This window comes from Diplotaxodon limnothrissa, linkage group LG6 (genome assembly GCF_057381915.1).
Source record: "Diplotaxodon limnothrissa isolate DT_005_m linkage group LG6, D_limnothrissa_male_GT1.1, whole genome shotgun sequence".
Taxonomy (NCBI): Eukaryota; Metazoa; Chordata; class Actinopteri; order Cichliformes; family Cichlidae; genus Diplotaxodon; species Diplotaxodon limnothrissa.
The window spans coordinates 12940482-13084660 of record NC_140601.1 but is presented as its reverse complement, the minus strand read 5'-3'; the positions used below and the strand labels follow the sequence as shown (position 1 = coordinate 13084660).

The following is a 144179-nucleotide window of genomic DNA, read 5'->3' as shown; positions in this document are numbered from 1 at the left end:
GGCAGCCGCGCCACTGTCCCAGAAAGAGCTGACGAGATTCCCAGATGAGGGGTCACTCAGCAGCCACGGAGCAGAAGGCAGGGGGGGGGGGTTGCAGTGACGTGCCCGTGAGCTCCGCCGGCAGCCAGCTGTGCCTGAGTGACCGAGCCCCAGGCCAAGAGGGCGAGGGCACCCCACCCCCGAAGTGGCCCGAGCAAGCCCCAGGCTCCAGGCCCCGATAAGCAGCCACCAAGGAGTGAGCCGGTGTGTACCTGGATGCCCATCCCCGGACACAAAGAACCACCAACGCACTGATGTCTGAGGGAGTCCGCCACTGGCAGGGGAAGTGGTGGTAAGGGGAGATAGGCCTCCATACCATGGAGGGCCTGAGATGTCCCCAGAGAGGTGGCGTCTGATACCCAACCTGACATATAGACACAGACATACAGGCACACACAGACACAAACATCCATTCCCACCCTCATGCTCTCATATGCACTTACTCCACACTCAACCAACGTGGAGACAGACATAAAGAGACGCTGTACACACGATCACACTCCCCAAGCGTACTCTAAGCCCCGGGTCTAGGTACCCTTGCCCATGGAGGGGGAAACTGCACCCAGACCAGGTGGTGTTACCCTTTTCCCTGGGGTGAGGAGAAGCAGATCGCCTCGACTCCGCAGCAGCAGGAAGGCCCCCACATTCCAGACCCCAGACCCTCCACCTAGCCACCCCCGCTCCAGCAGGTCGCAGATAACGGGGGTGTGTGAAGACTCCAAACCTCCCTCCACCCGCTCTTTGTAGTGTTGATGCATGTGTGTTCTAAGGTGCATTTAAAACCCAGGAGGGCATGGAGCTACCTGCCAGAGAGCAGCAGGTAAGCGCATAGCCCCTCCTGATAGCCCTCAATGTCTACGTGTATTTAAAATTGAGAGATGGGCAACGACGCCAGGGGTGAGGTGTACACCCTGATGGTCTTTTGGATTCCGTGTAGCGTGCCCACCCCCTAGATCCTATATGTATGTGTTTTGAGAGTGTGAGTAATGTGAATGTCTAAGTTGTGGGATAAAATTGAGGCACAAGAAGCCAGAAGGGGACAGAGGGGGGGATGCCTCCCCTGCACCCTGGTGACACACCTTTACCCCAAGGACCTGCATGTGTGGGTGGTTGTGGTGGAGCGGGAAGAGGGAGGCAGCTGGAGATGGGGAGGGAAGGAAGGGGTCAGCGAGTTGGGTCAGCTCCCCCGCTGACCCCAGTAGGCACCCCCATACTCTGCAACCAGCCAGGGAAGGGGGGCCCAGGCCCATCCAGACCGGGGCCCAGTACAGCAGCACCGCCCGGCCCCACAGAGCCCGAGACAGCCCACCCGACCCCACCTCAGAGAAAACTGCACCCACCCCGTCATCCACTCACCTTCCAGACTACACAAGACAATAGACGCCCAGGCTGAGATCTTCCTCCACCTCTCCTGTATCCAGGGGCGGATCTAGAGAAATTTTCTTAGGGTGGCATGAGGGTGGCAAAGAAATCAAATGGGGTGGCAAAATCAAAGCATTTTTTTTTTCCAAACACATATGCAGGTGGTTACATATGGTTAAAATGATTCAAATGCAGTAAGTATACACGTTTTTCATATAAATATAGTCTATAACTTAATTATTGTCTGTAGCCCACATAACTACACACTTTAGTTACATAAAACATGTGAGTTTTGACTCTATGTACTGTATAGCCTGTATAATAAATAAATATGTAGCCCAACAAGTATAAAATCCAGAAAGCTACACAATATGGGGCGGTTCATTTACAAACACAAGTCTAAATTAAGTTTCACACTGTTTTTTGTTAGAAAACAATCACATTGTTACAGCTTAAATTACACAAAATGTCAGAAATCTGTCATGAACAAAAATTTAAACCTAATTTTTCATGATTTGTTGGATTAACCCACTGAGGTCTGAAATACAACCGGCCATTTTTGACTTTTGAGTTTACGTTTGGATTTCACCCTCAGATTGTTTCATTTTATTTTCCCCCCTTGCCTTGTTTGGTATCATTCTTTTCAGCTCAACTGAATTTAGTTGTTTTTTTCACTGACATACTGCATTAGTACTACTATTACTATTAATAGTACTATTACTGATCTGAAATCACACAAAGAACTTAAAATCCTAGTAGTATTTTTTTTACTGTAAAAAAAAAAAAACATAGACATGTTGAGTAAATTTTTATAACTTGAAATGCAAATATAATGTAATTGTACATTTTGTAAACATATACAACTATTTGTCTAAAAATGCAGCCAATACACCTGCCGAGTTTCTAAATTTTGCACAACCATTTAAAAATATTACTAAAACTAAAATGAGAGAACAATCTGGTTTTGCAATAAGATGCCCCACAAATGATGTGTGCCAGTAAAAAAAAAGTTTGTCCACCAAAATCACGTCAGTCATGTGATCTGGAGGCGCAGCGTGTCCCACAGAGGGTTAATAACACTCACCTTCCTTCCATTTACAGAGTGTAACATCCAACCACCTGTGTAAAATCCGAAATTCCCATGGTGTTGTTCAAAATGTGCTCTGGCACAATCATAAGCATGGCTTGCTACTGAAAGCAAGAAAAAAGCAGGTCTTGCTATGGGCTGAACCATTTGTTAATGGTGGAGGGGGGGAACACTGCAATATATTCAGTTTTAGCATTTATATTCACTGTTGACTGTAACTACGCTCAAACTGTTAATGCTATCTTATTTTAATAAACAACACTGTCATATGCAAAACTGGGGTGGCACTTAGGGTGGCAAGGGATCATTTTTGGGTGGCACTTGCCACCCCATGCCACCCTTCTAGCTCTGCCCCTGCCTGTATCTCCCCCTCCTGCAGAGTGAGTTCCTGAAGAGAGGAGAGCTCCTGCAAGATGCAACAACCTCCCCCACCAGTTGAAGAGCCCCCAGGTGGCTCGATGCATCGGCGGCACCCTGTGCCAGGACTGGGCCCCCATAATAGGCCATGACCGCTACCTCGGGTTGAGTCCTCCAAGGAAGATGCTCCTGGGGAACCCCCCGACGCCCTAAGCCTGTCCCTACCCCCACACCAATCACAACAGCGAAGGTGGGACTAAACTATGACCCCCCACCCCCACTAGGTGATGGAGCTGATCAAAAGAGCCCAGAGCAATTGATCAGATGTGGTGGCAGAGGCTGTATCAAGACTAATGTAATCTAATAGATAATTTCTATATTGGTTAGAACTAAGATTATTTTTATTTTTCCAGTTCATGAGGACTGTTTTCTTGGCTATGCATAGGGCAGTGAAATCCACGTCTTTACAAACGGCTATGACCCATGACCAAAGCATCTCTCTCTGTTCCAGTCTGTGACTGTCATCCTCGGTTGTTTTGGTTTGTTTTTTTGGGAGCATAAAATAAATGCTACCCTTAGACAGGCTACCTGTGCAATGGTAGGTACAAACAATCGCAGATTTTTCAGTGTGAGCGTGACTTGTAAACAAACAACTCCAATTCATCATTATTTAATTTTATAAAAGGGGTGCTACTGTTTTATTCTATTCTATTCTACTTTATTCTATTAATAAAAATAAAGCAAAACTTCTTCAAGTAAAGTTAAAACAGTTGAAGATATATGAATGAACAGTGTGGTACACAAAAGATTTATTATTTACTAATAGGCATTTTTTGCAATCGTACTTTTAAACCTTTTCTAATATTATTTACCATCAGTTTTTGGTAATGTTATAGCCCTACTGTCTCAGTTTGTTTGTTTCATCCCAGCATCACATCACACACATACATACTATGCATTAGGATAAGAGTGAGAGGAAAATAATCAAAAATAATCTCACATTTACTCTGTTCCCCTACCAAAAATGAATGAATTAAAACATTCATATGAATATGTGAATACATAAAAATTGAGTTCTTTTTTCTGCCATTTGCCTGAAAGCATATGGAAAATGGATGAGCTGGAGACACAAGTCTGGTTGTAGGTTTGTTTCTACAATTCATCAGTGCAGGAGCGTAGCATTTCCAGATGACACGCTGCTCGTGGCTGGATATTACTGAAACTAATGTGACTTTCTGCAGAATACTTTGGAGAAGAAATGTAATAAAACTCCATAGATGGGGTGTGTTTATTTTAACGGCCATGTATAATAAAGGAGAAGACTGCAGCCAATCAATAAGGTATAAACAGGCTATGATGCTTGAGGAGGGGGAGCAAAGATGAGATTCAGTGGAAGCATGTGTTTTTTTAACCCTTTAAGTGGCTTTTTTATTTATTTCACATTATTTATTTATTTTTCTATTTCTATTCTATTTATTTTAATGGTTAAATTAAATCTTAAACCTGCTACTGCACTGTAAGGCCAGTTCACTTGTTTTTTCCAGACAGCAGTTTGCTAATGTTGGTCTGAATACAGTCCTAATAACTGTTTCCTTTATTTTATTTCATATTCACGAGACAGGAAATGAGAGCTGGGAATATGTGGCCTAGCAGATGACTGTTGATGGAGCTTGTTTGGGTAGCCAGTACTCGGCGCTTCTTCCCAATATAGCCTGTGACTGTGTAAGACTGTGTCATGTGTTCATGTGTTCCTGACTAGTCTGTTTCCGAAAGACATTTTATTCTCTCCATAATGCTTTCTGCACACTTCACTTTTTCATTGTCCTCGCCTTCTAATATTCCTCCTCATCTGTTAGAGCAATTCACCTTGCTTTTAATGTAGACGCTTTTTATTGGTGAGATCTTATAAGCACTTACAATAATGCTTTCAATTATTTCTCCATTTATCTGGCTGTTTGTTACTGCTGGTGGGCATGTAAGATCTGCCGTATCAGCATTATAAAAACACTTTGTGTCGTACTCTGGCACTGGTTTGTTTTTGGTTTTGATTTCTCCACCAGTGTGGGATGGCTGAGAAGACATTCTCCACCTGTTTTGAGCTGGAGTTCCAGGATCTGTGTTCAGTCTCTGTCAGAGTGTCTGGCTCCTAAGTGTATGCCTCGATGTTGGGTATAGAGTGCGTCACTTATCCAAAGCCATATCCAACCCATTCCTGTTGAGCTAGTGATCTCCGCTGAGACCTGGAATGTTCATCTGTGATCTTCTTGTACCCCTGCAACTGCTCAACCATTCCTTGCTTTTAAATAAAGACTGTAAAACTTAATCACAGTGGTGGAGGATTGTCATATTCATCCACATGGATCATTGGGCTTAAACAGTCTTGATGGAACAATATGGCCTAAACATGGACTCCGACCCATTAAAGATCGCAATCTCCAAGCAGGGGGCAATTCCCAGGGAACATGCTGTAACCGTACAATAACAGATTACCCATCAGCAGTTTGAGGATTTGTCAGTTTCATGCAACAATGTTCTCCGTTTCCTCCACAGAAAACATGGCCTCCAGAGGTTCATGGAAGATGCGATGGTGTCTGCAATTCCAGCTCCCAGCCCGCAGCCTGCTGAAGTGTTGGATAGACTTGTAGTCATGATCGCCTAAACCATGGCCAAGACTGAGACCAGAGGGTATCGAGACCAAGACAAGACCAAGACCAAGACAGGGTGGGGTGGCTGTAGCTCAGGTGGCAGAGCAGGTCAGCCACTAATCAGAAGGTCGGTGGTTTGATCCCAGGCTGCCTCCTGGCTGCATGCCAAATATCCTTGGGCAAGATACTAACCCCGTGTTTGCCTACTGGTGGTGGTCAAAGGGCCCGGTGGCGCCAGTGTCCGGCAGCCTCGCCTCTGTCAGTGCGCCCCAGGGCAGCTGTGGCTACAATGTAGCTTGCAGCTGCCCTGTGTGAATGTGTGTGTGAATGGGTGAATGACTGAATGTAGTGTGAAGCGCTTTGGGGTCCTTAGGGACTAGAAAAGCACTATACAAATGCAGGCCATTTACCATTTACAGACCGAGTCGAGACAAGACCGAGACAAAAAAGTCTTTAAACTGCAGCAAGATGCTGCTTCGTTTATGGGTGTCAGGCATATTTATGTGTTTTTGCGATGCACTCGCACAGCCCTCCTCACCGCTGTCTACTGTCTCACTCACTGAGAGGACAGACGCATGCTCCACTTGACTGTCGCGTCTCTTACCCTCTCTGTTTTTCACATAATGATATTATCCTATAGCCTCGCATGTGACTGGCCACAACATGGAGGGATTGGAGCATAGCTGAGCCACTGTGTGAGAGCTGAGCAGCAAAAGGAAATTAAGTGAGGAGCCGGCTCTTGCTCAATGGGAGTCGACTCTTCTGATTCACTACAAAGCACTCTCTAAGCACGGCTCTTAGAGCTGATGCTTTTGTGTGTGTCGTGGATACTGTTGACTCCAAATCTCCACTATGTCGATCTGAGACAGCAAGACCGAGGGATCCGAGACCAAGACAAGACCAAGACCAAAGTCCGTCGAGACCAAGACAAGACCAAGACCACGTAAAAGTGGTCTCGAGACATCCAGCTCTAGTGTTGGATAAGAGCATGATGAATAGCATGTCCACGACACTTGCAGAGGCTGCTGGAGAAGGTAAAAGCAGAGTTTCACATGCCTTCGGTAACATTTCAGGGTTTTGCCTTGGAGGGCATGCAGGTGAAGACTGAGCCCAAGATGATCAAAGCCATCCCAGAATGGCCAACATTAACCAAACAGCTTAAGTGCCTCCACAGATTCTTCCAGCATTTCATCAGGAACGGCAACCAAGAGTAGTTAATCTCTTTGAACATCCCTTTTGTTTGGTCCACAGAAGCAAACCTGGTATTTGAGCTGCTGAAGGACAGATTCATCTGGCTTCTATCAACCCAGCATAAGTAGAATCATTACATTTCTAAAACTTTATTTTTGGTAGTTAACTTTGGAAAAAAATTTAAGGGAATATATTTCAGCCCACAGTAAAAGCAGGTCTCAGCCCCCATCTAGTCTTCTGGTTTACAATCCCTTTCAATCCTTGACAGACCTTGGTCCCATATTGCACTCAATTTTGTTACTAGCCTACCTCCTCCTAATGGAAAGACTGTAATTCTCTCCAACAGATATATATTTTCTAGGTCAGCTCATATCCGAGCTTGTAAAAAACTACTCAGCGCCACTGAAACTGCAAATCTCCTTGCAGGCAATGAGACAGGCAAAACAATGCAGCAGTGTATTGGGCAATCTACCGTAGTCTTCACCAGCGCCCCGGTACACCGGCTCTCACGAAACTAATCAGTCATCACTCCTTCTGTTGCACATTTAAAGCTCCCTGCTTCTCTGAGAATTTAACATGTATCCCAGATTAAACCTCGTCTTTCCTGGCCTCTGTTGTCCTAATCTGTTATATTTATTGGTTTTGCATTTAGCTTAATCAGCCTTAACAGTCAGTAACACAAGTCAGTATGTTTCATTATCAGCCTGATGCAGTTGGCATTACTGTGGTGCTTTAATCAAGCTTCTTTCCATGGGTTTACTCAACCTTCATGCATGTGATAAAATAACATGCATAGATGTGATAATGTGATCAGTGAACTCTTGCAGTCTAGCACTACATAAATTTGGTTTTATTGGTGAAAGTCACCATTCATGTGTTAATTATGGAATATGTATGGAGGAGGTCAGAAGAGAAACACAGTGGGTGTCCACAGCCATCTGCAACAAATAGTAGAGGCTCTTTTATGATAATGATGTTGGGGATGGAAGTTGGCTGAATTTGATCCAGAATGCATTACTATTCGGTACCAATGATCCCAATAAGACTGCCAGTCCAGTAAATTTATACGTGGATAGAAAAACACACAATGGAACTACTGGCCTCTCCAGAGCCTGGACCTCAACATTTTCTTAAGCAGTGTCAGATCCAATTTACAAACAGAACAAAAGTCAGCCAACATTCAGAGAAGAGCTTTGAATGTCCTTCAAGAAGCCCAGGGAACTATTCCTAAAGACTACTGAAATAAATTCCATGCTTCAATAAATCGCTGGAGCTATGTTTGGTTTTCCTAATAAAATAAATGAGGGGTAGTTCAAGGTTCCTTGTTCATGTTGTCTATTTCTGTTTGCAAGTGTTTTAAACTATTTGTCCTTTTTGCGTCCCCTTGCTGTCGGTTTGCATTTTGCTTCAGTATCTCTGTGCATTTAATTGTGTTCATTGTGTAGCTGTTGTCTATGCTTTATTTTGAATCTGCTTTTAACTGCTTTCCATCTCTTTCTGGTCTTTTTGATTCTTTTTGTTGACAGCTGTGACTGCTGCTGTTAGATTGGCCAATAAGACGGGTTGACATTTCAAACAGATTATCTGGACTAGGAGTCAAAGGCCTGCGCCTGTGCCCAGTAGGCCTGTTTAGTAATCTATCATGACAAGCCACTTTTGCTCACAAATAGCTTTTTAACAAATGAAAATGTACAATTACAATGGAAAGCACAACGCTTGGCCCTTTCTCCCCAGCTGGCCAGTCACACTGAGAAGTAGATGAAATGGAAAATATGTTGGAGTAGACTGCCTGCCTGAAGTATATGATCTGTTTGGACAGATCATATATCTCTCAAATGGTAATCTTAAGAAATGTACTTTTTTAAATCAGGCGAGCTATTTTCCTTTGCCTGCAGTCTCTTTTGCTAAGCTCATGTACTTGTCTCCTGGCTCCATACTTAGGTCGTGACCTGAGATCGGTCATCTAAAGTCCTGTTTCTCTTTCAGACATGCGTGACTTTTATGTTAATGTGCTTTACTTGGACATGACAGCACATTTATGCAAAGACTTCACCTGGAGGAAGCATACAAAAGGAGAGGGCTAATTTCACTTCCCTTTGTAGCGACACCACTTTAGATTTTAAACCCTGTCTTTCTGTTGTAGCTTTAATGAATCATGAGGGATACCTGCAACCACTTCAGCACAGAAACACCTGCTGCATATGTATGCGTTTCATCATTTTATGTTAGGCTACATGATGCTTTATAAAAGGTTATTTAAAGTGTTTGATGTATGTTTATTTATTCAAAGCTGCAGCTACCACGAACAACTGGACATATGTAATTATGTACATAATGGAAAGTTGACCAGCAGTGATGATCAAGTTACTTGAAAAAAAGTAATCAGTAAATAATTACTGATTACTTCCCCCAAAAGTAATCCCGTTACTTTACTGATTACTTATTTTCAAAAGTAATTAATTACTTAGTTACTTTTTAAAAACACGATTTACAACCTGAATAGGTGATAAAGCGATAGATCTTTTGGCCCAAGTCTACTTTTTCTACATAATCCATCATACAAAATGTAATCAAATGGAAAAGTTTCTTTTTAAAACTTGTTTTATTAGTTTTAACCTTTTAACTTTATGCATCAAGCAAAAATTTAATTATATGCAACATTCTCTGACTGGAAGAAATTTGTTTAACATTTAAACCTATTTTCTGCACATTCCAGCACATAAAATAAAATAATTTTTTTGTGTTTACACTCAAATAGATGCAAGTAAAACACAGCAGAAAATAAATAAAGTCAAAGACTCAGCGGTCCTGTTGCTCTATTTTACCTTTGTAAAGCAGGAGTGGGGTAGGCGGAGGTTTGCCCTGGTGCAGGTGTGCCGCAGCGGTCAGTGGAAGAATCCGCAAGTTTCTCTGTGAGTTTCCCATTACGTCGTAGCGCACTCGGTGCTTGCTCGGACGTTTAGGGGTTTTGTTCACTGTAAAAAGAAGTTTTCTTCCCACGCACAACGGACATTAATGTTTTTGTCACTTTTTATGGAATCAAACTCAAAGTAAGGTCAGTACTTCCACACTTTACACGCTGCACGCTCATACTCTCTTCCGCATTCGATATATGATCCATTGTTGATCTGCACACAGCTGTTGTCACGAACGTCGCACTCGCTTACGTCACCGTCATGAGACATTCTCGCAAAAAACTCGTAAGTAACGCAGTAACGCAGCGTTCCTACGGGAAAGTAACGGCAATCTAATGAACGTTTTTGCAATCCCTTACTTTACTCATTACAAGTAACGCGTTACTGCCCATTTCTGTTGACCAGTGTTGTGGCCATTGCTCAAAAGTAATGTGTTACACTTTCCTTACTACTTTTTTATTTAAGACATATTATTTAAATATAACACGTGTTTTCCCATATGGAAAAGATATATATAAATCTTATAAAGTTTGTATCTGTCTTCTACGAAACTTGTATGAAAAGCATACAAGAGTGAAAACACATATAAGATCCCTTGAAAAATTATATAATGAAACTTGCATGTTTTGTATACTTACTAAACAAATATATGAAAGTAATGAGAAAGTGGCCACTTTCATGAGTAAATCATATATGGTTTTACTATTTCTTTTCCATATGGGTTACCTACAGTCCCACAGGCTCACATATAAATCCCTATCCTAATGAGGACATACCCATACAGCTGTCTTTTAGTGTTTCAGCATGTGCACAGAGCTGATAGCAAAGCTACCGGTAACAACCAAACCAAACAGCACTTTGAAGCAATCACCACTGCAGTTATACTGTAGAAACATGCCAAACACACACAAGCAAAGCTACTGATGTGTGTTTTCTTAGGAATGTGAAGACAAACCCAGCACTCGATTTAGAAATTAGGAGTTCCTGAAACAGCAGGAACAGCAAGTGCTTTTCGGAGAGAGGCTAGAGGAAGAGAAAGAATCAATGAACACACACACACACACACACACACACACACACACACACACACACACATACAGAGAATAAACTCTCAAGAACTCATCAAGCTAAATTGAATCCAGTATTAATGGACAGTGCACAACTCATGTCAGTTATCAAACAGGCAATAATGCGTTGCTAATGTTAGATGTTCGCCTTGTTCCGGATTTCCAGTTTTGACAAGTTATGTAAGTTAGTTACAAATTAGTTCCTTTTACTTGTGAAACCCTGAGGCTGCCTATTTGCTGTGTATTTGCATATAAACTGTCACAGCCTTGGAGGCTTATTACGTTTTGTCTACCAGATAAGAAACTGTTAATAAGGTGAGAAAAGAAATCACAGGGATGACAGCATAAGTAAAGGAGTCCATGAGAGGCAGTGGAGATTTCAATTCTCTTCACCAGAAGTAGTTATCAGTTAAATAATCTTTAGTGTATATTTTTAAACTAAAATTTTAAAACTAAGAAGTCAAAGGACTCTTTTTATAGCTAATAAATTAAAATCTATTCATATTTATTATCATATATATTTTTGAAATTGCTGAGTAATTATATACCGTCATGTCATACACATAACATATTACTGTGTGTGATTTTTTTCTTACAAAACCTAAAGTTTTCCTAATTGTACTGTCATTAACTTTAACATTTAATATCCTAACTGAGGCCTGTGGAGTCTGAGATGTAGCTCTTGGTTTTGTTGCTGTTTCTCTTAGCATTGCTCGGAGTGAATTGCACCTTGGGGTGAATTTGGGACATCCAGTCATGGGAAGATTGACAGCTGTCTTAAAACTTTGTCACTTCTGGATAAGCTTTCTCACTGTAACACTCCCTAGATTGATGGACAGCTACAATTGCTTCTCTAAGATCATTGCTGATGTCTGTATTTCCTGGCACTGTGTGTGATAGGTTTGTAGCTTGAACCCATCCGCTGGAACGTTGAAGACAATATAATTACACTGCTAAGCAAGACACAAATAGGCAAAGTTCTTCATGTTACTCGTGCACGGGAGAGACCGGACAGAGCGCCGTCCCTTCGCTTGACCCCAGTCGCTCTCGTCCGTCCTCCCGTAACACTGTCCTTTTATTGAGGTTACATGAATATGCATAGGTTCATTAACATACGACGTCTACATACAAACAAAGAGTACCTTGCCTGTGTGTGTGTGTGTGTGTGTGTGTGTGTGTGTGTGTGTGTGTGTGTGTTGCTGATCAAAGGGTCAAACATCCTTGGTCAGGAAGAGGGTAGACTAGACCCCCCCCCCCCCCCCCCCCCCGGTGAGGAAGTCCAGCAGTTCATCTAAACAGAAAAGCACTTAGACTAGAACAGACGTAGCTACGTTAATCCTACCATAAAACAATTAAAACAAGATGCGACCTCTTCCCGTGCTCCCAGGATGTAGGTGTGCATTCTAGTGTGGAATGCACACCAAGCCTCTGTAGCCTGTTAAAGATCACACAACTTATCACTACACAATTGATTATACACCTCTAAGCATCTATGGTTAAATATTTCTAAGCATAAATAACAATCAACAATACAAACTCTAACAGTGTGACTGCTCCAAACCAGCAAACTGCCAAAACTCCTGGTTTCATAGAGGTGGTTGCATGAGCTGACGATCAGTTAAACAAGTGCATTTGAACAGCAGCACCTGACCCCATCTTCTCTATTCTTACAGAAGCAGCAAGTTAGTCAAGTAAGTAAGTAGTATAAAGGTACTTACAACTAATAAAGTAGTTTTTCACAAAGTGTTTCTACATTTTTATCTTAGTTTTTGTTCCTTAAATAGTGGCAGTGTGTTATGTCATGCATTAGAAATTCTAAGGATACACAAAACCTTAGAATTGAAGGAGGGTGTACTTTTCTTTTAGCATGACTGTTTAAATCCAAGAGCATTGTGCCAGCTTACCTTATTACAAAGAGCAAAGTGAGCGCCCAAGGCCAGATAAGTACCACCGCTGTAAGAGTAGGAAATAATTAAACTTTCAGCTTTGGAAACCAGGAACACACGGTGCGATCCTTCACTCATGGACTCACCAGGTTGTTCTAAACAATAGCGAATAAGGAAAGAAACATGCATGAGTAAAGCTGTAGTTTTGTAGACAAGCTAATCATCTTTTTTTTGTGTGTGTTTTTATTTGCATTTTAAATTAATAACAGAGTTAATTTCACACTATGGTGTGCATCTGTATTAATCATTCCATCTGTTGGCAATTGCAATTTCTTCCATGTTTTTAATGTCCTTATTCATTGGTTTTCTGAGGTTGTTTTAGACTAAATTGGTTTTCTTTCAAGCCTACAATCTTCCAAAGCTTGTCAACAGGCCCATAATTAGAAAGGACTATGTCAGGAAAACACAAGGTTAAAGGTTGAACTGCACTGAGTACATCAGTTGTTCAAAACCCAAAGCATTTTTAAATACCCCTTCTGCTAATGATCAAACATAATAAAATATCAGTTTTAATTTATTACAAGTCTAATAAATCATTTACTGGAATATTACAAACAAGTCATCAGTAAGCAGCTAATAATACTGACAGCACATAAACGCTGACATTTTAGTCTCTGATAAAGTGAACATGGCTAATGTGCTACCAAACAAAAACCTTTTATACATCCAAAAGGGAGTTTTGCATCTGGCCAGCTGTTGCATTTTAAGTGCAATGTCCATCTTTTTTAAAGGCCACATGGATCACTATCTCTAATCAGCTGCAGCCTAACTTAGCTTGTTAATCCCGGGTGTGAGGTGTACAAGGATTGATTTTTTAGAGCTTGTTTACTGAACTGCCTGTTACCCCTGAAAGAAGACACTGATGGGAGCGCTGACACTGAGCCAAAGCAGCTGCTGGTTTCATACCTATGAGAATAAGTTCAAAGAAGCAAAACTGTTCCAGCTGAAGTAACTGCATTGTTGGATTAGGAATCTCTGTAGGTTTGTCAGCGCCAACACCTCCTTTAACATTACATGTTGTCATTTGATGGAGTGTTAATCCAAAAGCTTGATGCTGAACCTTTACTTCTGCGCTGGCCGACTGAAGTAAAACAGAGACCGGTTTATGCATCAGACCTCATGCTGCCAACATAGCGTTTTTTCCTCCATGAGTGGTTTATTTCTAGGAAAATGTTGATCCAAAAATTCACAGAGGGGGTGTTTGCATAAGACCATGAAGATTATCGCGATCACGGTGCTTCCGCTGCCTGCTGATGTGGCCTTTTTTGTTTAGCTTATATCTAATTTAAGAAACCCTTCTCTGCTCAGGCATTTTACCGCAAGACACATCTGAATTACGAGGCTAAATCCTGCTGTGACTGCCTTCTGTCTGTTAAATAAAATTGTGTACCTTGCCGCAGGCTTGATCTGGTGGGCAGCTTCGTAAATTCCCTATATTACATACAGCTTGTATCTGCAGCCGGTCGTATTTCTTTAAAGGACTTGTGAAAACCTCAGTTTATGTAATACCTCTGAATGACGCTCTGAATGGAAAAGCATTCAAAAGTTCCCAATTCTGCTTTTGCTCAGTAAAAAAAGTAAATATATAAAATAAACTACATACTCATAATGGCTGTTGACCTGTGTGACTTCTGACAAAGGCTTTTATTTGTCAGCATTGAGTACTGCATACTCAATGCTGTTTGACAAGGCTGAACTACCAACCCGGCCAAGTGCCCAGTTTGCTGTGCGTCACTTGGCCGCGGAAATTGCATTAAATGCAAATCCGCTGCCAATTTGCTTCCCATAACATAATACTGAATGAGGAGAGCCGTGAATTATTACTTAATGTTAAAGCTTCAACAATATCGACAGTAAATAAATCATTCAAAGCACCCAAACTCAAGTCTGCACCGACCACTCACTGGAACACATCCTTTTAATTATAGCATTTGGACCATCAGTGGCCTCTGCTCATGCATGACACGTGCGCATGAGTGGACATGCTACTCTTTGGAAACCAATGCTGCGGCTGCTGCCGATGCTTCCACTAGTGTTTCAAACGCCAATAATCCTGTACATATTCCATATTTGCATGAGAAATCTATTAATTTCATCTCTAGTCATAACTGCAAAAACATCAACATATCAGCTTTCGAGTCTATTGTATTTTATTTTTTAAAGTGTTAAAGCATGTGTTTCAAGTGCCCAGACTAAAACATGTTCAGAGATGCAACTCTATTACAAACACATAAATCTTGGGCATTATCCATCATCAAATGCATTAACTGTCATGAAACGCTGTGTGGCAGGCAGGGATTGGACCCAAACGCAAACTCACGGGGACGGAACTTGAACTCAAAAGCACAGCTTTATTGCTGGAAAACAGAACACAAGCAATACAAAACTAAACTGGGAAAAGCTAATTTATAACACATACCAGAAGACACGGGGAGACTCACACACAGCATGAGGGACGACACGACACTGACTCAGAGAAACACAGGGTTTAAATACAATGGGAAGTAACGAGGGGAATGAGACACAGAAGGAGAGCACAGCTGGGAGAAATCAGAACTGACAAGACAAGGGAGCAAAGTAGGATACACTCACATGAGACACAGACCTTCAAAGTAAAACAGGAATTAGCACAGATGCAAACTAGACTAAGGGAGACAGAGCAACTAAGAAACACAGAGGGCAGCTACTAAATACTCAGAGAACTAAACAGAATACAACAACACCAAACTAAGACACTACACTAAAGAACAAGCTAGGACAACAACGAGAACTAAGAACATAATACAGAAAACTCAGAGGCACAAGAAACTCAAAACACTGGGTCACTGACCCAGGATCGTGACATTAACCCTCTCCAGGCAGACGTTGCAGATTTGCAACAGTTAAGGACTAAACCTGATTACCCCACATACATATTTTATGTGTTGTTTTTTTTGCTCAGAAGTACCACTGCAGGACTTGGTTGTGCATTAGCAACAAAAAACTTAATTTGAGCCTGAGAGGGTTAATGATGTTATAATCACAAAAACAGAGAGGATGACTGAACGCTGGCATTAAGGAGGAAAAGCAAAGACATTGGCGAAGAGAGATTTCATCACACACAGCTCTGTGGACATGAGGTAGGCGATTCAGCTGGAAAGCAGGCGCTCCCCCCTCTGTGTGTGAGGGCACTTTGCTAAATGAGCTTTGATGCATTTTATGCTCAATAAACTGTCAGCTCTTGGGTCGACCCGGCCGCTGGAGGACCCGCGACTGCCGCTATTCATAGCAGATGTGAGAAGAATCCTGCTGAGCCTGAGTTCACTTGGATAGCAAACAATGACGCCCATTCATATCAGGAAATCAATCTTTCAGTGTGCACAGAGAACTGCCCAGTGTCAACAAAATTTTCTAGGTGGTTGCTAATTTAAGTGGAAAAAATAGGGTAAGGACACACATCAATAAAGCAGGTGTATTAATAATAGAGCGCCACTTCCACTGAACTCATCCTCAACAATCTATTTATTCATTTATAACTTTTGTTTCTCTCATTGATACAAGTGGACTGAATCTGCAAATCAGCTTAAATAATATAATTTTGAATGATCAAATGTTCATACATTTTGGTCTCCAGCACTTTGTGAGGTTTTGCACTTGCCATGGTGCTGGTGAGGTCACGTTTTGATTTTCATTTCGGTTACACATGCAGACACAATAAAGCAGTTATAGTCTTCACATCATAGCTAGCTGGCAAGCTGGAAAATAGTGGCATCTTGAAATTAGCATCTCATAAAACCTCCATTAACAGCAACAAATCCCATCAGACTTCTTCCCTCCCACGTATGAGTCATATCAGACGCAGTGATGAGGATGAATTTGGGACCCTTTCTGCTTTGAAATCCTTTTTCAGGTCAGCTATATTTCTTGGATGTCTTAGATGGATTAGCCCTCTTCAGGTGCTCCCAGAACATCTAGTGCTACGGGTCGTTGCATATCAGAATCATCAGAATCAGAATCAGAATACTTTATTGATCCCTGGGGGAAATTATTTTTTGTTACAGTGCTCCATTTTAAACCAACATTAAGACAAGACAGACAATACGCTAACTAAGAATAGTACAATATATACATATATATACATACATACATACATACATACATAAGTCACTTATAAATAAATATTTGGAAAAGAAACATGTGTAGTTGTAGCAGCAAACAGTGTGTTAAGTGGATGCGTTGTACAGGGAGATGGCCACAGGCAGGAATGATTTCCTGTGTCGTTCAGTGGTGCTTTTCGGTAATCTCAGTCTCTCACTGAACGAGCTCCTGTGACTGACCAACATGTCATGGAGTGGGTGGGAGGTGTTATCCAACATTGTCTTTATCTTGGACAGCATCCGCCTCTCCGACACCACCTTGAGGGAGTCCAGCTCCATCCCCACAACATTGCTGGCCTTACGGATCAGTTTATTAAGTCTGTTGGCATCTGCGACCCTCAGCCTGCTCCCCCAGCATGCAACAGCATAGAGGATCGCACTGGCCACCACAGACTCATAGAAAATCCTCAGCATTTTCTGGCAGATGTTGAAGGACCTCAGTCGCCTCAAAAAATAGAGACGACTCTGGCCCTTCCTGTAAAGTGCTGTGGTGTTTTTAGCCCAGTCCAGTTTATTGTCAATGTGTACTCCAAGGTATTTATAGTCCTCCACAATGTCAACACTGACCCCCTGGATTGAAACAGGGGTCAAGTGTTTCCTGGTCTTCCTGAAGTCCATCATGATGCTTCTCCCCCTGTTTTGGAGCCGGGATGAGATACATCTTGACGTTCGCAGCCTTTTTTCTTTTATCTCCAAAGAAAGCGCCGCGCATTTTGATTGAAAGTCTGTCGACACCCCAACACTCTGTCTTGGAAGTGCTGCAGAACATCAAACGGGTCTCTTCCAAACCTGAGATCTTTTATTTGGTGTTTTTCACATTAACACACATTTTAGCAAGTTGTGGAGAATTTTGCATGTGTTGTATTGTCACCTTTACATGTTTTTTTCCCCACCTCCTTCAGGTTGTGATGCTGGTGTGATCCTCACTTTGAGAGAGAATTTCGTCTACTACTTGTTATTGTGGATTGATGGACACCCAATTCTTTAAATAAAAAGATACTGCTACTACTAATAATAATATTAACAATAGCAAGAAACCTATATTCTGAAAACAAATAATAGCCCTATACATGTTTAATCAGGGCAAACAGCTTACCTCGAGAAATCCAACAGACAGCACACAGATCATTTAAAACAAGATCAACAGAAAGCAGACCATGGTGCCCCTGCCTCTGCTTTCAGTACTCTGAGATAACTTACTCAACTTATACACTTGGGGACATCATTTCCTGCTGTGTCTGGTTTAATACAACAGGCAGGCTGAACAGGTGCTGGTGCTCCAACAGCATTTTCAGATCAACACATTTGAGCCAAGTTTAACTCGAGGAGGAAAAACAGCAGCTCTGATAAAATATCAGTAAAATACCTGAACTAACTAGAAGGGGAGTTAACCCACGAAGACATGGGTAGAGCAAACTCCAAACAGAAAGGCTCTGTCAAGATGGTGGATGTAGTTTTGCCATCAGCCTCTATAAAGTAAGACTTTATTTTGTTTCTAAAGGAGCCACCCCTGTTTCCATGATAAAGAATGTTGTATTTCTTTTGATTTGTCAGTAGACATCATAGCAGCATCAATAGACTCAATTTCTGAGACTGACACTGCATCACATTGATGTTTTTCTTTTTCACCCCTTCTGTTGTAGATTTGCTGCTGTGCTCCTTATGCATCAACCAGTTTCAGCCAAGCTTTAGCTGTCAGGCAGCTGGCCTCAAGGTGGCTGCAAAACAACCACAGATCATTAGTCTTGTGGTTGTAGCTGTGCCATTTGTCATTATTTTACCAGGTGTTAGCTGAACTGGGCAGTTTGTAATACTGTGGTACAGTGATGGACTATGTTGTACCGATGCAGGGCTGAATCTGAGATCCATAGTCACTACGAGGTTAGACAGAAGAGAGTGAAAGGAACACTGAAAGAATTCAGTGGAATTCAGTAAAATTTGAGCGGTAAAGTTTTTTTTTTTAAATAATCATTTGTGAGTAAAATCAGCAAACCTTTAAGTTATTGTAGTCAGATTTGATTATACATCCTGTACATGCAGTTTTTCTGGCCTGCTGATTATTGAAATGAAAGTTAGTTCGAACAATGCTTCAAAATAGGATTGTTGCCAAGAGGCTGGCACCATGGCTGCTGAGTAACAGGACTTTCCTGTAGAAAGACTCGTAACTTTAAATTAAAGCTGATGAGGTTCTTTAGTAACACTTGCCAAATTCCATCTTGATACTAACTTTATATTGGTTAGTGGTTGGACAGGGACCATGATGGCTCATGCAATATCTATATATATATTTACTGCATAATGTAATTAACAAAAGCTAAAAAGAACAGAAAACCTCAGAATCAGCACAAATTAGCTGATCACAGTCTGGACACAGAAGATCTACTGTAACTGATGTGACTCATTACCCACGCTGCCCTGCTACACCAGAACGTAGGCTGAATCTCACTGTCGTAACGTGTATATTACTTGTCCACTTTTTTAGGTACACCTGACCACAATGTACACATCTTCTGTTGGTCGTGTCCAGCAGGATAACGCACCATGTCACAAAACTCATATCATCTTAAACTGGTTTCTTTAACATGATGATGGGTTTACTGTACTCAAATGGCCTCCACAGTCACCAGATCTAAGAGCAATAGAGGAATGTGGCAGAACAAGAGATTCACATCATGAATGTGCAGCAAGCAAATGTGCAGCAAGCAAATCTGCAGCGAGGATTGCTATCATGTCAGTATGGACTGAAATATTTGAGAAATGTTTCTAGAACCTTGCTGAAGAAATAAGGATGTTTTGACGGCAAAAGGGGGTCTGATGCAGTACTCGAACTCAGGTGAAACTAATAAGGTGAATTAGGGGGAACAAAAATTGGCTTTCAGGGGAACCTCACTTTGAAAGGTCACTATTTATTATCATAAAGTAAATGAAACACTTTTCATTTCTGGATGGGATTGGCTGACAAGGTGAGGGTTTGGAATGAATGCAGGAGTTTGATGATAACAAACAAAAGAAGCATTACTGCTCATGTGAAAATCTTGATGAATAAATGGCCTGCATTTGTATAGCGCTTTTCTAGTCCTTAAGGACCCCAAAGCGCTTTACACTACATTCAGTCATTCACACACAGGCGATAGCAAGCTACATTGTAGCCACAGCTGCCCTGGGGCGCACTGACAGAGGCGCCACCGGGCCCTCTGACCACCACCAGTAGGCAAACATGAGGTTAGTATCTTGCCCAAGGATATTTGGCATGCAGCCAGGAGGCAGCCCAGGATCGAACCACCGACCTTCTGATTAGTGGCTGACCTGCTCTGCCACCTGAGCTACAGCCACCCCTAAAGACTATTAGGGATCCAAAAGCAGAATAGCAGATTTTAACTGACTGCTGGTGGTGAAGAAGCGATTGTAGCTTCTGTGAAATAGTTTGTGTGTGGGCTGTGCAGCAGTTTTGGTAATGTATAAAGCTAATCAGTGATCCTGACAGAAATAAATGAATTAGTGGGAGAATATAAATCGTCACCAGCATTGCTGCACCAGCATTGTCCTAAGGTAAGGATCGCTTCATCTGGCCTGACAAGCTCCTCACTGTGTAATCTTTCTTAAATGATAAAAAGTGGTTCCAACTATGTGCTTGATGTGGCTCTGGAAAATGACTTCAACATGTAGCTATCCACAGACAGAGACTAAAAGTGAAAGGATGCTGTTATTAATAGAGTGTACTGTGGCAGTGTGGATGGAGAATGGATACAAATGAAAGCTGTAATTAGCTGAATACAATCCCCCCCCCCACTGTTATACCCAACGACTGTAGTCTCACTCAGTGTCAAGGTTACTTTTGTACAATGAAAGCTTTGATCTGAGTTTACTTCAGTTCCATTCATTAAAGAGCTGAATGAGTGCAGGTTAACCCAGTGTATATATGTATATATATATATATATATATATATATATATATATATATATATATATATATATATATATATATATATATATATATATATATGTTTTCGAATGTTGGAACACTGAGCTACTAGTTGTTTCGCCGTCATTGTGGATGTTGGGTATCGAAGAATCCATAGGTCCCTCATCCTATTCATGTAGCCCCTTCCGCCGGGGTTACTTGCGTAGTAGCATTCCAACAACACCCTGAACAAGAACAAGATCCGAGCAATCAACACGTACGCCCTGCCCGTGATCAGGTACCCTGCTGGGGTAATAGGCTGGCCAAAGGAGGAGATAGAAGCCACTGACATAAAGACAAGAAAGCTCCTTACCATGCATGGAGGGTTTCACCCCAAGTCCAGCACCCTGAGGCTGTACGCTAAGCGGAAGGAAGGGGGCCGGGGACTGGTGAGTGTCAGCACCACAGTCCAGGATGAGACAACGAACATCCAAGAATACATTGGGAAGATGGCCCCAACTGACCGAGTGCTCAGTGAATACCTCAGGCAGCAGAAACCCAAGAAAGAGGAGGGAGACGAGGAACCATCATGGAAGGACAGGGCCCTGCACGGTATGTACCACCGGCAGATAGAGGAGGTGGCTGATATCCAGAAATCCTACCAGTGGCTGGACAAAGCTGGACTGAAAGACAGCACAGAGGCACTAATCATGGCAGCACAAGAACAAGCTCTGAGCACAAGATCCATAGAGGCTGGGGTCTATCACACCAGACAAGACCCCAGGTGCAGGCTGTGTAAAGATGCCCCAGAGACAATCCAGCACATAACAGCAGGGTGCAAGATGCTAGCAGGCAAGGCATACATGGAACGCCATAACCAAGTGGCCGGCATAGTGTACAGGAACATCTGTGCCGAGTATAACCTGGAAGTCCCGAGGTCAAAATGGGAGATGCCCCCAAGGGTGGTGGAGAATGACCGAGCTAAGATCCTGTGGGACTTCCAGATACAGACGGACAAAATGGTGGTGGCTAACCAACCGGACATAGTGGTGGTAGACAAACAGAAGAAGACGGCCGTAGTGATCGATGTAGCGGTTCCGAATGACAGCAATATCAGGAAGAAGGAACACGAGAAGCTGGAGAAATACCAAGGGCTCAGAGAAGAGCTCGAGAGGATGTGGAGGGTGAAGGTAACGGTGGTCCCCGTGGTAATCGGAGCACTAGGTGCGGTGACTCCCAAGCTAGGCGAGTGGCTCCAGCAGATCCCGGGAACAACATCGGAGATCTCTGTCCAGAAGAGCGCAGTCCTGGGAACAGCTAAGATACTGCGCAGGACCCTCAAGCTCCCAGGCCTCTGGTAGAGGACCCGAGCTTGAAGGATAAACCTCCCGCAGGGGCGTGCTGGGTGTTTTTTTTATGTGTGTGTGTGCATATGATATATATGTATATGTATACAGCAGAAGCTGAACTGAACAATTATTCATCCTATTAAAAGAGAATTATATAACATGTTAATTAAAATAATTCATAATAATAAGACACCACTGTATTGAATGTTTTATTTTCAGTGACAGGATTATTGGATTTCAACATTTAAATATTTGTACTGTCTAAACAAAAAAGCTTTTGTAATGTTTAAATTAAATTGTGGTTTTTTTAAAAATGTGGTTTCTGTTCTTTGTTTGTCATAAACTTAAGGATGTTAAGAAGGACATAAAGTCACGTGAAAGTTTTTACAGGACTCTGCAGTCCTCGCTACATCCTTACTGCCTTCATAGGTAAAAAGAGGGTAAGTAGCAGCTGGGTGCTGCTAATCAAATGCACTGGGTTAATTAATCATCATCATCAAGTGTGACCAACTCAATAACAGCTGAAGTTTTGGCCATTTACTGGTCTGGAGCATTCACATGTGTGTTAATGCAATGACATGCTCGTTTCAGGAGTGTAGAAGAAAATATTCCTCCAGTTCAAATCATGCAAACATCAAAGCAACTGTAAAAATGCCAGGAGCTTCATCTCAGGCTCTACAGACCTCGCTTAGCAAGTTTATAACAATTCAATTAGAAAAAGATTAAACAAGTATGGCTCATTTGGAAAGGTTGCCAGGAGGAAGCCTCTTTTCTCCAAAAATAGCACGGCTTAGGTTAGCAAATTTACATCTGCACAAACCACAAGACTTCTGGAACAATGTCCTTTGACAGATGTGAGCAAAGTGGAGATGTCTGGCCAAACTGCACAACAGGACGCTTTGAAAAAACCAAACACAGGATATCAGCACAGACACCTCATACTATCAAGCACAGTGGCAGGGTGGTGAAGATTTGGTCTTGCTTTGCAGTCACAGCCCCTGGGCACCTTCCAGTCACTGACTTCACCATGAACTCCTCTGTACCAAAATCAGATGTGAGGTCATTTATCCAAAGGCTAAATGGGTATTGCAGCAAGGTAATGATCCCAGGTACAGCAGCAAATCGTCAGCAGAAATCCTGGAAAAGGACAGAATTGCAAATATTTTTCAGTCATTGTAAAAAGTGCTGCAATGATCCAGTCAAAGTCCAGACCTGAACCTGATTGAAGTGCTGTAACGGGACCTTAAGAGAGCTGTACATAAATGATTGGCTGCAAACTTTAGTGATCTGAAGCAACACTGTAAGGTGCGCCAAAAGTCTTTTACAGCAATATGGGAGATGATGAGGTGATACAAAAACTACTGCTGCTGAATCATAGGGTGTACTTAGTTTTTCAAAATTCTGAGAATAATGTGTTTGTTCTTTTGTTACTTCATTTATTAAAGCAAACATTAGATTAGCCTTTTAATCAGCGATCATCCAACAGTTTCATTTACAGATTTTCTGATCAGTCACAACATCTAAAGGGCTTACAAGTGGTTTCTGCAGTTTGTTTGACACATTTCTGACAAATGGTACTGTGGCACCCACTATACTTAGCAGCTCAAAACCTTTAATCCATGAGCCAAAATGAAGTTTTCTCTGTCAATAATAAAGTCATCACTATTAAAATCAGACGTTTCTTTGATATTGTGTAAACAACAGAAGTGAAAATATTTGGATTTTGTATCACATTGACAATACAGTATAAAAGAGTATTCATCTTCTAGTTTCCTAACATGCTTGTCCTGACTGTGTTCATAGACACTGAATTCTGACTGGGACCCCAGCAATCGCTGGCAGCTGTTACAGCCTGCTGGACCAGACTGTCACCACTCCTGACTGCTATAGTTCATCATCGTGAATGCTTTTCAGATGCTGAGTTGAAAAGCACAAGCTATTTCATTATATTTCCATAAAGAAAATGAGACTCATTTGCATGTGCGTAAGTGAAAAAAACATTCTCCTATGCTCCCACAACAAACTCAACCACATTTACAGTAACGGAGGGGGAAAGAACTTCTACACAGCACTGCAAAGATGAAAAACATGTAAAAAAACATGACTATACGTACCAAAAAATACTGTGGAAACAAAATATGTGCATTACTATACTATAGTAACAGAATCACTGGTCCACATTGGTTCGCTTTGATCTCACACCTAATGGTCTCCCTTTCATCCTGATGGGGGAGGAGGACATGTTCATATCCATTTTCTATGCTCTTCTGCATCTTCTGTTTTTTCCCTTGTAACACCTCCACACGTCTTTACTCCTCTTTCTCTTCCATAGACAGGCTGTAAAGTGTTTTCTGATCATCAATGTTTTCTCTGTATGCTTTACAATGCTACTATTTTGACAAGCATGACTTACACGGTAAAAATAATGGCAGAGAGAAAGTTATTCAGCTGTTAAAAAACATTATCTGTTGTGATCACAGAGACAAATTGGAGACATCTGTGTTCTTAGTCACTTCCCTAAATGTCACAGAGCATTTGCAAACGCTAACGAAGACTGGGGAACGCTGTTTCTGGTGAGAGGTAGGAACAAAATGTTTTCACATGTTGTTTCAGAAACTTTATCTGTCATTTAAGGTTGAGCCAGAGAAAAAGAAAAAGTGTACAAAGATAAACAGAGAAAAACTGCATTACAGTGCTGCAGTTTGCTAAGAAACTTGGGTCCTGTTGATGTTATTTATTTTTACATGTACCACCCCTGGTCTTAGCATTGTTTCAGCCTCAGGGTGGTTAAGCATGACTTTGATTTTTATGTGCCTTAATGCTTAGAAGGAAAGACCTAATTTATTGCACAGGTTTCTGTCAAATGAGATATAACAATATGCATTATGTTATCTGAAGTTTCTGTTTCTTGCTCTAATTTGTTTACCATTTAATTTGTATTTATTTCCAGGAATGAAAGAAGGCTGTGTGCTGCTAAATAAGATTTGTTTCCACGCTGATTAGCTGTAATGCTGCTTAGACACAATTACCAAGAAAAAGAGTAAACATTTTAACAGCTTTTGGTGAATAATGTCTGCTGAAGTCACTCTGCTGGTGAGGTAAATGACAATTAAGATTAAGAGGCAGGAGTGTCTATAATAATGCACTGGACCCTTCGATCCAAATTAAACGCTGTAGTTATTTTAAGCAACCTTAAATGGAATTATTTAGTTTTCCTGTTATAAGAACATCAGGTTATCACTTGAAATGTCTTTATCATAACAAACTTGGATCACTGGTGAAAAATATGTATTCCTAGATGAATGGCGAAATCGATCTCAGAGAGAGTGCTGTAGTAAAAACCTCCTTGTGATTGTTTTCTTTCACTAGCAGATTGCTTTGATTGCCTGTGTTTTGCACAGAAGACAAAGACTTACCTGCAAACACTCATCAAATAGTTGGCCATCATCCTTAATACCATTTCAACAGGTGCAACTTTTACTTTGAAGGCAATACTTTTCTTTTTCACTACCACTCTGTGAGTAGTTGGCAAGTGTTTGCAGACTAGTTGCAGACTAAATAGCAATCTGCCATCAAAGATTGCAACCACACGAAGCATCTTTTTCTAGCCAGTTTCACTTAGTGACTGCCACCAACCCCCAGCAACCGCATTTCTTTCATAGCAGCTGGTAGTTGCCAGGAGGTTACTGGGCAATCTTTTGGCCTGTGTGACTGTTGAGTTAACCGATGCACAGATTAGCGAGCCATCCTTCAGTTTGATGATCTTAAAAAACATGTTTTCCACTAAATCCAAGCAATTCATTCATTACTGCATTACAGCAACTTACTACTGCACATAGTAGCACTACATATCTTACTGTATTGTGAAAGAAAAACCCATTTTTCCTCACACAAGGCATGCAAATATAACTGCTATTTTTCTTTAGAAAGTAGAACCTTGTGCTCATGGAATCAGTGTCTTGGAATACTCACTTTGACTCATAATAGCATTCAGGCATTCACAGAAAATCAGCAGCCTGGTACAGCAGGCACTAAAGGTGGAAACAAGTACTACAAGGATGTGAGGAAATTCCAGCTCCATTCTTTTTTTTTTTTTTTTTTGCCTGTCCCGTTTGGCTCTTTTGCCATCAGAATTGTTGTCTAAAGGCAAAGAAAGATGCCCAACGGATTTACTTTACCAAATTGACCATCCCAGCCTTGCCGTAATGGTCCATTTGAGTCACCTTTTATTGTTTATTTTATTTTCACTTACTGAATACGGGACAGACTTGACTGGGGGAAAGAAGGGGAGAAAGAAAGAGGGAAAGAGAAACAGCTGAGAAGAGGGACGGGGGAGAAGGGCAAAAAACAAAAACCAACAGAATGAGCAGAAAAAAGAAAAAAAAAAGCATATATCAATCACCTGGATCACCTGCTGAGAAAGAAAAAAGAAAACAAGCAGAAGAGAACAAGAGTAATAGAATAAACAGCATCACAATGATATATGGGAATATGACAGTAAATACTAAATATTAAACATTATTGTGCAGCACATAAGATCAACAGAACACAGTGTGCTTTGAGGTAGGAGCCAAAAAGGGTGTAGTTTGTGGGTGCGATCACCCGTGTGTACACCTGTGAGCATGGACGCGCTTGTTTTTTTTTTTTAAAGGTTCCTTCATGTAATGATCTGCTAGAGGGTGTTGGGGGGCCACAGCCCCGTCCTCCAGGGCATGAAGCAGATATGGAGGAGATCAAAACTCCAGACATCCAGAGGCCCCCAGAACACAAGAGACCAAGGAAGACCAACAGAGGGGCAGCCGCGCCACTGTCCCAGAAAGAGCTGAGGAGAGTCCCAGATGAGGGCTCACTCAGCAGCCGCGGAGCAGAAGCCAGGGGGAGTTGTAGTGACGCGCCCGTGAGCTCCGCCGGCAGCCAGCCGTGCCTGAGTGACCGAGCCCCAGGCCGAGAGGCCGGGGGCACCCCGCCTCCGAAGTGGCCCGAGCGAGCCCCAGGCTCCAGGCCCCGATAAGCGGCCGCCAAGGAGTGAGCCGGTGTGTACCCAGACGCCCACCCCCGGACACAAAGAACCACCAACGCACCGACACCTGAGGGAGTCCGCCACCGGCAGGGGAAGTGGTGGTAGGGGGAGATAGGCCTCCAAACCTTGGAGGGCCTGAGATGTCCCCAGAGAGGTGGCGCCTGACACCCAACCTGACATATAGACACAGAAATACAGGCACACACATATACAAACATCCATTCCCACCCTCATGCTCTCATATGCACTTACTCCACACTCAACCAACGTGGAGACAGACATAAAGAGACGCTGTACACACGATCACACTCCCCAAGCGTACTCTACAAACCGGGTCTAGGTACCCTTGCCCCTGGAGGGGGAACTGCACCCAGACCCAGGTGGTGTTACCCTTTTCCCTGCGGTGGGGGGAGGCAGACCGCCCCGACTCCGCAGCAGCAGGGAGGCCCCACACTCCAGACCGCAGTCGGACGGCCAACTCCTCCTCCTAGCCCCCCCGCTCCAGCAGGTCGCAGAGAACGGGGGTGAGAGAAGACTCCAAACCTCCCTCCACCCGCTCATTGTAGTGTTGATGCATGTGTGTTCTAAGGTGCATTTAAAACCCAGGAGGGCATGGAGCTACCTGCCAGAGAGCAGCAGGTAAGCGCATGGTCCCTCCTGCTAGCCCTCAATGTCTACGTGTATTTAACCTTGAGAGGTGGGCAACGACGCCAGGGGTGGGGTGTACACCCTGATGGTACTTTGGATTCCGTGTATTGTGCCCACCCCCAAGATCCTATATGTATGTGTAGTGAGAGTGTGAGTAATGTGAATGTCTAAGTTGTGGGATAAAATTGAGGCAGAGGAAGCCAGAAGGGGACAGGGGGGGGGGGGGGGGGGGGGTAGCCTCCTCTGCACCCTGGTGACATACCCCTACTCCAAGGTCCTGCATGTGTGGGTGGTTGTGGTGGAGCGGGAAGAGGGAGGCAGCTGGAGATGGGGAGGGAAGGAAGGGAGGGGCAGGTGACCCCTCCCTGGGGCCAGCTCCCCCGCTGACCCCAGTAGGCACCCCCATACTCCGCGACCCGCCAGGGAAAGGGGGCCCATGCCCATCCAGACCGGGGCCCAGTGCAGCAGCGCCTCCCGGCCCCACAGAGCCCGGGACAGTCCACCCAACCCCACCACAGAGAAAACTGCACCCACCCCACCATCCACTCATCTTCCAGACTACATAAGACAATAAACACCCAGGCTGAGATCTTCCTCCACCTCTCCTGTATCTCCCCCTCCTGCAGAGGCAGCTCCTGAGGAGATCAAAGCTCCTGCAAGATGTGACAATCTCCCCCACCAGTTGAAGAGCCCCCCAGGTGGCTCGATGCACCGGCGGCACCCTGCTCCAGGGGTGGGCCCCCATGCACCCACCCGCCCACAACCCCGGCAACACATCAACCAGGACCCAAGCCCCCGAGGCCCGGCCCGGGCCCCAGCCCAGAGACGGAGCGCCCCCAGAACCTCACGCCCATCCCGGACCCACCCAGGGGCAGCCAGGCTACCAGGTCAGTAACCCACGTCCGTCAGCACAGACCCTCCCCTAGCCCCGCTGCACGCAGCCGCGAGGAAACAGTCACCTGAGAGCCAACAGAGCCCCTAACCGGACATGACCGCTACCCCGGGTTGAGCCCCCCAAGGAATATGCCTCCGGGGAACCCCCGACGCCCTAAGCTTGTCCCTACCCCCACACCAATCACAACAGTGAAGGCGGGACCAAAGTGTGACCCCCCACCCCCACTAGGTGATGGAGCTGATCAAAGGAGCCCAGAGCAATTGATCTGATGTGGTGGCAGAGGCTGTATCAAGACTAATGTAATCTAATAGATCATTTCTATATTGGTTAGAATTAAGATTATTTTTATTTTTCCAGTTCATGAGGACTGTTTTCTTGGCTATGCATAGGGCAGTGAAAACCATATGGGCGATATTCTTTTCTGAAGTGACATTATCTAAGCTGCCCAACAAACACACTAAGGGGGAAGTTGGAATGTTACATTTCAGACACTTTGATAAGTCTTCACATATCTCGCGCCAAAACTTCTGCACTGGTGGACAGAACCAAAGAGCGTGGATATAATTGTCCGGTGAATTGGTTTGGCAGTGTGAGCAGTTGTTGGTAGACGTAAAGCCCATCTTGAACATCCGATGACCTGTATAGTGCACTCTATGTAATATTTTGTATTGAATTAATTGAAGACTGGGATTTCTAATTAGATGAAAGGTTTTTAAGCAAATCTGAGACCAGAAGTTTAGGTCTAAGTTAACTGATAAATCCGCTTCCCATTTTGCAATAGGAAGTGATATTGATTCATCTGTTTTAGAAAGCATTCTGTATATTTTGGATAGTAATTTGGGGGTTTTAAGAGTAAGAAATTGAACCACACTTGGTGGTGTTTGTAGTTCAACTTGACCTGGTTTAAATTTCTTTTTTACTATGGATTTAATTTGTTGATATTCTAAAAATCTTTTCTTGTTGATCCCATATTGTGTAACTAGTCCGTCAAATGAGATAAATTCTGTTCCTTCTAGTATATGTTCTAAATATTTGATTCCTTTACCACTCCAATCTGAAAAGTTTATCATATTATTGTTTTGTAATATGTCAGGGTTGTTCCAGATAGGTGTACGTTTGCATGGGATTAATGAAGACGCCGTCAATTTTAGAAACTCCCACCATGCTGTCAGAGAAGAGCTGATGTTGATGCTTTTAAAGCATTCATGTCGTTGGATGTTTGAGCTGATAAATGGTAGGTCTGAGATCTCTAGATTATTGCAAAGTGCTTGTTCTACATCTAGCCAAGGTTCATCTAAGAGGGTATGTTTTAGCCATCCTGAGATAAACTGAAGCCTGTTGGCTAAGAAGTAGTGCTGAAAGTTAGGCAGTTCTAGTCCTCCTTTATCCTTGGTCTTTTGTAGTGTTTTTAAGCTTATACGTGGGGGTTTATTTTTCCAAAGGAATTTGGACATACATGAATCTAGAGATCTGAACCAATCTTGTGGCGGTTTAGTTGGGATCATTGAGAATAAATAATTTATTTTTGGTAAGACCATCATTTTTATAGCGGCAACCCTTCCCATGAGTGATATGGGTAGACATTTCCATCTAGCCAGATCATCTTCTACCTTCTTTAAAAGTGGGATATGGTTTAATTTAGTTAGATCTGCAAGCTTGGGAGAGACATTAATACCTAAATATTTTATATTTCCCGATTGCAGTGGTGTAGAAGAGGAATTATGGGGGGAGCAATTAATCGGTAGAACTGTAGATTTTGACCAGTTCTACCATTCTGAAAAAAATATCTGAACTTTGACCAACTTGGTTGATAAAATGTCGAAGGAATTTGTCATTTTTGTGGCAGTTACTTGTTCATTAACGCAAAACCTCATTTTGACTTATGAACAAGACGTTCTAGTGAGTTTGAGCCTGTTGCAGGTTCAGTATAATTTTTCACAGAGTTATTTTGGAAACCTCATCATCTGAAAATGTTGCAAGAAATATGACACAGAAATGGAGCAAAACGGTTATTTTTTATTTAATTCTCGAGTACAATTACATATATTTATTGATGTGTACTGTGCTGTTACACCATACAGACGATTACTCTACAAGGCTAGATCGATTGTGCTGTGCGCTGCAATTTAAAACATCCCGAAGAATCACTGGAGCTGACACTGGGTGGATTAGTTTGTCAAATCTTATAAGCAGGGGAGAAGCATGGAGAAGCTGGTTTCTGGAAATATCCGGTTATTTACAATGTGTTTGGTTGCCAGTTTGCACAACATAGAAGAGTGGACTCTTCATCTTGAATGAGGTCTGCATTTTCTACGAGCCCTCTAGAGAAATGTAGTATTTAGTGTCCAGCTGTTCTTTTTACATTTCCCCAGAACTTGTTAATGTGCTCAGCAACTGTAACGAACCAAAATCACTAGTTTCTATTTAAAAATTATATAGAATTAAAAAAAATAATTTAAAAAAACTCCTCAAATATAAGTATTGCTTTGGTGTGCGTGCAACACGGTGTTAATAATGGTTATTGCCTTTGTCTTAGCACAGCAGAAACACAGTTATTCACCAGTTAGTACCAGTGTAGCCATACTATTGACTATTTATCAGTACAGAGACAAGAATTTGTTGTTATTTTTAAAAGTAATATCATCACACTGACAAAGATGAAGATGAATCTACAATTAAACAAAGCCCAGATGGAAGTTCATAGGCAAATAACAGGAAATAAGGGCATCAACCACATTTATTCATCGTGATCATTGCACTAGAATTACTTGGAGGCATTGCTTTTAAGTTCAGGTGAACATGACAAAAGCAAGCTGGAAACAATTAGGAGACGTACATCCTTTACCTTTCAAAATGGATTTTCTTGTTTAAGTACAACAGAGCACATGTTTCAGTGCTGTCACTGACCTTCAGTCTGACAGTGTAATTCACCTGACAATGCTGTGTAGTTTAACATACAGACAACATGGCACATGTTGGAGAATGTGATTCCTTAAATTGCATACAAGGTGCAATTTGCCAAGTGGTATTGGCAATTATTTTTTTATGCCCGGTGCAGATCAAAGTTTATCCCACCCTCTCTAACGCTTGTGATCTTGTGACAGTAGAAATGATAAATGTAGGTATGTGAGGATCTTCCATTTCAATATTACATTAAGCCACCGTTATATCACTGTTGTTTCCATGTGAAAACTACCACTAATTAAATAAAAGAGAAATCAAAAGGATTCAGATTTTAAAAGCGGTTCACAAAAGTCCTAGCAATATTCCCGAGTGTCACCCACATGCCTGATGGTCTACATCAGGATTCCCTACAAAAGTGAGATCATAGCCTTACTATGAAGGGTATCTCAGAGCCTGTGTGTTTCCTTTGCAAGTGATGGTGCTGTGATGAGGAACAGAAACACTGAGTGAAAAAATAATCCCTAACTGAATATCATACACTGAATACACATTGTTTACAGTTAGAACCTGTGGTGCATGATGCTGTAAAACACGAGCCGTTTTTTCATTTTCACATATTTATTAAATGTTAAATGCCAAAATCTGCTGTTGATTGCAGTAAATGAACATGGTTTCCGCCATCCATGTATAGAGATTTGCATATATGAGTAAAAGAATCAGAAAGCAGAGCAAAGCAGAACGAGTCTTTCATTTAAAGCAGAAATATTAAAGCTGGAATCTAAAGAAGAAGAAGAATCATAAAGTTTCTTTAAACTGTTTCTTTTAAACAAAACAGTATATATACTGTCATGGTCCTGCGGCCATGACTCAGTGACTTTGTGGTTATGTTCTTTATTGTTATTACTTTCATTATTATTCTTGGGCTGTTTTGGGATGGTTTGTGTTTGGGATTTTAGACACTGGGTTCTGGGTTTGTGCTCCCTCTATTGGTCCCTGGTGTTAGTGTTCCCCTGTCTCGTCAGGTTAATCAGGTCCAGCTGTTTCCCCCACCTGTGTGTGATTTCCCAGTGTCTCTTTGTGTACTTATAGTGTGTGTTTTCCTCTGCTCCTCGTCGCGTCGTCTGTATTCATACCTTGTGAAATCCCCTGCGTGCTCTCCCTGCTGTTCTCCCTTCATGTTCAGGTTTGCCACTCCTTTGTGTAGTTTATCCCAGTTTAGTTCGTCCTTAGTTCTGTTTGCCATCTCCACTTTATGTCTGGTATTGTTAATAAATCACCCTTCACATCTGAATAAGTGCTGCATTTGAGTCCTCCTTCCACTCTTCACACGGCCGCTGCCCCGAACCGTGACATATACAGGGTGGGCCATTTATATGGATACACCGTAATAGCATGGGAATGGTTGGTGATCTTAAAGTCCTGTTTGTGGCACATTAGTATATGTGAGGGGGCAAACTCCTCAGGATGGGTGGTGACCATGGTGGCCATTTAGGAGTCGGCCATCTTGGATACAACTTTTGTTTTTTCAATAGGAAGAGGGCCATGTGACACATCAAACTTATTGGTAATGTCACAAGAAAAACAATGGTGTGCTTGGTTTCAATGTAACTTTATTCTTTTATGAGTTATTTACAAGTTTCTCTTTGTTCACAGCCATTGACATGTCGAACAGGTTAACACGTGAGGAGCGGATCGAAATTGTGTTGATATCTGGTGAACGCAGTAACCGGGTCATTGCAGCAGATTTCAATGCAAGACACCCTACGAGACCACCCATCTCCCATGCTACAGTTAGCAAACTGCTTGCTAAGTTTCGTGAAACTGGTTCAGTGTTGGATTTGCCAAAATGTGGAAGCAAGAAAACTGTCACTAATGAAGAAACATCAGTTGCTGTCCTAGCTTCATTCAGCAAGAGCCCACAGCGTAGCACTCGCCGCATGTCACTGGAGAGTGGGATTAGTCGAACATCCCTTCAGCGGATATTAGCTACTCACAAATGGCACCCTTACAAACTCCAGCTACTGCAGCATCTCTTTTTTTTTTTGCCTGTCCCGTTTGGCTCTTTTGCCATCAGAATTGTTGTCTAAAGGCAAAGAAAGATGCCCAACGGATTTACTTTACCAAATTGACCATCCCAGCCTTGCCGTAATGGTCCATTTGATTCACCTTTTATTGTTTATTTTATTTTCACTTACTGAATACGGGACAGACTTGACTGGGGGAAAGAAGGGGAGAAAGAAAGAGGGAAAGAGAAACAGCTGAGAAGAGGGACGGGGGAGAAGGGCAAAACACAAAAACCAACAGAATAGGCAGAAAAAAAAATGCATATATCAATCACCTGGATCACCTACTGAGAAAGAAAAAAGAAAACAAGCAGAAGAGAACAAGAGTAATAGAATAAACAATATCACAATGATATATGGGAATATGACAGTAAATACTAAATATTAAACATTATTGTGCAGCACATAAGATCAACAGAACACAGTGTGCTTTGAGGTAGGAGCCAAAAAGGGTGTAGTTTGTGGGTGTGATCACCCGTGTGTACACCTGTGAGCATGGACGCGCTTGTTTTTTTTTTAAAAAGGTTCCTTCATGTAATGATCTGCTAGAGGGTGTGGGGGGGCCACAGCCCCGTCCTCCAGGGCATGAAGCAGGTATGGAGGAGATCAAAACTCCAGACATCCAGAGGCCCTCAGAACACAAGAGACCAAGGAAGACCAACAGAGGGGCAGCCGCGCCACTGTCCCGGAAAGACCTGAGGAGAGTCCCAGATGAGGGCTCACTCAGCAGCCGCGGAGCAGAAGCCAGGGGGAGTTGCAGTGACGCGCCCGTGAGCTCCGCCGGCAGCCAGCCGTGCCTGAGTGACCGAGCCCCAGGCCGAGAGGCCGGGGGCACCCCGCCTCCGAAGTGGCTACTGCAGCATCTCAGCGAGGATGACCCAGATCGGCGCACAGAATTTGCAGAATGGGCAAAACAAAAATTGGAACAGGACCCTCAGTTCATGCAGAAGATTTTGTTCAGTGATGAGGCAAACTTTTATGTGAATGGTGAAGTTAACAAACAAAACCACCGCTATTGGTCTGACACTAAGCTACATTGGATGGATCCCTCCAAGACTGTTAGAACAACAGAAGTGATGGTTTGCTGTGGTATATGGGGTACAACGATAGTGGGTCCATTCTTCATCAATGGAAACCTCAAGGCCACTGGATATTCTAAATTGCTACATGATGATGTGTTTCCCTCTTTATGCACTGAAGCTGGCACGTTCCCTGAGTTTTTCCAGCAGGATGGTGCACCACCACATTATGGGTGCCAGGTCCGAGCATTCCTAGATGAACAGTTTCCTGGAAAGTGGACTGGTCATCGTGGGACAGTTGAATGGCCCCCAAGGTCTCCCGATTTGACCCCCTTAGACTTTTATCTTTGGGGTCATCTGAAGGCAATTGTCTATGGTGTGAAGATACGAGATGTGCAGCACCTGAAACTAGGGCTGGGCCATATTATACCGTTCACGGTAATACCAGTATAATGTTAGGCAACGATAGGAAAATGAAATATCGCGATAGAATGGGAGTAAAACGCGCATGCGCAGTGCCTTTGTTTTCATACGCACATGGCCGATTGTTGAGTGAAACAGATGAACCAGAATTGGTTTGTAAAAATGGTGCAACTTCAGTGATGTGGAACTGATTGGGTGTTTGTCCGTCAGATACACAACAAAGCACATTTTTTTGCAGAACATGCAAGCGGCCGTCGTTATTGTCGTATTTGTCGGACTAAGATGCTCTTAAATCTGGGAGTAATCTGGGTCCTAAACTCCGTATGCTTCAGGTCAAACAACACTGCAGCATCACTGAGCGTTAAAAACTGTCTAAATTCTTTCATCTTTAATAAAACGATCAGCATTGCTGCTTTACCAGGTGTAACTATAAAGTTTAACTTCCAGGCATCCATGAAAACAAAAGTTATTACATTTAACGGAGTTAGAAGTTAGCAGGAAGCTAGCGGAAGTTAGCTCGCTAGTTTTGCTAGTTACCTAAGCATGATATAGCATGTTCTGACTGAGAGATTTCTGAAAAAAATCAAACGTACAGCTCTGCTATCACTTCCAACATAAATGAAGACAGGAAACTAAACAGCAGTGACGTTTGTAGGGTTACTGAAGTTGGGCTAGCTGGTATATAATGATGTGCTACGTGATCGCTAGCGACACAGCTATGTTAGCATAACATAAACAGTGAAGCTGGAGGACCAACACTAACACTTTTCCACTTATAAAAGTTAACGTTAAGGTTCTTCATGGTTAGAGACAAATGCAATCGCATGGCAGGATGCTGTAAACGGACCAAACTTCAGTCAGGAGAACAACTGAGATAATCCATCCACAATACGAGGTTAGTCATTAATATACTGCAACATGGGAATAGAGCAGCTGCCAGAGAATTCAACATTAATGAATCAATGGTACAGAAGTGGAGGAAGCAAGAAGAATGAGTTTAATCAAGTTTGATTTATCTGACTGCTTTGTTTCGCTTAATGTGCCTTATAATCCCGTGCACCTTATGGTCCGAAAAATGCGTACTGCACACTGCAGTTTAATGTTGCAAAGCACCTCTTTTTAACTTCAGTGGATATTATACATGGTTATGCTCAGGATATGTCATCCCATTTCTACTGGAAATGCCTTTTGGTTAAACTTTCAGCAAGGAATTTGCATTTGCACTGTTACATTTTTATAAAGCTTTAATGTACATAAAAACCAGCTTCTTGTTTAAGTGAAAATAAATGGAAGGTTGTCTTTTTGCGCTAGTAATGTTGTGGAGTTGTATTTTGTCTCGCATCAATTATATCGTCGGTTATATCATTATCGCAAATTTTCAAATATATATCGTGATAAATATTTTTGGCCATATCGCCCTGCTCTACCTGAAACTACGGATACTGGATGCCTGTGCTGGCATTTCTCCTGCAGTGTTGCTATCAGTGTGTGAAGAGTGGGAGAAGAGGGTTGCATTGACAATCCAACACAATGGGCAGCACATTGAACACATTTTATAAGTGGTCAGAAACTTGTAAATAACTCATGAAAGAATAAGGTTATGTTGAAACCTAGTACACTATTGTTTTTCTTGTGACATTACCAATAAGTTTGATGTGTCACATGGCCCTCTTCCTATTGAAAAAACAAAAGTTGTATCCAAGATGGCCGACTTCCAAATGGCCACCATGGTCACCACCCATCCTGAGGAGTTTGCCCCCTCACATATACTAATGTGCCACAAACAGGACTTTAAGATGACCAACCATTCCCATGTTATTACGGTGTATCCATATAAATGGCCCACCCTGTACTATGCTGTGCATCTAGATGCTATATATGCATAGTATAGTGGTAACACTACATGCCTGACTTCAGGTCGGGGGTTTGGCTCCTATCTAGGAAGGGTCCCCAAGATAGCTGTGCTAATGAAGTCTTGCTCAGATTAACAAGGTCCGGTCAGGTGTTTAAGAACTGCGACACACTGTCCAGAACCACAAAGATACTGCACAGGACCCTCAAGCTCCCAGGCCTGGTAGTCTCAATAAATAGCTTAAAGATAGTTCTGAACGACTCGCCCCAAAAATATTACATAAATATCATACCAAAAATGACTCCCTTTACAGAAAAAAAATGTGAAAGCTGAGGTTACTGTCATGGTCCGCGGCCCGGCGTCCGGGGTGCTGCTGGGATGTCCACGCCCACGAGCGTGGCTGCTAACCCCACACCTGCATCCCATCCCAGGCGATCACCAGGTGGACTATTTAATCCTGCCCTACCTGCTGCTCCACGCCAGTCCGTAGTCGCCTCTCAGCGGTAACGTACGCCTGCGGAAAAGAACTCGTATGACAAACTCTCCATCGGACCTAACCCTGTTTTTCTTTCCCTGTGTACCCAGATCACAACTCGGCGTGTTTTTTTCGAGCCACCTGCCTGTCCACCTGTCCGCCTGAGATTCGGTTCACATTCAGCTTCGCCGTCTCGACCCCTTTTGGAGCTCCACCCCCCTCTGGTTCACTCGGCCCGGCTATCACCGTGAGACGCACACTCCACCTTCCCTCATGTGCTGCCCTTTTTCCGCACCCCAGTAATCTGTCTCTCTTTTTGTTTTACAGCCTCTCACAGCCCCGCTCTCGGCGTTCCCTGTGCGGTCCCTCGGTTTCGTCTGGTTTCACCCGTTGTTTTTCTGGCTACCCTCACGGGACACCTTTAGTTTCAATAAAAATTACTTTCTTTATTCGCTCATACCCTCGTGTGTGTGTTCTGCTACTGGGTCCTGCCTGCGCTCGGAACTTCGGTTCATGACAGTACGGACTGGCCAGTATGGACCCAGCAGATCCACTCCGCTCCGCTATTAATAAACAGGGCGCTATCCTCGGTCGCCACGATCAGCAGCTCCAGTCTCTCCAAGACCGTTGTCAAGAGCTCAGTGACACTCAGAATAAATTACAAACTAGGCCGTCCGACCCCGTGCACCGCGGCGTGTCGCCTCCGCCGCTGGAACCCTTCCACGGGGAGCTAGACCTGTGTGGGGGGTTCCTTTTCCAGTGCTCCTTGTTTTTCAGTCGCACGCCTGACGCGTTCCCCACGGATACTGCTAAGATCTCCCACTTCGTGGGATTGTTACGGGGGCGTGCTCTAGCATGGGCTGAAGCCTACTTAAGTTCTCACCCCATTCGTGATTGCGATTACGATGACTTCCTGGAGGAGTTCCAGGCTACGTTTTCCCCTCCGGTATCGGAGGACGATGCCGCGCAGAAGTTGCTGGGGCTCCGTCAGGGGCGGCGCAGTATTGCGGAGTACCTAGTTGAATTCCGTACTCGAGCGGTCGCCGTGGGTTGGCCCGATTCGGCTCTTCGTGGGGTTTTTTTACGGTCGTTAAATGACCAGATGAAGGACCAACTGGCTTTTCACGAGGAGACCAGATCCTTTGATGAATTGGCCTCCCTCTCCCGTAGGATTGACAGACGCTTGCGGGAGAGGGATGCCGAGCGGCGATCTAAACCTATGGGCTCCGTATTGCGCCCCGGGTTTCGCGTTTCTCCGCCCCCGCCCCCAGCTGCGTGTGCGCGCTCTCCGTCGCCGCCCCCGCCTGAACCCATGCAGATCGGACGCTCTCGGCTTTCTCCGGAGGAGAGGGAACGCCGATTTCGGGCTGGAGAATGTCTGTACTGTGGGAGGCCCGGTCACCGCATCGCTGTTTGCCCGGTCCGCCCAAACGACCCGGCCCACCGGTGAGTCCGGGGATACGGGTGGGCAGCACTCTAAGCACTACTAGACCCCGATTGTTACTGTCCGTTACTATCGTGACTTCTAATCAGACGTTTACATGCCCCGCGTTAGTGGACTCCGGGGCGGAACAGAACCTTATGGATGAGAAGCTGGCTAAGAGGCTAGCTGTGTCTCTTACTCCACTTGAACCGCCCATCCCTGCGTCTACATTAAACAACCAAGTGTTTGCATACATAACTCACCAAACCGCGCCTGTACGGTTAATCACATCAGGTAACCACCAAGAGCAGCTGTCCTTTTTTACTTTTCCTGCTCCTGACACCCCGCTTATCCTAGGCTACCCCTGGTTACAGAGACATAACCCACACATAGATTGGGCCGGAAAAAGTATCGCGAGCTGGAGTGTGTTTTGTCTGGCGAACTGCCTGAGGTCAGCCGTTCCCTCCGCCTCAACGGAACGGAGGCCCGCCCCGCCACCCGCGCCGGACCTCTCTTCCGTGCCCCCCGACTATCACGATCTCCAGCAGGTGTTCAGTAAAGATGAGGCGCTCTCACTCCCGCCTCACCGTCCATATGACTGTGCTATCGATCTGCTCCCGGGAGCTTCGCTGCCCTCTAGCAGATTATACAACCTGTCTCGCCCCGAAAGAGAAACCATGGAGAATTACATCCAGGAGTCACTAACTGCAGGACGTATTAGGCCGTCATCCTCTCCCGTGGCTGCGGGTTTTTTCTTCGTGGGAAAGAAAGACGGGACGCTCCGCCCGTGCATCGATTACAGGGGGCTGAATGACGTCACCGTCAAAAACAAATATCCCCTCCCACTCATTAGTTCTATTTTTAACTCACTCCAGGGAGCTACGGTCTTCACCAAACTAGATCTGCGGAACGCCTACCACCTGGTACAGATACGTGAAGGCGACGAGTGGAAGACCGCCTTCAATACCCCACTAGGGCATTTTGAATATCTAGTAATGCCGTTCGGGTTAACGAACGCCCCGGCGGTTTTTCAAGCCCTAGTCAACGACGTGTTACGGGATTTCCTGAACGTGTTTGTTTTTGTTTACCTGGATGATATTTTGATTTTCTCCAAGACGCTCGAGGACCATCGCATCCATGTGAGGAGCGTGCTACAACGGCTGCTCGAAAATAGACTGTACGTAAAAGCGGAAAAGTGTGAGTTCCACGCCTCATCCATTTCCTTCTTGGGCTACATCCTCGCTGGTGGGCAGGTGAAGACCGACCCGGTGAAGATCAAAGCAATATTGGAATGGCCGGTTCCGGAGACACGAAAGAAGCTTCAGAGCTTCTTGGGGTTTGCGAATTTTTATCGCCGTTTCGTTCGAAACTACAGCCAGGTGGCCGCGCCTCTCACCCAACTCACCTCACCCAAGGTGTCTTTCACATGGTCCCCTGAGGCCCACGCAGCCTTCGCTAAATTGAAGCGATTATTCACGTCCACACCCATTCTGACCCATCCTGACTCTTCTAAACAGTTTGTTGTTGAGGTCGACGCATCTGATGCGGGAGTCGGGGCGGTTCTTTCCCAGCGGTCTGGGCCCCTGAACAAACTCCGGCCGTGCGCCTTTTTCTCACGCCGACTCACCCCCGCAGAAAGGAATTACGACATCGGCGACAGGGAACTCCTAGCGGTAAAACTCGCATTGGAGGAATGGCGTCACTGGCTGGAGGGGACCGAACAGCCCTTCGTTATATGGACAGATCATAAAAATCTACTGTACCTTAGAACCGCCAAGAGGTTAAATCCCCGTCAAGCTCGCTGGTCCCTATTCTTCGCCCGTTTCAACTTCACACTCTCCTATCGTCCCGGGTCACGAAACATCAAACCCGATGCGCTCTCCCGTCTGTATTCCCCCGACAGCGAGGCGCCCCTCCCCGCCACCATCCTGCCTGCCTCCTGCGTGGTGGGTGCTCTCACCTGGGAGATTGAGGAGACCATTCGCCAAGCGCTCCCGGGGGACCCTGACCCAGGGACCGGACCGCCGGGACGGCGCTTCGTTCCCGCCGCCGCCCGGGGAGCAGTCATCCACTGGATCCACACAGCACGATTCGCGTGCCACCCGGGCGTGAGCAGAACGGCGCGCCTCCTCAGCAGACACTTCTGGTGGAAATCGCTACTACGGGACGTGAGGGACTACGTGTCTGCCTGTGCCGTCTGCGCTCGTAATAAACCATCCACGAAACATCCCATGGGCCAGCTCCACCCACTCACTACTCCCCACCGGCCCTGGTCTCACATCTCGCTCGACTTTGTTACCGGTCTCCCCACCTCTTCTGGAAAATGTGTCATCCTCACCGTTGTGGATCGGTTTTCTAAGGCCGCCCACTTCGTCCCGCTAGCCAAGCTGCCCTCGGCTGCTGAGACTGCCCAAGCGTTAGTCACGGAAGTCTTCAGGCTCCACGGAATTCCCCTAGACATTGTCTCCGATCGCGGTCCCCAGTTCACCTCACAAGTGTGGAGGACCTTCTGCTCCATTCTCGGCGCCAAGGTCAGTTTGAGTTCCGGTTTCCACCCGCAATCCAATGGGCAAACTGAACGCCTTAATCAGGAGCTGGAGACTATGCTGAGGTGCGTAGCCAGTCAAAACCCCTCCTCCTGGGTTACTTACCTGCCCTGGGTGGAGTACGCCCACAATACTCACACCTCGTCCTCCACCGGCTTCTCTCCTTTCGAAGCGTCCCTCGGGTATCAGCCTCCGCTCTTCCCGGAAGAGGACCTGTCCCTCTCCGTCCCGTCGGCCCCTCATCACCTCCGGCGCTGCCAACGTGTGTGGCGCTGCGCTCGCCGCGCCCTCCTGCGCGCAAAGGAACGACAGGCGCACTACGCCGATCGTCGCCGCACCCCAGCCCCTGACTACCAGCCGGGACAGAAGGTTTGGTTGGCTGCTGGGAACATCCCGCTCCGGGGCACGTCCCGCAAACTGGCTCCCCGTTTCATCGGGCCGTACGAAGTGGACCGAGTCATCAACCCGGTGGCAGTCAGGCTCCGGCTTCCGGCCTCTCGGCGTGTGCATCCCACGTTCCATGTATCTCAACTTAAGCCGGTCCGCCTCAGCCCCCTGTGCCCTCCTTCCGAGCCCCCTCCTCCCGCCCGGCTCGTCGGCGGCCATCCGGCCTATGCGGTCCGGCGGATCCTGGATGCGCGCCGGCGCGGGCGCGGCTGGCAGTATCTTGTGGATTGGGAGGGGTACGGCCCCGAGGACCGCCTCTGGGTCCCGCGCTCCTTCATTCTGGACCCTCGTCTCATCTCTGCTTTCCGTGCTTCTCTCCGCAGGCGGGGTCCCGGCTGGTCGCCTGGGGGCGACCCTTGAGGGGGGGGTACTGTCATGGTCCGCGGCCCGGCGTCCGGGGTGCTGCTGGGATGTCCACGCCCACGAGCGTGGCTGCTAACCCCACACCTGCATCCCATCCCAGGCGATCACCAGGTGGACTATTTAATCCTGCCCTACCTGCTGCTCCACGCCAGTCCGTAGTCGCCTCTCAGCGGTAACGTACGCCTGCGGAAAAGAACTCGTATGACAAACTCTCCATCGGACCTAACCCTGTTTTTCTTTCCCTGTGTACCCAGATCACAACTCGGCGTGTTTTTTTCGAGCCACCTGCCTGTCCACCTGTCCGCCTGAGATTCGGTTCACATTCAGCTTCGCCGTCTCGACCCCTTTTGGAGCTCCACCCCCCTCTGGTTCACTCGGCCCGGCTATCACCGTGAGACGCACACTCCACCTTCCCTCATGTGCTGCCCTTTTTCCGCACCCCAGTAATCTGTCTCTCTTTTTGTTTTACAGCCTCTCACAGCCCCGCTCTCGGCGTTCCCTGTGCGGTCCCTCGGTTTCGTCTGGTTTCACCCGTTGTTTTTCTGGCTACCCTCACGGGACACCTTTAGTTTCAATAAAAATTACTTTCTTTATTCGCTCATACCCTCGTGTGTGTGTTCTGCTACTGGGTCCTGCCTGCGCTCGGAACTTCGGTTCATGACAGTTACAGCTCGTCTTTCACACCTCCATCAGAGGGTTTTGTGTGTTTGACCATCCTGCTTTGAGCAGATCCTTTTTGATGCACAGGTAGCCTCTGATGACAGGCACAGAGAGGTCACATTTTCAAAGCTGGCGAGAAAATGATAAACAGCCTTTCAGCTTCAGAGAACTGAAACTACAGGCTCAGGTATGAAACCGTCCTTGTTTGATAAAAATGTGCTTATACAATTTTAATCGAGACATTTGCAAGAGATAAAATCCTCATTTGCGAAACACTCTGTTACACACAAACAATCAAACGCACACACGGCTGTGCTATGCAAGATAGTCCAATCTGCAATGCAAGGCATTTTATATTACTCTGATTTATTTTGTTCTTTTCTTTGACTCTCAGAGACATGCTGGGGGAATTTATAGCAACACAAAACATCAGCAAACAGTTTGATGTTAGACTACTGATGCGATGTATTTCCAGTCTTATGGAGTAAATATAGCAATACAATAGAAACATGAGTTGTAAATATAGAAGCAAATAAATCTGTTGTCATCCACAGTTAGTTAGAAATTGTGGTATAAATATGTAATCACAACCATTTCCAAGGTGTGTCATGCACAGCACAGCACAATACACTTACACTTATATAATATATATATATATATATATATATATATATATATATATATATATATATATATATATATATATATATATGGCCAAGCTTGAAACCTGGATCCCCCGTAGCCGGTTACCAAGATTACGTGAAGTACCCTCAGAAGGTCTGCTAGATGATGTTAATGCAGCACTACGGGCAATACCTACAACCACGATTATCGACACTAACAAGCTGATCTACAATACGGCAGCAGTGATCAGTGAGATGCTTGGCTACAAGTTGAACAGCGACAAGGGGCAGTACCCTCCATGGAGAAGGAGGCTAGAGGGCAAGATCAAAGTAGCACGGAGGGAGGTTAGCCAACTAACGGAGTTGCAGAAAGGTGCGACAAATAAGGTGCATAAGAAATACAGCAAGCTGTCCATACCTGAGGCCTTGGAAACTGCCAAGCAAAGACTCACAGCCTTGGCCAGCCGCTTGAGGAGGTACACCAGAGAGATAGAAGGCAGGAGAATAAACCAGCTGTTCTCCACAGAACCAGCAAAGGTGTACTCTCAGTGGCAAGGGAACAATAAGAGAACAGCACCACCAAGGCTGGAGACGGAGCAATACTGGAAGAGTATATGGGAGAAGGATGCAACCCATAACGGCAATGCTCAGTGGCTAGAGGATCTGAGGGCAGACCACAGCGACCTCCCTGAACAGGGTCCAGTAACCATCACAGTGGCAGATATCCAAGAAAGGGTCTCCAGTATGAAGAGTTGGACAGCACCAGGGCCCGACATGGTTCACGCCTACTGGCTGAAGAAGCTGACTGCACTCCACGAGCGTCTGGCAGCACAAATGAACCAGCTGCTAGTTAACGAGAGACACCCGGAATGGCTAACTGAAGGCCGGACGGTCCTGATCCCCAAGGACCCCAAGAAGGGACCGGTCCCCTCCAACTACCGACCAATAACCTGCCTCAGTACTACATGGAAGCTCCTGTCAGGCATCATATCGGCTAAGATGAACAGGCACATGGGTCAATACATGAGCGGGACACAGAAAGGAATTGGCAAGAATACCAGAGGCGCAAAACACCAGCTACTGGTAGACAGAACAATCAGCCGAGACTGCAAGACCAGACTGACCAACCTGTGCACTGCCTGGATTGATTACAAGAAGGCCTATGACTCAATGCCCCACAGCTGGATACTGGAATGCCTAGAATTGTACAAGATCAATGGGACCCTAAGAGCCTTCATCAGGAACTGTGTGTGTGTGTGTGTGTGTGTGTGTGTGTGTGTGTGTGTGTGTGTGTGTGTGTGTGTGTGTGTGTGTGTGTGTGTGTGTGTGTGTGTGTGTGTGTGTGAAGGAAAAATGTCCTCCACCGAAGCTTGCAGCACTGCTCTGTGCTGGAGTGGAGTGATGATGAATGGACCCACTGCTGACTAGTAAAAGTGGTGTATTACTGAAAACCAAAGCTACTTACATGGAAACAAAAGGTTAGCCACATAGAAAATGTGTGAGCAGCACTTGAAAAGATTATAAAATGTGAGCGAGTGTACTGCAAAAGAAAGCAATGCAAGAAATGACAGAATGTCCCCAGATGTGCAGAGCCTGTCAGCATATTTCAGCTGATTGAATTCACTGCAAACAACATTGATGTTTTGATTCACTTTCACCACTCTGTTCGGTACTATTTTCAGCAGCTGGGTGATACATTGACCTGCATTTTATAACGTTCACTTTCTGGATAGCATGGCAAAGTCAAAAATGATAACATTAGATATTAGCAGCTGCTCTAGCTACTAAAATAACAAATTCATTAGCTGGGACCACATCCAGTGTTTCTAGTAGATATGGCAGATAGGTTGGGCATGAATTGAAGCTGCGGTTTGGGGAAGGCCTCTGAGGGGACTGGTGGTGGCTCCCGGGCAGGGCAGATCCCCGTGTACAAATGAGAATTAAATGAATTGATTAAGGGAGGGTGGTTAAAGAACAGAAAGATAAGTGATCTCCAACAGAGATATTTACAGTTATTTAGACAAGATGAAATTCCTATATGGTTCCTAAAAATACATCAGATGTCATTTGAACCTTTTTTGGTTATTGACAAGACTGAATTTATATTAAATATCTAGAAGAAAGTTAGGACCTAAATATATACAAATTACTTACATGCATTTAGTGAATATTAGATTATCACTTTTTAATTAAATTGCCTGTTTTCATCTGCATGCTGTGAGTTTTCCTAGACGATAACCATTTACCTTCATTTTGGTCCCACATTTAATCAGAATCAGAATCATGTTTATGTGCCAAGTATATGTGCAGACACATACAAGGAATTTGGTTCCGGTAGATGGTGGCTCTCCAGCACAGCAATGTAAATCACACACACACACACACACACACACACACACACACACACACACACACACACACACACACACACACACACACACACACACACATGTCTATATATACACATTACACATACATACACAACGCTGTGTAAACCAACTATAAATAACTAATCTAAACTTATATACATAAAATACAGAAATGAAATGAATACTACAGAATGTAAATAAGGTGCAGTTGCAGTCTGGCAGTGGGAGCAATGTGACAGGTCAACTGTTTAGAAGGGAGATGGCGAGGGGAAAGAAACTGTTCCTGTCGGGTGGTCCTGGTGTGCAGGCTTCTGTACCGTCTGCCAGAGGGCAGCAGATCAAAAAGTCTGTGACCAGGGTGTGAGGGGTCTGCGATGATTTTCCCTGCCCGTTTCCTGGTTCTTGAGAGGTACAGATCCTGGATGGAGGGCAGGGGGGTGCCGATGATCCTTTCTGCTGCCCGTACAGTCCGCTGCAGTCTGTTCCTGTCCTGTTTAGTGGCTGCACCATACCAGACTGTGATGGAGGAGCACAGGACAGACTCAATGACCGCAGTGTAGAACTGGATCAGCAGCTCCTGTGGAAGACTGTACTTCCCCAGTTGTCTCAGGAAGTACATCCTCTGCTGGGTCTTTTTGAGGATGGAGTTGATGTTGGTCTCCCACTTCAGGGCCTGGGAGATGGTGGTACCCAGGAACTTCACAGTTGACACAGGGCTGTCTGATATGGTGAGGGGGAGCAGAGTTGAGGGATGTCTCCTGAAGTCCACTGTCATCTCTACAGTTTTAAGAGTGTTCAGCTCCAGATTGTGCTGACTGCACCAGAGTACCAGCTGCTCAACTTCCTGCCGGTATGCAGACTCATCACCATGCTGAATGAGGCCAATGACAGTGGTGTCATCTGAAAACTTTAGGAGTTTAACAGCCGAGTTCTTGGAGGTGCAGTCGTTAGTGTAAAGGGAGAACAGCAGTGGTGAGAGGACACATCCTTGAGGGGCACCAATACTGAGGGACCGAGTTTCAGAGGTGATCTCCCCCAGCCTCACTTGTTGCTTTCTATCTGTCAGGAAGCTGGTGATCCATTGACAGGTAGCTGGTGATACGCTGAGCTGGGAGAGTTTGGAGGAGAGAAGTTCAGGAACAATGGTGTTAAAAGCCGAACTAAATTCCACAAACAGGACCCTGGCATAAGTTCGAGGTGTTGCAGGATGTAATGCAGCCCCATGTTCACTGCATCATCCACTGACCTGTTTGCCCGGTAGGCAAACTGCAGAGGGTCCAGCTGGTGGCCTGTAATGTCTTTCAGATGGGCTAACACCAGTAGTTCGAAGGATTTCATGACCACAGACGTCAAGGCGACAGGTCTGTAGTCATTCAGTCCTGTGATGGTGGGTTTCTTGGGAAAAGGGATGATGGTGGAGCGTTTGAAGCAGGAGGGAACTTCACACAGCTCCAAGAATCTGTTGAAGATGCGAGTAAAGATGGGAGCCAGCTGTTCAGCACAGGTTGTGAGGCAGGAGGGTGAGACACCGTCTGGTCCGGGGGCTTTCCTGGGCTTCTGTTTCTGAAATAGTTGGCTCACATCCTCAGTGTGTATTCTGAGTTTCAGGGAGGAGGAAAGGGGGGTGAGAGGTGTGGTGGAGGTTGTTGAGTCTGGATTGGAGAGGGCGGTGGTGGTCGTTGAGTCTTGATTGGGGAGGGTGGTGGTGGTCGTTGGGTCTGGATTGGGGAGGGTGGGGGTGGTCGTTGAGACTGGATTGGGGAGGGGGAGGGTGAAGGGGAGAAAGGTGGAAGGTGTGTTGGGGGTCAATGTCTGAAGCAATGTCTCTGGGGAGGGGAGGGTGAGGCGTGGGAGTCTGTCCGTCTCAAACCTGCAGTAGAAAGTGTTTAACTCGTTGGCCAGGTCTTTGTTTGCTTCAATAGTGGGTGGGGGGCGTCTGTAGCTGGTGATTTCCTGCAGGCCCCTCCACACTGACGCTGGGTCATTGGCTGAAAGCCGTTCTTCCAGCTTCTGGGAGTAGATCCTTTTAGCTGCTTTGATCTCCTTGGTCAGTGTGTTCCTGGCTTGCTTGTACAGGGCCCTGTCACCACTTCTGTAGGCGTCCTCCTTGGCCTTACGAAGATGTTGGAGTTTAGAATTGAACCATGGTTTATTGTTGTTGTATCTGCAAAAGGTCTTTGTTGGCACACACCCGTCTTCACAAAAACTGATGTATGATGTCACAGTGTCCGTGAGCTCATCTAGGTTCTCAGATGCAGCTTCAAAAACAGTCCAATCAATGGAGTCAAAACAGTCCTGCAGTTCCTGCTTTGCTGCGTTAGTCCACTTCTTCACAGTTTTGACTACAGGCTTGGCACGTTTGAGTTTTTGCCTATAAACTGGAATAAGATGGACCATGCAGTGATCAGAATGTCCCAAAGCTGCCCGGGGCACAGAGCGATAGGCATCTTTTAGAGTGGTGTAACAGTGATCCAGTATGATGTTGTCCCTGGTGGGGCAGACTATATGCTGTCTGTATTTAGGGAGTTCGTGGTTTAGGTTTGCTCTGTTAAAATCCCCAAGAATAATTGTAAAGGAGTCTGGGAATTTCCTCTCCAGGGTAGTAATCTGGTCAGCAAGCTCGCACAGTGCGTTGTTCGCGTTGGCCTGTGGAGGGATGTAAACTCCAACCAGCATGAAGGAAGAAAACTCCCGCAGTGAATAAAACGGTTCACAATTGATGAAAAAACTTTCCAAGCGTGGGCTGCAGTGTTTCTGTAACACTGTGACATCAGTACACCAACCTTCATTAATGTAGAAGCAGACTCCACCACCCTTTGTTTTCCCTGAGAGCTCTGTTTTGCGGTCCGCCCAGTGAAGTTGGAAGCCCGGCAGATTTAAGACAGTGTCTGAGACTCGCTCACTGAGCCAGGTTTCAGTGAAGCAGAGGGCAGCAGAGCGTGCAAAGTCCTTATTAGTCCGGTTTAAGAGCAGTAATTCGTCGACTTTGTTTGGAAGAGAGCGGAGATTCACGAGGTGAATGGAGGGGAGTGCCGTGCAGAATCCTCGCCGACGTAGTTTCACCAGCGCACCAGCGCGACTCCCCCATCTACGTCTTCTCCAGGAGCCACAGAGAGCTGCTGCGCCTCCAACTAAAATCTCCAAAAAACTTTCCGGGTTTGTGAAAAATGGATAAGAACTATAGTGAGACGACTGCCTGATGTTTAGCAGTTGATGTGCAACTAACTCCAAAATGCTCCATGAACTAACATCATCACCATTATTCATTCAAGGTTATTCATTGCCTTTGTAGGGCCTGTGACCACAGCTACTGTTTCATCTGCATGCAACACCCACATATAAACATTTAAGCAATGCAACGAAGGCCTTCTTTGGTGTAGAAGAAAACATTTTAAGCAGAGAAGGAGTAGCGTAAAAGTCTTTTCAGTGATCTGTATTTGAAGTTGGTCCTTCAACATTCCCTTACACCTCATTGTGTTGTGCTCTGACATGTCTACGAGTAAGAGCACATTGCTCTTCAGCCTCTATCTTCCATCCACCAAATTCAGTCAAAGGCATTGAATCTGCGCGGTTCATGGATGAGTCCTTCTCTACATAAACAGATCATGGAGCGCTGCAAAGCAACATCCATTGAGTAAACTTGCTTGTCTAGTTCACCATATGTTCTAGACCACTGCAGGATCACACTAAAGCACTGAGGAATGGTTTTAATGCTATTTAGATTGCTGCAGATAAGCACTGACACATCTTTATGTGTCATACTAAAGTGTTCACCACTAGTGTTAGAACAAACATACTGGGGGGAACACTGTGAAAAAGTAAAGGCTACAAATTGACAATGATCCAGCCAACATACGGTCTGCAAACTGTGAGTACTCTGCACGTGGAGAGCAATTGAATTTCCTGTCATGTATACGCTACATATGAACATCAACATCTGGGAAATAACATTAAACCAAACGTGGCTTTAGGCCATGTAGATGTGCTGTGTTTAAAAGCAGGATTTGTTTCATTAAAATGGAGCTCAACTTCGGGTTGTCTCTGTGAGTGGATGTAAAACACTGCAAAGACCCTCCGAGAATATTTCTTTAGCGTACTTCTGCCTGATGGCTGTATTCGCCATCATTTTCAGACTAGTTATCCTTTTTCCCCCCTTTTCAATATACATGTCCGCACACATACAAATGTATACTCACAAATCAAAGATTTTAACATGATTTACGTGCATGAAGCTTAATTGTGCTGTTTATGATCACAGCTGTAAAAACAACCTCCGCTAAAGCTTGCCAGATTTATTTTACCGTTGCAGTTTTTTTTTCAGTCTCTTCCTCCATCCAGCCGGTTGTACTTAGCTTGTTCCATCCCAGCCGAAGCTGTCCAGTCAAGGTGACTGAACGGAAACAAAGCCCGAAAAGGGATTACAAATAAGATCACTGAATATTTATCAAATGTGTTTGCCATTTTTTTTTGGAGATTTCTCTGCTGATTCTCAGATTCTTGTATCATGTCAACAGTTTGTGTTGAATGTACATTTCCCCCAAAATTACTTAGGGCCGAACACGGCAGATAAAGCTCCCCACAGGAAACCTCTGTGGGACTCCAGGGACCAAATGTTATGTATCTTTGTCTACAGTCTCTGAAAACAACATTCTTTCCTTTTGAGCTGAGTGAACAGGGAACAATAATTCTGGTCTAATTTATATGCAGACCTCATTTTACACAATAACAAATATGCTCGTGTGACATATTACAGGGAACATATGGAGTAAAAACTGCAGTAGTCCTTATTATTATTTTTCTGAGGACTTAGAGACTTATTTTACTGCAGATGGATGTGGTGGACTGAGGATGTAATTCATGATAGAACTGCACTGTTTGGTTACCTCTGAAGGAGCCTTCATAGCATGTGATAAGTTCAAGTCTCAGGTGCCTCCAGTGTCTTAACAGTGTGACTGTGGAAGTTGCCAAAAATCCTTTACATCCAATTTCCACAGGGCGGTCTTTTATTGGCTCCAGCTGCCAACTCTGCAGTATTCCCACCCACCTACCCGTCTCCTTCTACACACACACACACTAAAATGCCCCCCCCCCCCCCCACCCCCCCCCCCCCCCCCCCCCCACCCACCTCCTGCACTGTCTGTATTGCAATCTAGCTGATGCAGGCATCTTGAAGAACAGAGCAATAGGTCTGTGTGAGTGCAGAGGTTTCTTTGCATCCCTAAGTATGTATAGTTTGACAGAAAATAGAAAAAATAGAAAATAATCTTGATGTTTGATATTTTTAGATGTAGAAGTGGGACAGTACCAGACATCTGCGTTGTAGTTTTAATTAAATGTTTGTGATTATGTAAAATAACCCAAAACAAGTTCTTTTTTCTTTTCTTTTTTTAGTAAAGATGAGTGTGTGTGGTTTTTGATTGAAAAAAGGCCAATATGCTTTAGATGATGCAGTCTCATCCATCCATCGATTTTCTTCCACTTAAGGTTAAAACCTATCCCAGCTGTCATAGAGTGAGACGCAGGGTACATCCTGTACAGGTCCCCAGTCTATTACAGGGTAACACAGAAATAGACAACTATTCATGCCTACAATCAGTTAGCTTAGCGTGCATGTTTGCAGACTATGGGATGAAGCCATGCAGAGTACCAGTGCAGGTAGAGTTAACATTTGTTCCTCTATAAAAAAAACAAATGTTGTTTCTGGGGATGTTTCAAACCCAGAAACATTTTGCTGTGAGCCGATGTTGCTAACCACTGCACCGATGTTTGTAGTTATTCATCACACGAATAGAAACTACAAGGACAAAGTCTCAAGTAATCTCAACTTTGAGCCTCACATTTTTTATCACCTAAAAAAAATCTGGTCTCAGTTTATAAAGCACTTAAATTTTGAAGTGCGTCACGCAAGGAACAAGACACTCAAACCCTTTAACAGCAAGTAGAAAATGAACCACCATACAAGACATAAAACCAATTTAGTATAAAATGATTTTAGACAACATAACACTCCGACAGGGAAGCATTTAAAGAGAATATAAGGGGATCAATAACTATTAAATAAAATCAGCAAAGGATCTCTGGTAAGTGTGTGTCTTGTACAAGAGGTCAAGAACTTATTTCATTTGATTTTCCCAAGTGGTTTGTGGTGTTGATTTAGTTGCACTTTTAGATGCAGTTTTTCTGCTGGAGGCTCTCAGGTTACATGCAGTCTCCTGAGAGACAAGAGCTCTGATATAGGAGTCTTAAAAGTGACAAGCAAAATCCAAATTCAGCTCTGAAACATACTCGCAGTGCAAAAGCAAGTCTTGTTGGTCTAATATTGAAAGAATAGGAGTTGATTTCTGTCAGGATCACTTTCAATGGATAAATTCATGCTTACAAAGTGGCTACACTCGGAGGGAATCCAGCTTTAAAATTTCAGAATCAATTGGTCGTTTCCATCAAGCTGATTTGCAGTAGTTGTGATTAGACGTGTCTTAAACCATTAAAAAATCCAAATATGAATCTACAGCTATAAAAACGGAGGCCAAATTAAAATTATGAGAACTGTACACATGGTTAAACAAACTGATTTATAGACTGTTTTCAAACAGCTGCCACAGAACAAATAGTAACAACAATAATTAAAAAATAAATATGTCTGAAATGATGGCACACATGTACTAATGTATGTGAGGTTTCAAAATAAACCAGGCCTGAAGGCCGAGGTGAAAAAGGAAAAACACAAAAATGGTAAAGTTTAATGCTTGCATGTCTTCCCCCTGACTGGCAGCAGCTGTTACACTTGCACCGCTGGGTTAGGCGGGTAATGGGCTGTGGAGGGCAGTGATGACATGCAGGTGATGTGGGATAGTTTGATGCTCATGACCTCCTTAGGTCACTTAGCTGCAGTGGATGAGGAGGAAATCTGTAATGGTCAAAGGAGGAAAGTAAAACACAGGAGACAGTGTAAAAGTTCATCCAGGCCAAAAGCATGCACGAGTAGGCAGTCAACCAGGCAGACAAAGCAGCGAAGGAGCTGGCAGAAGGCAGAACACATAGACGAGTCCAGAAGTCATGCAGGAAAAGGTCAACTATCAAGAAAAATGAGGAGAAAATAAACGTAGAACACTTGGAAATGCCTGGAAGTTTGACTTGTGAAAAGAGAATCCAGGAAGTGACAGAAGGAAACAGCATATTTATGGATGATCTGATATCCTCGTGTTGGTGTTGTTCCCAGATCATCGTGAAAATGTTGTTCCAGGTTCAACATTGCAAGTGACCAATCACATTGTTGTGACGTTATTCTTTTGCGCGCCAAGCCATTCGTGCATTTATGAAATTCCAATGTTGCAAGGACAATATCAGTTCTGCCTACCGTTTATTAAAGGGTTACGGTTAGGGTCAGGGTCCGTTGATCGGCGGACAGAGGCGGTTTCTCGCAGCTTAAGTACAGTTTTTTGTTTTACGGCGGTTTTTCCCGAAGTCACAAAAGTATGACGTTACAACATTCTGATTGGTCACTTGCAATGTTGATCCTGGAACAACATTTAGTATGATGATCTGGGAACAACACCAACACCACGATATCAGATCGTGCCATATTTATATACCCACAGTGGAGAAAGATCTGATTGGATAATTGAACACAAGTGATTGAATACAAGCAAATCCTAATGAGAGCAGCATAGATTATTACAGGAGAGTGGGGTAGAGACTGAGTGGGGATTACAAAATAAAAATAGAATGATTTAAAACAAACTCAAAAAACCATGACAGACAGGTCAAAGAAACAAGCCAACCCAGGTTTTGGCTGTGGACGGATTAAAGGAAGACTTTTTAATGAGAGTACAGCTTCAAGTCATTTACACTTCTGGGATATTGATGTGCTCAGTTAAGTAGCAGTCGGAGTTGTTAATCAGTTTCAGCTGCTTTGTTGTTAAAGAAATTAACAACAAGGGCATAAGAGGGGCAACAATGAGGCAAGCACCAAAACAGGAATTGCTTTTTCATCTTTTCTGACTGTTCTTTTTTATTTATTTATTTTTTTTTACTAATTTTGCATTTGATACGTGCAATTTCCAGAATGTTTGCTGTGTCTCCTGCACAGTCTCAAGAGCAGGGAGCAGATTGCAAAAGACACACGGTTGCTTTAGGAGCGCTAGACATCACCAGGCCCGGTGTCTGCTCCTTTGTTCAACTTAGGAACAGGATGAGCACTGCCAGAGCTACAAAATGACCTCCAGCAGGACACTGGTGTGAATGTTTCGAACCAAACAATCAGAAACAGACTTCATGAGAGTGGTCTGAGGGCCCGACGTTCTCTAGTGGACACTTTAATCACAACCTGACACTGTAGAGCTCAATTGACATTTGCCATAGAATACCAGAACTGGCAGGTTCATCACTGACACACTGTGCTTTTCACAGATGAGAACAGGTTCACCCTGAGCACATGTGACAGGTGTGAAAGGGTCTGGAGAAGCCATGGAGGAAGTTATGCTGCCTGTAACATCGATCAGCATGACTGGTTTGGTGGTGGGTCAGTGATAGGAGTTATATACACAGACCTCTACAGAGTGAGGAACAGCAGCCTGACTGCCATTAGGTTTCAAGGTGAAATTCTTGGACCCACTATCAGACTGTACACTGGTGCAGTGGGTCCTGGGTTCCTCCTGGTGCGGTACAGTGCCCGGCTTTATATGGCAAGAATATCCAGTCAATTCCTGGAGGATGAAGGAGCTGATACCATTGACCCCCATTTTCCCTGAACTAAATCCAATAAAACTCCTCAAAATGTACTAGCTCAGTGGTCAGCAACCTTTATCAACCAAAGAACCATTTGGACCCAGTTTCTACGCAAAAGAAAACACTGGGAGCTGCAAATACTTGAAGATAACACTGTATATATTGTTTTTTCTACCTTTATGCTTTGTGTGAACAACTAAAGTGTGTTGCTTATGAAATCCATGAAGTGCTACAGAGAAAATTACATTTTATTTATGTAATGAACACATTTTGAACTCTTAAAGAAATATAACAAAAGAAAAGACACCCAGCTGAACTAAAATGATCCATGTAGCAAAGAAAAACTGTTGAGAGCCGCCAGCCTTATATCGCCTTTGGACTTTTGGAGCCTTGACCTGAATTTTAAAAAATAATTGGAAAAAAGCACTATGCTGCTAAAAAAATGAAAAATAAATATTTGTTTAATTACTTTTATTTATTTTACATGGTAAATGTGTGTGGCGGGGCTTGGTCTGCAGCGCCGCTGCAGGGGAGGCGTACGCACCTGAGCTGCACCCGCAATCACGCCTCGCCGCCTTAAAGTCTGTGCTCTCTTTGCTGTTGTGTTGTCGGGCTGTGAGCTGAAAAGCTACAGCCGGCTGTATGCGCACAGCAACCGTGTGTGAAAAGTGGTCAATAAAGAGATGCCGAAAAGCGTGTTCATGGAAACATCGTCAGGTCTGCCGTGATATGTTTACAATGGGACTTCTGCTCCTGAACCTCTGCGCACAGTGAAGTCACTTTCATCTTTACGCAGGACTGTAAGCTGTCATCTGTGACGCGGGAGCCGTGTTTGTTTTTAACATAGTTCGCGGTGGAGAATAGCTGCTCGCATAATGTGGATCCGAAGATCCATAATTGGCCTACCTGGGGTTGAAAGTCTCGGTAAATGCACGGCGTTTCGGCGAGTATAGGGCTTTGGAGCATGATGTCACGGGAAGTGGCCAACGCCCCCTTCCGCCATGACAGTAGGCCAGACACAGGATACAGCTTCAGCTATGGTTCATACGTGTTGTGTTGTCGGTTGCAACGTTAGATCACAGGATCGTGAAGGCAAGAAACTGGATAACGGGCTCTCTTTTCATCGTTTTCCATCCTGGAGGCAACGTGAGAGATCCCATGTATCCGATATTACTAAACAAAGACGTCAGGCTTGGATTGCAGCGGTGAGACGAGCGGATATCGAATTCTCTGCAATCCCCAGCTTTTTGTTGGTTTGCTCGCCGCATTTTCTTTCCGGTTAGTTCCAAATGAATTCATATCACTATTAAAAGGCTTTTAGTGTTATTTGCAATGCGCTGAGGTCATAGATAATGAGATAAAACATGCTAATGTGTGATGCTGCAGAACCACGTCATGTCGTCATGTCGACTGAGTAGCTTATGATTTGGCATTATTGCAGGCAAACCAGCATATGAAATGCATGTAACAAATCCAGACTGGGCACCAACACTGCACATGGGCCTCTAAAAACATACTAAATTGCTATCATTGTACACTAATCCTCACATAACTTCCATATGAGTCACACACCTGTCATTGGAATATTGGTGTACATTTACCTTATGTGTATCCACTAATTTTAACTTACAGGCTTTCGTTATGCAGCTGCAGAGTCTGAAGGTGTGCCCCGTGCAGAAGTGATCGATGAAGATCTGACAGAAGACCAACAACAAAATCACAATGTCATGGAGGCAGTGGACAGCAGTTGTGTTGGACAAGTGGAGGTTGAGGTACCAGCTGCAAATGTGGACAGTGGTGATCGGACAGACAGCGTCACGGAAGCTAAAGGGCATTGTGTGTGCAGTGAACAGGGCAGAGCAGAAATAAACACAACACTGCTTGATAAGATTGTTAAGGTTTGCTGTGTTTTGGTGAATATGTGCCCCAGTGTGGTTGTCAAACCAGGGCCAAATGAAACTTGCTCTTGTTGAGTATTCATAAAGCTGTTGTGTTGCATGTGTAGTTCATTGTAAATAATTGTACTTTGTGTGAAGCAGTTTCAATAAAACAGAAAAGAATAGTATATTTGTTTGTTTTTTATTCTTGATCTGTTCACATGTACTTAGCAAGTACATAAAAATGAAATGCAAACTATTTACATGGCAACACACAGCTGGCATCAATCTTGAACCACAAAATGAAACGTTACAGGCTATTTAAGAAACTTTAGACAGTCCACCTGAAGATCAGGAAGGCCAAGGGACTCAGCGTCTTTGTTGTGTAAACACGCCGGGGATTGGGGCAATGTGGGTGACTGTGTAGTGTAGTTGGTGTAATAGTTTTCTATTCCACACAAACTCACTGCTTTGCTGTGGTCCTGCAGTGTATCCAGTAATGGTGACAAATCCTCCAGCGTTGCAATAGGAATCCGCCTTTTGTGCGATCGCCTCCTTTTGCCTCTCGATGCAGAGGGTGTGTTTATGATTTCATCAAGACCACGTTTTTGGGCAGCTGCTGAGGAGAAGTCGATGTTATGTGCAACCCCGGGCTGTATCTTGGTCATATTTCCGGGCAATACCCAATATGCAGACTCATCTGTTACAGTTCTGGTGCCTCTGATACACACTGTAGCCTCGACTTTAAACAAAAGAGCAGCGACATGGGTGCAGGCCTCTGCAACTCCGGCCATGCATGTGCAGTGAGCAGCCTCAACCCTCCCATTGGTGCTCACAATGACCCATGGCTGTAATGCAGTTTCATTCAGTCGTTGTGAGTGCAGTACCTGAAACACACAAAAGCCACTTTTAATAAAAGGTCTTTAATTAACCAAGGCTAATATAGATGAGTTGGCTGTACGAGTGTACGTGCAAAGCAAAAACGGTAACAAGGAAGTTGTTTAGAAAGTTATCAAGTTCAAACCGACTTACCTTTGTCTTAACGACAACGTACTCGCAGCGTGGAGGCTTAAAAATGGACAAATCTTGCACCCAGCCGTTTGTGAATTGGATGTGGGCCTCCAGGGATTTATAATTCTTAAACTGGTTCGCTGTGTATGCGCTGACTCCACAGACAAGGTATGCGAAGATATCGGGATAGGACAACGGCGGTAGGTCGTCTGGGTTTCCACTCCACTTCCTTATTTCATACGGGTCCACATTACCGATGCACGCAATTTTTTCAAAGTACCGTCTCTTGGCGTCTGGGCGCAATCGGTCGCGATACAGCCCTTTGTCTTTTGCGCTGATTTTGAGCATGGTTCTGGCAGTCCCGATTCCAACACTCCAGCACTGTGCGCTCGTTTTGCTTTCTGGCCTACTGACATGGCGCCGCGATCCCACAATGCACTGCGGCGTGACGTCAACTCCAAAGCGAGTGTGACGCTTATTTTGAGCAACGAAAAATAATAAAATATAATTTTATTTTTATATTTCAATATCACAATAATCTTTCAATTTAGAAGTACAAGTTTAAAAAGAACTAATACAAAAAATACACTTCAGCTAAATACTTGTAATTTATTTTCCTAAACCATGCAGAGCCGCAGTATAACGACTAAAGAGCCGCATGGGGCTCCGGAGCCGCAAGTTGCCGACCCCTGTACTAGCCTGTAACATCATTTTTTCTCTATGATTTTCGGGGTGTCTTTTAATTCCTAACACATCCATATCAGTTTAGATATCTGGCATGATTTTTTTCCCCAATTGTTACTGAAGTGCAGTATATAAACAGGAAATTCACTCATCTTTATGGAACAGAAATAAATGGTGTAAGATACTGAATAGCACTGCTGTCATGTTTTTGCAGTGACCAGACCCAAAGAGCAGACTCAGACCGTGGCTAAGGGTTTCAAACGGTTTATTTATAGAATTCAGGGAATTAACAAAGGGCAGGCAGGCTATGGCGCTGAGCCCTTTTCCATCAGCTAAACTCAGGAGGACAGGGAGACAGATGAGAGCTGGCTGATTATGGCAATTTGTGAAGGAGAATAGTTAAAAGCCTTACTTGCTAGACTGGATGATGACAGAGTTTGAAGAGTTACAGGTGGGCCGGCAGACTTCTAGGAGACTTGAGGTGTGTTCATGGGCAGGCAGGTAAACGATAGGTGAGCCTTAGTTTCCACAATGGTGAGTTAGTTCCAAAGACCCTGACAACTGGTAATCTCTTTGCTCCTAAAATAAAAAATAGTTAAATCCAAAAGTGTCTGCTTTAGTTCTTTGTGATAATAACAGGGGGGAAAGCACTAACTTAGCATGGACAGACTGCAGTAATACATTTATTATAGCGACTAATTTGTTACATTTTTATTCATTAATATTACATAGATATCTGCTGTTCTGGGACTGAACACACTGAAATAATAAACAACCACATTAATATGCAGATACAAGGCAACAATACTTATGGCCTCTTTCTTTGTTTCCACAGTCCTCTGAGATTCTCCACCTTTTATTTGTTCCCTTCCTCTCCCTTCATCCCACCTGCCTGACACCACTGTCACGCTTTCTCTCCCTCCTCCCACAGAGCGTGTTTCATTTTGTTTATTGTTTTTATTCCTACTCCCTGTCTATTCACTTGGATCTCCCAAAGCAGTTTCTTGACGCTTTATGTTTGTGTGTCAATCAAACCACCCTGCGGATAGAACGCCTCTGTGACTGGTCATATCCCACCTGATGCCTCACATAAGTGGGCAGACAGCTCCATGGACACACACACACACACTCTTTCATATCACAGCAAGTGGAATACTGTGGTGCTTTATGGATTGAAGACATGTAAACTAGACTTTTTAAAAATACATTTCTTGTATGCGTCCATTGTGTGTGGGGTGTATCCCAACTCTTACTCTGTGTCTAGTGCGATAGGCTCCAGCAACCCTGAGCAAGTAGTGAAGAAAATGAATGCACGTATGGATTATATCCAAACAGGCACCACACTTTTGTGAAATGACGATGTGTTATACGCACAGTTAGCATCTATTTTGGGTTCCACATTAATAACTTAGTTTTTTCTCTGCTGATGATATTGCTGCTCTCTGCCCTGCAGACGGTTTTGAATGTTTTGAAACCTCGGGGGAGAGAATTCAGAAAATGATGTGACACACGCATCTCCTCCCCATCAGGCTTATCCCACAGAGACTGCTTATTTCATTAATTAGTAAGCACAATTTATTTTTAATTTCTCCTCTGATTGTGGCTTCTTTATGCATAACTGGGTGCCTCTGCATCTTCTTTGTCCCCCCTCCTCCCTTTGTGTGCACAAGCATGCACGCCTGTAAACTAATATTGTTCAAATATTCCCCGGGGCTCCAGAGCACTGAAAGCCTGAATCAGCTATTGGCTCTGTCCTCCTTCATTAGAAGGGTATGAAATCACTATCTTATTGATTCTTCTCATTAACCTTTCTCTCATCTGATCTGTAATGTTGTTTTCTGTCCCTCTCTGAGCCTTTTCTCTGCAGCTTTCCTCATTTCGCCTCCCATGCCTACGTTTTCCCCCCCATCACACTCTTCTTTGCACTTTATGAACCTGCCATGACCACAAATTTCCTTCTGCATTTCCTCATGCCTGCTCTTTCTGAGCTATTTCACTTTATCTTTCACCCACTCATAAAACCCACAATAGACACTGAGGTAACACACTATGTCTGGATGACCTTGAGGTGACCTATTTTTGCCTACTGTGGTGTGACTAAATACAGTTATGTTTTCAATTATGTGAATTAATTCAAAAGGACGATGATGATGGTTACAGTGATGTCTTAAATAATGTGTTTAATGGACACTGAAAGCCTGAATTACACTCGTTCATATCTTTCATTGTCATTAACTGCAAAGCTGTAAAAGCTGATATTGCTGCCAATCGGGTAACGACGCAAGAAAGAGATTTTTCTCGGTGTCAGCTTCCTAACCTTTTGCAGTTCGCATGACATTGTGTATGTTTTGATGTTTACAGCTGTGGGTGGAAAAAACACCCCACTGAATGTGAAACGGCTTCCTGTGAACTCCTATCACATTTCTCTCAACAGATGGCAATGAAGGGCACATCTGCGGGCACTTCTGCTGATTTACATCGTACGCCGTGTGTGTGTGTCCGTGTGCACGTGCAGGAGTCTGAATTTGAGCATTTGCGTCACCTCGCAGGGAAGGCTGCATCCACGGGTCGACTGCTGGAGGACCGACGCAGGTGGAGATGCTGAGGACGGCGACTGAATACCCAAGAGAGACAGGGAGGGACTGAGTCAGAGTATGACAGATAAAAAAAGACAGTGAGGAGGGAGGGGAGGGGGAGAAAAAAAAGTGTTCTCACCCGGTGAGAGAGGGGAGATTGTAGGACCATGAAAGGAAGGGATGAGGGAGGAAGAGAAGGAGGGAGCTAGGAGAGACAGTGGACCAAAACAGGCTGAATTCTCTCGGGGGTGAAAGGATGAAAAGGGAAGAGACAGTGACAGAGAGAAAGGGGAGCTCTTATGTCACTCTGAAGAGGAATTGTCTTCTGTTTGACCTTTTCAGACAAATTCACACCCTTTCATTCAATCCCTCTTGAATCTCACCCACATACAAAAAAAGAAAATCATAAAAATCCCTCCGTGGACCCTCCTCTCTTTTATTTCATGTTTTCCAGCTCTTTTCTCACATAAATATGGACTGGGCACCGGGCCTCACCTCTTGTGCACCTACTCTGCTCTCAGCCAAGTCATAGAGAGGTGATTTTGTAATTACAGCCTTTTCTTTTGTCAGATGATGACAGCATAGTCATTATTCTCTTGTGCGTCCGTTGCAGCTTGTTCCAACCATCTATGAGCTGCTTGTCTGCGTCTTTTTCATCCATGTATTCTGAAACTACAGAGATCAGCACTCTCAAGGTCTTGCCTGTATTTTGCTGTAGATATTCTTACATAAATGCCCCAAGGTCTCACTTCCTTTACTTCACTCAGGAAGGGCATGAATGCAGGACAGTCGTAAAGAATTCCTTGGCCGTGACCTCAGACGGCACAAGGAGAACTGGAGTTGATTCTCAGCTGCTATGCCGTGACTGTCAAGTGCAGAGGTTTTTTCCACATGGGAATAAATGAAGTATTAATGAAGATGCAAACCGGATGCACAAGAATGAGCATCACCGTTGTTTGGATCAGGAGGATCGTTCAAGGCGACTTATGGCGATTTAATTAAACATGAATTAAAATGCTTTTGGACGTGACATTGTGGCACAAATGGTTGTAATTCACATCGTCCGTGGCACTGCTGCCATCTGTAAAGCTGTGCCATTAGTGCCTCCCTGTGAGTGATACGCCTTATGCTAGAGGAAAAAAAAGCATCATTTCCATACCAGTGTGCTATGTAAGTACAATATCAAGATCTATCCACATTTGTGTGAGTTCTAGTAATGCGAAGCCAATCACAGCTTATTATTTGTACAAAGACGAGGCTTTACGCCGAGGCAGACCTCTGTGTCCACCAAAAGACCATGCTTTGTAAAATATAAACTGATAAATATAGCAGTGCTGCCCTCTGTTGGAACAACTATGCCAGTAAGGCCCCACAAATCCAAGCACATACAGGTGCTGGGCTAATGGGATACAAAAGTAAATACACTATATCATTTTTGGTCATTTCTAACAAAAGCACAGTAGTGCCATGTAGATCATCACAAGCATATTTATAAACCTGGTTAACTGGTCAATGGTTTGCTCCTTCTAGCCAAATTATTTAGTCTATAAATTAGGCCGAATCTACAAAACCCCCATAATGCAATACTGTGCTTTAATTTTGAGGCATGAAATAGCATGAGTTGCACTGATTCATTGTTTCAGGTCTGTTATTTACCCACTGATTAATTAGGTAAATGTAAAAGAGTAACACATGCAATATTTATCAGCTATTTTCTGGACTGATGATAAGGATGAGGAGGATTACTGCCTTTTAAAAAGTGACTTAGTATATGTGAGGGGGCAAAGTAACCGGGTCATTGCAGCAGATTTCAATGCAAGACACCCTACGAGACCACCCATCTCCCATGCTACAGTTAGCAAACTGCTTGCTAAGTTTCGTGAAACTGGTTCAGTGTTGGATTTGCCAAAATGTGGACGCAAGAAAACTGTCACTAATGAAGAAACATCAGTGGCTGTCCTAGCTTCATTCAGCAAGAGCCCACAGCGTAGCACTCGCCGCATGTCACTGGAGAGTGGCATTAGTCGAACATCCCTTTGGCGGATATTAGCTACTCACAAATAGCACCCTTACAAACTCCAGCTACTGCAGCATCTCAACGAGGATGACCCAGATCCAGGGACGTGCAGAGGGGGGAGGCTAGAGGGGCTTGAGCACCCGCCCCTTTCCTGATGGGTGCCCAAAGTGCCCTTTTGTTGAGGCAACTTTAAAAAAAAATAATTTATTATTATTATTTTTTAATGTGTGTGTGAGTGCGGAGTCCTGTCTGTGCCCCTCAACAATAATATTTAACTATTAATCACAGTTTTGCTAAATAAAATCTGGCTTGCATCAGTCACATGATCACATTTAACCAATGATCGCCCTTGTCGGCAGAACGCGCTGGTTACGAGCCGGGAACGAGCTCACAAAGAGCACGCGCATTTTTTGCGGTCCGGAGCTGTAGGAGAAACACAAGTTAACTCAGAGACACAGACTGATGCGACAAAACCAGTAAGTAGGTGTACAGCATACACTGTAGTGTGTAGCACACTGGAGTATTAGCTTATTACGTACACGTTGGTAAGCTGTCTTGTTGCAACTGACGAACTGAAACAAACGAGCGTGCCAGGGACGTGCAGAGAGGTTTAAAGGGGCGGGTGCTCAAAGTTAAAAAGGGGCACATTGAACCATGCTGAATAACAACAACACACATTCATCAAGAATCTAATATGGGAAGGGCAGGGCTGTGTTGATCTGAGACTGTAAACATTAAAAAGTCCACAGGAGAGATGGTAGCTGATTAAACAAGTGTCATGAGATAATAACAAAATGCAAAGATTGGTGACAGCGCTTGGAACTATAAGGCAACGAAAAACTGTGACATAAACTCGGCTCTGCCTGTGAATCACTCTTTGCTTCTCTTCTTCCTTCCTTCCCATCATTTCATATATCACTCTCCACTTGCTGTCTATCTGAGAACAAGGCACAACTTGCTATTGCAATAAACTATAATCTAATTATCCACACCTAACAACTCTTGCACTTAATCTATAATAAAATGATGACAGAAAAATGTTATAGCCCTGCCTTTAGTAGCCTCATACAGCTCCTACTGTTTCCTCCTCATGTCCTTACCAGGCTTGTCTGCACAATGTTATATCATGAGTAATAATTTAAAAAAATCTATATACATAAAACACACACATGCACGCACAGTGACATTTTAGACCTTCTTCAGAATACTGTATATACTATGGGCATCCTTACATTATTATTTATTACTAGAGCTACAATAATAAAGCAATGAGGAGGGGGAAGTAATAAATATGAAATAATGTATTTATGATGATTCCATTTGTTTCACTATCCACTCTGTGCAGGGCAAAGCTTATTACATTTTTAAACTGTAGAGATACAATCTTTTGTCTTATTTAAAATATAAATCTAATATAATCTGCTTCTTAATGTATGTTTTTTAAAATACAGCTTGTGTTTTTTAATATATTATAATTATAATAATTATTATGTGGACATGCATATTAGATCGTTTTTTAGTGAAATATAATCCCTCCAGAAAGGCAGGAAAAGCCCGGAAACTTACTTTAAAACTAAATATGTTCCCTAAAACGGTGACAGAGCTACAGACCCATGACAGCCTTACACAGGTAGCCAGCAGCTATGACCAGCACTACTTGTGCAGTTAATAAAAGGACAGGTAATGTTTGTCGCGCTGTTGCACACACAGCACGCTCGTTTGTTTCAGTTCGTCAGTTGCAACAAGACAGCTTACCAACGTGTACGTAATAAGCTAATACTCCAGTGTGCTACACACTACAGTGTGCGCTGTACACCTACTTACTGGGTTTGTCGCATCAGTCTGTGTCTCTGAGTTAACTTGTGTTTCTCCTACAGCTCCGGACCGCAAAAAATGCGCGTGCTCTTTGTGAGCTCGTTCCCGGCTCGTAACCAGCGCGTTCTGCCGTCGAGGGCGATCATTGGTTAAATGTGATCATGTGACTGATGCAAGCCAGATCCTTTTATTTAGCAAAACTATGATTAATAGTTAAATATTATTGTTGAGGGGCACAGACAGGACTCCGCACGCACACACACATAAAAAAAATAATAAATAAATTAAAAAAATTTAAAAGTTGCCTCAACAAAAGGGCACTTTGGGCACTCATCAGGAAAGGGGCGGGTGCTCAAGCCCCTCTAGCCCCCCCCTCTGCACGTCCCTGGAGCGTGCTGTGTGTGCAACAGCGCGACAAACATTACCTGTCCTTTTATTAACTGCACAAGTAGTGCTGGTCACAGCTGCTGGCTACCTGTGTAAGGCTGTCATGGGTCTGTAGCTCTGTCACCGTTTTAGGGAACATATTTAGTTTTAAAGCAAGTTACAGGGCTTTTCCTGCCTTTCTGGAGGGATTAATTACACATAACATATAATGTAATTGCAAGGAGGTATTTCTGTAGTCTGTAGATACTAGATAGTGGAAAAGGGGTGGGATTAAATAAGCTTATGCTTCTTCCTGCTCCTTTTTGAACATGGACGTTATTTGGAGTTGTGGTTGCTCGTTTTCCTTTTGTTTGCTTTGTTCATTTGTCTCTTTTAATTCTATTTTTTTTATACTTTTTCAACATGTTCAAAATAAAGATTCAATCAATCAATCAATCAATTATATTTCACTAAAAAACGATCTAATATGCACTTCCACATAATTATGCATTATTATAATTATAATATATTAAAAAACACACGCTGTATTTTAAAGAACATACATTAAGAAGCAGATTATATTAGATTTCTATTTTAAATAAGACAAAATTTGGATTTTACAGCAGTAAAATGATTGTATCTCTGCAGTTTAAAAATGTAATAAGCTTTGCCCCTGCACAGAGTGGATAGTGAAACAAATGGAATCATCATAAATACATTATTTCATATTTATTACTTCCCCCTCCTCATTGCTTTATTATTGTAGCTCTAGTAATAAATATGTAAGGATTCTGGATCAGCACCATGATGCCCATAGTATATACAGTATTCTGAAGAAGGTGTAAAATGTCACTGTGTGTGCGTGTGTTTGTTTTATTTAGATGGATTTAAAAAAAAAAAAAATTACTCATGATATAACATTGTCCAGACAAGCCTGGTAAGGACATGAGGAGGAAACAGTAGGAGCTGTGTGAGGCTACTAAAGGCAGGGCTATAACATTTTTCTGTCATCATTTTATTATAGATTAAGTGCAAGAGTTGTTAGGTGTGGATAATTAGATTATAGTTTATTGCAATAGCAAGTTGTGCCTTGTTCTCAGATAGACAGCAAGTGGAGAGTGATATATGAAATGATGGAAGGAAGAAGAGAAGCAAAGAGTGAATCACAGGCAGAGCCTAAATTATTTCTCACAGTTTTTTGTTGCCTTATGGTTCCAAGCGCTGTCACCAATCTTTGCATTTTGTTATTATCTCATGACACTTGTTTAATCAGCTACCATCTCTCCTGTGGACTTTTTAATGTTTACAGTCTCAGATCAACACAGCCCTGCCCTCCAGCACTATCAGCAGCAACCCCTCAACAGCAACATTGTACCCATCGGCTACGTTTGCTTTGCCTTGTTGCCCATATTAGATTCTTGATGAATGTGTGTTGTTGTTATTCAGCCTGGTTCAATGTGCCCCTTTTTAACTTTGAGCACCCGCCCCTCTCTGCACAGCCCTGCCCAGATCGGCGCACAGAATTTGCAGAATGGGCAAAACAAAAATTGGAACAGGACCCTCAGTTCATGCAGAAGATTTTGTTCAGTGATGAGGCAAACTTTTATGTGAATGGTGAAGTTAACCAACAAAACCACCGCTATTGGTCTGACACTAACCCACATTGGATGGATCCCTCCAAGTCTGTTGGACCAACAAAAGTGATGGTTTGGTGTGGTATATGGGGTCCAACGATAGTGGGTCCATTCTTCATCAATGGAAACCTCAAGGCCACTGGATATTTGAAATTGCTACATGATGATGTGTTTCCCTCTTTATGCACTGAAGCTGGCACGTTCCCTGAGTTTTTCCAGCAAGATTGATCAGACTGATCCAAAACCCTGCCGCCAGATAAGAATGCTTCATGAAATTATTCCTACCAATCTCTGTAAAACTGCAAAATAACTTTTGTTTATGTGATAGCTGAATCACGCTAGTCCCAAACATATTACACAGTGTATAGTATACATATTTATTAATGCAATTTGCGCTAAGATTATTATTAAACCTGGGTTATATGGTAAAGTGGAGGTGGTTGACCTCTAAGGGTAGGAGTGGTATGACAGAGGTGGTGCAAATGGTAAAATTCTGTCTAATACCAATTGTAAGAAAACAGCTCTACCTGAATAGTGCCGGAGTTACCAGGCTTTTCCAAGCGTCATTGTATTTATTATTAGAAAACCAGAAATCAGAGGGGGGAAAAAACAAACTAACAAAGAAACGTTGAATCAAACTGATAACAGTGCACGATTTATTCGTTTTTCCTATTAAAACCAATGACTGTAGAAAACCTTTCTACAGTCATTGATTAAAACCAAAACAAACAAAAAAGTTTGCTTTTGATACTCGCGATATGTTACCAAATCTCGCGATACTACGTACATCCCATTCGAGCTAAACTGGAGGGATTTCTGTAGTATTGAGCGAGCAGCTAACACGTTAGCAACACTGAGATAATCTATTTGCAAATAACTCGCTCCTTAAAAAAGGAAACCAAGCCGGCTCAGAGGTGAGGACGTATTCTTACAAGCGATGCCCATTTGTTAGCTACTTAAACTTAGCTTAGAGAGAATAGCTGTAGAAAACAGTCATGGTAAACTGAACTCTTGTGTAGCCTGTGGTGATACAGGAGTGAAGCAGTTTATACCGTTCTTAACAAACCAGTGAATACCTTCTTGAGATAATTCTTGATAATTGTCAAATATGGCAACTAACGTAAACATTAGCTTTTGGTTAAGCTACTAAAGTTGGTTTCGTGTTTGTGCAGCTGAGCAAAGAAGCTAATGCCACTTTTATCTTACTTCGCACTTTTACGTAGTTAATGCTAGGAACCTGTCTGCATATAACATTAACGTGTTAACACTTTTATCGTAAAGTTATAAAGCATGAAAATGGTGCACTTTAGAATTGCTTAGCTAAACTTTACATGGCCGTAGTGTAGTCTTTTTTTTACTCGTACTGTGAGCCTTTCGTTTGTGTGCTGCATCTTCCAGGATGGATTTAGAAGACGACACGACCATTTTAACAACCCTGAAGTCCTTCAATTCCTTCATCAGCCGCCCCGAACATCCACAGCGGCTGTCAGAACACTCAGCAGGGAGTGGAATCCTGCAGAGTCAGTACAAGCGCAGCATGGAGGTACATACAGAAACTGTTTGCATCAACAGGGGGGCAAAAAAGCTGAACAAAAATAGCACCAGCATTCAGCCTCCGCACTTACTAGCATATCCTTCTTTTAGCTTTTAGAAGCAGCAGAGAGGGTTCACTCCAAGAATCGCTACCTGCAGTTGGACCAGGAAAAGAAACAGATGGAGCTGAGTCACAAACGGGCTCGTTTTGAACTGGAGAAGGCAGCCTCAGACAGCGCACGAGACTTGGAGGTACATGCCATACATACTCCTTTAATACCACATGACCAAGGCATCAGATAGCTCACCACCTTGTTATGTTGCAGCATGAGGTGGATCGGAACCAGGAGCTTTTGGGACAAATAAAGAAGCTGGAGGAGAGAGCGGAAGAGGTGAATAAGAAGCTAACAGAGCAGAAGGAAGCAAATGATGCTCTCCAGAAGAACCTGGAGGGTCTAAACAAGACACTGGAGGAAAGAGATGATAAGCTTGGCACAGCTAACCAGGTGCACGCATGCTTGTAGATTTGCACGCACAGTTATTTTGCCAGTCTGGTAGTGCCTCTTATCTTATACTGGATTACCTCTGTTATCTGTTTGCAGACCATCAGCTCTTTGAAGGATGAGATCAGAGAGCTCAGGCAGAAGATTCAAAACCAAGACTCAAAAATGTCTGCTCAAACGCTCGAAAACCAGGAGTTACAGGAAAAGCTAGATTTGCAACAAAGGTACACACACAAACAAGGACTGACACTTTGCTCTTTTTCATGCTAATAAATATTGAGCTGTACTGCTTAATATAAATGCTGACCATGCAGTTTTCTTTGATTGCTGTTATGATCAGGAAGTATCAGGAAGTCTCTCAACTTTGCCAAAGTCTCCAAGCTGCGCAGTCCTCATGCTCTGATCACATAATCAAGATTAAGGTACGAAATGCTGTCGCTTCTATTGGGCTCCTTATGGTTTCACTTCAGAGTTTAAATGGTGTACGGATTTGTCTGTAGTTCAGAACATTCCAGTGTCCACAGTTCATGGAGAGAAACTAGTTGAAATAGTTAAACATAGCAGTTTGTACGTCTTTGCACTGATGTAGACGGTGTGGTTACAGTGTTATGTAGCTCACTCTACAGCGAATGTAAACCTACTAAATATGATTACGATTTAGACGTATAACCAATGCATGTGCAGTATATCAGTTCAATTTTCTACATATCAGCTTTTTTGTTCAAACTACCTTTCTCCTTCAAATTGCATAAAATGAGTTTAAATGTATTTTTTCCCCTCATAACATAAACTTATCGAACATACCATTTTGCCTTCAGAACAGCCTTAATTTTCAGAGCATAGATTCAACAAGGTGTTGGAAACATGCCTCACAGATTTTGGTTCATATTGACATGATGGCATTACACAGTTGCTGCAGATTTGTCTGTCTGTTGGACTGAGATCTGGGGACTGTGGAGTACAGTGAGTTCACTGTCATGTTCAAGAAACCAGTTTGAGGTGATTTGGAGTCTTGTGACATGTCACGTGATCTTGCTGGAAGCAGCCATCAGAAGTTGGGTACACTGTGTTCATAAAGAGATGGACATGGTCAGCTACAATCGTCAGGTAGGGTGTAGGTTTAAATGATGCTTAGTTGGTACTAAAGCCCTTTTTCCATTAGTACCCACTCGGATCAGCTCGACATCGATCAGGCAACAATTTTTACTAATCTTCTGTTGTCCACTTTTGGACAATAAAAGATTGCTGAGTCGTTGCCACATGATTGGTGGTTAGATATTTACATTAATACAGGTGTGTGTGTGTGTGTGTTTGCTTGTTTGTTACAGGTATTTGTTTCCATAAAGTGTGTCATTAATCTGAAAACTGTATTACTGGTGAATTTCTCACTTTCTAATTTGGCAGGAGTTGGAAAGGCGGCTTGTGTTCCAGGAGCAGGACTTTGCCATTGTGAAGACTGTAAAGTCAGAGGTGGCCAGAGTTCCAGATCTGGAAAAGGAGCTGAAGCGCCTCAGAGATGATAATGCCTACCTCAGGTTAAATACATTTTTGAAGTTTCCTTAACATGTAAACTCTTTACACTGTAGTGGAGGGACCTTTCAATCCACAAGTTTCACACACACATATACCACAAGCTCTCTTTTCTTTAACAAGTGTTTTTGGTATTTGTAATATGTGTTTGTGCCTGTGTTGTCTCTAAAACCTTACACTATATGTTTAGGTTGATTCTGTTTGTACCACGTAGTTTGGATGCTATCGGGCATTAATGAGCATACAAGCATTTTGAAAGATTAAGTTGGATAACAGAAGATCCATTTGTCAAGTAACAGCCAAACAGCTTGTCAGACTAAGTGGAGAAATTTAGCAGTTGGTGTGTTTATCCACTTATCCTTTCTGTTGTATTACAGAAATCTCAATTTAAAGCATGAAACTCTTCATACTTTCTCAAGATAACAGATTAAGAATTTTGCTGAAGATACCATAACTGTAACTAGGAATGTTCCTTATTCATAAGTCGATTAAATGGGAGGGGAAAAAAGACTGACCCTTCTAAAAGTACTCAGACAATCAAGTTGCATTTTAAATGCTGCTGAAATTTGTGACACTTTGTGCTGTGCATACACATTCACATTAGCTTGCAAAGTGTGCCAGTGTTTTGCAGCCATCTGTCCTTACAGATAAACCTTTACACACTTATGCAGAAAGCAGTATTTTCTGGTCGAGTGTTTGTGTGTGTGTGTAACTGTCCTAAACAGGAACAAAGCTAATTAGCCAATTATTTTATTTTTTTAAATAATTTTTATTTGTTTATTTTTATTTTTTTAAGTGGAATGTTATATCAGTAGTGTGGGGAGGGTGTGTGTGGTGGGGGACATGCTCCTCACACTCTCCCCATCTCTCATAAAAAATCAGTAAGGAAAGCAAGGAAGGGATGTGCATAATGGAATGGGTCATCACACTAAGATTACTCTGGCCAGACGTAAATGGAATACTGCAGAGCTGCACTGCACTCCTTGTTTACATGTTCTGAGACAGAGGGTGACTGGGGGGCAAGGGGCTGCCATTTACTGAGAAATCCTGCTTAACATCTCAGGGCCAACAGTCAACTGGCATACATGAATGTAATCTCAATAAGTACTTGTTCATATTACTGAGTATTTCTGGTGCTGGATAGCAAGAGGAGCAAGTATTGCAGGTTTAGTCTGGGAAATGTGACTGAAAAGAAAGACCAGGTGGATCAATCAGCATTTTGTCTGATCTTCCAAGGCGAGTCCATTGTCTGGTCTCCGATGGTTGGGAAGTCCTCAAACTGTGGGGAGATTCTTGTTTCACATTGCCTGAAACAATAGAAGGAAAATTCTTCTTTTATCTCCTAATCAGTCTCTGTTGTCTGGACCGAGCTCTTTTCCCTTATTCTTTCCTCCTCTGCAACCTTTGCATTTCCCCCCCCCTAATTTCTACCGGCTTGTGTCAGCATAATCAGCTCCCTGGTGTAAACAATGTGAGCTGGGCAAAAATAGTGTTGTTGATTGAAGTGGGTAATAACATGGCCAAAACATATCAGACGTTTCTCAAGTAGAGTTCACAGAAAAGTCACCCTAATCCAACAAGTGTGACTAAAGTAAAGAAAACTTGAAAACTAGTGAGAGCAATGTATTATAGCTATAATGCACAGTTGGTACATTGTTACGTGCATTTGTCGTCAGTCACTGTAATCTTAATATATTTGAAAACGGTTTTCAAAATTGCATCCGAGTGTGACTGTAGCCAGGGATTGAAAGTTTCTCCATGTCTTGCATTAGACACTGAGCTATCAGTTTAATTTACCTTTTTTGTCTCTGTTCTGTCCAGGGAGAGCAGAGAAAATTGCAGCCTGTTGAAAGAGGAGGTGGAGGGTCTGCGGAAGAAGCTGGAGAGGATGGAGAAAACCAAAGAAGAGCTGATCAACATGGAACTGGAAAAAGAGGTAAAAGTGTGGGCAGTTAGAAATATATAAATATTAAGAGAATTAAGGAATAAGCAAAGCTTCAATGAGACATTTTTAGATAGATTAATGACTCTGGCTGCATCCTCGTGAAGGTTTTTGTGACTCCCTGTCCTCTATGTTTGTTTTTGCAAACTTTGAAGTTTAACTTTTAGAATTTACTATCAAATATATTTTTTAATTAATAATCTAAGCTTAGAATGTCCTCCAAAAAGCCCTATACACACTGGGAGCAGTTCATAGTGATATGGTGGCAACAGACCATAGAAAACAACTACAGGTGAAAAAAGTGCTGCTGAAGTGGGTGGGACTTGCGATAAACTATTCTCAGCTTCACGTGAGCAACTGAGGTGGCTACCAATGAGAGTGAAGAATACAGTTGATTAACATATAAGCTGGTAGCAAATATGGGAATGTCCACTAGCATTCAGTGTCAGCTTCAAGCTGATGCTTGACAAAAGACTGACTTCCTGTGTGTAGGCAACTTGAGTAAACATTTCAGTCATTACTTTTTAAAAAGCTATTGTCAGAGATAATTGGTGAATTATAAAATATGTACAATAATAAGAGAAGAAAATAATGTATTTATACTGCTGTGGGATGTAAAGATGCCATATTTGCAAGACTTCATACTGCATAAAAGTATTCTTTTTCTTCTGCTGTTGACTGTATTATATCAGCATCAACTTTTCCTGTACTCAAAAACAGTTATTTCTTTGGTGTCATTAAAACTTAGAGGCTCACAGAGAAGCTCCACGCCTGGGAGAACCTTGGGCAATCTACTGGACTCAACATAAGGTCAGACACTATTTCAAAGTGTGTACGTTTGAATCACAAAGAAAAATATTTAAATAGACATTTGTGTATTTCTTTCTTTTTCTTTTTTCTTTTTTTTCCTGTTTTTAATCATGTATAAAGTGCCACTAGGTGGAGCTGTGGTCACTCCATACAAATGTGCCTCATCATTGTGGATTGAGTCCACCATTGTGTATAGATGTCTGTTTGGTACCTGCTTGTGAGTGCACCAAATGAGTCTCAATGCATTCACTCAAAGCTGGTAATGAGAGAATGATTGCATGTTTCCTCGTGAGCAATGAAGCTGATCTGACACATAAACACTGCAGACCTGCCGATGGCATGCATGCACGCACACATGCGCACCGTGTTTTTCTTTCTTTTGTGATTAACGTTGACTGTGAGGTAAACACAGCGCTTAATGAAAAGTGTGTGAGGATGTGTGTGGTTTTTTTTTTTTTTTTTAAAGTGTGGGAGGAAAAAGTAAAAACTGCGATCTAATAAACTATGAAATTAAGTGAAATCAATATTTCCGTAAGGCTTAATTTTAGTCATATGTAATTTGTTATGTAACATTTTGAATCCTTAAAAAGTGAGATATTTAAAGTAAATTGTTGTAATTTTCTTCCTCAAAATCCACTGGATAAGGGGAATCTCATAGTTCTGTTATTGGCTTCATGTGTGATGCTGATGTAAAAGTGCAAAATATTAATGTTGCACACATGTTTAGCTCCTGATGATCAAAATAGCATCACAGTCACCTTTAGAAACTCCTTAAAGCTGTTATTCTGGTGTTTAATAAAAGCCCGAAATAAAATGTCAATGCGGTCAAGATGTTATTTTCTTGTCACAGTGTGTGCGACGTAGAGGCAGGTGGAAGTAAGTGTGTTTCATTCAGCAATTTGTTCACCTTTACTGCACTCGGTGCATCAGTGCTGTGCGAAAATTACTATTGATGTGGATTTGTGCATAAGTGGGATATTGTGATTGCCTTGTAGGCTATTAAACAGTCATTATTTCAGCATTTTACTGCTTGGAGTCTTGTCAGGTATATAATTGTCAAAGTTTTTATGAAGAAGTTTAAGAATCACAAAGTAAGTGAAAGTGAATTGGATATATGTCATATTCTTTTTGCGGTTAAGAATGATCAGGAGCTTTCAGAAGAAAGAATTGATGGCACTGCAGTGACAGAATAATGATCATATCTCAGGGCCGTCACTAATGTAACAGTGCCTGAATTAATGCTGACATGAAGTCGAAGCTGCTTGTTTAGGGCGGTTGTTGTTCTGTCATTAAATATGAAATGGCTCATAAGGGCTGCTGTGCTTTGACACTAAAGTTTGGATTTTCATTGTTGATTTTTCTATGGTTTGTTTTGTCATCTTGCGTTACTTAAAGCTAAATATAATTTATATTTATACATGATAAACATTTTCTCTCACAAGATATATCTTGTGAGAGAAAAGTAGAGTATGTAGCTGAGTTGCGACTGAGGATTGAATAAATGTAATTTACTGTACTTGAAGAGTTGACCTCCATCACCCTGAGATTTAATTCTTACCAACAATGTTGGTCTTTTGCCAGGAAGAAATAACTTAAAGGGAAAAGAGAAAACTCCTAAGAACAATAAATGTGTTGAGAAGTAGACGCAAGCCTTAAAGCTGCAGCCTGGATTTGCTAGCAGCTGGCTGGTTGCTAGAAGTTATTTTCTTTCCTTCTGTTATGTGAGATGATAACATTGTGCTTGGTTATGTGCGTGCCAGTGGGGATGACAATTGAAAATAAAATTGGAAGAAATAGAAGATGAAAATATCTTTATGCCTCCACGCTGGCGACAGCTGGGGCTGGAGGCATTTAAGTTTTGGATTTGTCCGTCGCTTTCTTTACATGATATCGCTCGAAAGTTTCACTTTGACTGGAGGATGAAGTGATTAGAATTTTGTGTGTTTAAAGTTCAAGACTTGATTTGGCCCTAATTCAAGAATCTCTAAATATCTGGAAAATGACATATATGATAAAAATTATCAGATAATGACATTTTTACACCAAAAGGTCACATGTTCTCATCGCTGTGAGATCATAATGTGCCACAAAATCACTTTTCTGACAACAATTCAACAGGAAATTGTGATCGTCTAGTCATATCTAGTTGGATACTGAATTCGTGCAACTTGACTGGTTGCTGGAAGTGCTTCTGGTCTTGCCATTGAAGGACAGCTGAATGATTAAAATACATTGAAAGGTCTTCCAGAAAATGTTTTTTCCCCCCTTATTATTGAAACTTTCACAAGCTACAGAAAGAACTGCAGCTATTTTGTGCATGTAAGTCACAGACTGGTTTTTGTGTGATAGATGGTGTATTAAATTGATTTAACTACTTCATGGTAGTGTTTGTGTGTATGCTGAATCTTGATGCCACATTGAAGGCCATACAAACTTGATGCTGTTCCCTGTGGATTAAGACTTTCTTTTAGCTCGTATGTGTCCATGATCCACCAGTGAAACAAGTTTAGTTGGAATGCTACCCAGTGTTCATAAATTGCTGGATTTTTATTAGGGCTGAACGATTATGGAAAATAATCTAATTGCGATTTTTTGCCCCAATATTGCGATGCGATATGCGATTATTTTTTAAGGTCTTTGTCTTCTGTATTATTAAACAAAGACAAGCAATACATCATATAGTATGGCCAATACTATATTACATTAATTTTAAACTGTTCTTTCCTGGAAGACAGACCTCTGTTATGATGACATGAGGTGATGCATGAATTGATGACTGACATTTTTATTTAACTTCTTCAATCACAACAGTATATTTGAACATACACAATAGTTTATTTTTAGCTTACAAACATCTGAGCATAAAGTGCTGACAAGGAACCCTGGTGTAAACATTAAAATGAAAGTCAGTACAATGTGCAGATTGCAGAAATATACATAAAAAAAATCAGTGGCTTTACCACACTCAGTTTTTCGACATCTGTGAACTACTAGACAGTCATTCAATTAAAAAATAATATTAAATAAATAAAACTAATAAATAAAAAATACACACATCTTACTGATCTCTGCAGTCAGTAACATTACACATAAAGTGCAAACATAATAGCAATTGTATAAACACACACACAAACACGCCTTTAAAGTTTAAAGGCGTGAAATTGGACGGTCTAGCCTTCTGATTAGCTAATCAGAAGGCTAGTTCTGATTAGCGTCACCGCTGTCTCGGTGGAGTTTAATAAACTCGGCCGTCTGCTTCTTGCTATCTAAAATATAACCAGACACTGGTGTAAATTCTCGACTGTCTCATACTTCTGTTTAATAAGTTTTCTGTTTGACGTTTAGTCAGCTGTGTGAAAACCAAGGAGGAACCCACCCGGGGGATTAATAAAGTTTTATTTTATCTAATCTGATAACTTTAATCTCAGCCAAACCGATTTACTCACGAACAAACAAAACACTGAAAAAAGCCCAACAATAACATTTTTAGGTTGTCTAAGTGACTTATATATTACGTTTAACCCGAGCAGCGAAACTCCGCGGTGATCTGAAAATGATGTGCCGGGAGTTGTGCCGTTCTCGGCCGCATCAGTAACCCTCGAGCTCCCGGCTAGCTGTCGAGCTGGTGGGTAGCAGACGCCTCTGAAAACGTCGAAGCACTTTTGCAAATATGGGATATCTTGATAAACCGAGCAGATATTTGATGTTTACACAACTACTTTCTCGCCTGAAAATATGTTAAAAGTTTATTTTGTGACCCAGAAAGATTAGTATGAGTAATTTTAAAACTTAGTAGCGGCCGCCATTGCTGGAAACTGGAGTTTGGCTGGGCCGCGCTATGAATTCTGGGATATGGTAGTAATTTGGACAGCCTTATAATCGCAGTATAATCGCAGCCTTTGCGGTTAGAAAATTGCACTTGATCGTGTTGCGATATTATCGCAAATGCGATATATCGTTCAGCCCTAATTTTTATGCTAAATATTACTCGCAATTAAATAAAACCAATAAGAGTTTTGATAACTTTGTGCAATTTCTGGAGAAATTACAGTACAACTCCTGTACACTGTTTCACTTTACGTTGTTGTTGTTGTTGTTGTTGGTTTAGATGGGCTAAACATGTGTACAGATCCATTTCAGGAATACATAATCATACTGAAAGAGAGAGAAGTTCATCAAGTACATCAAAATCGGCCAGTTGATTCCATCTACGCTGGTTATAGAGGAGTTAAAATTAGCATGGTGATACTGTTCTATGTGCCAACAAGCTAAATTTCATGCATGAAAGGTTTGGGGATTGTCATCACCCAGCAAAGAGGGGGACCGACTTTATATAACTCAAGAACGACACAGCGTAAGATTTTCAAATTAATACCATGGGTGCGTTTACTACAAATCTTGTATGAGTTCTGGAGTGAATTTTGTCGAGGTCAGAGGTCAAGTTTCCAAACACAGAAAGTCAGTGTTCTCAGTTATTTATATTTATTATGATTTTAGCATTTCTTACTCCCAGTTCTTACTTAACAATTGGAAAGCAAATGGCTATGGTGAATAAAATCACTAAGGCTCATTCGCATCTATCCAGTGGGACAAATTGGACTATTTGCTACTATAGCTATGTTTGATATCTGGGCTTTGGACTAAATTTTACTTTTGGCCACGTTTCCCGATTCACTTATGTGCGTTTTGTAAGCAAGACTCGCTAATCTGACAGTTCATTTTGTAGACCAGGTTACACCCCAGTTGTTCACAACATTGCACCCAATAATATGCAACCATCACGTTATTTGCAACAGCATCCAAGATGACTGACTCATGACCTGCAAAACAAAACAAACAAAAGGCAGAGGACAGAGAAATATCTGCTTGTGTGAGTTCAGGAAAAGGCTCATCCCTCTGTGCTCAGGGCAATGTTGAATTATCTACTTGGGATACCAAGGCCATTCCAGCTTATAATTCACAAAGTCATATTTTAGTCATGAGTTTATTTCCATACCTGAAGTCACGCCTAGATAAATGTTAAGTGGTACAACCCACTTTCCTAGAAAAAGTTCCACATAACGGCTGAACATAACCCCCACACAGTGTCTCGCTTACAGATTATGCCTTTATTAAATGATGAAGTTTCAGTCCGACTGCCTTTCACCAGGTGCAAAGGGAACGTCTATGTATGGATATGTTATGTATATACTCGCATGTACATGTATAATAGTTGTGATAACCATGAAGTGATATCCAACTTGCATGGATATCACTTCAAAAATTGTTAACTATAGCTGCAATACCAAAAGGGATGATTAACATATCCCATAAATGATTAATATAGCAGGAATATGACAAAAAAAGACATCAAATGGATAATTAAAATTGTGTGTGTGTGTGGACATTACTTTTGTACCTGATAAATGTTGATTAGACTCAAACATTGTAATTTATGTTTTAAGGTAGACAATGTGCAGGAGTTACATTCAGTTATAACTAGAGCTGGGCGATATGAGATTTTTTCATATCACGATATGTTTTTTTCATTTCAGGCGATAACGATATCTATCACGATATAAGCCAAATAACTATATTTGTAAGATTTAAATGTGCCGTTGCTCACAAGTAAAATGTGAAATAATCAGCAGCTTGTTTTGATTTAAATATTTATTTCCCATAATAAGTTCAACAGGGTAGATGTACTTAAGGAACATGAGACTTTTTCAGATAAATAAAGGCAAATATTGCAAACTACACAAAAGGCAGCCGCTAAAGCGTTTAAGTTTCAAAATAGAACAAACGAAACAGACTAAATTGTCAATTCCACTTAGAAACAAAATATTAATTCTAAAAATAAATCTTAGTTTGTTTTACAGAAGAACAGACAAAACTGACTAACCTTTGTCAATATCAAATAAACTGAGAACTAAAAGGAAATTCTCAATCTCTCCTTGTTGTATAGCTTAGCTTTTCAAACAGTTTTAACAGTTACTTTAGTCTGACAAAAGCCGAATGACGAATTAGCGCTTCCAGTCAGAGACTGAGGCTACGTCCACACGTACACGGGTATTTTTGAAAACGGAGATTTTCCGTTTTCGTTTTAAAAAATAATCCCGTCCACACATAAAGGCAGAAATGAAGGAAAACACTGCTATGAACATGCCAAAGCAGCAGGTGGCGCTAGATTCCTAACCGTGCAGAAATGTTGGCCAATCAGAAGTCTAGAAGCCTCGGTGGGAAAAAGTAAACAAAGCTGCGGCATAGAAGCAGAACAGAGTCGTATGTGTGGAGGGACAGTAACTGTGTGTATATGTAAGCATTTAAACACTGCAGAGAGTAGAATTAACAGTAACAGTATTGTAGAAATTCATTTCACCGAAACAATAACGTGGCGCACAGTGTGACGCATGCACCAGTTTATTGTATTTCCAGACTTGCTTTCGGCACATTTACAGTGCACGCTACTCTGTTTTTGTCAGACTTGAAATAGCCGAAATACCTTCACACTACGGAACTTCTATGGCTCTTCCGTTCGACAATCTCTCCGGCATTGGAACCATCATCTGTTTTCTCTTCGGTCACGCTCGGTTGATTTTTCTAGTCGGCACACTCATTTCCTCCATTACGCGCTGGCTCCATTACCCGCTGGCTGCTTCCCAAACAAACACACGTGCGGCTTGGCACTTGTGCTGTACGTAACAAGTCACGCGACGTGACGCTGCGGCTGTGATTGGTTCGGCTCTGCGCTGCTTAATTTGGATTGGCTGACCTTTTTTTTTTTTTTTTTTTTTTTAAGAGGACAAGAGCGGCGAGGTCTATCGCGATAGCTTAATTTCTCTATCGAGTAAAAGTTATATCGCGATACATATCGTTATCGTTCTATCGCCCAGCTCTAGTTATAACAGTTCAATTGTGAAAATGTGCTCAGCATTAAAGGTCCCTTGAGATGAGACCGTTTCGCATGCCTTGTACAATAATGCATTCCATCATGGACGCTTGCTTTTGAATTGTGTGCTGATAACAAGGAAGATACTGTATCTCCTCTTTGGCCTGAAGGCATTCAGGATTTGCAAAAGAATTTCAGATTTGAGTTCAGACCATGGAAAATGAGTTTACCATGGTCTGAATAAAGCAGCTAGTTTATTCATATAATAAGCACTATAGCTAGCGTTTGGGGATGCAGTAATCACCGATCACTTACAGTGGTTGTCATAAGCGCCATTCAATCATTTTGCGCTGCTTAACCATGTCTGAGTTGTGAGGTCAGCAGTCCAAGCAAACATGCCCAGACCTCCTTCTCCCTGCCCACTTCCAGCTCTTCTCTGGTGTCATCCAAGCCAGGTGAGAGATATAATCTCTCCAATATGTCCTGGGTCTGCATCCTCTTTGCAGGACATTCCCAAAATACTTCACCTAGAAGGCGCCCACGAGGCGTCCTTATCAACCACATCACCTGGCTCCTTTCAATGTAGAGGAGAAGCAGCTGTACTCTGAAACCCTCAGAATGAAAAGGCTCGCATCCTATCTTCAAGAGTCAGTGTTGCTTCAATTGGTACAAATCTATGCATTTATTACTAACCATCATTACACAGTGTAATATCAGTTAACGCTGCTCCATGAGATTAAAAGAGTAAGAAACTAAAAACTTAGATGGGAGGTGATGTCAGTTTATTAGATCTCCCAGAATTGACAGTATTTGTCTTCAGACATGGGTAGTTTGCAAAGGATGGTCAAATGCAGTTTTTTCTTAACATCTCTCCAACAGTAAGTAATGATAATTTTTCATTAGAAACAAGTTCTAGCATAGGCCACCTAAATCTCACAACTGCAGTAACAGAGGCAACGTTAGCACGCTACCGTATATGTTTTTTTTTTTTTTTGTTTGTTTTTCTTAAATGGACTTAATGCAGTAGTATGAATCAGGTGCTGAGTGGATAATCCAGCACCAGCTTCATATGTAAAATATATAAAACAACACACACAGTACCTGTGGATGAGAGACGAGATGACTGCTCGAGGCTGTGACTTATTTGTGTTCACATCATGACCTTGAAAAAAAGATTAATTCTTTCTCTGGCTCCTGTTCCAGCAGCTGTAATGTTGCTGAGGTCAATATGAACACGTGAGTATAAATTTGGTGTGGTGGTGAGCAATGTTGCCTCACAGCAAAGAGATCTTGGATTCAGATCCCCTTCGGCCAGCTGGGCCCTTCTGTGTGCAGCGTGCATGTTCTCCCTGTGCCTTCCCCTCTGGGCTCTGGCTTCCTCCCATAGTCCAAAGACGTGCATGTTAGGTTAATTGGTGATTCTAAATTGAGCATAGTTGTGAATGGTTGACTGTCTCTCTGTGCTAGTCCTGTGACAGAGTGGCAACATGCCCAGGGTGCACACGAGTCTTGTCCCTCAACAGCCGGGACCCTAACATGGATAAGCGGAAGAAAATGGATATGCGTGTGTATGTGAATGTGTATGCAGGTAGTCTTTGTGTTATTTTCATCATACTTACATTTAAGACATTATAGGCTCTAAATGATCGTTGTCATTGCCTCCAGTTTTCATGTACATTTTATATTTGTCTGAAGTTTTTTGGGCTTGAAATGCTGTTTGTAATAAATCCTCACCATCCAGTTTTCACATGGAATACTCTTGTCTGCCTTGAAGTTGATGTGTACTCACAGTAGGGAATCCGTAGTGCGTCAAAGCACATTTGACCCCCAAAGTCCATTATGTTTAACTAGTGTGACCGTTTCAGTTAAGCACATCAAGCCTTGGCCCACTTTTTAGGAGGTGAGCCCAGGCACGGTTCAGTTGGACTCATACAGGGTACACGTTGTAGTGTAATCACTAACCGTGTAACACTTCCTCACTAACACCCTCTCTCGTGAAAATCACCGTGCTAACTAATTAACAAATCTATAAGGTACGTGAGGACAACGTGTTATTGCTTAAAAAAAAAAGGTTACAATTAAAGCACATAAAATCATGAACCTCATTTGTTGTGCAAGAATGCGTTTCAAAAGCAAGTGTCTGCCTGAAAGAGGGAGAGAGAGTAAGCAGGGGATAAGATGCTGAGAAACTGAAGTGTACTCTGGCCCCGGATCGTTAAGTGTTAGCGCAGGCCAGCAGGCGAGGGGAGAGGGCGGACAGTCAAGCTTGGGCATGGTACAAAGCAATTGTGTGAGTACACCCTTAATCTGCCTGCTCAGCCTTTTCTGTTCATATCCCTAATTTGTCAGTAGATTGCCTAATCATGGCACACAAGCCCAGGTCAGGTCTCTTGGTGCTAGTATGTGAAACATGTAAAGCAGATTGATTTCATCGAGGAAAAGCAACTAGCCTTCATCTGTTGATATTTCCAGGTTTGTTGGTTGAATTGCTTAACCTGGTAATTTTCAGTTGCTCTGAAGAGTAAGCTACATCCTCTGAAAGTCTCTAGTTTTGCACTAAAAGTGCTGTGGAGCTAAATTGCCCAATCTTAAACCCATTTCACAAGAGGTGAGATGTTGGCTTTTAAACACATATGTGGCACATGCATTGCTGCCTTTTCACCGTCTGTTTTGTAACCCGTCAGTCTCTTCCACCGAGTGAGTTTGTTTTGTAGAGCAGTGACCAGTATTTACCCCACTGTCCTCCTCTCATCTCCCCCCCTGCTCCTCGTGTCATTTTATTTCTGAGCTCCCTACTGACCGGCAAACAAAAGACTGTGGCAGTGCCGTCGTGTTCATCTATTCTGCCCTTTCTGCTTTCTCAGTCGTATCAATTTTTCATTGCGGGAGTAAGTGTGTGTACACATCTGTATGCTAACTGTTCTGTGCTGTGTCTTGTCTGTAGGAAACCCGAGGATCTGTCCAGGGAGGTGATTCAGATCCAGCAGAGAGAAATTGCTCTGAAAGAGCAGAACTACACACTCAACAGCCGGTAATACACACACACACACTCGCTCGCACACAAAATCCCTTTCTCTCTCTTCAGACCTATTTCTCTCATTCTGTCTGCTTGCATGCCTCTCTTCCCCTCATGTATCTATTAGAGCATATCTCTGAGAAGTCCTTAATTGTCACAAAGTTAATTAAACTGGTCCTGATTCTGATAGCACTCCTGACAGTAACCACTGGTGTGTGAGTGTGTGTACGTGTGCGAGAGAAGGAATTCACTAATTAAACTTGTCCTGTTTAGACAGAGGTGATGTCTATAGGGAGGGCCGCACACGCGTGCTCTGGTATATTCGTGCTGCAACTCAGTCCAGCTAAGAAAGCTTTCATTAGCTAACAAGCGTTCCTCTTCTGCTGAGCGTATTGGGCTCATTATGAAGTATTAGAAACAGCAGAATGGGAGAGTCGTGGGTGTGGGAGGGGATGGTGATGGGAGCTTGCGGTGTAATTATTACCCTTCGGCGTAATTATTGTCCTATTGATCAGACCTGGCACAAATCTCTGCTGAAAATAATTTCTGGACCCTTGTCTGGGATTTTTTGGTGTCAGTCAGGTAAGTCGTCTGTGAGTCTTATTATAAATTGACTATAAATTGCCTTTCTCAAATTGTCAGACTGTTCTGCATTAATCAACCTCTTTCCTTCTTTCTCTCCCCTCTCTCTCCCCCCTGTTATTAACAAACACACACATACGTACGAACGCGCACACATAAAAATTGCTTCCCACCAATTCATTTATTCTGCTCTGTCAGTGTGAGGAGTGTGGAGCGTTCACAGTCTGAGCTTCGTGCAGAGCTGACCCAGCAGCACAGCAAGACTCTGGAGGAGCAAAAGAAGAGAGAGGCACAGGACGCTCTTGTCCGTCGACTGCAGAAGCGGGTGCTGCTGTTAACCAAGGTACCTGGCGATCAGCCACGCACTCTCAAACACAGAGAAGTATTCATGCCTTCAAACATGACCTTTCAAACATCACCCAATGCGGTAATTTGACTCTAAACACTCAGTGAACACAGTAGCCAGGTAGACTTGCAAGGCCAGCATTGAATTCTTAATCTCGCCTTTACGCCTCTGTCCTGCTAATTGGCCACCGGGTGTCACATGACTCCTCCATCTGTCTGTCTTGCTCCCCCCCTTGCTCTGCAGTTCTTGAGAAGACCTCCCTGTAATATTGATTTCTTGATGTGTGTAATTCCCGACGTTATCATGCTTAGTCTCTCACCACACAAATCACACACATGCACACACCACCACCATAACTAGGCAGGATTGAAGGGGTGCTAACATTATAGCTCGGTGAAAGAATTTTTTTGCATCAAGTTTTCACAAAAGCGAAATAAGTAATTGTTATTTCCCAGCCAGTCACAGCCTATTTAGAAAAAAAAATCCATTATAGTTGGTGTTAAGTTCTGAGCTTTTAAACGTGAACTGTTTAAGCTGTTTATTTATTCAGGCGCAGTCGCAGAACAATTTGTTTTCAACAATGCAAATATGCCGAACACTCGAATTACCTTAATGATTGTAGTGAAGTATATTAATGACGTGACTTCAACCATATCTCCAACTGCCCAAGTTTATTTTTATTCATAATTTTTTCTTTATTATGTTTTTTTTTTAAATAATTTTTCTATGGCTTGTAATGTAGCCAGCAACCACTGATGTTATTCAGTTTCCTTCTTTCTTTCTCCTTTTTTTAAGCTTAATTTTAAGGTTTAAGGCATTTTATATACTTTAATGACAAACAACTGAAAATGCCTTTTTTACTCAAATGGTTTTTAGTTTTTGAACTTTACTGAAAATTGAAAGGATCTTTTTGCTCACCTACAATTAGGGTATGCGTCATATAGCCTGAAGTCTGCATTGCAAAAACAATGTGAATGGTCTTTCATTTATGTATTCAATACTTTTAAAATGAAAAATAATAGCTCATTGAGTTTTGATTCAGGGAAGAATACAAGCTATCTGAGGAATATGAAGAATATCTGAGCAGTTGTTTTTAAGTTTTTATAAAGGGAAAAAAAAGATTAATCAGAGCATGTTTATCCACTTTTGAACTTTCCTCCAGGTGTCTTAGATGGATTTGAAATGTCACCCTGCCCAACTAAGAAATAAAACTCAAGAGAAGCAGCAGGTCCTCCTATTTGTGTATGTGGAACCAACAAAGTGACTGACAAAATAACTAAATTGTTATTCGGTTTTGATTGTCGTCAGTAGTTTGTATATTGATCAGCTAACCAGTTCATCAAGTAAATGTTTGACCTTTGAAGAATTCTTTGGAGAAGAGAAGAGAACTGGTTAATTAACTAATTGCCCCACAAACCCTTGAGGTTCTTCTACTCTTTACTATGAAATGCAACATTTTGTCTTTGCCACAAGGCGGCATCTCCTTTAAGCCACCATTGGTCTGGTTACTTCTTTTACCTTCACATACTTTAGTGGGACAGACTCCGTGACCCATTAGAGGCATGGCCAGAGCTTCACGCACTGGATAAAACGGTTGACACAAAAGCAATTTCAAAAAAAAAAAAAAAAGATGATGAAAACAGTAATGATAGTTTTATCATTCTGTCCACCCATTCCCTGTTTGTTTGTGTGTTTTTAAATTGAGAGTTTTTATCAGAGAAGAGGTGACAGATTTTGATTAAGATTGAGTGAATTTCTTGGCACATTAATGGAGAGTAAACAGCCAAAGGGCCTGCTGGTTAGTACTGGGAGTGAACACATGCACATTGACCTCTAAACGTACTCATGTGTGCCTTTTTTGTATTTACTTCTGTTCATTCTGTCTTCCTATTTATCTTCTTTTCTCCTCTAAAGAGAATCTTGTAGGATGTATGAAGTCAATGGTTGTGTGTCAATGCTTGGCAAACTAAACTGCTGTAATGCATTTGACGGACTCATTTCTTAGCAGACTATCTTGATTTTGATCTGACTGGTTAGTTTTGCCATGGTTTGTTTGCAGGTAGTAACCAGTATGCTATTGTACAAGGATTATTATTGCTGCCCACTGTTGGGATTTGGGCAAAATTTGGGGTTAGGGTTATGGTCACAGGCGAGGGTTAAGATGCGTCCACACGCACGTCACTTTGAAGCTGGTTCCCTAGGTGACCCTCTAATGTGTTACGTAGCAGGTCATATGCCAATCAACGGTATCCTTCACTCTTATTTGTAGTTGCTTCAGCCGCCGTCTGGAAGTTGAGAAACGTTTTTCTTCCACCTCATTCTCTTCCTCTTCTTCTCAACTGGACTGGAGTCAGTCACATCCATAAACACTCATTTATTCTCGATATTGTCACAGTGCTCATTGTCAGCAGATTTGACATGCGACCCTCTTGTCTCTGGACAGCTGACAACAAGTCAGCTAATCAACAGCTGGTTATAAGCTAGCATTATGCCAGCTAATCTTCGCTAAAAAAATCACACTTTCCTTCTGGTAAACAGTTTGATTACATTACACAGTGTACTTTAAAACTTATGACATTTATTGCCGTGTTATATTAGCAGCTTTCAAGTGATGAAATGTGTTACACAAGTGTAAAGTCAGTTTGACTGGGTCAAAGCATCTCCATAATGGCTGGTCTTATGGGATGTTCCTGGTATGAAGTGGCCCACACAAAGGTCACAGAGTTCAGGATTCTGTCTCTGCCTTTTAATATGTAATTTCTGCTGCAGTGTCAGTGGCCACTCTAGAACAGATTTCATGTATTTGCACCTCCTGATTCACAGAGTCAGCCATTAGTGACTTCTCACAGAAATTTTGCTACGTAATGTTTGGTTCTTAACTTGATTATCATAAAATGCCACCTGCTTTGCTTTATAGTGCACAGTGTACACTGACAGAGTCAGGAGGGGAGGAGTTGCATCATATGAACAGTGCTGACTGACAGTTCACTTCTAAGATAGCAAAGTGAACTGACAGCTGACCTCAGAGCATTGTGCTTTTCCTTTCTCTCACAAGTATTCTTGACTGGAGTGGTTACAGGTCTCACAAAAATGTAGACGATGATTACCAATTATTATGAAGTGTTATTTAGATTAGCTTGTGTATTAAATTACTATAAATTAACAACGTTAACCTTTTGTCTTCTCTAAACTATGGGACAGTCAATAGTCTTTTACAATTTATATTATATTGTGGCGGACCACCAGGTGGCTCCACTCACACCCAAGTTGAACGGAAGTGTTGGGGTGGAGATTTTGGCGCTCAATATATATGTGAAGTTCTGAGAGTCAGTTAATAAAGTTGGAGTGAGACACAGAGACCTCTCCTGTCGTTATTACATACCTCCACAATATATTATATTATTGTATCTATATATTATACCGTTATAATTTTGAACATTTAATACCTGTTTTTGAGTGATTTCATTTATATCTAATCCTATTATTATTGCCTTTTTGATCCTCTATACAATGATCGTGCATTTATTAGGTTCCATTCACACACCACAACAGGCCATTGCAGTTTATTTTCTCTTTGCTTATGACTTCAATTTCTTATATGAACAATAAATGTAAAAATCTCTTTTTATATGGATTTTTTTTTTTGGGACTCCATGAGATTCCTGTGACAGTGAAATATAAAATGAACCACTCAGACATGAAGCACACAGACCGACAACTTTGATAGCTATTTGGAAACTATGTCAGTCCTGTTGACGCTTTAAAAGAAATATTTTTCCTGTTGAAGAGAAGCAGGTATGCCTCTGGCTCCATTACAGAGGACAAAACGTTTACTATTCAGCACATTAAAGATGAGATGATGAGGAAGCATAATATAGGCAACACGTGCTCTTTATTCATTCTGGTATTCTTTGTCTACAAAGACATTTTTCTTTGATTTGATTCTTTCAGTTTTAGAAATACAGATGAGCATGGGCACACGCAAGCTTCTCTTATCACAGCTTGGATAAGAAAGCTGTAGCTGCCTCATACTGTGTTACTGACTTATGCAAGCAAACAAAAAGAAACATAGTAACAATTAGAGGAAAAAAAGTAAGAAAGATGCTTTCTTACTTTGTTTTTTCATGCAGACACAGATAGACATTTACTATGTGATGCTACAAAATGTTAAAATTCCCACAACTTTTTCTTTTACTTTATTGGATACGGTGAAATTTGTTTATTAATCAGCAGATTTACCGTGTTATAGTGCTGTTAATGTGTAACGTTTTATGTTGCAGGAGCGGGATGGAATGCGTGCCATATTAGAGTCCTATGACAGCGAGCTGGCGCCTACTGAGTACTCTCCTCAACTGAGCAAACGCCTCAGGGAGGCCGAGGACATACTGCAGAAGACACAGAGCCATAATGCAGAGATGGAGGTGTGTCTGCAGGCGTGCATAAATATACTTTTTTTTTTGTCTTCTGCTCTTTGTTTTGTTTTTCAAAGTTGAATTTGAAAGTACTGACTTCCACTAAGCTGCCGACCAGATTATTATGCATGTAGCTGTTTGACACATGACTCGTAGCTGAGGGCACAGTAATTGCATGCTGCTTAGCTTCAGCTGCTTGTTGTTTACATCCTCAATACTCTTGTTTAGCGGACAGACTGAAACACATCTACAAAAATGGATAATACTGGACTTACGTTGCAGAGATTGTCACCCTTTTCTTTTAATTCCCTCAGTTTGACAGAATTGCCATGTTTAAGTGCAGAACCCCAGTTTGATTCTCTCCAGTTTTGCCCTTTTAAAGTTACTGCATTATGCTGTTTACACTGTGACTCACTTTTGAAAGAGATGGGCGAAATACCTTGAATTTCTCTACAAATCTTTTATTTTAATAATCAGCCAACAATCACTGTGAATTTGGCAGTTGCTGTGCTGAAACGGGAATCAGCACTAACCTAGCACCCCCTGCACTCGTAGTGTCACAGCTTGGCTAATCTAACATGAAGGTTAATAAAATGGTAAATGGCCTGGATTTATATAGCGCTTTACTAGTCCCTAAGGACCCCAAAGCGCTTTACATATCCAGTCATCCACCCATTCACACACACATTCACACACTGGTGATGGCAAGCTACAAAAGCTAAAATGCAGCTTGATCTGTAAGAAAATGGAACAAACACAAAAGCCTCCACAACACACTGCCTTAGGACACTACAATACAAAATAATAACCCATGAAAGACCTAATATTTTGGTTGATAGCAGCTCATTTCTCAACAGGGATGTTATTTTGAAGTACTAACTGGCTTCTTTCCTTTGTTTTTTGGAGGGCTATTATTGCATATCAGTAGGCTAGGGTCATTTTTCTTTTTGCTTCTGCATTACATTTCTTTTGTCCTGTTAATTCAGGCTCAGCTGACCAAAGCGCAGGAGGAGACAGGGACACTAAAACTGCAGCTACAAACAGTAAGTGAACCTGCAATCCCGTTTTGTTTTTTTTTTTGTTTTTTTTTTTGGGTTGTTGTTTTTTTTTTTGTTGTTGTTGTTGCAACATGCCGTTTCTATAAAAGGCACAGGCATTTTTCACCAGTCAAGTAATTAGCAGCCAAAGTATAAGCAGTATCAACCAGTTTGGAGACATGGATCCAAGAGCACAATCAGTCTATTTTTGCAAAAAGCGTTTGAGATGTAGCTAGCTAATTTCACATATAGCAGTTACAAAAAGATAAGAGCATAACCAGCATCTATGATTGTGCCATGTACACTATGTGAAATTAAAGGAAAGTAGCATGTGTGTGCACCTTTGGGTGGCCACCAGTATCATGTGCCCACTGTCCTGGAGGCTCCAGGTTAATAATTGATATAATTAGAAGAAGAGGGAAGGCAGACTTCAGTAGCAGGAGGTGGGAATCATGCATCTTTATGTACAATCTGTTGAAGTTACCTAGACAACATGCATATATAACTCCATTTAATTAATTAAAGGACTTTGTGACTCTGTTCCAGTCCGTTGCAGTGAAGAGACAGCTGAGCGTCAGTGTGTAGCCATCGATTTACTGGTTGATTTACCTTTCTGCCGTCACTGAATACCCCAAGATTTGGGCAGTGACTGAAAGAATAAAATCTCAGATACAGTGGCTTGCAAAAGTATTCGGCCCCCTTGAACTTTTCCACAATTTGTCACATTACAGCCACAAACATGAATCAATTTTATTGGAATGGAACAACGTGTAAGATGGCGCCGGTGTGCATGGCTCGCCGTCCACGGTTGTCGGATCCACTTTTGCTCTGCGTGTTTCTACTGTTTTTGTCACTTTTATTGAACAACGCTGACTCTCTATTGACCTACGATCGTGAAGCTCTGTTAAATATTCGACTTGCCACAGAGAATTTGGGAAGGACTAACGCTGATGGACAGGACTTTTTTCCACCTCCGCTACCATCTGGAGTACCGCATCACCTGGATTACACCCCTACCACATCTCATAAGAGGAAGCGCTTTAAACGTCGGGGAAAACGCAGCGGGCTACTCGTGAAACTGAAATCATATTTGGCTCTTTCATCTGGCAGTAACAGATTAGTTTCCGAATGCACTCTGACTGAATTCAGACCTCTGCACTGGCGTTTTGTCTCCTGTCGCTTCCTGGAACCTACTGGCACCTGGCTGGTACCTGTTGTCGGCTTGGCTGAAGAGATCCAGCATCCCCGCCTTCTCTTACCTCATCTTCGCTGCGGTGGAGCGAATCCGCGGAATCTTCGGCAACTGAAACAGGTTCCCTGGATGGCTGTCACCGGTCTGACGGACCCTACCAGGTTTGCCCTTGTTAACGCTAGGTCGCTAGCAAATAAAACGTTCATTTTGAAGGATTTCTTCACCTCTCATAATCTGGATTTCCTCTGTGTGACAGAAACCTGGCTAAGTGACGGTGAGTTAAGCTCTTTCTCAGAACTATTACCGCCAAATTGTTCGTATTTTAACTCACCAAGGACTACGGGCCGAGGTGGAGGAGTGGCCACAGTTTATAAATCTACTTTTCACTGTCGCCAGCTGTCACCTGTCACTTTCTCCAGTTTTGAACTGAATATGTTTGAGCTTGGTAGCAGTCATCCTGTTCTTTGTGCGGTGATCTACCGTCCACCAAAATATAATAGGAACTTTGTTAATGACTTCTCTGAGTTCTTGGCTGAAATAATGCCAAAGTATGACAAGGTTTTAATCTTGGGTGATATGAATATTCATGTGTGTTGTCCTACTAAACCATTGGCAAAGGACTTTTTAAACCTACTTGATGCTTTTAATGTTTTGCAGTCTGTCACTGGTCCCACTCATAAATATGGACACACTCTGGATCTGGTTTTGTCTTATGGTTTACCTGTTTATAATCTTCAAATTTATGATGTCGTCTTTTCTGATCATATGCCTGTATTGTTTGAAACTTCTCTTCCCTGTAATATCACTACCTGTGGCCCTCCTACTGCTTCTCGCATGTTTAAACCATCAAGTGCCGTCCAGTTCTCTACCGCCTTTAATAAGGCCTTAAATGTTGACTCAGAGCTCTCAGTCTGTGCCGACACTGAGGTGCTGACTGCAAAATTCTTATCTACTTGTCAAATCATTCTGGATACTGTTGCTCCTCTGAAGGTCAGGCGGCCTAAATTGAAGTCTGAGCCGTGGCTGAACGACATCACTCGGGCTGCTCGAAGAGAGTGCAGAAAAGCAGAACGCAAATGGGAAAAAGACAAGCTACAAGTGTCTTATGATATCTTAAGAGATAGCTGGCATAGATATCAGAAAATTGTCAAGAACCAGAAATCCGCCTATTTTGCAGGTGTTATTAATGACAACTGCCATAAGCCCCGTGTCTTATTTAGTATTTTAAGCTCTGTTCTTAACCCTCCCCAATCCTACTGTATAGAAGCTTCTGCTGAAACTTGTGAAGCTTTTTTAAAATTCTTTGTGGAGAAGATTTTATCTATTAGAGCACATATTTTACTCCCTTCTTATGACCCTTCTGTTATTTTTACGCCTTTAGCAATTTTTAGCCATTTTGAACCTGTGTCTCTATTTAAACTGGGTAAAATTGTCACCCAAATCAAGTCTGGCTCTCCCAGTGATGTTCTTCCCCCTCGCTTTTTTAAAGAAGTTTGGGGCACTATTGGACCTTATATTCAAAGGCTTATAAACAGCAGCCTGACTTTAGGCCATGTACCTGCAATTTTTAAACAGGCAGTGGTCCAGCCTCTGCTGAAACGCCCTGGCTTGGATGCCTCTTTGTTGAGTAATTTCAGACCTATTTCAAAGCTGCCTTTTGTTTCTAAAATTTTAGAAAAAGAAGTGTGCTCACAGCTGCAGACTTTTTTAGAGAGTCAAAACATTTTTGAGGTATTTCAATCTGGTTTTAAAGCACTTCACAGCACAGAGACTGCACTTTTGAGAGTTTTTAATGATATCTTATTAACTGCTGACTCTGGGAAGTCTGTCTTACTTGTGCTTTTGGATCTCACAGCAGCTTTTGATACAGTAGATCACAATATTTTGATTTATCGTCTAGCACATCATGTTGGAATTAGAGGCACTGCCTTGGAGTGGTTTAAATCATACCTCTCTGATAGAAGTTTTTCAGTCTCACTTGGTAAATTTCATTCATCTTCCGCCCCCCTCCCATGTGGTGTACCTCAAGGATCCATCCTTGGGCCCCTTCTTTTTAGTATTTATTTACTTCCCCTTGGCCATATTATTAAAAAACATAAAGTCTCATTTCATTTTTATGCAGATGATTGTCAAATTTATCTACCGATGAAACACAATGACCTTAACCCCCTCAGGCCTATTTTAGAATGTCTTAAGGATATCAGAGCATGGTTGGCTCTGAATTTTTTAAATTTTAACGAAAAGAAGACTGAAGTCATTATATTTGGGCCGAATGGACCTGGTGTCCCTCCATCTGACTTGGGTCCTCTTACATCGTGTGTCAAATCAATTGTCACCAACCTTGGAGTAAAATTTGACACAGCTCTTAAAATGGACAAATAAGTAAATACAGTGGTGAGAAAAAGCTTTTTTCAGTTGAGGCAGCTCTCTAAAGTAAAACCTTTTATTTCTTTTTGTGACTTGGAGAGAGTTTTGCACGCATTTGTGACCACTCGCCTTGATTACTGTAATGGACTTTATATTGGTATTGATCAGGCTTCACTATCACGCTTGCAAATGGTCCAGAATGCTGCTGCTCGCCTGTTGACAGGGACACGCAAACGTGAGCACATTACCCCTGTTCTTGCCTCCTTACACTGGTTGCCTGTCCATTTTAGAATTCATTTTAAAATTTTATTGCTTGCTTTTAAAGTTTTAAATGGCCTGGCTCCGTCTTACCTGTCAGACCTTTTACACCAATACACTCCACAAAGGTCTCTCAGATCATCTGACCAGTCACTCCTTGTTGTCCCCATGTCGAGACTTAAACACCGAGGAGACCGAGCTTTCGCTGTTGTGGCCCCCAAACTATGGAACAAACTGCCCCTCCATATTAGGCTGGCCCCAACACTTGAAATGTTTAAATCACTTTTAAAAACACACTTTTTTTCAAAGGCCTTCTAGGAGTATTATCAGAGCCAGTTTGTAGTCAGTTTTTAGTCAGCTGTTGGTCATTCTTAATCTTTTTACTTTGTTAATTTTATTCATTGTATATCTTATTGTTTATTCTACTCATGTTGATTTATTTTTATCTTCTTTTTCAATTATATATTTGTTTTGTTTATTGATTTCATTGTATGCTTAAAGTATGGGTTTAACTGCTATCTCTGTTTTATTATTGGAAAGCACTTTGGTCAACTTTGTTGTTTTTAAATGTGCTATATAAATAAAGTTGGATTGGATTGGATTGGAATTCCACGTGAAAGACCAATACAAAGTGGTGCACACGTGAGAAGTGGAACGAAAATCATACATGATTCCAAACATTTTTTACAAATAAATAACTGCAAAGTGGGGTGTGTGAAAAGTTCAAGGGGGTCGAATACTTTTGCAAGCCACTGTACAAGTGGAAATGAGCTTCATCCAAAAGTTTTCTGGGATCCCACTTAAAGGTGAGGTCAGGGGCTCAGTCATTCAGTAGAGGCTCACAATAGTCTGTCTATACATCCTGACTAAGACTCCTCCTGGATACTTCTTAGTTGAGGTGTTTCAGGCATGTCCTACCAGGAGGACACCCAGGGGCACACTGGAGAGATACTGTCTTGTGTCTGGCTTGCCTCACTGTGCCCCTGGAAGAGCTGGAGGAGATGGCTGGGGAGAGAGAGAAATCCTGTTATCTTTGTTTAGACTCTGGTTCAAACAGCCCAGATTCATGTAAGTGGTAGAAAATTGATGAATATAACCACCCAACCAGCTAAATATAAGAATAAAATGAAATATGGATGCAAAAGAATCTATGCATCTATCTATACATAGTAATCTTTTAATGACAGTGTAAAAAAATGAAAACAGATGTAAACTTTAGCACATGTTCTTTTTTCAGTCCTGAGTGTGTCAGTACATTTAACAGGTTTATCTGTCAATCTTGGCATGTACATTTTTCTCAATTGAAGATTTTAGAAATGACAGAAAACTCTTACAGACAGAAGTATTCTGCTTTTAAATATAGTCCCGGATAACGTAGCGAGTTGGCAGGTGTGACCTGAAACCTTGAAACGCACCCTCTTTACTCATTCTATGATCTTCCTTCTTTTCTTGGCTCCTTGTTGCCGAGGTGACATCAACATAGCCATAGCAATGAGTATTGACGCGTGAAATCTACCTGTCTGGTATAGCAGTAATTACTTATCTGTCTTGGGAAGACTGGGAGTGGGGATGCACCGAGAGACGGGCAGATGCTGTCAGAGAAGGAGGAAAATTGGTGTGCAAATGGAAATGAGGGATAATTTTACAGACGAGAGCAAGATCAGAGGGGAAAAAAACAACTATGAGACAGATGGAATAGAAACGAGTAAGAGGTAAAAAGATCAGGACGTTGTGAAACAGAAAATAAGTTAGTGGGCTAATGGTGTGTAAAGGATATATCTGTTTGTCTTGATGTCTGTGTCAAAAAGATAGCAGCCCACTATAATACAGTCTTCAGGATTTATCTGCAGGCAGAAGGTTTCTGCCAGGCACACGGCCAAAGGTGGTCTGATGATAGTACACCAGGATCATTTTCTTTGTGTCCCAGGCGGAGCTGGAGCTGGAGTCTTTAAAGAAGCAGCAGGCCTCTGCTACTGACAGCAACTCTTTACTGACCAAAGAAGAGGTCACCATTCTCAGGTGGGTTGACCTCAACTTGTTGCAATGAAAAATTCATGACTATACATATAAAGGATTAAATCACTAATGCCTCACATGCATGCCTGAGCAGAGCTATACGCCTAAGATTAACCTGTTCACTCTGTGACATACATGGTCACATCTTTGCATGTTAGGCGTTATTAAACAGTGTATGTGCATGCATCTTTTTTCTCAGACAGAAAATTGAAGATTTAGAGAGAGAGCGGCAACGTTTGGAGGAGCAGAATAACATTCTGGAGATGAGACTGGAGAGGCACAACCTACAGGTAGGCGCTTTAAGTTCCCTCCAACTGTTTTCTGTGATGGATTTACTCGTCTGGCACAAAGGAACCAATTTAATAACCCCAAGGGCAGCAGATGAGCCCGCATGACACTACAGATTGATTCACACAAACGTTTCACATATCTGACAGTTTTTCAAACATAATTGGACCCAGGTGTGACTTGAGCAGCATCCAATGGAAAAATCGCACAACCTGTGGCTGATTTGAAATCCTTCCTTTGTTGGTGGAAAGGATTACAATACACAGAGCATTTCGTGGACCTCCCTAGTGTTAGCTGCGAATGACACTGGCTAAAATTAAATTGGTAGACAACATTTGTGAAACATAAACACAGACACACACATTTGACTGTGTGCATCTAATCCAGCTGCTTTCATCTTCCAAAGTTATTTAAGTCTTTTCCTGTTTTTTTCTTTTAAAATGGTGTGTGTGCGTGCGTGTGTGCGTTTCATCTCAGTCAGCTTCTCTAACTCCCCTCACTCATACTGTGCCAAACTAAGCCAACAGGGCACTTTAATGAAACGTGTGTGGGCAAGCGTGTTGGTTCCATTTAGCAGTGGGTTGAATGAAATCCATGTTTTTTCAAGCATGACCACCACCTTTAAGGCAATTGGTGTGTGTGTGTGTGTGTGTGTGTGTGTGTGTGTGTGTGTGTGTGTGTGTGTGTGTGTGTGTGTGTGTGTGTGTGTGTGTGTGGGTTTCAAGGTTACACAGTCAATGGATCAGGTCAGTTCTTAGGAGCTAATTTTTATGACTCTTTCATGGTCTAATGCACACCAAGAGACCTCTACATCAGACTGACTGAGGAGATGAGTGACTGAATGGAGAACTATTTGAAAGAAGAAGTGAATAGCTGAATAAGGATGAGTTAACAGAATTGATTGCTCAAATAAACTGACATTGCATTTTTTTTATTAGTATTATATCAACTTCCATATAAGATTTTCGTAGCCAGTCCCATTATTAGTGCCTTTATATTTAAATCGTACTGAAATACACAGGTGTCGATCGCTTGGATGACCAGTGCAGTGAGATTGCTTTTGAGCAATTTAGCTATAAAACTAGTGGTTGTACCTTTAAAATCTTGAAACCAGCATAGTGATCATTGAACACCTAAAATTAACTCTGAGTAGATCAGTAGAAGTGAATGAATGTAATTTTTTATCTTACAGTTAGTTAAAAACTAAGCAACAACTTTTTAAACTAGGAATCACATGACAGTGTATGAGCAGATATAATCCTTCTAAAAACGCCATACAAAGAGATTCTGATTTTAGAAGTGCTATCGACGGAGTTATTATAGTCACCATCCTTCTCACTGTCACCAAGTGCTTGCTCATAGGAGGTTGTTTGAATGTTGGGGTTTTCTGTGTATTATTGTAGGGTCTCTCTACCATATTTATGTACTTATTTTTTTAAAACATGTATTTTTTTTCTTTATTTTGATAATCAAGATTAAATGATACTGGGTTATTTCAGTCAGGATTGAGATCAGAGTCATTTAACATAGTTACTTATTCAATTTAGAAACATGATGCAAACTGGAGAAGAAAAAAAACAAAAAAAATGTTCTTCTAGAGTTAAATAAATGGGAAAGAAAATCAGGTGGAAGTGTTTGACACAGTGTTGTGTGGTTGGCAGTTGGGCTCAGACTAGAGGGTGTTTTTGAGTGTGAAGTCAGTGTTGCTAGGCAAACACTCCAAGCTGCACACAGATCAGACAAGAGGCCCTAGCGACAGAGGACTTGCACAAACTGGAAGACTTGCATTCAAACATCAGGGATCGTGATGGAGTGTTGCATCCAGTTAAAGCTTTATATTACACCAAAAATACAGAAGCATCGATGAGAGTTGATAAATATTGGTCAGTATCAATGCTGATATCGATAGATGCCTATTACAAAGGCAAATAGAATCGAATTCTGTCCTCTCTGGACACAGCAGAGACTTTAAATGACACATACATCCAGCCCATTTTCATTAAACCTAAAGTTAAAGTGTAACACTTAAACACTTCTGTTTTCTCTCTTTAGACATGCTGATTGATGGACTTAAAGAAAAGTACAGAAGGGTGTGCATGTACTTGCACAAGTGCTGGTTAAATGCTCAACAGCAATCTAAAGTGGGACAGATTTTACAATAAAAACATTGATTTCATGCATTTATGAGAGCACAAGCTAAAAAACGTTTGATTGATCAGTTACTTGTTGTTTACTTGTTAGCATCAATTTGCAGGATCATCACCCAATGGCACAGCTGTAATTGGCCCTCAAAATCCAGTTTTTGCAAGGACTGTAGTACATTCCATATCATTTAGGTTTTAATAACTTTTTCAGTATAACGGCCAAGATTCGCCATTTGCTGATGCTGGTATTTATAATGGTCGATAAATGAAAATTCAAACAGTTAACGAGATAGGAGAAACACTTTTCAGCGAATGTCGGGAGTGTTGATGTTGCATAGAAACTTAAAGAAGTCCAGTCGATATTTTTTTTTCCTTCCCCCTACTAAGATTACCATGACCTGGATGACTGAGAAGCTACACAGACTTGATGCTGCATAGTTTGTCCACCAGAGGGCACTCTGCAGCATCTTTGGTGGCAGAGAGCAGAGTCAGGCAGAACTTACATAATTGTTTAAACAACAGAGAACAAATGTTATGGAAATCTGTTTGTTTTGTGTGCCTGAAAAAAGGAAAAATTGCTGATATCACATTGTATTTATTTATTTATTTTTCGGCACATTTTCAACAAACTCGAGCACCTTGTGTTCTGTAGGGACACATACATACTAGGCAATGAGGGTGGATGTTATAGCCTCTGAATTAAACCATAATATTTCAAGAATATTTGCAATAATGACATCTATGACAATATAGCTAAAAGTCCCGAGCAACATTTTATCAGTGATTGCAGCTTGCAGGCAGCAGCATTTATTAGTGCAAACAAAATGAAGGGTATTTTCCATCCTTCTTTTCCAATGAGCTGCTGTCACTGATGACAGACTACGTACTTCAAAGTGTGAATCTATTGTTACGAGGTGCCAGGAGCAGCAGCATTATTGTACAATAGCAGTGACACAGTATTGTATCCAGTGACACAGCATCAGTCAAATGTAGGCACAGAAGTAGCCAAGGTAATGTTTTCTCTGAAAACGAAGTAAAAGTGTAACAGAACTGCATAACACGGCTTAACCTTGTAACTTTTTGGGAGCTGCACCATATTGTTACAGAATTAACTTTAAATTAGAAAATAATTGCTAGCTGGGATGTTGCATTTTGGGATGAGCTTTTTAATTAGTTGTTTAAAGCCCTTCTTTTCCACAGTTTGGACTGTCATCATATCATTGACTAAACAAAGTAAAATGCATTAGTAACCTCCACCCACTGTTTGCTGTTTCTGTCATATGGAGTGCAACTAGCAAATGCTTCAGCGATGGTTAGTTGAGTCATTTGTTTACATTTGGATAACACATCCCCAGGTGCTAATATCTCTTCCTGGTGTGCAATCACAGCCTGGTTGTACTTGACATGCATTTTGACTTAAGTAAAATGTGTTGTTTATACCTTTTAGCAAAAGCAGTTTGTTTTTTTGTTTGTTTTTGTGCATATTTTGCAAGTATTGTGCTTTGGCGGAGGTTGCTTAAGTATAGTGCTGTGTGACGGTTTTCAGGTACCCTTAATTCTTTTCATATTTTGCTTGGAAAAATGGGAAATGGGTGCAGTGATTAATTTGCAATTAATTTGCTTTATCAAAACCTGACAGTACTTTTCTGCATTCAGGTCAGTTCTTGTGTAATTTGGCTGACGTCAGCCTTCTGTGGTTGCTGGTCTTGCTAACTAATGATTTCTCTCACTGATAAAAGAGCCACCTTTAAGAGAACACACTGGGAGAATAAGAACTGCTATGCTTTCATCTCTTTATTTTTGAACTGCATTCATTATTAATGACTGCAAAAATATAAACTGATTACGTTATGTGCACCAGTTTTTCCCCCAAACATGCTGGATCGTTCATAACAGTGACTGTAGAAGCTGTATGATTTTTAGATGACCATCTGATTTGGAAATGGAGAGGGGCAAAACATAAACTTGTTTGCTATTTTATATTTCAGTATAGATTTAAAAAGAATGTGCTGGTTGTTATTTCATTGACTTTCTTAAGCCTTATTTTAGTAACAGTAGTAGCTCTGAAATGTTCTAACAAAACCATCTCCAAGAACCTTCAGCGTTCAGTTCAGTTTTATTTTTAACATTGTTTTTCCAGAGAAGCTCTGAGAATCCATGAAGGACTGTTTCACCCGGTGTGTTCTGTCTCATGTCGAGTTGGCCCTTTTGTGGTTTCAGGTCTTTATTCTTAATGGGGAAAAATGATGTTTATTACCATGTAATTTTAATTTAGTTAATGACAACAACAAAAAGATCTGTGGTCTGTAATATGAATCTGTTCCTTAGTTTCCCTCACTTGTTTGTCCGCTAATATTTGTTCATCTCTCTCTTTTTGTTTTTTTTCTTTTCTTTTCTTTAATTGATACATCACAGATCATGGCAGTCGTAATGGTAGATTTGAAGGGTTGTACTTTATGCTTTGCTCTCATGCTAGTGTCTAAACAGAAATAATTGTTGCTATTGCATGAGGTTGCATCAACATAGTCTCTGTGTTGTGCATATGCTTACATCTGCGAGTGTAGTTGTGCAATACACAGCCACAGAAACATGTTTAGTTGTATTTTGTTGTTTTGATTTTTTTTTTTTTGTTTGTTTGTTTTTTGGTGTGTGTGTGGGCGGGGTTGGTTTATTGAGGTGCTTCATTAACAATGCCTTTTTATTTATTAATTTAAACTGAATATAGGGTCTTACAGTGATGTTTTGACAGATGGACAGGAAATCTATTTAGAAATGCCTTTGGCCCATTTATAAGACTTTCACAACTAATTTTCTTGATATTCTTCATGAATTTACTAAAACAGTTTAAGCTTTGCTGTTACAAACCCTACTAAAGGTCACATTGATGATATAAGCACCAATAACCTGGTGCTAAAAAAAGGTTCTGGCACCAGATTATTCCCACATATAACATCAGTCTTGCCTACACTTTCATCTCATAAAAAGTTGTTTCTGGGTTCAAACCTCAGCTTGGATCTGTTCTCTGTTGCATTTCCCTGTTTTCCCTAAGCCCAGATGGGTTTCATCCAACTACTTCAGCTTCTTCCCATAGTCCAAAGACATTGTTGAGATTGTGATTCTTTACTGGACATTGATGTGATATAAATAGTATTTAGGATAACCATACATTCTAACAGTCTTTTAAGTGTGTTCTTATAGTCTAAAGTGCTTTGAGTGGTCACTAAGATGAGAAAAGTGCTACATAAATGAATTATAGCCATTTCCTGTTATAAATAACTTAAACAGATTTGATCAAGAAATTCAAGAAAAGCCATCAATGTTCAGTTTTTTAAGTAACAAAATAAATAAGAGCTGCAAGACACAAGAGTGGTCATGCAAAGACTTGGTTTATACATGTGGCAGAAGAGAAGATGACATTGTGCATTCTAGTTATTCCTGACAGCATCATTTCTACTGATCTGTCTACATGTGGGAGGTTTGATACTAAGGAGGAGCCCGTAAAACTTGGTCTTCCATGTGACATGGTACTGCTCTGCAGACCTTCATGCTTTGTAGGCAAGGCCCTCATCTCCTCTTGCTCATCCATGAATCCCTAAGGCCTGGGTCCCTATGGCATTGCCTGACAGTCATTCCTATATTAATATTACATAGAAAACTGCTGTGGGCCTGTGCACAGACCTGGTGGTTTTTTTTAGACCTGCTCAAATCCAGCTGAAGATATAGATGTGAAGGTGCTCTCAATGATACACACTTAATATATTATGACACAGAAACCAAGGAATCTGAATCAGTATAAAATATGGATGTAGGGCCCTGATGGGGAGAGAGGACATGCCTTAAACCTGTGCTATTTTGCAACCAAGATGGGGCGGTGTAAACGCTCATCTTGGGGCTTCAGAACAGGACTTTAAAAAACAATGGGTGATGTCACAGTATTTACTTTCATATTCTACACTGTCGGTGGTTACCTCATGGACACCTGTGGTTCTTGGAGCCCTTGATCTGCAGCTTCCTGGCTCTTCAGAACGACGTAGAATCTGCTGTTTGTTCTTTTCATGTGTCTAACCGTAACTTAGGATTTTATCAAAGAATACCAGATTGTCCAAGCCTTACGCTGGTAAGCCCATTACCAGTCAAAACATTGTTAGCGGAGACTGTGACTTTACTTCTCCTAACTCTGTCTTGAGCTTTCAGGCTCCACTTCATGTCTGCTTAACAACAGGGAGCCAATTTCAAGTCACTATCAGGACATCTGTGCTGCAGATAGCTCGTCATCCACAAATTTCACCCATTCAGGAATAACCATTGGAGTGGAACCTCCACAAAGATACAGCCCTAGTTCCCTCATTGCCTTTGAGACAGGGATATAGTACCTATTCAGCAACTGCTCTGAGTTTCTCATAGCCTGCCTGTGTCACAGGAGGCCACACTAGGGTTTCTGCTTGCTGTGTTTGTTTGCCAGTTGACATCACACAGTTGTTCCATAGAAGCAGCAAGTCTCTTTTGTTTATTCTCAAGTTACGTGCTTGTGCACTTTGTTTTACTTAAAACCAAAGCTGTCCACATGTTAGGCATAGGTCAGTGCCGTGTTAATGAAATTCAGTTTGTGGTGGCCCATGTGACTGAATGAGCCACATGGGCCGGTAAGCTGTTGGTTGACCGTTCAGTCTACTTTCCTACCCTCATGTGTGGTCAAAAGCTCTTGGTAGTGACTGGAAAAATGAGAATGCTGACGTGTCTGAGTTGAGTCATTACTCGCACCGTGAAAGAGGCTGGTTGAGGTAGTTTTGGCATATGACCTGGAGTTGTTCAGGGCATCTCCCACTGGGCACACACACACTAAAGAGATCTCTTGAGAGCTTCTTGGAAGTGGTTAGAGATCTCTGCTTAGACTCCTGCCCCCAGGAGGCAGGGAGGGAGGGATGGATGGAGTTTTGAGATGTCAGCTATCAGACAAAGTGACTTGCATCTTTTAATAGGGATTGTCCCAACAGTGGTCACTGAAGAATTAAAGAGGCAAACATGGGACACACAAGTTACCAATTCTTGTGTCAAATCTCCAAACTATCCTGGGTGGGTAGTAGTCGTGTGTACTGGTGCTTGTCCATTGGCAAGCAGATGTGAGAGTGAATGGTACCAGGCAGCTTCTAGGTGTGAATGGTGGGTAATGAGTATTAATATTTTCCTCTCACTAAAATCACACTAAAATAAAAGTAAAAAGAATAGAAATGGATAAGTGAAAACTGTTCCCTTTTTGTTCAAAAAATGTTAAAATTATTTCAAATAAAGTCTTGTTCCACTCTTGGCGGATGGGGTGAGTGTACATCACAGTTCAATTTGATCTGGTCCTTAAAATGCATCTGATCTTCTGGACAGATTTTTTTTTTTTTTTAAAGGACTGAGCCTTTAGCCTGCCAATATCTAGACAGCAGCTTCAATCTGTTTTCTGATAATGTCACTCAGTGGAAGAAGCCCGTCTCGCCAGCATCTCTGCTGTCTTTCCATTCAACCTCACTTTATCGGTTCGTGTGGTTTAAGGTTGATGGTACCCTCCACTCTCAAATTCATGCACACTCATCATTAATGTGTCACCTGTTCCATCAGTGACTCATGTGTCCCCTGTGGTTGGTGCTGTGTTGAGTATATAAGTGGATGTTTCAGCGCAATTTGTTCTGCATCTGTTAAAGAACAGAGACTGTTCTTTGGACTTCAACCTCCCCCCAAAACTCGTATTCTTGTCTTGTTCTCTTATTCATTCTTTCTTCCTCATACATTTGATCTTGCTCCGATGCTCTCTCTCTCCCTGCCTTTTGCTCTTTTTTTTATTTTTTATTTTTTTAACAGACTGCACTCTGGTATTAGATGTGTTGTTATTGTTGTTCTATGAATAAGAGATATGTAGCCTCGAGCACTTAGAATGGCATTCCACCTTGCTGCACTGTAAATTATGTGTGGAAGAACAGGCTCTATAATATGCATGTAAATACGTCTACACACACACACACACACACACACACACACACACACACACACACACACACACACACACACACCAACTTACAAAATCTGAAGAACTGTAATATTAAGAAGCTCGCTTTGAAAACTCAGACAATTTGGCTGTTTTCTGTTTTTGCAGCAATAAACGTATTTATAATTTTTAATGAAATGGTGCACCTTTTTTCCTACTGAATGCAGACATGGATGCAGAATAAAGTGTAATATTACATTTGCTCATTTTGGAGATGATTGTCCTTTGTGTGTGTGTTTTTTTTTTTGATCAGTGGATCACACTTATTCACTGTATTACTTTTGTTATGAAATGTGAAAATGGCAAATAGATTCAGACAAGCAAATGGATGCCTTTTTAAAGACTTCCATTTTTTTTTTTACTTTCAGTTCAATATAGGAGGAGAGTCAACCCAATTAAAAATAATTATGCCATTTGGCTTGCTTTGAAAGCAATGTGCTTGAAAGGCAAAGAGAAGTAACTTTGCTTTTGTTTTTTGTTTAGTTTAGTTTGTTTTTATTCTGTTGAGCAGTAAATTAAAACGTTGCCCTTCAGCTCAGTCCAGACATCCTGAAAGTGAAATATGAATCCACAGCAAAATCTTTCTAATTTAATTTAGCTTGACCTAAATTTTTAAAGACGAAGATTTTTAATTTATTTTTTTTGCTTTTTGACAGCATGTAGCTTTTGACTGCGTTTTTCGAACTCTAATCTACATATCTGTCTCTTCCTTCCATTTTCTCTCTCTGGTTATCATAAAGCACATACAGATGCAGCTTTAAATAAACTCTCTGTAAACAGATGTAGAACTTCAAAAGACTGAAGTTGAAGAAAATGAAAGGGCAATTTGTTTGGCTGTGACTGTGTGTGTGCTGTGGAAAAATACTTGATGTTAAGTACACACATCTACTGTTACTCAGTTCGAGAAATGTAATCGTTTCTTATAAAGTACATGAAAGAGTTATTTATGAGCTTTTCTGTACGCTTCATCCACTCTGGTCTTTCTCGACGCTGAAGGCAGTGGTACCCGGACACCGTTTGTTTTTTACCATGTTCTTTTATTTGTCCTTCACCGTTTCTCTTCCTCATATACTCTTTCTTCTTTTCTGTCTTTTACTCTGTAGTTTATTTGGCAACCGTCGCTTGGAGGCATATAGAATCTAATTTAGCCTGTAATCAAGAGCTCAGATAGGGGTGTGTACATGTTGTGAGCGTTCCTGTTTGAGTGTGTCTCTCCTTATATTGGCATTAAGCGACTTTTATTTAGCCAGACCTTGCAGAGTGAGAAGAAAACACTGGGAAAGAATACTTTCTCGTTAATGTGTCTGTTTGATATAACTGAAAACATTATTTCCTCATAGGGAAAGCTCACGTGAACGTCAAGAGCTTTCGATCACACTGTCGAGTATTTTTTTATGCTAACCTCCTCTCCCAATCTGTAATGTGAGATCAGTTGTAACCATTTCTCTCCATGTATAGCAAACTGAAATTGGTTATAAAAGGTTTGCAGGGTTTTTCTTGCATATGTTGGTCTCACACCAAAGGAACGTGTTTTGGGGTGTTTCCGCGTGTTAGAACGTGTGGAACGTTATAATTACAATGAGTGTAAAACTGTAATGACCTGATCTGACATCCCAAGATGAGAGCAGAGTACAAGTCTTTTAATTAATGTAGTTTTCAAATGATCAGTATTTAAAAGTACGGTAGGATCATTATTGTACATTAAATATTTCGGACTTTTCGTCTTCTCTTTTGTTTGGCCTGGTTATATTTTGTATTCTCTCTCTTTTTTCTTTTTTTTTTTTTGCCTGTCCCATTTGGTTCTTTAGCCGTCAGAATTGTTGTTTGAAGACCAACAAGGATACCCAACGGATTTACTTTGCCAAATGGATCATCACGGCCTTGCTGTATTGGTCCATTTGATCGACCTTTGTTGTTATTATTTATTTTATTTTATTTTCAGTTGTTACAGGCGGGACAGACATGACTGACGGATAGAAAAGGGAGAAAGAAAGATGAAGGAAAAGAAAATCAGAAGGGAAGAGGGACAGTGAGGAAGGGCTCTTAAAAAGAGAGAGAAGAGAGAAAAAAAATCTCCTGGATCACCTGTTGAGAGAAAGAGAAGAGAAAACAAGCAAAAAAACAGAGCAACATACTAAACACAACACCGTCACGTTAATCTAGCTAAGTGTAAACAGCAGTAAATACTAAATATTGAATGTTGTTGTGCAGCACGCAGGACCGACAGCACACAATGTATTCTGTATTCTCACAATGTATATTTTGTATTCTCTCCGTTTATTTTAATTTCTTATTGTTATTTACTTGTTGCTGTCAATATTTTTGTTATCACAAAGAAGTTAATGATAGAAATCATTGATATTGTGGCTCAGCTAAATTAAGTCAATATTTGGTGTGGTAACTCTTTGGCATTAATAGAGCTATTGCTGCCAGTTTTCGTTTATCAAAGCTACAAAGCTGATCATGACTGGAAGGACACCGGGTTCCTTAAAGGCAGTCATTTTTAAGGAATCAGATTTTTCATGGGTGCTGCTGCCTGCTCATCTAGGGCACTCATCGAACAGAGAAGAGACTCAGGCAGGGGAATGCAACTTTCCACTCTTTGGTCATTACACTGCTGCATTTGTCACAAGGCATTCTTATTTTTCAGGGGGAAAAGCGCTCTGTAAAAGAATATGAAAAGTCACTAAATCTGACAGAGTTGTTGAGTTGGCAACAGCGAGGTGAACTGAAGCGTGATGATCACTGCTGTGAGTGAGGAATGTGAGGCGCCCTGGATGCTAAGATGAGATGGTGCATAAAAAATGTTCTGCTCTATAACTGATGGCTGTTTGATCTATGTCTCTGTGTCTCAGGGAGACTACGATCCAGTCAAAACCCGTGTTCTCCACCTCAAAGTGAACCCCACCGCCATTGCCAAACAAGAGCGCCAGCAGGAAGTGGAGGCTCTCCGACAAGAAGTGACACGGCTCAGGGATCTTGTACGCTCTTTGCAGAGTGGAGGTGCTGTGGGGCATTCCCAGGATGACACGCACAACCCCAGCTTCAGCCTTAGTTTGGCTCCTTCAAAGGAAGTGTTGGGTAAGATGACACAGAAGTGTGACATCAGAATAAGAGTGAGCTATAATGTCATTCAACAGCAAACAGGGCTTAAAAAGTAATAGGTAATGTCTAGAAGTCAAAGGCAGCCAGTATACCATCATTAAGAGTGGAATAATATGATTGATGGCTGTTAAAAGACAATTACAGTAATCTGAGAGGAAATAAGAGCATGACTGATAGTATGGGTGTCACTAGAAGTCAGTATTATTCATATCCTCACAATATTCCTTAGGTGGTAGGAGGAGGACTGGGTGACCTCGTTTATATATTTTAAGGTGAAATTGCAGATCCAGGTTTCAGATAGCTGATGTTAGATGAATGGATAAGGGGCCAAGGGAGGGTTTGATCCATGGATGAAGCTTTTCTGATCCGATGACTAGATTTTCTCTTTTTAATTATATTGTTATATAATGTTATAGTTAACATTAGAGGGGAAGTGGATATTTAGACAACATAAAGTACAGATTTTAAAGGTTGTTAAAGGTCCTCTTTACATGTAGACTGATCCAAAAAATATGAAATGGCAAAAAAAGAGAAAAGCCATACCCAACAGTTGCTTTCTAAAGGAACATGTTGCTCTTGGGAACTGCTTCATTGATATTTTGGCTCAGAAAGTCTCTGTCCTCTTAAGTGTCTATATGACAGACTGTTAGAGGGAGGACGTGCAGTTATGACAGGGTTAAATATGCATTTGGAGCTCAGGACAGTTCACTGGTAAAAGTCTGTTGGCCAATTTGTGCACAGCGCTCTGTGCTCGCTCTGTCTGCTGCTCGCTCACGGTCTCAATTTTCTTGGCACTTCTTTTTTCCAACTCCCAGCCTTCTTATTTTTTTCTCATCTTTCATTCTTGTCTTTTCTGTCATCTTCTCCTGTTCCTGGCATGTTCGCTTCTCTGGCTTTTAATTTCTTATGATATGAAAATTGAGTTTGTAACAAGTAAGTTCAGTTTAAACTCTGTATAGATAAAGCAGACCTAGTGTGTGATATCTGTCCTTATTGCAAGACCTGGGTCAGTGCAATAGAAAGTCTACAAACTTATCAGAGATCAACAGAAACGTTTTAATGTCTATAAAATTATTTAATGACATTTTACCCCATGTAGTGTTACCCTGCTGTCAGTAGTAGTTTAACTTGGCTATAGGCTTTGTGTGTTCAGTTAAGAAATTACCTAAGCAACATTACAGGAACAATACTTCATGTAGCAATTAGCAGCAGGTAGAAAATGTTTTCCATTTTTAATTACATTTAATTAGTAAAATTTACTGTCCAGTTTTATACACCAGCGGTTATTAGTTCTGCCCTGGGTGTTGATGATGAGTTTCCACATTTTTGCATTTTTCACACATTAATACTGGACAATTGTGATGACAAAATTTAAAAGTAAGTTTAGAATTAGAAAAAAATCAGGGCTTTAACTTTTTACTCTTGCTGTTACAAATTACTATTTCATTAAATACAGCTGGGAAATGAACTTTAATGATGATGATAATAATAATAAATAATCATCATCTTTTTTATAAGTTGTCTTGAGCAGTAGTTCTAGGTCTTTATAGGTCTTTCAAAGTTTTTCTTTGGACTTTGGATGCTTTTTCATTCATTTTCAGTCCAGTCCTCGTACAATTTCAGATGAATGTTTTTTTTAGTTTGTTTCTTTTTGGTTTCTTAAGCCACTTAACACTAACTGTGAATCATTAAAGCATTAAACAGGCACCTAACTCGAGGGGTAAGTCAGATAACTTTGCAAAGAAGCAGTTATTAGCAGCCTGTACCCATTTGTACCCATTTCTTAATGAAAATCTATAACAGTTTAAATATAACCTCCGCACACTGTCTCACTTAGCTCCATCAGGTACCTTTATCAAGTCAGTCAGACTGAAACATTGTGATTTAATAAGTGTCGTAGTGGTTATCGAGACAGTATGCACGAGTTGCATTTTAATTGTTGTGGAACCTTTCTCTTGGTTCATGTGTGCAGAGATTTTTTTTAAAATTTTATTTCAAATCTATGAAAACTTTAAATATTACAGTTTGAGAGGTTTTAAAATATAGTTTTTTATGATTCTCAAAAATTATTAGCTGAAAACTTATCTCAGCAAAAAACAAGTGGAGGCCAGAAGAAGTGGCAGGCATAAAAGTATCATTATCTGAAAGCCACGTCTTTAGAAAGGGTAGTTAATGGGTAGTAAAGCCTGACATATGGCAAATTATACAAGTGGGCAACTGGACAACTTTTCACCATGATGATGATCCTGAATAGAAAAACATACAGTGGAACACTATCAGTCATGGATGGGCCTCCCCAGAGGCCAGACCTCTACATTATTGAAGCAGTGTGGGATCATCCTGACAGAGAACAGTCCTTCAAGAAGCCTGGGGAAATGTTCCTGAAGACTACTTAAAGAAATGAAAAGAAAGCTTGACTAAGAGAGTTCAGGCTGTGTTGAAGAGTAAGAATAAAAATGGTCGTACTAAATATTGATTATGCATGTTTGCACTTTTCAGTAAATCGCTGCCCCTATTTCCCATTTCCCTTATATAATGATGTGAGGGGTGGCTCAAGACGTTTGCAGATGTTTTGGGACACTACAGTTTAGTTTAGTTTTTGTTTGTTTTTGCTTCTGATACGAGTGCAAATTTTAGCAGTATTTTAGACTGAAAACGAGAGAAGAAAATATATAAATAAGACGCTCCCTATGCAGCTGGCAGCTTTTGAGCCATTATGTACACAGACCTGTAGACACCAATCAAGACTGAAATACAGAAGTCACCAAAACTGTAAAAGTTTGTGTGAAAAGTATTCTAACTAATACTCGGATTTAGTAACTCAACACGTACGTTGACACATTTGTGTGCCCACTTGTACGTGTTTGTCTTTGCGATTGCACAGATAACGACATGTCCACATTCCTGTGTGTCCACTTGTCTGCACGGAGAAGGAAATGTATTGGTTGCTGCAGCCTGAGAATTCCCAACCATTTTCAGGGCATTTTGATGGCTGTCATAAAGTGACAGTTTTGTCACATTTCTGAAGTCTTGAAACACTATTTAACCGCGGTGACTGACACTTGAGAGGAGCCCAGTCACCCAGGAGACAGACAGGCACGTAGACACTCACTGGCAGACTCAGTCCCAGACTCTTAAGTTTATACTTTCTAGTCATTCACTTGTTTAATAATGACAGATAAAAATGTAATCGGCCAAGCTATACGCTATGAAGAGGAGAATGATGAGTAGAAATAATTATCAGTCGCAGCAGGGTTAGAAGTTATGGGAATAAAAACTCCCTGACTGCTCTTGAAACGACGCATTATGTTGTAAGAGAATAGAGAGTTTTGACTGACTGATGCTGACTGTAGAGAGAGAGGAAAAAAGTGAAAAGGACTGGTTGTTAAGTAAGGTATAACCCTGAACAATGTAGGTTCACATTTGAGCAGCAGAAATGCTTTTAACCTTTTAAAAAATCAGTAGCAAACACCAAGCTTTTCAGAGGTGTTAGGTAAGCATTTCTTTGCCTGGTTACATCATCTCCCTCCATGTGTTTTTGTTTTTTTGGTTAATAGTCTTTACGGTGCTCCTGCCTGCACTCGTTTTTTTCTTTTTCTTTTTTCTTTTTTTTCTTTTTACATTTTCTCAGATTTGCATACATCACAGTGTTGAGAAGATTGGCACAAATATCTATAAAAAGTAAATATTTGCCTCTTTGTGGTTGTTCCTTTCCCAGCTCTCCTTTTACCACTTGTGTACTTACAAAATGTTCATGGCTCCACATTTGCATCTATATCCTTTTAACTTTCTCTTCTGTGGTGATCACATTGTAAATAATTACCTCCACAACGACTCATTTTTTCCTCAGACAAACTAATTTCTCTGACTTCTCAAATCAAGTCTCCAAATTAAAGTAATTATCCCAAATTGATTTTCAACAAATTAAAGTCAAGCCCCATTCTGTTTCTCCCCTTCATGATTATCTCTGCTCCCAGCTAGGAGATGCAGCTGACTGCTTCAGACGCCACCGTGCTCTGCTTTATAGTAGTATGTAGACCCTGAGTGAGCAGAGGGATTGCTGTGGGGTAGAGATTGATATCATTCACAACTTTTTGATGCTGGTATCTAGGGGTGTCACGATATTTAGTAGTTGGTACCAAAAACAGTAGATGAGTACATGATTCTCTACACCCAGTTTATGTTGCTAAACATAAACACCATAAACTCTTTAATAAAAAGTTATTTTAACTAACTGGGAAACTTTAAAATGGTAAAATTATATCATTGATGGGAGACAGGCAGCAGTGTTTTGATGATTAATGTAACTATTGCTGTAACATTAAATATTTATGCAACATTAGGCATTGCTAATATTTCAGCCTATGGTTCATCGATGATTTAATTCCACCCATCTCAAGCTAAATAGTAACGTATTTGTGCTCTATACCATGAGAAGGATAATACTCTGATACTCTGAATGTTCATGGATGTTAAATTGAAAAGCATTCGCAGATCTAATTGCACATCTTCCTCTCTTGGTCTGAAAAGCAAAAATGGAAATGATTTAAATATTGCCTTTTGGGAATCAGTTATCACCCCCTGGTCATCGCCCTCAAATGTTAAGTAGTTCCATGCTAGGCTCTCCACTGGTCTCTTTATCTGATTCTCCACCCTGGTTTGAGCTTTTGTCTCCCACTTGTAGTCTTTTTCTTCTGTGCGTTCAGAATCCAGGTTTATTTAAATTGACTAAATCTTTATTTTTATGGCTTTGCTATTTAATAATATCAAGTCTTTGAGATGCTAATTTAAGTTGCTGGAGTTATTCCAGAAACTCTACATATTGATAGCATATAACTATGCTATCAAAATAATTGTGCTGTATAACTGATTTGTGTGTTGCAGATTTGCGTAAACAAATGGAGAGTTCAGAGCTGAGGAACCAGAGACTTAAAGAGGTGTTTCAGAGAAAAATACAGGAGTTTCGCACAGTGTGCTACGTCCTGACCGGCTACCAGATCGATATAACCACTGAGAACCAATACCGGCTCACGTCTGTCTACGCGGAGCACATGGATGACTCCTTGCTCTTCAAAAAGGTATGAAGAGTTCATCTAAGGTTGGGGATGCCGTCAAATGCCACAATATTTTAAATTTAAATAAATAAGAACAATAATTAGAAGCTGAAACAAGACCTGAAATTTATACGTACACTGATAATCCAGCCTTGCGTACAAGTAACACGTTTTTTTTGGGGGGGGGGTTTGTGTTATTTTACATCCTTCTTTATATACAGACCTGAACTGATCAGATATGGAAACATGTAGCTTTTAGCCACAGATTGTGTGCATCATTAAACAGCAGCGTGAAGTTAAAATGGGCACACTGTCAGCAAAACTCCTACAGGCTATGGCATCTGTGTAAGTGTTGATATCTGTCCCAGGGAGCTCTTTTAAAAAAAAAAAAAGCGCCTCGGGAAGTTTAGATTTGACCTTGCAAGGTGCCGCATCACTTTGCCACATTGTGCATCGGCTTAGCGATGCAGCGAGACGAGCACTATGCCAACAGAGACTCTTTGCTTTGTGGTTTAAATTTGTATGTGTGGGAGACTGGCAGCGTCTGTGTGGAAGAGAAGAAGAGAGTGATGACTGGGCAGTGTCACAGGGTGGGTTTTACATTAATCGATCACCACTCACTTATTGAATGGGCTACCGGTAAATAAAAGCTGAATTTGTCATTATCCCTTAGCTTTTTAGAAAGCACTTTTTTTTAAGCTTAACACAGCTTTTTTTTTTTTTTTTTTTTTTACTCTTTTACTTTCCTCTCATCTTTCCATCCTGGAGTTTTGTTTTTACCTCTGCTTATTGCTCAGTCTGTCTCTCGTTCTCTCTGTAGCCCAATTGTGTAGCATTAGCTAATTTCCATGTTGCTGCGGCTATCGTGTTCTGATGGCGGCCCCTAGCTAGAGCAGAAACCCTGGAGAATCCGTAATGGCAAGGTGGCAGAGGGGCGGCTTTATTATCTTGGCAGGTAATTATTGCTGTCACATGCTAATTTATTGCGACTGGTCATCAGTGCCTTGCTCAAGGACTCTCGAGAATTCTGCTGAAATTAAGAATAGCTGAAAAAGGAAAAATATAAAATAGGAGCGGTGTGTAAACGTGCACATGCACTTTTTTTGTTTTTTCTTTTGATTTCTGTCCGGTCTGCTCCATCGAAACCACCTGCGACTCTGCCAGAAGAGATAATTCACTGTCAATATTTATTAACCTCAGAGTGTGTCCATAAAACACACACATATACAGACTCACACACAGTCATAATGCCCTCATGGCACGCACTGTCACACTCAAATGCACACATACTCGTTCCAATCTCAACACTCTGTCACACCGCACAGCACTTGCTACCACCTCACCCTCCCACTGCTGGCTGCACGTGCATACAGATGTACAAAGCCACACATGCATACCCAAAACGAATGCTAACACCCTCTGTATTAGTATTCAAAGTATGCACCATTGCGAGCGTGTATGACAAACACTTAGTGGCTTATGGGAGCAGAAAGGCCTGTACTATTATTGGAATACAAAAATCAACACCCGCGCATACACACATTGTTACGACCCCCTCTGCTAGGCGTCAGGGAGGGAGTAACATACACGAGCCCCCCAACACAAAACTGAGTAAAGCAAAAGGTTTTAATTCCAAACTTTAAACAGAAAACCGACAGGGCTGTGCAACAGACCACTGGGCAGACAATTATTACATAAAGAAAGAACAGTCACGAGTAAAAGTTAAAGGGTAACTAAGGCAGGCTGGCCGCACACAAAATAAAAGCTAGGGTTTTAACTAAGGCAAGCCAGCTTCACGCAATCCTACTCACAGCCAGCTAGCAGCTCAAAACTCTAATCAGGCTAGGTTTAAAGCATGCACCAAGGTTCGACAAAGGTCAGCAATATGAATAAGTTCAACAAAGATCGACGAGGGAGGCATGAAGGGCAAACTGCATGTTCAGTCCTAAGCAGCCGCCACTGAGTGAAGGACCTCCAGCCTTTTGTAGCCACAGGTGGGTACGATCAGCCACTGATTGCCTCTTGGAGCATCATGGGATCCCGGGGCAGCCAATCGTCCGTGTGGTCTGGCACACTTCATTCTGCATAAGTGAGGGTTGGCACGGGTCTCCCAGTAACCAATCACACACGAGTCCTGGAACACATTGATTTACCTAGAGGAAGGCAGGGCCACCTGAGGCCGGAGGCCGTAACACACATAAACACACATAAACACACAGTGACATTCATGTTTTAAAGAGGATACACACTAGGACACATAAATACAGTATGTGTATATATTCTGCTTTTTAAGCATGCGTGTGACTTTAATCTGGGGTATGAGAATGTAAAGTGGACTAATTGTACTATGAAGCAAGAGAGAAGGGAGATAAAATGGGGGGATTTGGGACAGGAAGCATAGAAGTCTTTACAAATAGGATTCTAATGTTATTCACCTCAGCAACAGGGTTGCCAGATAATCCTGCTAATATCCCCCTCTAGAAGAGGCACCCAAATCCCCCTCCTATAGCGTAAGCTGTTTAACCTGCAGTAGTCACGTTCCCCTGCCCTCGCTCTTGTCTCATGCATTCATTACTGTATGTCACACTCATTAAAATGTATTTTCATTGTTTGTCAGCCCTGTAACCTTACTGTAGTTTGGTGTTTTAAATGGTTAATGAGGCTACATGTTGCTCATTTACAGGGTCACAGTTTTATGTTTTGGTTCTACTAGAATATGCTTACATGTTTTTGATATTCAGAACTTATTTTTTCTGGATTTCCCTAAAAGAATTTTGTCAGTTGAATCTTTTAAACACAGCAGTTCAGATATTTGCTCCAGTTCGTGGTTGATGTCTGATGTATGGCTATCATGTGGAGCAGAAAAATGATTCGATGATACAGGGACAACATATATACTGTTGTTCAGATCAAGCTTCTTTCGACTCATTTTACTTAGAACATGGAAATGCATTAACATAAGAACTAAAACCATAAAAAACCACTCTGAGTTTCCTGATCAGAGAAAGTTCAATCAACTTTGAGCATGTTCAATCTTAGTTTCACCACATTTCACCATGGCAACAGGTAAATACAGAGCAGAGCCTTCAAAACGTTTTATAGGGTCTGCTTTAATAATTTACAAACTTCATTTAAACCAAAATGTAAAAATTGACTATAAATCTAATTATCCAGCCATAATCAGCTGAACTTTGCAATTTACCTAAAAAAGGAAAATAAAAGGTTTATCGACTTGGAGTCTACTTTGAGATTAGGAAATTACTTGTGTGGTTTTCATGGTAAAGTTCTGCATTAATAAAATGATAGGTTTGATGTGCTGTGGTACAATTGTTATATTATCATCCATAATAGTTAGACCTGTACAGCATTTGATGTCAATTGTTTTGATATGTTTGCACGATATACTTCAAAGTCAAAGGGAATGTCATTATGTTGGCACCAAAATGCTGCTGTTTTTGATCAGTTTTACCAAATAGTCTGAAGCCTGACTGTGTAACAGCCAGCCTTAAAGTGGAAGGAGATCAAAGCTGCAGGCATCAGAACCGACCGTAACTGTGTGATTCTTTTAGTGCCGCCAACAAGAAACAGTGATCATCATCTTCATTGCCCAGAGTTTATGCAGAACTGTTGTTGGTTGATCAATAATGGGTTAATGTTACATTAGATTTGTTAAAGCCATTATTTACCTAGGAAAAGGGTAGGGTTTTTTTGGGGGGGGGGGGGCTTAGTGTAGCTTGTGCATGTGCTTTATATTTTTAGCTCACTCCTAGGTGAGCAATCTGATTAGCATCAGTGATTAGATATTTATGAGGCTCTGCTAATCAGAGAGATAGACACCTTAGGAATGTGAGTGATTGACTTATTTTAGCATTTTTCTTCATGAAGCTTCAAGGAGAAGATGCCGAATGAGTGTTATATTAACGTTTGTGAATTTAAGAGTTCACATAAGCCCATAGGTTAAAAAAAACCAAAAAAAAAAACCAAATATTGAAAAATGACTGGAAAAGGTTGTTTATTTATGCATAAACACTTTTGACCTTGCTGCAAATCTTGCTGTAGATTTTTCTGTATTCATTTCCTCTATGGTATTAGAAATAGAATTTTATTTTTAAACTGTTATTTATTTTTGTTTTATACAATCAAACTGTGCAGTTGCTTAAATAAAATGGTAGATTTGACACAATGTGATTCACATTGAGATTGAGGTTTATATTGTCCTGACTTGTGCCTGAGAAACCTGAGATGAGCAACTTTTAGTCTAGTCAGGCCAGTTTAAAAATAAGAGAAGAACATTGTAGATAAACAAGTCTTCCAAGTTGTGCGTCTTTGTAAGTAATCTCCCAAAGCAGACCCACTGCTGGGCTTACACACCTCTGCTATTGATTAGCTCATTAAGAAATAAACAAACACGCACAGAGCTCTCCACAGCACTTACTAAAAACTTCTCGATGTTCTCTATTCACTGACATTTTTTCCTCTCGTTTCATTCCTTGCCTCCTTTACTCTCTCTCCCTCTTCCTTCACTTCCTTGACACACTCTCCCCTGTCTTCCCTTCCTAATGAAAGGAGAAGATAAAATCTCAGGGCCAGCTCATTAAAACACACTCCCAATTAACTGTCAGCCCTCTCACAAAAGAGAGATGGAGCGGAAGAAAAACGTATGAGGGAACGGTTGAGGATAGGTGATACGCAGACAGAGTAGAAGCAATGAAAAAGTGCCTTTTGAAAAAGCAAAATAATTTGTGTCTGTGTGTGTCAGTGGGCGAAAGAAGAGGACAGTTAATAAAGTACAGTTTATGAACACTGTCGAGACTTAATGACCTGTCTCTGTTTTATCAGCCACCGGGGAATGATTAACGCCACACAAATGTGTTTGCGCCTGTGAGGGTGTGTAAGACGGATTGTAAGCCATCACAGCTTGAACAGTTTATTCATTTGTCTGTTATAGCTTAATTTTGAAATAACTTAAAGCAGAGCTTGACTGCCAGGGAAGCTGGTTGCAACAGCTGTAAGGAGCTCGAAAGGTTACTGGTGTCAACATCGCCTCCCTCCCAAAGGGAAAGGAGGTTTTATGTATTCATCCTCTACTACAGTGCTATTGAATATATCTATTAAAATATCGACACAGCTGATGTTAAAAAGGAGGACAGTTATAGAACAGTCTTATTTATAATGTATGCTTACATTAGTCCTTTTCCTGTATCAGTTCTTTGCCGTTCCACGTTTTTGGACGGTGATTGTCTTTTGTAATTTTACCTCTGTACATCACCACAGTGAATTTTACATGAAATCACGTTTTTTATTGAAATGCTGACTGTCAGCTTTTAATTCAAGTGATTTAACACTATAGCATTAACAATTTAGGAATGAAAGGCATTTCTATACGCATCCCTCTGTTTTCAGAGGATCAAAATTAATTGGACAATTGACTGATAAGCAGATTAATGGCCAGGCGAAGCCTGCTTCTTTGTTACTTTATGACAAATTAAGTTGATAAAAGATCTGGAGGCGGTGTTCAACTAGCTGCTCACTAGAACTAAATATGAGATTAAACATCAACAATGAACGCAGCAATATAAAAAGGCCTGAAGATCCACAGAAGGAAACTGAATTTAAAGATCACAAAATCATTTCCATGGTTAAGAATCCTCTACAACAATTAACCAAACAGAGAACCTTTTCGAAGAGCCAGGCTTGTCATTCTCAAAGTCTACAACCAAGAGACAGCAGGTCATGAAAGAATCCAGAAACTTCTAAAGAACTGCAGACTCACTGGCCTCAGATAAGGTCAGAGTTCATGATTAAACCATAAGAAAGATACAAATAATGGCATCCATGGGAGAGTTCAAGGAGAAACGACTGCTGACCTAGAATAACACAAAGGCTCATCTCATGATTGCCAAAACATTTGGGAAATGATTCTGTGGACCGATGAATCAAAAGTAAAGCTTTTAGAAGGTTTGGGTCTGATCACATCTGACAAAACATTTCATAGAAAGAACATCGTGGCCGAGCAGGTCATCTGCTAATTGGAAGGTTGGTGGTTCGATCCCTGCTCCAGTCTGCAGTCGCCAAGTTACTAACCCCAAAGTAAGAACCAGTCCATTTATAATTTACCTTGCTCGAATCTTTATTATTATTTGGGAAATGTAGGCTTATTTATTTATTTTTACTTTCTTATTATTTTTCCTCTGCAGTATTAAAAATGGCATTGAGCCTTTTCCCAGGTATCAGTATAAAGTTTGAAATTTTAGTTTCATGACAGCCCTACTACTACAAACTTCTTTGAATTGACACTGAAGGTTTGCACTTTAATCACATATTGATTGTTTAATCTGAAGTCCACTGTGATGTTGATTATGGACCTGACACCTTTTTTTTTTTTCTTTGTTGTAAATCAAGTTAATATGTATACCTCCATGACGATGAGGGATTAAGTATTTATTAGGCCTCAAAAAAAAGTATGTTTGGAGACACGGACAGCTTGGCTGACATGACTTGTCTGGAGTGATTGAGTTGACATGTGGGTGAAGCAGGCCAGGTGAGTCATTCAGCAGAGATTTAAAGTCACATGGATGTAGTTTTTCTTTAGTTGTGGTTTGTAACTTTCTTGCATTTGTCAGTGAAGTTGGCAGTACACTTTAGTAGTTTTCGAGTGTTTTTAAACTTGTTTTAATTTGTTTGTTTTAGTTCATTATGATTATGGATCGTTCTACAGGTAGTAGTACTGACAGACCCTCAGGAGGTTACAATATGCTGTTTGTTTGGTAACATTTATTTATTTTCTCAGTGGCTTCCAATTTTAGTTTTAAGTAGAATGTACAGTTTGCGATCTAGCAAACCAATGATGCTTAACGCATTGATTTTTGTAAAACAATCAGGTTGCAGGTCTCAATCCTCTCACTTTCCAAAGGAGGAATAATATAATATACAGTGCGCTGTACATAGCAGTTAATGCCATTTCCACATTGATGCTAGAGTAATCTAAAGTACATTAATGTTTTATAATTCAATGCATAATTAAATCAAAACCCTAAAAGACTGATACCTTTAATTTGAAGCTGTGTGTGGAACTTTGTGGGTTATTAATATTAATTAATATTCAGCTTAAACCCATTCAGCCTTACGAAAAATACTGAAAAGTTGGAAGAATGGGACTGCAGTACAATTTCAATAAATGTCCTGCCTAAATTCCAGGAGTTATGTCCAACTTATTGCAAATTTAATTTGCCACCTTTAGGTTTTCCGATTTGTTCAGTGAACACTTCGCCATCAGTACTCATTCATCTGTAGCTGCTATAGCATTGTAGCATATCTATTTTTAGCTGAATCTGATCAAACAAGGTCTTTTTTTTTCTTCAAACCGCTAATGTAGTTATTAAAAACAGTCTTTCAGGATATTGTTGAGCCACTGTTTGTGTGTACTGTGCAGTCAGATAACTCCCTTTGTACAGTGGAATAACAGCACATTGTGTGTTTTATTCCACTCTCTTTTTTTTTTCATTAAAATCTCAGAGCGCATGTACACACAATAGCCTCTTGCTCATGTGTACAAGATGGAGTTGAGAGCCATAAAAATGAATATGAAAGTGAAAAAGAGATGAGTGGGTGTTTGAAATATTTTGGGAGAAGAAGGCTTAGCATTTTTCTTCATGATAAACATGAGCAAAGCACTAATAAACAGTAAACACAAAGGCTGGTGGGAATACAAGAGAGAATAAATTAAGTACTTCTTCAGTGGATAGGACTGTATGTACTTAAGCCTTCAGAGAGCGGTCTCGGAGTGAAAACTCCCAGAGAAAGAGGAGAATGTTGACTCTGATTCCTCCTGACAGTTTCCTGTCCCGCTTGCCCTCGGGGTGTGTATGTGAATATGCGGGCACGCGTGTGTCTGTGCGTGCACTTTCGCGTGCCTGCTCTTGTCGGCGTCACTGCCTCCTCTGGTCGATGTTCGGAACATATGTCTGCTGTCTCCATGGTAACATGATACATCACACCCACACATAAGTCCACCTGAGGTCATGAATATTCCCGAGCCGGAGAAGGCTGCTTCGTCTCTGCCACGGACTCGAGGAAAGATGACCCATTAATGCCGGTGCTAAGTGGTCATCAGTTAATCACATTTGTATTAATAAAAAACATTTTTTGGGGAAAAATAACATCAATTATTTATCCACTTCTGATCAATAGGGCTGCTGAGTCTCAGAAGTAGTTTACGTGTGCGCACAAACTCATGGATTGAGAAAGCTACGTACACATCGGCCCCATTGATGTCCGTTTGCAGTTATGGTGTAGCTTACAGGACTAAGTGGGTCACCCATCGTATAGTATAGCTGCTGAATTAGCCACTGCTAGCAGAACACTCTAGAATTTCTAACTGAGCTATCATCAGTCAAGTTGCAATGTGAGAAATGTAGGCTAATGTAAGCTTTGAGGTTTGTGCTGTAAATATTCTCCATGCTGCTGTTTGGCAATAAAAGGTTACCTATCTTTTCTGCTTTCTCTTATGTATCTGTGACTCTTACTATTTTTGCTTTATAGAACCTGTAATTAGCCACCTACACGGAAGAGAAATCCACTTAAGAGACAGATAGCTTTGTCGAAGTAATGTTTGTAAATGTGATTTAGACGCTCAATCTAGAATTGTTTTTATTGCCAAGTCAGTTTATAAGCCATCCTTTTCTTATTTCCAAATTTTTTTATTTTTTCCTATCCTTATTTGCAAATTAAATCAGGAGAAGCATGTTCATTATGCTAACAATCTTGAGATTCCACATCACAAATCCCTGAGGCTGAGGAGTCCTATGGGAACCTGTGTTTCAGGGCTAAATGAATTTACGGAAAATGTATAAATGTTAAGAAATGACTAATAGATCTCTGCATATTTAAGAACAAGGGTTCAGTTAGAGAAAAGTTTAATTACATGTAAACTGTGAAACCCTTCTACTGAGAATCAGATGCAAAGCCAACAAACCGTGCACATAATATTTCATAATATTAGCTTTCTAACTGAATTGTAACACACAGCAACTTTGGTGCATTACAGCAAATTAAGTTGAAATAGGCTGTAAATCTCACCTTCATAGGGAATTCTGATAATCAGGTCTGTTTTTAACACTCAGTATTAATATTTACTAAATATTTTGTGGAAATAGTGCCATGTAAAATCTTACACTCTGAATCCAATTTGTTTGGTTAGCAGTAGTGGTGTTATGAGTTTGCAACTGGTCACAGACTGACTTCAACTGATTGCAATGTGTTTGCAATCTGTCTCCATTTGTAAATTAGACTATGATTATTCGTAAACTATGCCAATGTGTCTGAGAGTGAGTCTGTGTGTGTGTCTGACATTTATTGGCATTAATTTTGTGAGCTCATATAGTATACTATAAACAGATTTTGTCTGAATATGGTCAGCAAACTGGTGCAGTGGTGAGCGCCATTCAAGAAAGTTCATGGTTTAAACCTGCTGGCTCGAGTCTTTCTGTGTGGGGTTTGCACGTTCCTGGTACTCCATCTTCCTCACACATTCCAAAGACATGTTAGATTAACTGGTGACTCTGAATTGGCCAGTCAAACTGGTGACCTGTCCAGGGTGTGCCCCACTGTTTGCTTATAATGAGTGCTAGGATAGTCTCCGCCCACTCTGCAAGCCTGAGTTTAAAAATGATTAAAAACTCAAATAGATGATGAGTGCTCCCAATACAGTCATATTAAGACATTTCTAATAATGTAATATGTTTTCAGGGCTCGCAAAATTTCAAAATCCCTGGTAGCCCTGCCGCTCTCTATACACAGTTCGCGCGATCGCAAAGTGAAAGTGAAAGCAAAAAACAAGCGCAAATTCAAACGCGATTTCAATGTGTCACATATTGACAGTGGCTCATCGATGCCGATGACTTAATTACTCAGCTACATTTGCGAAAGAATGCAAAAACATTGACATATCTTTCCTTCCTATGATAGCCCGACGGGCAGTGCTGAGATGGATTTTGGTAGCCCGACTGGAAAAATCGCTAGCCCCGGGACTTTGCGCTAGCGATTTTGCGAGCCCTGGTTTTTATTGTTCTATCACAATTTTAAAAATTGCACTGTCAAATTTCATTTTCAAAATAAATGACTACATTTTATAAACAGCGTACATCACTCCACTCTTAACTGATTTTACATCAAGACAGTGTTACTGAACCTGGACTGAGCCAAACATTTTTGAGTTGATACAATGTCTGTATACACAAATACAGTGTTACGTGTGTTACATAAAATTCACAAGTAAATGGGAAGATAACGTCTGGGCAGAATTAACCGTGTGTGCACGTGAGGCAAAGAGAGACGCTTTAACGATTCCAACAAGCTGCATTAGTACAGTGTCCACCCAGCCGTAAGTGTATCCACGTGACAAACCCAGCATCACTGCCAGTTTCTATATTATAATGCAGAGAAAAGCTCGGAACTGCTCAGAATTCCAACAGCAAAATCTTGTTTACCCAGTTTGTTTTCTTTGCGTCTTATCGGGAATGCTTGCTACATATAATGTTTTGCATTGGGATTAGCTCATTGTCACTGCATATAAATACCCTTGCTCTTCCTCACTTGGCATTCATTACTTGGTATTTTAATGCTAAAAAACAACTGGCCAGTTCATACTTTCTTTCAGTTTATATATTTAAGTCATGAATCATGAGAACTCTAAGTTGGTGATTAGTGGCCAGCTAATCACACATTAAAGCTGGTGACTGAGGCAGAGCGGTGTTTTGTATCTCTGATTACAGATTGATGGGAGCAAAGGCAACGATGAGAGAAATCTAAAATGACAAATACAGACGAACACGCCTGTCATTATGAATGTTCATCTTAGGTGTCTTCTACTAACAGCTGTAACTTACTCCATGTTTTATGTATTTGTGCTCCTGAGATTCAGGTTAATCACATTTATTAAGCTGAGGTCTTTCTCATAGCACTCACTAAATCATTTCGTCAGATGTATGTTGCCATTAGTTGTTCAGCGCTCAGTCACATTAGTAGCGTTTTTTTTAAATGTGTAAACAAAAAGCTGATTAGAATATAAATATGTATTGAATTGTTGCTGATTCAGTTTTGGTGGGAACTCCACACAGTGTTTCTTTCCCTCTCTCCTTTTCATCCTCTTCCCGACTCTGGAAAAATGCCAAAATCTGCATTTAAATTGCAAGCTATTAATCTGCATATTCAATTAATTTGCCTTCTGTTTTTCACCCACACCCATCAACAGCTATGACATCCTTTGGAATTTCTCGTGTGTGTGTAAAGAGGCAAAGGTATAAATGATAATGAAATGTTTTCAAATGCACTGATTTCTATTCGAATGATCTAATCGCGGTGACAAAGATGCAGTGAAACAGAGGGAGGAAAGAACTACACAGAGAAGGATAGAGAAGAAAAGTCTACTCATTAGTGGTGGAGAGTAGAGGCAGAGGTCAGCTGATTTGTGAACTGCATGTCACCACCTCAATATAGAGCCATCTATCACATCCACACATGTGCAGCCAGATCAGGACTCTGAGTTTAATGTGCAGTTGAAAAAGACCAGTGCAAAGCGGCATGCCTTGTCCAAGAACAGTGAAATTTTCTGTAAGTATTTCAGGCGTTACAGATTTAGGGAAGTGGAAAATGATTTGCTGAAGAGCACTGATTAATCATCATCTTTCCCCTCCACAATCTAAACTTCCAAACAGCTGTGCCAATCAGTTGTAATAACACAAACAGCTCATCAAATGGAAATGAGAAGCCAGAGAGCTTCACTTCTGCTAAAGAAATAACATTTGTTGTATTGTGGCGTGAAACGGTGATTCCAAAATCCCAAGTGTTGCCCTTTTTAAAGGTGAATTTAAGCACGTGGAGTTGCCGTGTTTTTTATTTTTGTAGCACAATAAGCCACCTAATGGTATTGGTGATAGCTGCACTAAATGAGAGCTTGGAAATGGTAACAATTACATGCAACATTAATATTACCCCGTGAATACTTTAATAAAGTCATTTAATGGGCTTCATTCAGAAAGTTTCCAATATGACTAAAAAAAATAAACCTCTACAATTGAGTTTTGTTTTTTGTTTTCTTTTCGTTGTAAAGAGAGAGAGCTTATTTTCTCAATACTTTTTAAAATCATTAAAAGAACCATTTTCACCCAAATTCACCCTCACGTCATGTCACAATACAACAGAAAAGAAAACCTTAAATTGGCGAAGAGGGCATTACAAGAGCCATGTTTACTATTGTGCAGCTTTTGAAGCTTGGGTCAAGAGTAGACGGCCATTTCTGGTTCAAAGATGATGGTGATAATAACTTATTATATAAATCACTTTTTTAAAAAAAAGGATAAAGGAATAAAAACAAATTTTAAAAAACAGATAAATTAAAGGGAACAGCAATAAGAATGAGTAAAAACTCTAGGCACAGAGCTAAGACACGCAAGACAGGATGAACAAGTGGGTCTTTAACTTGGCTTTGAAAGCCCCCACAGAGCAGGCCTGCCTAATATCTTGCAGGAGGTTGTTTCACAAAGATGTGGCATGAAAAGAAAAAAGCTCGATCACAAGCAGCCAATACTGATTTTCAGCCTTCTTGATTGTACAAATTCCAAATTATCAGGACCCTTTCATTATATGTTTACTAGATCAGGAGATATTTGAAGTCTTTGCATTTTGACATTGAAAAACATTATTGTGAAAATTTCCAACAATTTATGAATGAACTTTTTCTATCCAGTCATGTTGCTAACCTAGCTGGCTGTTAAATGTTCCTCCACTTAATTTTCCAGCTTTTTGTTATCCCATCCCAATTTTTGAGGCATTTTTCTGACACCAAAGTCATTTTGAATTAAATATGAATTTGAGATTTTCAAATTATTGCTTTCTGTTTTCTTTACATTTTACACTTTCCCAAGTTTTTTGAAGTTGGGGTTGGAAATGTTTGAAAAATCCCAAAATCTCTATCGAGAGAAACCTTTTCAAGGTCAGAAAAATAATAGCGTTGATTATTGTGCTGCTGATCTTTTTATTGGCATGACAACAGAGGGCCCAGGGTTTTGTTTTTGCCTTGTTGTCTTTCATGTGTCTGATGGCGTAGGTGTAAACCTTTTACTCTGGCCCATTCTGCATTCAGAGAGGAGCATTATTGTCATTCAGGAAGTATGCAGCTCCTTGCTTGGATGAGGTCACTATAAAGCCCCACCCTGCATCTCAAGCCAGGAAGCATCGATTTCCTTTAATTGGATAGACAAATGAAAAGATGAATGGGATAGCACTTCTCCTCTCCATTGTTGAGTTGTCCTTAGTTTTTGTGCACAAGTTTGTCTTTTTAGATTCTTAGCCCTGATCTTGAGGAAACAAACAGAAGTTTTCCTTCATTTCTGCCTGCTTTCATGCTGGGTGAGGTCGAAGTCACCTTGTTGGAGGAACCTGTGATATTTGTGTTTACGGCACGTTGATGTCACCTTGGTTGTTTCCTACACGTTTTCAAACGTAAACAGAACCTTGTTGTTTTCATAAAGGTCAGATATAGTTAAAAACACTTCTTAGCGACGCGTGAATATGCAAATAGGGATTGATAAGGTCAGTATTTGAATAAAGCTGATTTAAAGGAAAAAAATCTCCCCTGACCTTTGATTAACTTGGTTTGATTTTCTGTGCACGTGGAAAGAGAAATGTGAAAATAAATGTAACAAGTGGCACTAAGCCTATGGCCCGTTGGGTCATGTTCATTTAAAATATGAGTCTCTTTTAACCATTAAAAAAAAAATTTTTATATAGAGCTGGGCGATATGAGATTTTTTCATATCACGATATGTTTTTTTCATTTCAGGCGATAACGATATCTATCACGATATAAGCCAAATAACTATATTTGTAAGATTTAAATGTGCCGTTGCTCACAAGTAAAATGTGAAATAATCAGCAGCTTGTTTTGATTTAAATATTTATTTCCCATAATAAGTTCAACAGGGTAGATGTACTTAAGGAACATGAGACTTTTTCAGATAAATAAAGGCAAATATTGCAAACTACACAAAAGGCAGCCGCTAAAGCGTTTAAGTTTCAAAATAGAACAAACGAAACAGACTAAATTGTCAATTCCACTTAGAAACAAAATATTAATTCTAAAAATAAATCTTAGTTTGTTTTACAGAAGAACAGACAAAACTGACTAACTTTTGTCAATATCAAAGAAACTGAGAACTAAAAGGAAATTCTCAATCTCTCCTTGTTGTATAGCTTAGCTTTTCAAACAGTTTTAACAGTTACTTTAGTCTGACAAAAGCCGAATGACGAATTAGCGCTTCCAGTCAGAGACTGAGGCTACGTCCACACGTACACGGGTATTTTTGAAAACGGAGATTTTCCGTTTTCGTTTTAAAAAAATAATCCCGTCCACACATAAAGGCAGAAATGAAGGAAAACGCTGCTATGAACATGCCAAAGCAGCAGGAGGCGCTAGATTCCTAACCGTGAAGAAATGTTGGCCAATCAGAAGTCTAGAAGCCTCGGTGGGAAAAAGTAAACAAAGCTGGGGCATAGAAGCAGAACAGTCGTATGTGTGGAGGGACAGTAACTGTGTGTATATGTAAGCATTTAAACACTGCAGAGAGTAGAATTAACAGTAACAGTATTGTAGAAATTCATTTCACCGAAACAATAACGTGGCGCACAGTGTGACGCATGCTCCAGTTTATTGTATTTCCAGACTTGCTTTCGGCACATTTACAGTGCACGCTACTCTGTTTTTTGTCAGACTTGAAATAGCCGAAATACCTTCACACTACGGAACTTCTATGGCTCTTCCGTTCGACAATCTCTCCGGCGTTGGAACCATCATCTGTTTTCTCTTCGGTCACGCTCGGTTGATTTTTCTAGTCGGCACACTCATTTCCTCCATTACCCGCTGGCTACTTCCCAAACAAACACACGTGCGGCTTGGCACTTGTGCTGTACGTAACAAGTCACGCGACGTGACGCTGCGGCTGTGATTGGTTCGGCTCTGCGCTACTTAGTTTGGATTGGCTGACCTTTTTTTTTATTTTTTATTTTTTTTATTTTAAGAGGACAAGAGCGGCGAGGTCTATCGCGATAGCTTAATTTCTCTATCGAGTAAAAGTTATATCGCGATACATATCGTTATCGTTCTATCGCCCAGCTCTAATTTTATAGCACAGCTTTGATGTGTAATTAAAATCTGTAATCACAGGTTAGCCTGTGTTAACAAGCAAAAATGACTCCTCCCCTTCATCTGTACTTAAACAGAATTGTTTATGAGTGCATCCGATATCAGTTTGCAACCTACTCAGTACAAGTCCATTTGGAGACCTGTTGATTTACTCAGGCAGATATGTGACCTTCTTGGACATTAAAAGAACCAAAAAAAACGCAGGACTATTTAAAAAAAAAAAAAAAAAAAAAAAAAAAACGAATTGAAAGTTACCAACTTGAAGATTAAAACCACCACTATTGCAGAGCAAAATCCCATGTAGATCGCTCAGAACTTTCCAGTGTCCAACATGCCCAGAGGATTGATGTGAATATCTTCGGCGAGCCCTAAGATTCCTGGTCAAAATTTAGCCAGTGATGTGATGCTGCCATATCTGTCAGCCAGTGAGTCCATTGCACTTATCTAGACTTTAACAAATATGTGGACAGAAATTCGGGGTCTTAAAAGATGACCCCTGACGACCTTGCTGAAATAGTTACACGTCTGCTGGCTCAATCATCTGGACGCAAGTGCAGGTCGTCCGGTAATTTGGTTTATGGTCAAATATTTGCTTAACTAATGACCCTCACATCAGCCCGAGCTGTACTGTGTGTTTAGCCCTAATTAGCAAATGTTAGTGTTACAGAGGTAGTGTCGTGACATTGTCAGTGTGAGCATGTTAGCAGGGTGATGTCAGCAGTCGGCTCCAGGCACCACCACTGTGCAGCCTCACAGAGCTTGTAGCATGGGTGCTGCAAATGGCCGAACTGAAATCGAAAATGGTGAGCTTAATATAGCCTCAAAAAGGAACTGTAGAGTTGAAAGTTTTCAGACTGTAAAGTTATAAATTACATAATGGGAGCGGTGCTGAAGCAAGGCAGTTTGTGTGCAAACATTGCTGGAGTCTGGCTCTTCACCGCCTTATTCATTGTGCCCTCTTACCGTGTCTCCATGTTGCTCTGCCTCAGTCCCAGAGCACTGCTGCTTTTTGTATCTATAACCTTTAGTAATCTTTGTAAATCTCTGTAACCTTAGTTCAGGTGTGTGTGTGTGTGTGTGTGTGTGTCTGATTCCACGTTTGGCCACTTAAAACAATTGTTTTGTTCAGTGCTGTACTGTTTCGCCTCACGTTGAGGCTGGTATCTCAGTTTTCCTTTCTAGACGACCGTGAGCGTCCTCGCAGTCTTCGGACCCCAGAGGCCTCCATCAGCTTGTCCACTCTTACGTGTCTCTCACACACAGACTGCCAAAGACAAACACACAGATCTCCATGGTAACTAGTCCCAGTGTTTTCTCTTTGATCTATGCGTTTCATGTTCTCCAAGCCACGGCGTTTTTTAAAAACGCGTGCGTGCACACGTGTTTGTATGCGCGTGTCTGTGATTTGAGTCGCAGCTTGAGGATATGGTGTAGCTTTGAGACTGCAGCGCAGAGGGAAAAAAATCTCACCAGGGATTGTCAGGCAGTTGGATGAAGTGATGGGAAGTAGTCAGAGAAAAGATGGTGCGATTAGAAAAGCCTTTGAACTGCTGTGTTGCGGTGATGCACAGATTATTTTAGAGGGAAATCAAGACTACATTTTTTTTTTTGAAGAAGTGACCAAAGCCACATTTCTTTCAGGTGTCCTAATTACACACAACTATGATCAGGATCAGCTAAGCTGGTTTTCAGAGTTAAACTTGTTCACTACTTGTAAAGTAGTATATCCTGCTGGCATCGCTATTTAATTGAGTGGGAAGAGAGGATCAACGCAGCATAGTATCAAAATATCTTGGCCTGGCCATATTGTATTCAATGAACAAAAAAGAAACAAGACAAAACACAACATATAAACCTCAATAAAAAATGTTAAATATTTGTAAAAATATAAAACCATAATATACATAAAATACAAAATTACTTAGAAGAAATCAATGAATACACAAACACTTCAGCCAATGCTTCCTCAGACTGGATGAGTAACGGGAACACTCACTGTCGGATCAGTGAGTACTTTCTTAAAAGTGCTTTAAAAGTTTAAACACCCACAGCTACAAACATCTGACTGGGCATAGATATCCTATGAAGGATTCTCATTGCATCATTATATGCAACATGCAGCTTCTGCGTGCTACATTATTTGTAAGATGACCACAAGGGTGCAGTATATAGCACTGTGCGATACACTTTAAATAAAGCCACTGTAACTGGAAGTGAACAAAAGCTGAATTTTCATGCAATAGTATTTGCCTGCACATAGAGCTTACATCGTTATCTGTATATGTCATCATCATCGTTCATTTGCTCAGTAATAACGTGCCCGAGGTATTTCACCTTTTTATGAACGTCAAGAGTATTTTGGGACAGTTTAAACAAAGGTTAAAATTTAGCTGTTCATCCTGCTTGATTCTACATATCAAGATTGCGCTTTTAACAGCATTGTACAGGGTGGGCCATTTATATGGATACACCGTAATTACATGGGAATGGTTGGTGATATTAAAGTCCTGTTTGTGGCACATTAGTATATGTGAGGGGGCAAACTCCTCAAGATGGGTGGTGACCATGGTAGCCATTTAGAAGTCGGCCATCTTGGATACAACTTTTGTTTTTTCAATAGGAAGAGGGTCATGTGACACATCAAATGTGCAATACTCATCTTAGTTTCAAACGACCTGCCAGTGCCCCCCCCCCCCCCCCCCCCCCCCCCCCCACACACACACACACACACACACAGTATGTGTGTGTATAAAATTTGATGTAATTTCTAAACAATTAATACAATCTGCACTTCGTGATTGTTTGATTTAATATCCACTCTGGCGCTGTACAGAGACTAAATCACCATAAAAATTAAACAAAATAAAAAATACACCACCACCCAATCCTAATGACACGGTGGGAGTAAAATTACTCTTACATTAGAATTGGACTTATTACATACATGTTACAAGTGTCTTTGAAAAAACAGAAGCACACCTATGACTTGATTTAGTTTAGCTTGTCTTTTGAAGCAGAACGTCTCTAAGGCTACGTTCACACTGCAGGCGAAAGCGCATCAAATCCGATTTTTTTGACCCTATGCGACCCATATCCGATCATGCTATGACAGTGTGAACGGCACAAATCCGATATTTTCAAATCCGGTCTGGGTCACTTTCGTATGTGGTACTGAATCAGATACATATCCAATGTTTTAGAAAGCGACTGCTGTTTGAACGGTCATGTCGCATTAAATCCGTCTTTTACGTCACCGACACAAGACAGATGCCAATTATCAGCGCCGGAGAAGACATCGCGAACGCTTCCTGGCCATCCAGTGTAGATGTCAGTGAAACTGTTGGGAAGACAACGTTGGAGAAACGTGAACATTTTATTTGTACTGTATAATCTGCAGATTCTGACAGAAATCTGCAACCACCCTTTGAAGCACCGCTCCTCTCTAAAACAGCAATAAGGATCATTAGGCAGGGATAGCTCAGTAGGTAGAGTGGTGGCCCCATGATCAGAAGGTCGGGGGTTCGACTCCACTGAACGGCTACCCTGAGGTACCCCTGAGCAAGGTACCATCCCTACACACTGCTCCCCGGGTGCTGCATTGGTGGCTGCCCACTGCTTCACTGGGTGAATGGGTTAAATGCAGAGGAACTATTTCCCTATGGGGACTAACACATACACATTATTACACATACATTATTATTAGGTTATCTACATTATTATGTAAATAACAAAATAACTTAAAGCAAAAATTGGGAAACGTAAAGTCCGAAGTCTTTATATTAAGAGCCATCAGTCAAGCAATACTGTTTGCTCTGGGCCTAAACAGAGCGCGTTGTGTGTGACGTCTTCTTTTGCGCATGCGGGCCACTGCGTTTGCTGTCACATTTTATTTGTAGTGTGAACACGCAGACAAAAAAAATCGGATTTGATCAAAAAATCTGAATTGAGCATCAAGACCTGCGGTGTGAACGTAGCCTAACAGACTTTGCGGCTCTGACTATAAACTTTTCATTCATATTTCCAAAGAATGACATTGAAACAGCAGGTCAGTATATCTGCGTTTCCTGAGCACGCTCCATACTGCGTTAAGCCTCACTTAGGCATTGTGCAGTCAGCTAGCAAATGCCATTAGTTCAGGTATCCACTCCTCTCAGCCATTAGAGATTTGTGACTCTTCACACAGAAATGTCTGTTAATACCCTTTGATTTATTCTTTTCTCGACTTCTGGACTTCTGTTTCTGATTAAATGCCATTCTTCAGTATTTTCCCTTTGCCCTTCGTTTTATGAGCCTTCTCGTGACACTTGTCAAATCAGAGATTTGTGTGTCTGACACACATTGACACGGGGCATTTCTAAGATGTCTCAATATCTTCTCTGTATGTCATGGGACTCTGCTGCTCACTGCTTTCCCCCTCCCTGCGATGCTTTAATTACTTTATCCCTTGTTTCACTCATCCCTTTCTCCTTCACTTCATCGCCCCGAGCTGCTCCTCATTCCTTTTAATTAATCCACACAGATTTAGACACCTTCACCCTGCTGTGAATGCACACACACGCACACACACTAATTCCTAGTAGAGAATAACAACTTTTAAGTGAGCTTGCTTCACTTTGAAAGTTTTTTTTTTTTTGTGTGGAAACAAATGCAGTGGGTCTGATTGCTTGTTATTGTGTGTTGTGTTTTGGTTCAGGGCTCCAACGGAAGCATGCAGCTTATGGAAACAGAGTTCTCCAAAACTCTGGGAGAGATGGTGGCTCTTCATCTGCATCACCAGAAGAGCATCCCAGCGTTCCTCTCCGCCGTGACCCTCGACCTCTTCAGCCGACAGACCACAGTCTGACAGAACTGCACACCATCTCACACACTCGTGTAAAAATTCGAGATGAGCTTAACTTTTATTTTGACTCCCCCCCCCCCCCCCCATCGCCCTCTATATACTTCACTTTTCCCCTCGCCTCATACAATATTCATAAATTGTTTTGATTGTGCCGGTATGTTTCAGCAGCTCTGTTGTATGAATAGATCAGCGAGTGCTGTTTTTGTGGCGGATCAGAATCCTGCTTTGATAGAATTTCTTTCATTGAAAAGCAGCTTGGTGCGCCTATTTGTACAATGAATATTTCATCAATAAAGTCTCGAGGAAACCATTTTTTTTCCTAGTCATCATGAAAATGATCCATAAAAATCACTTATATTTGTATTTAGAGCCTTCTTTAAAAAAAAAAAAAAAATACTGGATGTTGGAAACACACTTCCTCTAAGTTTGTTCCTTTCTCTAGGGCAGCGGTCCCCAACCCACGGGCCTCAGACCGGTACCGGTCCGTGAGAGTTGAGGCTCGGGTGTGAAATGTATGGTTTTAGCGTTATTTTGTTATCATTTTTATCGTTAACTCTGTTTTCCTGGGTCTTTTCACGTGTGTTATGAATAAATCTTCTTTTTTTTCGGTACTGGTACTAGTTTTATTTTGTTGTATTTATCCACGACACCTTAAAACCGGTCCATGGCACAAAAACGGTTGTGGACCGCTGCTCTAGGGGCCTTATACAAGAGAAAAGAAGCAGTTGTAGTTCCACTCTGTCCGAGCCAATCTGAGCCGGTGTCAAAGCAATCACTGAATCCTGCTTAGTTCAGTTTGTAATTCAGATTTGTTTTTCCCCTCACAAGATTTTTAAAGGTTGGAAGTCAGGAGGCGGTGCAGGGTAATCACACGGGGAGTATTTGTGCGTTTCCACTGTCAGCAGGATCACTAAGCTTGACTGACACTGAAACACTGAAGGAGTAACCGTGTGCAGTCATTTTAGATGTAATAGATGGAAAAATCATGGATATGGGTAATTTAAAAATTTGTGTCACCTATCAGCCTGTCACCCAGGAGAAACGGAGCAGGCGCGAATGAAAGGAACAGTGTCATACAGTATAATATTAGTTCAGGACTCTGAATTTCAATTGAGAAATTATGTATTTGCTCTCTCTTACTTGTTCCTGTGCACCAGCTTTACAGAAGAATTACAGTGTGTGGTGTGCCATGTGCAGGGAAGCTGTAATGTTTAGTGCCTGTAACACAGTCATTGTCCTTGAGTTTGATGAATTGCGATTTATCCCCTTTATGGCTTCAGTTAGCGATTGCATCTTTGTGTGTGTGAACACAACACAAGTGGAATTTCTTGGTAACAATAACGTGAAAATGGCAGAAATAAACACGCTGAAGAGGGGAAATGAGGAAGCCGTCCAATAAAACCGAGAAACAAAAGGAAGCAAACTGAGGATGAAGCCACTCATCACAGCAACGATATAAGGACTCCAGCTGGCCCAGCCATATGCCTCATGAGGCAACATATTCTGCACAGTACATGCCACATACTGTCCTTGTTTTGTTTCTGTTTTTTTACACACATTCTTTTTCACAGCGCAGCACATCTGAACACCCACCGCCCCGATGAGGTCATGTGTTTGAGGGTTTTGCGTAAGCTGTGCAGCACACGCTGCGATCTGCTGTACCTTTGTTGTTTTTGTCTTAAATTTGAAATGAAAATGTTAATAAAACACATTGGACTGTCGATCGAGTGAGATTTAATGAGTCACTGCGTTAATAAATACCCAGACCGCAGGCATTAGGAGACACTTGGATTTGGAGCTAGCACCCGAATGACTGGTGTCCGGGCTCGCACCCATGGGTCTAATTTGCCTCAGACTATGTCCAGATTGACAGATTGGCTACACAGAAGGTGTAGTGTGAGCAGCATGTCAGTGGAGCAGCAACAGCCGCTCTGCCCCTTTCCAGAGTTAGGAAGGGGGGGGGATCCATCCTTGTGTTATTATAAAGCACTCTAAGTGTTTTGGTGTTTAATAAGCCTTCACACTAATGGAACTGTTACCCAAACTGCACTTCCTGGATCACATTTTTTGTCATGGATAATTGAAGAAACACGTTTTTGTTTTGTGTGTGTTTTTTTTCTTTCTGAATGCTGATTACATGTAAATTAGTCTCTACTGAACAGTGTCTATAAATGTGCAAGCTCAACCAAAGAGGTAACGAGTAGTAGCCACTGAATATGTACTAGTGGACAGCTCGGGTGTATTGCTTCTTGCACGACACTGTATTAACTTAATATTTATTTTATTTATTTATATTTTGGGGTGTTCAAACTCCTTATTACTATAGCAGCAGGTTGTGTGCTTAGAGGGCCGAGCATTACCAAGTGGATATAGTTAAGACTACGTCTAAGCACGGCTCTCTTTCTGGAGTCAAACTCCCACCAGGGCTGGAGTTGCTCTGAGTCAAAGTTGCTGCCAGCGCTCCTGTCCGACAACCCAATAACATGGTGCTGGATGCCGAAGGAATCTGTCAAACCAAAGTACAAGGATTTCTGGGCTTAGCTGACAAATAAAACAGGTGAGGAAAAAAGAGAGCCTGCTAGTGCTACTGTAGAACAGTCTACGGGGTTATTAAATGAGAGTTAACCTACACGCTGTACGTTTCCATTTTGCAATAGAGGAAAAATGTCTGGCACGTTATGGTTCTCTTGCCATTTCTAGCTCATTTCTAGTTCATTTTTGAACAGTGACTTTTTCTTTTTTGCTATTACCTTCATCACCAAATGCTGTTTCCTGTCTTGAGATGCTCTGTCAGGCCTTTACTGCAGCTTCAGTAGCTGCTTGTTTGAGTCCTGTAGACCTTCCCCTCCATATTAGACAAGCGTCATCAGTGCAGGTCTTTAAGTCCAGATTGAAAACCTATTTTTATTCCTGTTGGGGGAAAACTCTGTAAAAGACCCAGGAGAAATAAAGACACAATGAGACAAGATCACTTTTTATGCTTTAACGTGCACACGGGTAAGCTGTTCAGAACAACTCACACCGTGTACAGAGGCTGGGCACTTTTTATAGGAAAGACAGTGAGAACAGGATAAGAAAATACAAAACAGATAAAATAATCAACTCCATATGTGGCGCTAGTCTCGTCAGCAGAGAGCTGTGAGAAAGCTGTGAGAGATAAAACAATCTAAAACAATATGTCCCAAAACAGTATGTCTTTGCTGAGAAAGTCTAAAAAGATAATTCTAAACTAATCTAACCATAGACAAAAGGGCATGCTTGCACATTTAAAAGAAGGTAAAGAAACATAGAATCATTTTTCCTGTAACATTCCCTCCTGTTTTAACTTATTTTAAATGTATACAACAATTGTCTGTGAAGGTTATTTATTAAGTATCTTAAGCAATTTTTTAATTTTCAAAATGTCAGCATAGCAGAAATGGAAATCATTTGGTCTAAAGATTAAAACAAAATAAAATAATAAAAAGAACAAAGAAAATCATAGTAAATGAAAATCATAGTAAATGAAATAACAAGTGGAATAAACAAGAAAAAATAATAAAACTAAACTACAAAAAATAAAGGATAAAAACCTTATATGTAAAATGAAAACTTCAAAAAATAAAAGGATGAAAACCTTATATTGTACCTGCATAAACTACTAATGTGTTAATCAGTGCATGATCACTTGACAAGTCATTTTTAATCACCACGTCATTCATTAGCAGTTATTACAAGTTCTCCTCTAACAGAATTGCAACGGGATGCTGTTCTTCTTGAGGCACGGCAACATAAGCAGTCATTGTAGTTGTTATCATCTTTGAAATCATTACTCTTAGACATGGCGGTGTAGCTGCTCCAGATGTGTGGTCAGTGACATATTTCTGCAGAATGGTCAAATTCTGCAAAGCTTCATAAATGTCTCCGCTTACAAACTCCTCCTTGTGATGCTGTTAGCAGGTCTAGAGTCAGTCTGTTCTGCAGCACCATCGTTCTGATGGCCTTCTGTTCTCCTGCTAAAGCCGGTCCCAGGGTCTTTGTCAAAGTTGATGCATCGTAGCAGAGCATATCGGTTGATCTCCACATGATCCCGCACCTCGGCAGCTCCAATGCCGGGGATCAAGCTCTGTAAGAATTTCACTCCTCCTCAGATGCGAAACTCTGGTTCCTTTACTGCTTGGTGCCGTCCGTGCACATCCTGTCTGGTACTGAGTCTTTGTTTGTAGTGGCATCCGGTAGATAGGTGAGTAGGCAGCTCCCCCACTGCCCGCGATCCATTGTTCATCACACATACTGGCAGTTGCGCTGCGTTCAGCTTGTTCAGTAGAATTACATCAGGCAGTGGGTCTGAGACTTGGGGCCAGGTCAGTAGGTAGGTCTGTCCGGAACAGTTCACATTTGTGGGTGATGATGACCTCCAGGTTGCTTTTGCTGGGATGCTGTAGTTGGCCTTGGACCAAAGAGTACCGTAGCCTGGATGTGTTGCCAGGCCCAACAGACACCAACTGCGATCTTCAGGTATGCTGTACGGCCACAGGCCAGACGTCTGCGAGGATAGGGGCATATGGGTACATGCATAGCAGTCAGTTTTATTATTCCAGTGAGCTGTAGTGTTCATAAACTGCCACCAGAAGTTAGTGGCGTAGCCATGGGGAAACTTGGTGTACTTTCCTTTGTCATACAGTGTCTGCCTTTTCTCCATATAGCGTGACTTGTTGTCCCTCACGGAAGCAAAGGTGAGGAGCCCGGCCATGGTCAGGGCCGCTGCAGTTATTAAGAGCCACCACCTCATGACGACGGGACACACCCTCCTGTCGCGAGTAGACCCCCCGGCCAGGAAAGCTGACCCCTCCACCGGGCGAGATCACAACAAGTGGGCAAGCCTGCTGTCAGCTGTGTTTAGATGGCTTCACTTACTCGCCTGCAGTGACTCTGATGGATCCAGGATGGTCGTTCCGCAATTTTGCAAGCGGTCGGTGTAGTGAGGAGGACTTGGTATGGCCCCTCCCACCTGGGTGTGCTCCAGTTTTTCCTTTGGAGCACCTTGATCAGAACCCAGTCACCGGGCTTTAGTCTGCAAGACACTGGAGAAACATCATCAGGTTGTTGATTATGTACAATGATCTCTTTGTTTTCCAATAGCTTAGACATCCATTCTGCTAATGTGTTTTCTCTGATTGCTTTGTCTATTGGTTGACTGGTGATCGGCAGTGGGAACGGCCTGCCATGAATGATTTCAAATGGAGTTAGTTTATGGGAGCCTTGCATTAAGCGCATCCACATTTTCACTAAACCCAAACATTCAGGCCACGGCCTTCCTGTTTCTGCCATGCATTTCCTGAGCCTTTGTTTTATAGTGCCGTTAGTTCTCTCTACAAGGCCTGCGCTCTGAGGGTGATAAGCACAGTGGTGTTTTATGCTGAAACCGAGTGCTTCAGAGACCTTAGTGATGACATCATTTACAAAATGAGTGCCGTTGTCTGATCGTATCAAAGCTGGGATGCCATATGTGGGTATGAAGTGATTGCACAGGCACTTTGCTACTGAAATTGCATCTGCCTTTTTCACTGGATAGATTTCCGGCCATTTTGAGAACACGTCTATAACCACTAGGGCGTATTTTGACCCTTGACATTCGCTTAGTTCAATAAAATCCATATGAATTGTGTGAAAAGGATAAGGTGGAGTGGGAAAACGGCCTCTTTTTGGTCGCAGATTTCCCTGAGCATTATATTTTTGACACGTCATGCACGTTCTGACAAATTGTTTTGCTGAAGTTTCAAAATTTACAGTGTAGAAATGAGAGTTGACAATACAGGTCATTCCCCCCGATGACAAATGCGTACAGCCATGAGTCACTAATGCCGCCATCTTGTGGAGCGATTTTGGCAACACTGGCTTGCCATAACACATCATTAAATCGTTTGTCAGAACTGCACCGTGTTTTAGCCATTTTGCCTGCTCTGCTGTGCTTGCTGCTTTTTGTTCACTTTGCAACACATCCAGTGGAATCTGATGTGTGTTTACTGCCATCAATGTGATGTTTGTCTTTTGTGCCGCCTGTTTTGCTGCTCTGTCAGCAAAGTTATTGCCTGTAGCAATGAAAGAGGCGTTGTAAGAGGTTGGCATGCTGAACTGGTTTTCCGGTTGGTGTAATCATTCCTCTGGTTTTCCAGATTTTTTGCAAAATGATGCACAGCAGAGAAAACATACTGGCTGTCTATATAAATGGTTATTTGTTTATCTTTGTGTATTTCACATGCGCAAATCACAGCTGACAGCTCAGCGCTCTGTGCAGAATATGAAGAAGAAAGTGGTTTTGCTTCTATTATTTTACTATCTGTGGTTACTGCGTAACCTACACAATTTCGGCCTGTGCTGTAAGGTCAAATGCTGTTCTCCTAGCTTCCACACTTGCTGATCATAAGGTGGATCTGGGCCTGGAGTTTGTTTAAATCTCAGAATGTTGTGATACTCGGTCGGTTTCTGGAAAGTGGATGTGGCGGGTGCCATTTAGCATGCACTCAGGTGTAATACCAGAAAAGAATGGCATGACTGCTATCTTAAGTTCTGTCAGAGCGTCTCTACCTAGCAAATTTACTGGACACGACGGGTCATATATGCATTTAATAAAGCACCTGCAGCCACTTGCTGTATGTACTAGTTCTAAAGGGGCAGTTAATTGTTGTACAGTTGTGTGGCCTGAAGCTGACTTTACAACTAATTTGTCCTTTGAAAACTGTCAGTTTAAGTGGCTGCCTCAAAACTGTTTTGCATTATTTCTCTGTGGCCTACTCCTACAATCTCGTGTGAAGTGACCTTCCTCTCCACGGTTCTAGCAGGCGTTGTCTCTATGTTATCTGCTGTTTCTGCGTGGCTGTCTGCAGCCTTGGTGTTTGTGACTTTGCTCGCCTCTCTGTTCCTGATAGCCACCTGCGAATTAGTGTTTTAGTCTGTTGTCAACACGTCAGCCTTATTTCTAAGTTACAGAATGCTTCTTCTCCTTTTTTTTTTTTTTTTTTGGTTTGGGAGAATAGATGCAACTCTACATTTTCACTTAAGGCATTTTTAGATAATTTCTAGTTCTTCAAACAATTCATGGATCTCACACATTTCAAACTTTCAAGTTAGGGTTGTTTCCCATTTATACAAATATATATATATTTAACTTTGCATTGCTCACAGCTCATAGCTCACAGCTCTAAACCTAGGCATTTTTCAATCATATGCCTAATCACTATGTGTCACTGTGATTCTCAAGTATTGTCACAAGTTCGTTTAAATTCGTTTCCAAAACCAACAAAATAATCAAACAAAAACAAAAAACATAAACGTGTCAGGACACAAAAGAAAAAAGAAAAATGCTGCCACCCGAACAAGGCAGAAGTCTGCATATGTTGGCTTGTAATAGCATGCAGCTTGTAACATGGTAGACTAATGTGCCTGTGTTAATTCAGCTCCATATTATTGTGTGAAGTTGCACTGGGTTGGGAGTGGTTTTGTGTGTGTCACATTTTTGGTGAGCCAATGGCTGGAATGGGGTTGGACTAATTAGAGGCAGGTGTACTTGATTGCACTGATACACTGGTCTACTTATAGCCCACACTACAAACACTGCTGTGTTGTTTTGTCTCTCTGTGCAGGTATGTAATGTGATGAAATCAGATATGTTTGGGATGGATGGGTTTTGCCCTATGAATTTTATATTAAGTGTGTCGTTTTGTCTCTCTGTGCAGTCCAGGGCCTATTATATGCCACAGCCTAAAGGCAGCAGAGTTGCAGAGGCTTGAGTGACCACTGACTATATGCTTGCAGGGTGGTGGGTCTCCAAGGACAACTTCTAACCCTGTTAAAGGCAACATGTGGGGTGCAACTTGGCTGTGTGGCATAGCTGGCTCTGGCCTTGGGACTGTGTGTTTTTATACAATTCTTAAGTGGGACACTGGACTGTTTTATCTTTTATCTCTTGATATATTTTTTGTCAATAAATTATCTTTTAGAATTTTATTGACTGACATCTTTTTGCCCACGACTGAAACGGTTGGTCAGACCTAGAGTCTTTCTTTGGGTGTGTTACAGCAGCTTCTGCTCTAAAAGAAACAAATAAATAAAAAGAAAAGAAAATGTGTAACATGCTCATCAGCTTAGCAGTGTCTACATATTTAATTCAGCTTCTCAATCCTGTAGTTGTAGCTGTTGTCTACAGGGTTTTGCTTATTGGTTGTTATTATAGGTGTGCTCTATATCTCAGCAATGTGTCATTCTAGGATGATAGGTTTCAAGCTGGTCAAGTGCCTCTATGCACTTCATTAGTTTAGTTATTCTCTGTATTGTCTTCATCTCACATGTCATTACACTGAGTTTCAGCAAACCTTAAGCTTGATGTAGACTACTGCTTAACAATTATCCACCTCACATCATAACCGATTAAGGTGCCTCTTCATATTAATATTATGTCATTGTTAATATTATCCTCTTTGTCTTATATAACAGCAATAGCATATTATAATATTTTATCAGTGTGTACCACTATACTACTCCTGAGCCAATTTGTTAGTTAGGATCATCTTATTCAGCAAACAGATAATTTAGAATTCATCCAATCTGCGGTCACATTTGTTCTCTCTGTTGCATGGCGGACCAGGCAGTTCTATTATAATATATTATTTATATTTTATTTTGTATCCATCAAGGGCTTCAGATGACCTGCAGAATCATCCTTTTCCCAAGGTGGAGACAGTTACCTTTTCACACACTGTCCTTGGCTGAACAGTGACACAGCCTTAATATACCTTATTTATTTTATTAAAATATTTTCGTGTGAATTATTTGCTTTATATTCATTTTATACATGCTGGGCATGGTCATCATGCCAACTGTGTTTCATTGTTAATATCACTTTACAGGTTGTTATCCTTGCTATTATTAATTTCAAATACTCTAAAGATAATTTCTACTGTAATTTTCCCTTCATCTTTATTTCGTACTTTTTATATTTATATCTACTCAGTGGGGTCTGTTTTCAACCCTTTTAAACTACTACAAAACTACTGTGATCTCTAGTTTTCACTTAATAAGGGATTATTATGTTCTTCCTGATATGGGTGTTGCTGCAGATGCGGCTGCAGGAGTGAGTGATGGTTTACTAAAAGGATTGTGGGAACTGCACAGTGTCTCGTCTTCTGGTTTTACTAAACTGGCAGTTGAGTTCTGTTCTTCTGACTGTTTATATTTTGTTTTCTTAAATCTCTCAGTTTACAGACACTGTTTTTGTCCAGCGTCTGGACTTTTCTTTTCTCACCACTGCTCGTCAGCAGGAGTGAGTTTTAATTTCACTTGCTTGATTACCCATCTTATTTATGTATTTACTTATTTTTGTTTAAGTAATATATACACAATACAGCTGCTATCACCTTCGCTGGTATTAGAGACGAGAGTGGTTGCTCACACGCCCTTCTACTTTCGGACTATTTCCAAAAGCGGTGTGAACTTTACGAGACGGAACTCGACCGTTCTCTCAACTCACCAGCACGTCAGTGAACAGCAGTAACAGAAAAAACACAGTAGGAGCAGCTCAGTCTCTTATTGGACCGTGAAAATTCAGCTTGCTCCATTAATTAAAACAATACACACACACACACACACACACATTCACATTCACAGCTTCGACGCGCGCGCGACCAGAACCCTTATGATAAGGGGAGCTCCCAGAGCTACTTACTCCCTAGACCCAGTCTAGACCCAGCTGGGGGAGCTACCCAGAGCTCCAAAGCTACCAGTCGACGAGCTTCCAAAGCTTCCAGTCGACGAGCTACTTCCGCTATTTTAAATTCCCTGAATTCAAAATGCGCTTTTACGCAAGATTGTGTCAGTGTGTCTGTATCTACCTGGTCAGTGTCGCCGGGTCTGGTCCACCTCGATCGGGTCCCACCACCGTGGGTCGCTTTCTAAGACGTTGGCCAAGACCCGAATTTAAACGCTCTTGGACTTTTATCACACACCTGGTGTGTGAGCTGTCGACAGACGAACAACGTGGACTGGTCACGGAGATGGGACACGATGGAGGCGCTCCGGCTGTCGAAGGACCAAGAAATGTTGGGGGAAAACTCTGTAAAAGACCCAGGAGAAATAAAGACACAATGAGACAAGATCACTTTTTATGCTTTAACGTGCACACGGGTAAGCTGTTCAGAACAACTCACACCGTGTACAGAGGCTGGGCACTTTTTATAGGAAAGACAGTGAGAACAGGATAAGAAAATACAAAACAGATAAAATAATCAACTCCATATGTGGCGCTAGTCTCGTCAGCAGAGAGCTGGGAGAAAGCTGTGAGAGATAAAACAATCTAAAACAATATGTCCCAAAACAGTATGTCTTTGCTGAGAAAGTCTAAAAAGATAATTCTAAACTAATCTAACCATAGACAAAAGGGCATGCTTGCACATTTAAAAGAAGGTAAAGAAACATAGAATCATTTTTCCTGTAACAATTCCCTGGCTTTAAACTCTGTAGGAAACGGACACCTTTCTTATTAATTTTATTGTATTATTAATTATTTTATTGTATTTTTAATTTCGCTAGTTGTTTTTGATCTGATGATGATGATGAGTCTCTGCCTCCGATTTTGTATTTGTGTTTCTAAGACTGAACTGTGCACACTCCAGATTTCAGTTCCTGAAGCCATCTCTTGGTTGTAGACAGCAACATGCCTCCTGCAGTGTGTTCTTTTTCAGCCTAATGATGGCATCTCCTTGGGTCTCATCTTGATACCAAATACAAGTTCAGCACTTGGAATCACCGACAGATCTTTTATCATTGTATTTTTGTACTTAGTACACAATACCTTTGAATTTTGTTACAATAAAATATAGATTTGTGTAGAAAATCAATTAGAAAAATCAAGTTGACTCCACATGCATTTAGTCTTATTTAAATACTTTGGCATAGATAAGCTGTGTTAATTCACCAGATTTCAACCTCGTGGGACAGATTTACACAATAAAATCAAGCAAAAGCACAAAACTCATTTTCAGTTGATTGACTTCACAGATCTTTTGTCTGAAATAATGGGGAGCAGGCTTCACCTCGCCTGTTTTTCAATTATAAGTCCAATTCCCTTTGAGCCTATAGAAATGGGGGACTATGCAAAAAAGTAATGTTACTTATTAAATGCCTTGAATTAAAGCTGAAAGCCTGCACTTCAATCCTATACAATTGATTTGGAATGCACTGCGGTAGTGCACAGAAGTAAAACTACCAAACTTGTCATTTTTCAAAAACTTGTGTTTGTCCCAGTAGGTCCACTGTTGCATTGGGGGACACTTATATGAAACTTGTCCAAAGTTTCAGATAATTTTAGTCCAAATCTAAGTGTTCAGACTCCCCTAATCACCGTTTTCCTTACATGGGTCTCTCTTTTTCAGCTTTCCTGGGCACGCCACCGGCACACACCTGTTGACTCTGCATGTACGTTTGAATGAATCAAATAGGAGGGATATTTTTTTCTCCGACACAGCCACTGTGGGCAAAGAACAGTTTCGTTTCTGTCTTTGAATTTTAATTTCTGTTGTTTTTTCAGTCACGATGTCATTAGTAGCCTTCAGAGTGTTGTTGTGCTTAAACAATGGCTTTTTGCTCCAGGCAAAAAAGAGAAGATATGTTTAAGACTGTCCTTTTTTTTAGGTTTTGTTTGCTTGTAATCAGCTGGAACCATGGTTAGCTCTAGTTTACCACAGAGAATTACCTGAAACACAGCTAATAAAAGAATGATTGCTTCCTAATCCTTAGTACATCGCTACAACCTTAAGTGTACATCAGAATAAAAGAAAAACAGCAAAAGCAGTGAACATCTCAATCGACCACATTATTTCCATTATTATTATAATCCTTCGCTACCTGCTAAACTACAACCCCCTCACACTCTTTCATCTTCCTGCTCCCCTACGCTCTTTTATTCATTCCTTTATCTTTATTTCATCAGCCCACCATCTCAGAGTCGAAAAACAATTAGCACAACCCTTGATATCTCATTAACTATAAATGAGATGGTGGAGTGAGGTTAAAAATTCCATAGCTGAGCTGTGCGCCGTGCATCAGATTGCACTGGCGTGCCAAACCTCATCAGACAGTAAACAATCCGTTTGAAAGGTGTATTTTTTAAAAGAAAATACGCAGCAGAAATCATCTCAAGGCAGCATTAAATCTTTAAAAGCAATTCTTGTGCATGATTAATTTATCTTTAATTTTTTTTTTTTTTAAAGTAAAGGAGTGGTACTTCAACTTCATCTTTTCAGCTTTATTTTTTGTAAACCACAGAGAAATATTGATGAGACCCGCTGAGGAGAGACATGCCCGCTACAGAGGGGAGTCTCAGCTGGAAACTAGAGGGAGGCTTGTGGGACAGTAAAAGAGGAGAGAGAGAAAGAAGCTGCCACTTTGTTCTTCCATCTCATCCCTCTTCCCTCTCTCTGTCTCTCTGTCTATACCTTCCTCACTAAACTCTCCATCTGCCGGCTTCCACTCGCACAGGAAGCTCTGCATCATTTTCTCTGAAGTGAGTCTTTCTCCCAGTCTCCAGCTCTCTCCTTCACTGTAGTCCCAGCAGAGAGAGAGAGAGAGACAGTGCAGCTGTCATGCTTTAGTTCAGATCTGAGCTTCTTCTCCTCGGGTTCCCCCCTAGAGTAGAAACAGCAGGA

At 41.6% G+C, this 144179-nt stretch overlaps 1 protein-coding gene across 1 annotated transcript; it reads left to right on the top strand.

The window, feature by feature from the left end:
• Positions 1–67239: 67239 nt before the first annotated feature.
• Positions 67240–131695, top strand: mad1l1 (mitotic arrest deficient 1 like 1). The gene is made up of 18 exons (XM_085355677.1): positions 67240–67346; positions 67831–67975; positions 68077–68217; positions 68292–68471; positions 68568–68692; positions 68809–68890; positions 69873–70003; positions 71820–71934; positions 72689–72750; positions 82563–82649; positions 83415–83559; positions 87843–87983; positions 88961–89017; positions 94756–94847; positions 95044–95134; positions 106160–106385; positions 111294–111487; positions 131356–131695. Exons 2-18 carry the CDS (start codon positions 67832–67834, stop codon positions 131503–131505), a joined length of 2163 nt encoding a protein of 720 aa, XP_085211803.1. The 5' UTR covers positions 67240–67346; position 67831; the 3' UTR covers positions 131506–131695.
• The last annotated feature ends 12484 nt before the right edge of the window (positions 131696–144179 follow it).

Coding starts and splice junctions, on each gene's coding strand:
- mad1l1 (XM_085355677.1), top strand. CDS start 67,832: ATGGATTTAGAAGACGACACGACCATTTTAACAACCCTGAAGTCCTTC. Junction 67,976..68,076: donor AGTACAAGCGCAGCATGGAG/GTACATACAGAA, acceptor TCCTTCTTTTAG/CTTTTAGAAGCAGCAGAGAG. Junction 87,984..88,960: donor GCCATAATGCAGAGATGGAG/GTGTGTCTGCAG, acceptor CTGTTAATTCAG/GCTCAGCTGACCAAAGCGCA.